This window comes from Manis pentadactyla, chromosome 3 (assembly GCF_030020395.1).
Source record: "Manis pentadactyla isolate mManPen7 chromosome 3, mManPen7.hap1, whole genome shotgun sequence".
NCBI classification, from domain to species: domain Eukaryota; kingdom Metazoa; phylum Chordata; class Mammalia; order Pholidota; family Manidae; genus Manis; species Manis pentadactyla.
The window spans coordinates 50,167,286-50,311,464 of record NC_080021.1 but is presented as its reverse complement, the minus strand read 5'-3'; the positions used below and the strand labels follow the sequence as shown (position 1 = coordinate 50,311,464).

The window sequence follows — 144,179 nt, the reverse complement described above, 5'->3', positions numbered from 1 at the left end:
AGTCAGAGGGAAGGAAAGTAGATCTAGAAGTTGTGGTGCTCCATCTTTCCTGGAAAGAAAAGTACACATGGGACTCTCTGATGCCATGCTATCCCTAGAATTTCAATTTAAGTTTCCAAAATGATAAATCACTTATGTCTTCCTTCCATAGGAAGCAAAATCAGGTGAGACTAGTTTTGAGCATTCAAATACTATTGTGTTATTGCCAACAGAGTAGAAAGAGAAAAATAAATCTTTCTTTGCTTTTAAAGTCAGGAGTAGAGAACAGAGGGACATCTTAATGGAAGCATTATATTTCAAGGTATATGAATCCATCTTTGTGTCAAAACTTTTTGAGGTCATCGAGCACAGTTTTGAAACCTAGCTGTGTGTCCAAATCACCTATGGAGCTTGTTAAAACTATAAGTGCCCAAGTGCACCGCAGACTTGACACAGAATCTCTGAGGATTAGACCCTGAAATTAACACTTGCAAAATGTTTCCCTAGGTGGTTCTGGTGTACCACCAGCTTCAGCATCCAGAGATCTTGAGCAGGACTCAGAACAATACATACCATGTGGAAGCTACAGTAAGAGCTCTAAGAAAGTTTCCATCCCTAGAGAAAGTTCACTCATAAAAGAAATATCAGCTAGAGCCATCCTTGAACCTAACTGGAAATAGATTTCTTTCTAACTTTTTTTTTTTTTACAATGGGTTTTCATTTTCTCATACATAATGATCAACACTATTTTTAGTTTTGTTCTTTTGGTGGCAAGGAATGGAGACTAATTCAGTCTGCCTCAAGAAGATGGGAGTTTATTTTAGGAATATATGTAGACTAGATTGGAAGGAGACAACACTGAGAAAAAACCTAAAGCAGCTCTAGGGAAGCCACACAAGACTGTGCACAGGGCATCTCTGCTTTTCTCTCTGCAGAGAGAAAAGCAGAGACAATGACTCTGTGGAATAAAACATGCCTCTCAAGGAACAGAGCTGGAAAATGGGCTACTTTCATTAGAAAGAGGTGTGGGTAGTGAGGTTCAGTGAGCATTTCTAATGCAAAACCTATGCTGCTTTTTGCTCAATATTTTTATAATAGAAAACTAAATCATGTTTCCCATCTTTATCTTTATAAATACTTGAAGATTGCATCCTATTTTTGTCCGTAAATCTTCCTTGGATTCACTTTACTCCGCATGCATAATTCCTACTGAGATGATGGAACTCTTTTTACAAAGCCTTTAAAAATTGCCCATTTAAGAGACTATACTTAGGCAATGCAAAATCACTGGATATACACCCTGGTAGACTGTGAGGTACTAGAAGTCAGATTCCTCTCCCATTTCCCCTAAACATGCATTCACATGGCTAGGAGAGACCCCTAGATGCCTTCTTGAGATATTGAAAATGGTAAGAGAGACCCATAGAGATGAACTGATCCACTGTAATAGTGAAGGATGAATATAAATCAAGTTTTTCTGTCTCTCCAGTCTTCCTACTTCAACTTATCCATAGGCAAAAAATTAGAGTAGAACTCCAAACTCATAGGTCTTCAATCAAATGATGTAACATTTTTTATTAGAGGATAAACAGTTTTTAATAAAATATTACTTGATTCTAATACTCTGAAATACACCTAGAAATCAATCATTTTGTTTAGCATGGTCAAAAAATTACAAGCCGAAGTAAATTTTTACTATTTACAGATTTACTGGATTGTTCTTTACTCAGTTCCTTTTAAACTGTTATTGCTTGAATCTACTTACTCCACTAGTTCTTTTCCCTCTATTATCTTCTCAGAAAATGAAATAACATTGCCAAGTTCAATGTAAATGCCTTCCTTTGACATATTATTATTCTGGGCTTATGAGTGAAAGGCGACAATGAGGAAAATGGTCTGTGCCATCAAGTGCTCGCGTACCTGTTGGAAAGACAAACACATAAACAGGTAATGACATTATAATGTAAAAAGTGTCATGCTCAAGCCACCCAGGTATTATGAGAGCCCTGCAGGGGGAACATTTGCACCAACCAGCAGAGGTCAGAGAATGCTTCCAGAGGGATGTGATGGGAGCTGAATTACATGACTTTTTCATGCTCAGTTCCTAACCTGCTTAACAGGTTTAAGTCTCCATGGCCATCGGCAAATCCTGGTAAATATATCTTCATTCCATAAACTTCTTTAAACCAGCATCATTTCTCACCTAATTACTACAATAGCCTCCTGCCGATTTTCCCCACTTGTATCCTTTTTCTCTGTACATTTGATTTCCACATGGCATCCAGATGAATAAAGCAGATCATCTTACATTTGTTTAATTCTTTCACGACTTCCTATCACATTTCAAGTAGCAATCAAACGCCTTCCTACAGCTGATAAGCTCCTGCACTGGTATTGGCCCCTGTGTGCCTCTCAGTTCATTCTACTTTCCTCCCTACTATTCCCCATGTAAACTGACTTTCTTTCAGTTTCTCAAACACAAGTCCCATGCTCCTTCAGGAGTTCTGCACATGCCATTTTCTGTCTGAAACCCTCTTCCTCCTCTCAGCTTCTTTTCTCCTCTGGCTACTTTTCATCTTTCAGGTCTGAATTTAAATCTTCAGGGATTTCTGGCTATCTGGCTATCTGAAGGAGACCTGCCTTGTTATTTGTTTTTTTACCTCCATCCTTTGTTTATACCTGTATGGCACCTATTCAACTTAAAACAATCTGTTCATGGTCTATTTATTGTTTACTGTCTGCTCCTCAAAAGGTTGTAATTTGTTTTATAAAGGCAAATATAGAGTCTCTTTTGTTCACCACTGTATACCTGCTACCTAGAAGAAACATGGCTTCCAAACAAGGTAGTCATTAAGTATTTGTTACATGAATTAACATATGCATGCACCCTTGATTAAGCAAATCAAGACCACTCCCTATTTTTTAATTAACTTCACTTATGCTCTCACATCTCTCAGCAACACCTTCCACCCAGCCCCTGATTCTGAATATAGTCAGGGACCATCTCAAAATTCCACTCCCTTCATGAATTCTTCCCTAATTTCTCCAACATGGTTCATCATTCTTTCCTACGAAATCACTTATGGATTTATGCTTCCTTTAGGCCTATTTGCAATGTAAGTTTTTGTGCATGTGTCTGTAACTCCAGGGGGAAAGTATTTTCCCAGTCCAGGGCAAAATACCTTGGAAACCAAAATCAAAGGAATAAATAAGTGGGAGAAATTCATTTATTACTTACAAGCAGCTGTCCACTTCAGCTCACCTGTGTCTCTTGTGACCTGTCTGAGAAAAGGGACCCCACCCAATCTCTCTGATCTAGGTATGCTCTCTATCCCCCTTGTAATTACTTATTGATATAGAAATGCATTACTTCTTTCCACCCCTAGGAAACACCTATTGATATGGAGATGCCTTAAAGCCAAGCGACAGATTCTTGATATATCACATCCCACTCCTCCAGAAATCTCACCTCACAATCAACTCACTCCCCCTCTGAATGGGTAGGGAGATCAGAGCAATCATCACAGCAGCTGCAGCCAGGGGCACATCCAGGCCACAGGGACTGTAGAAGAAAATTATTTTAAGGGCGATAAGATACATGTTTTAATGACACCAAGATACGCAACTTTTCTCCATCGGGTAGGATGCATGCAAGACAGTGGTCCTATGATAGTTCAGTGGCAGGAATGGGATCTCATCCTGGTCTAGTATACCAGACCTACACACCCCTCCCTGTGGGAGTTATACAGGGCTATAGGAGGTACATGCACTGGCCATAAAGATAAAACAAAACTTCCCTATAGGATGTTCTTACTTCCCAAACGTTTTGGGTAAACTACTGTGATCTTTGGGGGTCAATCTACTGTTAATCCAGGAACACATAGGTGGCCAGCTTCCAGGACTTTTCCACAAGGTGCCAGAATGGCCAGCCGTCACTGTGTCCATGTGTCAGAATGTCCAGGGCCACGTCCATTCAACAGTGTCTCCAGGGTTTAGTGCAGTAGGGGCTGGCAGCAGGATGTTGTTCTGCTGGCCATATCCTGGCTTCAATAATTCCTCTTTGGTTTGCACATACAGTTGTGTAGAAGAGGCACCAATGTGCATTAGCATATCCACAGGGCTCAAGGCTCCTTTATGGAGTTCTCATTCAAACGCTGTGGCACTGTCCATAAATGAACTGACCAGCCCTCTATACTATTAGTGTCCAACTTCAGGCCAAATTTCAACAAACTGTTGTACCCCTCCATCATGCCTGCCCCAGTAGGGTTATATAGTACATAAAACTTCTACTTTATTCCTAATTGCTGCACCCAATCTTGTAATGCATGTCCAGTACAGTGGGTGCATTGATTGCTCTCAGTCACCTGAGGTTGGCTGCAGGCTGCAAAGGGACCCCTTTTGCAGGCCCCTTTTGGTTGTTTGCTGATTTGCATGACATGCAAGAAAAGCAACCAACAGTCCAGTAGCTGTGTCCACACAAGTCATGGCATACCGATATCCTTCTAATATGGGCAGAGGCCTAATTTAGTCTATCTGCCACCTGACAAGGGGTATTAGCCCCTTTATTATTGTCCCATATTGCTGCAGGACTCGGTGTAAGTCCCTCTTAGAGCACACAAGGCACTCCTTCTGGGCTCTGCTGACTTCTTCAAAGGTCAACAGCAAGCCCCACCGATAGGCTACATCCCACACTGTCTTTTGCTGCACATACAACAAATGCTGATGTAACCATTGGGCTATATTAAAGGCAGACTTTTCTTCTAGCCAGTGCACCTGGGCCAAGGTGTCTGCTTCATCATTCCCTGGGGATGCTAAAGGCAAATGGTCAGTCATATGATATACAGTAACAGTCTTAGTCTGATCAGAGGCCCATAGGGATTCCCACAACTCTTGCCTGTGACCAACCATCCAATGGCCATGGTACCATGTCAGAAGCCACAGGGTCAAGCCCTGATAGACGGCTCAGCTGTCAGTGCAAACAACTATAGGGGAAGGCTCCTGGGTGATCACAAGCCACATACCCCACAACTCTGTCCATTGGCTGGTCTTTCCCTCTCCATCCTCCATCCATATTGTCTCAGTCTTAGGATGGAAAGCCATAGCCCTCCACTGGAGCTGACTGTGTACCAAGCATCTTCAGGTGTAGGGGCTTTTCCCTCCTGATAAGGACTCTAGGATATCAGTGGCTCAAAAGCAAGTTCTTTCTGCTTTCCACTGGTGTATGTCACTGTCTGCAGTAAGCACTGGAGTTCTCCACTTAAGGGGCTAGTAGAGAGGGTCCTATACTACTATAAATATACACCCAATTTGGCCAGTGTAGACATCTGTGCCACTCCACTCCATGGCCTTAGGGTCCAGTATCACACCCACACCACCCCATGAGGTGGTTATTACCTTGGTTGGAACTGTTCTGGTGATGGGCTCCATAGACAGCAAGGCATGGTACTTGGCAACCAGTTGCTTCTTTATCAAGATGTACCAGACTTCTAATCTCTTCCATAGTTGTGACCAGAATCCAATAGGTTTGTATGTCCATTAAAGCCACTGCAAAATGCCCCATCCATAACCACCTTTGGTTACATGAACATCTAGCTCAAAGGGCCTTAATGAGTCCATTACACTCAAGGCCTGTCCAGCCTGACTGCCCTCTTAGCAGCAGTAAAAGCAGCTATACTTGTCTCATCCCAGTCCCACCTGATGCCCTTTCATACCAACCAGTATAAGGGCTTCAAAATTTATGCCAAGTGTGGGATAAACACCCTCCAGGAGCCTAAAAGACCCCAAAATTCTTGTAATACTGCCACAGTGGTAGGTGTAGGGAAAGCCTGGACCTGTCTATGACTGCTTCTGGGATTACTTTAGTTTTACCCAACCAGACAATCCCCAAGAACTTTACAGACAAACCAGGTCCCTGAACCTTGGTGCTGTTCACAGCCCATCCCTTTTCCTGTAGATGTTGCAGCACTCTAGGAACTGCCCCTTCTAAATCTGCGAGAGAATCAGCATGAGCATGATATCATCAATGTAGTGATACAGCCACACCATTTGCGGTTTCTTTCATGTGGCCAAGTCCTGGGCTACAAGTCCATGACAGATGGTGGGACTGTGGAGGCATCCCTGTGGAAGGACAGTGAATGTCCACTGCCGGCCTTCCCATGTGAAAGCAAACTTTTCCTGACCTTCCTGTGCTATGTCAATAGAGAAGAAAGCATTAGCAAGGTCCATAACATAATGGTACATCCCTAGTTCATGACTGAGGGTGTCCATAACGGCTGATAAAGAGGGGACAGCAGCATGCAAAGAGGGAGTGACTCCATTCATTTCCCTGTAATCCATGGTCACACTCCAAGAGCAGTCTGGCCTTTTCACTGGCCACATTGTCTTTCACCGCACATACAGCAAACCAGGGAATCAAAGGACTATGAGTGGACTTTATGATGCCCACCTTCTCCAACTTCTATAGAGTTTCTCCAATTTCCTTATGTTCCCCAGGCAATTTGCACTGCTTAGTATTTGTCACCCACTGAGGTACGAGCAGAGCTACCAGTGGGTGCATTTCATGTCCCCTCAGAACTGCCTTTACCACACGTACCCTCAGTCTGAACCCACCTGCAGTGGTCTATAACCACAGACCCTGCAGGATATTGCCTCCCAAAATATATTCAAGGATGGGAGAAATGTACACAGTATACTCCTTTGGGGGTAAACGCCCTATCCCCAATGGGATTTGGGCTTTTTTCACTTTAACTGCCTTGCTCCCATAGCCATCTATCACAGCAGGGGTCCCAGGAAAACACTCAGGGTTACTATAAATCAGAGAACATTCAGCTCCTGTGTCCACCAGTGCCAGGACATGTTGTGTATTCATGGGGTACCAATGGATTGCTAATACTACATGTGGCCGCTGGTCGTCACCACATCCCCCAAGGCCAAGACTTGACACCCCCACCCCTCAGTGAAACCGTGATGACCAATCATCTTTCTGTAGAGGTGAGGGAGCAGACAGATCATGAGTACTGTCCCCCAAGAAGTCTTACAGGGACACAGGCTGGACATAGGGCTTTGCCTCTGGCTTCTGTGTCCTGGACCTCAGCGGCTAGAAATGCTGCTATGGCTTTAATTAGTGCCACAGTTCTAACAAGATCCTATTGGGTTGCCCATCAAGTTTTTCTTTCACTACCCCGGCCTTTATCAAATCAACCCACGTTTGGGTCCTCGAGACCTTCATGGGGCCCTTTTGCACCTCTCTTTTGGTGGTAGCCCATACTTCCTTTTGTGTTCTTATTGTTTCAACCTCTCCTAGATCTTCTAAAGAATAAGTAGCCTCACTTATGGGTTTCCCTATGTGGGGGGGCAAGAATAGTCACTAGGGACCCAAAGAGAGTTGGGGGAGCTGTATGGAGCACCAGATTTTCCATTCCTACGGTGAACAACTCCTTATTGGGGCCCTAGAGGTCCATAGTATAGGTGATATTTTTCATGCGCAACTCCTGTAACACCTACTGGAGTTCTGCATATGTTTTCCAGCTAGTGGGTAAGTATGGTAAATCACCCTGATTAGGCTAAAGTGCTGTCAGCCAATACAGGAGCACCTGATTCCCTGAGGTGTGACGGGCACTTTGCAAACACTGCCAGAGGAAGGGTAACTTGTCAGGGAAACCAGTCTACCCATTTCAGAACCTGACATAACTATGTTTTCCACACCCATATCCAGAGATGTAAAAGCCATGTAGGCAGAGGTTCTGATGGCTTCTGCCAATACTGGGTGCTCATGTCCACCAGCTCATCCTTGGTTTAGGGTTGGAGCATGGAGTGCTCCACAGACTGGGGAGGGGATGGCTCCTCCCCCTGAGGAGCCCATGGTTGTCGTATTTTTACTTTCTTAATTACAACCAGTAGTGTCTTTAATACAGGAGAGGCTGGTGCCTTGGGCGGTGGCCTTGGAAACAGATCGGCCCTTGGCTCCACTCCCTCATCCTCTCCCAACATGTCCTCTACCATCTCCGGGGCTGAAGGCACCACTCTTTCCTCCCCCTCCCCCACAGCCTCCTGCAACACAGACTCTCCTGCTGCCTCCTCCCTCACTGCTAACATATCTTCCAGGAGCAGGACCTGTCTTCTCAATTACTGTCTTTCTTTCTTAAGAGCAACCTATAGGTCACCACCCAGCTCCTCCAAGCGATGCTGAAGTGTGTCTCTCTCCTGCCAAAGTCTCTCTCTCCTCAATAACCCTTTCCACTATCTCGAGAAACAGACACCCCACAATCCCAGCTGCTACATGGCCACTCAGGGCCTCTAAGCAGTCTATCTCACAGAGGGCTAACTTCACAGCTCTGGTGCCTCCACCCTTCCCCAATTCTGGGGAAGTCCCCACCCCTCTAGGCGTGGCTTTACCCTAGACCAATTCCCCAGTAGGGGCTCCCCAAGTGGAAGCTCCATAGATAGGGGGCTCCCAGGTGAAGCTGCACCCTCCACTGCTGTAGCCACTGGGGCCTCCCCACCATCAAGGGGACATTCTGGGTATCTCTCCACCATCTCTAGGGGTAGCCCCCCCTCAGAGATCATACCAATGAAGATTTTGTGTTCAGAGGTCCTGCTGACTACCACCAGATATAACTCTGGAGGGAAAATATTTTCCCAGTCTGGGGAAAAATACCTTTGAAATTGAAATCAGTCAAAGGGAGAAATAAAGTGGAAGAAACCTGTTTATTGCCTACAAACAGTCATCCACTTCTGCTGGCCCATGTCTCTCATGACCTGGCTGCAAAAAGGGACCCCACCCAGCCTCTCTGGTCCAGACCCCCCTGTAATTACCTATTGATATGGAGATGGGCTATTCTCCACCCCTTGGAAACACCTATTGATATAGAGATGCACTAAGGCCAGGCAAGAGAATCTGGAAATATTGCAATGTTACCCACAGTGTCTATCTCCCTTACTAGATTATAAGTCCCTAAATCCAGGAATCATATCCCAGTCATATTGAGTCTACCATTGTACCAGGTTATGTTCACCAATGGTGATCATTCTGTAATGGTGTTGCATGGATAAATTAATTAAATATTTTTTGGACAGCTTTCAAAGAGGATTTTTGAAGTAGACTTTGAAAGTGGAAACCTGTATAGGGCTCTGGAATCATTTATTGTGTATCTTAAATGAGCTTTTTGTCACTTATTTTTTTGGACTCACTCCTGCTGTTGGCATCTTGATCATACTATGTCCTTTCTCAGTGATGCTGTCAAAAGCCAGCTGGGCTGGTCAGCAAGATGTTTGTGTTGCTTTGACACCTTGTCAACAAAGATGTTCTCTGCACCTGCCATTAAAAAAAAAATAGTGTGTTATACAAAAAGGAGAATGATATCAAGAATAATGTGAAGGGATTATTCTTCAAAGGAGTTTCTGTAGCATATAGAAGCAGCCCAAGATAGATTGTATACATTCCTATGACCACTACTACATGATTTGCTTATCCCTTAAACACTAAACTCAAATACAGATTTCAATAACTAGAAATGCTAAGAAATATTAGCTTTAACTTAAAAAGAAGCCCCTAAAAAGGACTTTAATTAAACAGACCTGAGACAATGTATAGTACATACACATGTTTTCAATATAATTCATCTACTACATACCTTACATCTTAAAATCCAATTTATGAAACAGGTTTCAGGAAATAAAAATGTTAGCCACAATTATTTATAGCACAATGAATGCTGTTAATGTCTAAAACATGAAAGTGACCTTTACATTATTCTGTATTACTATCCAGAAAAGGCAATTTATTTCATAGACTACTGAATATAGAAGCCATTTTCAGATACATCTAGTTTAAGTGGTAAAATTGCAGAAAATTACATACAGCATGATAGCTTTCTTCCCTACTCTAAGAAAACCACCCAAATGCCTTCAAATTCTATAAAGTCGTTGTTCTTTTAGAGTCAGTGATTTCCTAAATTATCATAAGCTGTCAAATTTTGCAACCATATGTGATTATTATATGGCTAATACATATTTATTGATGATCACTGATTCAATATAGACTATAAGGAATATCACACTGGACCTAAGCCAACCCCAAATAATAGCATCTAGTCTCATTCTGTTGATAGGGGAGGGGGCAAGAGCAGTAAGAAAGTGAGAGAAAAGACCCCTTATGAAATAAATCATCAGCAAAGCCTAGAGGAAGACATGACCCACCCACTGACAGTTCCTAGCCCCTTAAGGTCTTTCATCTCTAAATGTATCTAATTCTCTAATTTTATTAACTATACTGTGCTGTACACTTTCACTCATAATTCTTTATACTTATGATTTGTAAGTTTGATAGTGTCCCATAATTCTAATACTGAGCATTTGAACAAATCTCCCTGTTAATCCTTTTCAATTTTTGTGACTGGATGAACTTTGATCTTCTTTCTCATTCATCGGTATTTGACTTTTCAGACCGTAACTCAGAATTTGTAGACCATCATTTTGCAGAATTTAAGAACCTCAATCTCCTTTATCATTTAAATTGCCCTTCCTGGGAACTTTCTAGCACTTTTAGACTGTTAGTTACTGTTCTTTTTAACTCTGTCAAAGCCAAGTGATTCCTACCATTTGAGATCTAAGATTACTAGCATGCCAACATTTAAATATTTATACATTTTCTAGCAGATGCAGGTACCAATAGAAAATCAAATCAGATCTTGGAAAATGTAAATTCATAGCAACCCAAGGCTCATCCCAGGGTGTCAGAACACCTGTCTATCTAAAAAGCCTTTTCTAACTTGCCATATACTGGGTTGGAAATTTCCAGTGTTATAACCACTCTTGAGCCCTGAGAGATTGGTGTGCCAGGGAGGTAGAATTTGATGGGATATGTGTATGACGAAATGTCTAAGTTTAAAGAAACATATGCCCAGGTAGAATTTCTCAGGAAATAATATGTAATCAGGTGCAAGCACCCAGCAAAAAGGGCTTCAAAGATGGGTACCTAAAAGGTGGGGGAAAAGGTGATAGTAGCAGACACAGATTTAAAATTAGTCCCAAATAAAAATCTGCAGTTATCTTAACTCAAATGGCATAGTTTTATAAGAGACAAATTGCAATCTATAAGACATTAAGTACAAATAGCTGCATAAATATAAATGATAATTTTATTTAATATAGATGTTAACTCTTACAAACTGATAACACATTAAAAATATTGACAAATTATAACTTTTTTTAATTAAGGCATCATTGATACACAATCTTATTAAGGTTTCATATGAGCAAAATTGTGGTTTCAACGTTCACCCATATTATCTAGTCCCCCCACACACACCCCACTGCAATCACTATTCATCAGCATAGTAAGATGCTACAGTCACTACTTGTCTTCTCAGTGCTATAGTGTCTTCCCCATGACCTACCTATATTACGTGTGCTAATTTTGATGCCCCTTAATCCCTTTCTCCCTCCCTCCACACCCACCCTCCCACACCCCTGCCCTTTGGTAACTGCTAGTCACTTCTTGGAGTCTGGCACTCTGCTGCAGTTTTGTTCCGTCAGTTTTGCTTTGTTGTTATACTCCACAAATGAAATCATTTGGCACTCATCTTCCTCTGCCTGGCTTATCTCCCTGAGCATCACACCTTCTAGCTCCATCCATGTTGTTGTAAATGGTAGGATTTGTTTTCTTCTTACAGCTGAATACTATTTCATTGTGTATATGTACCACATCTTCTTTATTTGTTCATCTACTGATGGACACAGGTTGCTTCCATATCTTGACTATCGCAAATAGTGCTGTGATAAACATAGGGGTGCATATGTCTTTTTGAATCAGGGGTCTTGTTTTCTTTGGGTAAATTCCTAGGAGGAATTAGTGGGTCAAATGCTATTTCTATTTTTAGTTTTTTGAGGGACCTCCATACTGCATTCCACAATGACTGAACAAATATACATTCCCACCAACAATGTAGGAGGGTTCCCTTTCTCCACATCCTCGCCAGCATTTGTTATTCCTTGACAGGGTATATCTTTAATTAAAAAGCATACAAATGGATTCATAAGAAAGAAAACTTGTGAAAAAATCAGACTTATTATTAAGCAAAGAAATGCAAATTAAAATAAGAATAGATGACATTTTTACCTATCAAAATGGCAAAAATTTAAAAATGTTTTACTAAATGCAGGAGCAATATAGCTGGTGGGAATATAAATTGTCACAAACTTCCTGGGAAATACTTTGGTGATATTTGTCAAGGTCCTGAGTAACATCATGCCTTCAGAGGAGAGTCTGTTCACAGAAATCTCTCCTTGGGAAATAAAAGGAGATGTGACCAGCATTATTTGTAGCAAGAAAAACTAAGAAATACATAAATCCAGTTATATAGGCATATAGGATATATCTAAATGTCTAGGTAGATTAAGTTTGATATATAAAAGAATATTATAAGGCCATTAGAAATCTTTTTATAAACATATAATGATATGGGGAAAATAGCTATGAATCTTAAGAAAACTATGGAAGTAACTATTAAATTTTATATGAGATTTTCTCTGGGTAATGGAATTATGCTTGATTTTTACTTTCCCTTTTATACTTTCTGTATTTTCTACAAAATGACGTTTTCCTTATCTAGTCTGAGGCAAGTGGGGAGACACATTTCTAAAATGAAACTCTAAAGGAAAACTTCTTAGGCCTTACAGGCAATTATACCATGTTTATAAAAAAGTAAAACCCACATAGGAAACTGAAGTCTAGGCACATAAATGCCAGGGTTCAACTTTTGTCCATAGTCTCTAACTCACCTGAAACACAATTGCCTAAATTAATGTGTTATAATTTTTTATCTTGAAGCTATGGATTCTGAAAGACAGTGTTGTTCTTACAAAAGAGAAGGACAAACAAAAAGGTAAAAGAGTATTAACCAGAACTTATTAAATACTAACTGCATGAACTTAATCTATCCTCACAACCCCATTTTTTGTAGATGAGGAAACTGAGAGCCAAAGAAACTAAATAGCACACAGTTGCCAATAAATAAAAAATAACACACAGTTGTCAAGTAAGAGAGTCGAATTTGGAACCCAGTGAGTTAGACATCAGAGAATGTACTCTTAACCATTAAACTATTCCATATCTCTGACAGCATCATGCCACTTAAAGTTTTAACTCATTAGTCCTTAATTTTGACTGAATCCATTAGTTGCAACGGGCAGTGACTTATTTTTGACCTACTTATTTCTATGTGACCATATCATCAGAGCTACAGATTATCTGGTCCTTGGGACAATCATTTTAGCCCATATGATTTCCACCAGAAGTTTCCAAGTAATGGAGTAGAAAGAGAGATTAGAAGAGGAACACACACACACAAAATATTTTATTTCATGAAATAGTTTTTGGTGACTGTAACAGTCAGTTCTTTCCATGAGTATGCAGGAATAGATGGGAGGTTGGCTTTTTCAAAGATCTGTGTACAGAGCCAAGATAGGAGACTGCTTTCCCATAATCACCTGATCTACAAGCAAGAGTCTAGAATTCAAGATGCAGCTAAAATTTTAATGAAACACGTATTCTCTGTGTAGTTTCAATGTTATGGATGGTTTAAAATTATTGATTTCTGAAACTGTCTGTTTTACTTTGTCTTCCAACTGGACAAAAGATCATCCTATAACCAAGAATCTGCTGTTTTATGGCTTTATAAAAATTCAGTTGTCAACAAATTCTCCATCAAAAGCTTTTTTCAACTACCCTACTGCATTTTTAAATAAATCAGAAAAGCGTTCTACTTCAAATGAAAAGCAGATTGAATATGCAATAAATTCCTTCTTTTATGGCAATTTCCCTGGAGCCATGTTTATCAATACCACTGAGATACTGCAAACTTTTGTTTTAAGATCAAAAAATAGAAGAGTTGATACAGTGACCATACACAGCTTTGTTCTCCTTTGTTTGAACTTAAAGGACAGAATGTTGTGATACTTAAAAAGTAAAATAAAAGAGATAGAACAACTGGATAGTCAATTATTTAAGAAAAAAATAATAAGCCAAGTCCTTTCCTCAGGCTTTCCAATAAGGAAGATGAAAGGAAAAACAATCAAATAAAATTCTAGCTGGATTAAAGATTTAAACTGAAAAAATAAAACTACAGATAACAGAAAAAACGTGGGCACATTATTTTATAATCTTGAGGTATGAAAGGCCTAAAATAGGATATCAATACAGAAACTATAAAGGAAAATATTAGTATGTTTTACTACAAACAAATAAAAATTTGAATATTACAACAAAGTGAAAAGACAAAGAACAAAGTCGGTAAAATATCTTCAACAACTGTGAAATACTTGAAATTATGTCAATTTTTAAATAATTAAAATTATTTAAATGAAGAGAAGCAGGATAGAGGAAGTAGACCTTCACATTTTACTAAATATCCTTCTAAAATATGTAGAATTTTTAACACAAACATGTATTTTTTTTATAATTCAGAAGAAAGGAGAGAGAGCAGTGGAAGGGGTAAAAGGAGTATAGAAAAAGAAACTTTGAGTAAACTGTAGTTTCCGTACACATTAAGATTGTCATCATCTAATATCCTCAGCCATCTAATAACTAAGAGGCCACAATGATTTCCAGGTGAAACCACATATGAATTCAATCAATCTGCACTAAGATTTGGTACTTTTGATATTCAGAAGTCAGCAGAAGCACGTTGCATTTTAGAATCTTAAATGAGTATCAACCATTTTGAAGCCTCCTGCTGGTCAAAGTTTACGTTATAAATATGCACTGGCATAAATTACTGCAAGTAGGAATTACATAGAGTAAATGAGCTACCTTCAGATTGTAAACTATACATTCTCCACTTTTTTTTCACCTTGCTAGAAATTAATCTCAGATCACATTTCTCAGAAAAACAACTGGATTCTAAACTTCAAAATCCACACTGAAGAGAGCAACAAATATCTGACAAGATCAAATGTCAAAATGACCTACAGAATTTGTTCTCTCAGATCAAAGTCCAAGTTTTGTAAACAAAGCATATCAATTACAAAGTCTGTGTCATGAGGAAGTACAAACAGATCAACTAGCGTAGCAAGAATCAATTTTTTTTAATTTGCTTTCCTTCTCTACCTACTTTTCCTACTTGTCTTACAAATACACAGTATCATGTTTTAAAACAAATAACAAATGAAGAACACAGGACTTTAGAAATTTTCCTAGCTTGTGAATTTATATTAACTCTTATAAAAGGTATAAAAATAAATTGGCATATTGATGTATATGTAACACATTATATTTATTTTCAAAGTGTAATTACATGAAACCAATAGTGTTTCAGATAATCCAGGGTCAAATGTGAAGCAACATTTATTTCTTCTAAGTATATACTCTACTTTTCAACTTTACCAAAGAACATTTCTTGAACAAAATAGATATAAGATGTTTTGAGGACTGGTTTAGCTATGTACATGAGCCAGTCTTAAATGGCAAATTTTATATCACTGCTGCTGCATCATATTTCAGCTGCTGCTGCATCATATTTCAGCTACATAGAAAAAAAATTCCAAACTAACATGATTTTAATATTCTAAAATGTATCCTAATGATGAGTATCCAGGATCTGGAATTCTTTTCTCCAATGAATGTTAAAGACAATGAATGTTAAAGATTGTCTTTCAGAAAGACGCCTTATCACATTAATTTAGAAACTTCTGGATTCAGTTTATATCTCAAAAGTAGATCTACATAATTAGTAGATCATATTATCAAAACAAATTTTCACCATTGAGCAATTTAGATCTATTATTTCCACTAATACCCAAATGGCAGCTAAAATTCTTTCAAACAAGTACATTTAGATCAAAAGCTAAAATAGACCATCCCTTCATGTGGCAACTAAGCAAATATTTTTTTCCAATCTGTTGGACAGTGTCTAACATTTTAACAGATATTTCTTTTGAATTCTTGCCCAGAATTGGATTGTTAAAAAAAAATTGATTTTGAAGCACCATTGATTTTTGAATATTTTTTTCCTGGAGACCATACATGTTGAGAGCTTTTTTTATAAGGGAATTTCTTTACTTAGACAAGGATGTGTTGGTCATCTTACTTATAAAAGTGTTGACACCATGCCAAATCTACCAAATGATGCAAATTCTCAGACAGTGGTGAAAGCAATCAGCCCAATCACATGTTCCAACTGACTAGTTAAATCTGTCAAGGCTCTTTTGTCTGCTTATGCTTTGAGCTACAAATTTAGATAAACAAATTACCCAAATTTCATCATTCATCAATGATTTATTAATAATTACAAATAACACCAGGAACTTTCCTAGGAAATGAATAGTCTTAATTCTTCTACTTTTGGACAATCTGCCCACAGTTTCACTTTCCTTTGCTGTTTTGATGTGGATCCAAGAAAGGATAGGGAAAAAGCTATTTGCTCATATTTATGCCCAAACTTGATGTTTCTCTAGTTTAACTCAGTTTAGTTTTCAAAAGTAATGTATTTCATTCTGATAACAGACATTCATCCCCCTTCAAGTTGGCCCTATTAGCCCCTTCAACTGAATAAGGGTTCACTGTACATACAGGACACCCCCTCTAAAATATAAAACATTTGTATTTCATGTTGAGGTTAGTGTGCTACAGGTACACGCAGATTTGCTCTGAGAAGTTAATGGAAGTGGTTTTTCAAAATACAGTTCCAGCAGTGTGATGGGAAAAAACATGTTTGTTGAGTGGTGGAGGAAACTCTCAAACTACATGTTCTTATATTTTAGGGGAGAAGAGAACCACAATTTATATTGATTATCAGATATTTTATATGGATGCTTTCACATAATCCTCAAAGTAGTATTACATGATAGAATTTTTATTCCAATTTTACAAAAGAAAAGACAGAAAATTAAAGAGGTAAGCAGCTTGCCTGTGGAATTCAGAAATTCAAATTAAAATGTGTATTCCTAAAAAGCCTTTTAAAAGCTATTATACCACATGGCCTGAAAATTAAACAGCAGGTATAAATGTATGTATCTTGGAACCATAAAGCTCAGATAATCAAGTCTTCCCTGATCTAGAATACAAACTCTGAGTTTATTTACTTGCTGGGCAAGGAATTCTTTAAGTTGTTCATTAAGGAAAAAATGTGATGCTGGGTGCATATGCCAAAGATAGAGGGATTCATGGGCTCAGTGTTAATTAAGGAACCCAAGTTTGCACTCTGGATAAGATGGAATGAGTCCATAAATCTGTACACTGTTAGCTAAAAAAACTCCACTGTACATGGGTCAGGAAAGAGTCTTCAGTAAGAATGAACATTTCTACAAGTGGGGAACTCAAAATTCATGGTCATTTAACAGCTTCAGGGGACTAGAACCTTACGGTGTCATGCAGTTTAGTTTTTTTGGTTTGGTTGATTTTTAAGCACTTGTTAAAGATTTAACACATCAATGAGGGGATTAGCAAGGTAGCAAATTCTGCTCAAGGGAAAGACACATGTATTTCAAGCCACTATAAGAAAGAAGGCTGGGGTAAAATTACTAAATTATATATAAAAATGATTAATGCCTGTAGAGCAATAATAAACTCTTTTCCATAAAATAAAAGCATTTGCATTTCTACCAGACAAAATTAATTTGCATTATTTATTATTTATTGGACAAATCATTTGCATTGTTATGTTTTCTATGAAGTAAGCTAACCGTACAGAGGTGTAAAACACCTTTATCAACAGAAAATAGTAAGTCAAGCAAACCTACATAATCCTGAAGAATTAGAAAATTCTTAGGTGGACCTATTACATAATGCTCCAGTAGAACATTGATAATATATGCACTTATCTTTTTGTCTATTTCCAAAATTAGGATTTTTTTCCTTAACAGTCCACCTTTGTGATTAAAAAAAAATCACCAATGATTAGTTTTGATCACAAAAATGCTGGAATATTCTGTGAATATATTTCTATGTTGTTAATTTGTTTGTTTTGTTTTGTTTTGTTAGATTCCACATATGAATGAAATCATACGGTATTTGTCTTTTTCTGCTTGGCTTATTTCTGATGACCAACAGATGAAAGGATAAAGAAGTAGTACATATATATAATGGAATATTATTCAGCCATAAAAAAGAGAGATCTTACCATTTGTAAAAAACATGATGGACCTAGAGAGTATTATGCTAAGTGAAATAAGCCAAGGAGAAAAAGACAAATACTGTATGATTTCACATATATGTGGAATCTAAAACAACAAAACTAAATGAACAAATGAACAAAACAGAAATGCATTCACAGAAATAGATTCATAGAAGTGACTGGTGTTTACCATGGGGGAGGGTTGGGATGGGTGAGTAAAATAGGTGAAAGGGATAAAGAGGCACAAAATCTCAATAATATAAATTAGTCATAGGTATGAAAGTACAGCGTAGAAAAAATAGTCAATACTTCTGTAGCATCATTCCATGTTGACAGGTAGCAACTACAATAGTTGGGGTGAGCATTTAATAATGTTGATAACTGCCAAATCACTGTATTGTATACTTGAAATCAATATAATATTGTATGTCAACTATACTTCAGTAAAAAAATAAAATAACTAAATTTTAAAAAGAAGATATAGAAAAACTAGTATTTAAAATATCAATAAAATAGGTAAACTCCTAATTAAATTGCCAAGAAAAGATAGTGAAAAAGGTAATATAAATTATTAGTACTAGGAATGAAAAAGAAGCTATCACTACAGATTTGATAGACATTAGAATAATATTAAGATAATGCTATGAACAACTTTATATCAATAAGCTTAACAAAATAAATAAATGGAAAAAATTCCTTTTCCCAGGAAGTAGCTGATCAGAATATTAACAGAACAGGAAGTACAAAAATGAGTATTCTTAATTCTATTAACAAAAGTGAACACATAATTTAAAATATTGGCACAAATGGCCTAACTGATGAATTCTATTAAATATTTAGAATTAAATAACTCAAATCAAACAGGAAAATCCCAGAAGAGGAGAACACTATCCACTAAGTTTATGAAATCAGCATGACCCTGAATTTTTAAAAACCAGACAAGGACATTACAAGGAAAGAAAACTGTAGATCAATATCCCTCATAAACATAGATGCAAATATCCTTCACAAAATAAATGTACCTCAAACTAGCAATATATAAAAAAGATGAAGCATTATGAGCATTTAGGGTTTATTCCAGGAATGGAAGATTTTTTTAACATATTACAATCAAGGAATATAATTTACAATATTACCAAATAAAGTAGAAAAAAACAGATGATCACGTATTGTATGCATAAAGAAATTTTATAATATTCAATAGTTATTCTAAAGTTTTAGGAACTATGAATAGAGGGAAACATTCAAGCCTAATAAAAAAGACTATGAAAAATGTACAGTTAACAATACTTAATGTAAAGCTTTCCCCCCAAGATTAGTAATGACAACATTTTCTACTCTTAACTACTTCTATTCTACTCTGTACTAAGGATCCTAGTAGTCCAAGAAAGAGAGAGAGGGAAGGAGGGTAGAAGAGAGGGAGGAAAAGGAGAGAGGAAGGAAAGGAAGGAATGGAGTTCAGACTGAAAAACAAAAAGTAAAATTTTATATTCTTCAGTGAACATGATCTTGTTCATAAAATTCCTAAAGAATCTACTAACGAGCTACTAGAACTAATAATTTAACATAGCAATATCACAGGCTAAAAGGGCAATATTCAAAAAAATTAATGGTACTTTTACCTACTAGGAATAAATAATTACAATTTTCAAAATAGTATTTATAATAGCATCAAAACCATTAAATACTGAAGGGGTAAATTGAATAACTATAGATTCTACAAAATAGTACCTAAGGAAATTCTGTAAGATAAATGGAGACATACACTATACTCATTGACTAAAAGACTCAATATTGGTAAAACGTTAATTATCCACAAAAGGAACTATAGATCTGAAGTAATCTCAATATCTAAAAAATTAACAAGCTAATTCTAAATCTCATGGAACTGCAACAGAACTAAAATAGCCAAAACAATTTTGAAGAAAAATAAAAAAGACAAAGTTAAATGTACGCTACCTCATTTCAGGCATTACTACAGGAAGTAAGTCTGTGTTGTATCGGCACATGGGTGGGCATAAAGATCAGTGAAAGAGAACCGAGTTCAGAAAGAGGCCCACATATACATAGTTCAGTTGGTTTTTGTCAATAAGTTCTGAGGAAATTCAATGGGAAAGCATTTGTTTTTCATTTTTATGCTTACCATTTTTGTTGTGACCATTTTTTCATGTTTTATAATAGTAGGAGCAGAGGTGGCAGAGAAGGAAGGAAAGAGTAAGAAGGGTGGAGGGAGGGACAGAGGAAGAAAGGAAGAGAAAAAGAAAGAGGGAAGTATTTTAAACAAATGGCACTAAAACAAGTGGATATCCTTGTGGGGAAAACAAAAAACCATACCTTGATCTCTACCACCCACCATACACAAAAATTCACTCAAAATGGCTCATAAACCTAGACATAAAAAACTATCAAACTCGTGGAAAAAAATCAAAGGAGAAAATATTAATGACCTTGGGATAGGCAAAGATTTTTTGGGACACACACACAAAAAAACCTTAATAAAAATAATTGATAAATTGAAGGCAAAATTAGTATATTCTTTACTTTAAAAGATATTATGAAAATGAAAAGGCTATATATAGTCATATATAGAGAGAATGACAGAAAAGGTTAACAAAGATATATCTGACAAAAGACTATCTAGAATATATGAGAACTAATAAAGATTAGAGCAGAAAGAAATGATAGTAGTAAAACAATAGAAAATATTAACAACACTAAGATTTGGTTCTTTGAAAATACAGACAAAAGTGACAAACCTTTAGTTAAGACTAACCACAAATTAGAGGACTCAAATAAAATTATAAATGAAAGTAAACACACAATGATAAGAAAGTGAAACAGCCTTATTGCTGGTATGGAGAAAGCTTTTAGTGGTCTGGATAGATGAAACCAGCCACTATTCCCTTAGGCCAAAACCTAATCCAGAAAAAGGCCCTAACCTGTGAATGCTGAGAGAGGTGAGGAAGCTACAGAAGAAAACTTTGAAGCTAACAGACGTTGGTTTGTGAGGTTTAAAGAAAAAAGCCATCTCCAAAACTTAAAAGCACAAGTAAAGCAGCAAGTACTGATGTAGAAGCTACAGAAAATTATTCAGAAGATCTACCTAAGATCTTAGGCATTATGCTAAATCTACTCTGCTTGTGCTCTATAAATGGAAGAACAATGCCTGGATGACAGCACATCTGTATATAGCATGGTTTACTAAATATTGTAAGCTCAGTAAGTTGAGACCTATTGCTCAGAAAAAAAGATTCCTTTCAAAATATGATTGCTAAGAATATACCTGGTAACCCAAGAACTCTGATGAAAATCTACAATGAGATTAACACAATTTTCATGCCTGTTAACACAACCTCCATTCTGTAGCCCAAGGATCAAGGAGTTATTTCAACTTTCAAGTTTTATTTAAAAAATGCATATCATAAAACTATATTGGCCATAGACAGTGATTCTTCTGATGGATCTGGGCAAAGTAAATGGAAAACCTTCTGGAAAAAAATTCACCATTCTAGATGCTATTAAGTACATTTGTGATTCATGATAAGAGGTCAGAATATCAACATTAACAGGAGTTTAGAAGAAGCTGATTCCAACTCTCATGGAAGACCTCAGTGAAGGAAGTAACTGCAGAAATGGTGGAAATAGCAAAAGAATGAGAATTTGAAGTGGAGTCTGAAGATGTGACTGAACCACTATAATCTTGTGATAAGACTTGAATAGAAAAGAAGTTGTTTCTTATGGATGAGCAAAGAAAGTGGTTTCTTGGATGGAACGTACTCCGGAAGATGCTGTGAAGTTTGTTGAAATGAGAACAAAGGATTTAGACTATAACATAAATTTAGTTGAGAAAGCAGTGGCAGGGTTTGAGAAGATTGACTTCTATTTTGAAAGAAGTTCTACTGTGGGTAAAATGCTATCAAACAGCACTGCATGCTACAGAGAAATAGTTCATGAAAGGAAAAGTCAATCAGTGCAGCAAACTTCACTGTTATTTTATCTTAAGAAATTGCCACAGCCACTCCAACTTTCAGCATCTACCACCCAGATCAGTTTGCAGCCATCTGAGGCAACACTCACTACCAACAAAAAGTTTATGAGTTGTTGAAAGCTCAGATGATAGCATTTTTAGCAATAAAGTATTTTTATTAAGGTATGTATGTACATTTTTTTAGACATAATGCACATGTAATACACTACAGTATAGTGTAAACAGTACTTTTATATGCACTGGGAAATGAAAAAATTCATTTGACTCACTTTCTGGGGATATTCACTTTATTGTGGTGGTCTGGAACCAAACCCACAATATGTCTGAGGTATGTTTGTATATGCTAAGGGGTTAATTTATATAGAAAGCCCATATAATTCAATAGCAAAAATAAAGCCAATATGATTAAATAACGGGCAGAGGATCTCAAGAGACATTTTTCCAAAGACATAGAGATAGCCGACAGGTATATGAGAAGGTGCTCAACATCACTAATCACCAGGGAAATGCAAATCAAAACCACAAAAGACATTATTTTACACCTGGTAGAATGGCTCTTATCAAAAAGGTAAGAGCCAACAAGTGCTGGTGAGGATAGAGAAAAGGGAATCTTCTGCACTGTTGGTTGGAATGACTACATATTTGAAGGAAATGAAATCACTATTTCAAAGATATCTACAACCCCATGTTGATTGTGTTATTTACAACTGCTGTCATACAGAAACAACCTAACTGTCCATTAGTGGATGAATGGATAAAGAAAATGTGATATATATATATATATATATTATATATATATATATACACATACACACATACAATGTAATGTTATTTAGCCATAAAAAAGGAAATCCTGCTATTTGCAACAACATGGATGTATAGTTAGGGCATTATATTAAATGAACTATGTCAGATGTGTAAGACAAATATTGTATGATTCATTTGTACGTAGAATCTAAAAAACAAAACAAAAACAAAAACATGGAACCCATAGAAACAGAGGATATTGGTGGTTGTCAGGGTGAGATGGGGGAAATGGATCCAGACAGTCAAAGGGTACAAACTTCCAGTTATAAGATGAATAAGTTTTTGGAATCTAATGTACAGCATTGTGACTGTAGTTAACAATACTGTATTGTATACTTGACAGTTACTAAGAGAAAAGATCTTAAAATTTCTCACCACAAAAAAAAGTTGTAAACATGTGAGGTGATAGATAACCTTATTGTGGTGATTATTTCTTAACATATAAATATATCAAATCATCACATTGTACACCTTAAACTTACACAATGTTATATGTCAATTATATCTCAGTGAAGGTGGAGGAAAAAAAACCTCATAATTCAATAATAAGATAAACAACCCAATATAAAAATCTGGAAAGAATTGGAGTATAAACTTTACCAAAGAAGATATATGAATGGTCAATAAACACATAAAAGAGGCTCACCAGCATTAGTTATCAAAGAATTGCAAATTAAAACTACAAAAACTCATCCACTAACATGCATAAATTAAACAGACAAAACCAAGTGTTGGAAAAGATGGGGAACAACTGGAGTCATATATTGTTGGTGGGAGTATAAAATATTACAACCACTTTGGAAAAGTGTTTAACAATTCCTAATAAAGACAAATATACACTTGCCATATGACCCAGCAATTTCACTTTTAGGTATTTACCTTAAGAAAATAATAGGTCCACAAAAGGATTTCTATACAAATGTTCATAGTAACTAATAACTGATACACACAATAACATAGAGGGATCTCACATGCAGGAACAAAAGACTGCATGATATACAATTGACTATTCTATCTTTTTCTATTTATATGAAATTCTAAAATAGTTAAATTTTTACAACTATTCTAAGCAAAATCAATCATCAGTGGTATCTGTGGTGAGAGGTCAGTGTGGTGAGACTGACTACAAAGGAGTACAAATTTCTTAAGGTAGAAAAGTCCCATTGTTTAGGGTAGTGGTTACACTGATAAACACATCTGCTAAAACTCATAAATGTACTAAAAAGTATGCATTTCAATGTATGGAAATTACCCTTCTATAATGTTGATTTATTAAACAAAATCTATTCAAGGATGTCATTCATGATCCTAATTTTTATTACTATTCTTATAGGGGAAGACAGGGCAAGAAACCAACATCTGAGCTTTCAGCAAGTAATAAGCACTGATGACAGATTATAATAACAAATATAATAATAATGAACAACTTTGAAATACTGCAAGAATTACCAAAATATGACACAGAGAAACAAAGTGAGTAAATGCTGCTGAAAAAATGGCACTGATACACTTGCTGGATGCAGGATTGCCAAAAACCTTCAATTTGTAAAAAATACAGTATCTGCAAAGTGCAATAAAGCAGAGAGCAATTAAATGAGATATGCCTGTAAATGTTTATTGCTCTATGCCACACAGGCTTTGTTGATGTTTATTACACAACTTTATTATGACAATGGAGAGTGAATAAGGAAGATAAACAACACATATTGTGAGAATTTTCCAATATTGAAGAGAATACATCATGGGAAAAATCGTGGTGAATTCAAGAACTGTGAGTAGTTCAGTAGTCTGGATTATGGACAGGATGGCCAAAGCTATCTCAAGGGGTGTGAACAAATTTTTTAAACCAGGTCTTATACAACAGGTGATTGACAGGCACCAACACCTTCTCTACCTTTTAACCAGGTACTACTCTCTTAGGCCTGCTGCAACCAAGTACACAGTACTAGATGGCTTAACACAACAGCAATTTATTGTCTTACAAATCTGAAGTCTAATGTCTCCATTTAAAGTCTAATGTCAAGCTGCCAGCAAGGCCCTGCTCCCTCTGCAGTCTGTAGAGGAGAACCTTCCCTTGCCTCTCCCATGTTCTGGTGGCTTCACAGGAATCCTTGGCTTGATGCTGCAGCACTTCAATCCCTGACTCTTGTCATCACATGGTTTTCTCCCCCTGTGTCTCTTCTCCTCATCTTAGAAGGGCACTAATCATATTGGTTCCGGGCCCACCTTAACTATGACCTCATCTTGACTAGACTACATTGACAAAGACCTATTTCCAAATAAGTTCACAGTCACAGGTACCAAGAGTTAGGACCTCAAAACAGCTTTCTGGGGGGCACATTTCAACCCATAACAAACTATAGTTCACCCTTGAACAACACATGGATTAAGGGCACCAAAACACTGAATCATCAAATATCCATGTATAACTTCTGACTTCCCAAAAACTTAACTACTGAAAGCCTACTATTGACTGATCAATATAAACCATCACTTAACACATATTTTGTATATTATATGTATTATATACTGTATACTTACAATGAAGTAAGTTATGGAAGAAATGTTTTTTCAAATTGTCACATTATCTCCAAAAAATTTCCAATATATTTATTGAATAAAATCTGCATATAAGTTTACCTACGCAGTTCAAACCCATGTTGTTCAAGGGTCAACTGTACATCTCTAAAACTCATAATGTGCATCCATAGTTCATTATAGTTCTTATGTTCACACGCATTCTAGTGTGCCAAAAAATCATTTTAATATTCTGTGTCAGTTACTTGTCAATTACCTGATAATAGCATATGTAAATTACTTAGTATATTCCAATTCTATATTAAAATTAACATACCATTATTCCCGACTATTAACCAACAAGTGCCAAATCATATTCTTCTGACTAAATTAGCTAATGAAAATACTATATGAGACATAGTATTTTTCAAAATATGATTGAATTCTTGGAAGGTTTGTGAAGAGAGATAGACTAACTTTTTATATTATTAGAGTTTAAAACAGTATAATATTCTTTAAGTTCTTTTCAAAAGAAATTTTTTTAACTAAAACTCACCTTTTATTTTGAGCACATTTTAATCAATTTGTGTTCATATTATCGTGTTTATATAAAAATTTTAATAAAATGTCCTGCAGAATTCCTGGCATGTAGTAATCCCACAATATAGTTTAAATATTACCTTTTCTGTTTCCTGCAGTTAAATGTTTTTAAATCTTTTTTTGTTATAGAGACAGTGTTCAGTTGAATTCTGGTGGAATTCCTTTTAGTCTTGATCTCTCATGTAAATTTTGATAGCTACTTATATTCAAAATACATGACTTTTTAAATGTTCTTTTTTCTTTGAAAAAATAAATATATAGGAAGCTCAGAGATCATATTCTCACTAATGGCTGGACATTTGTAATTAATTGAAAATAAAACCATTAAAATTTTGAGAGAAATGCACACAAGAACCCAATAACCTCAATGTTCCTACATCATAGAAGATAGATATTTGCTATGACAATGCAATAGACATTTGTTTGCAGGCACTAACATCAACAATTTTAGACTATTTTCAACTAAAATGCTCTGTGATGCTAAAGCTCTCTTGCAATGTGATACTATTAAAATATAGAGGTTTGAGGAAAATAAACCTAAGCATTTCTCCAAAGCTAATTTCCATGAGACAGCTATTTGAGAAATACATTAGGCAATATCACTAAGAGCTCTTTTCTTGGGTGAAAAAATGCAGATGAACAATACAAACAGATTTGAAAAAACTGCCAGTTCTTGCTGCCAGTCAGAGATTTTGCTAGCTAAAGATTATTAATTGAATAAAGAATTGTACTAGCAAACAATACCTTAAAGATCAATACCATAGAGAACACTGTCATTTCTTTTAAATTAGCTTATTATTGTTAGTAGTCTCTAGTGAATGACAAATTATTGGGAGAATTTAAAAGTGCTGATCTTTATGTGCCATATGATCAGATTATTTGTTAAAGTACTACAGCTTTCCAAGTAGGGAACAATAAAAATGAGCAATGAACTTAATGCTTTGTGGGTCAAGCCAGGCCAGAGTGCTCATTGCTAGTAATTCCCTAGAGCACTAAAGAGTACTGCTGAATTTGCCCTCTTGAAAGGCAGTCAGCACGCTGTTTTTGAGAAGCACTGGTTTCCTATTAGGGGCATCAGATAAGAGTTGACATTATATTAAATAGTTTTATGGCTGCCTATTTTCCAAAATTCTAAGTAGTCCTAATTCACCTGAATCTTTATCATAGGTTTGTGGAAGGAACAGAGTAGCTTTAAATATGCCAAAGAGGAAAAAGATATCTATCTAAAAAATAGAAATTTTCTCAAGCTGAGATGCATGATATATTTTAATGTGTTTATCTAATGTTTAGCATCCAGTCTTTTAATCAATGAGTATCTATTGAACATTTACCATGAGTCAGTTCATAGTGCTTGGTGATGCAGATAAAATATATTGAGTAAAAACCATAGACCTTACTTCTAGTAAACTTAAAGTCAAGTGGTGACATCACCAAATAATCTCAGAAAATGTAAAACTGCAACTCTGAGAAATTCTAAGAAAGAGAGGTGCATAGAACCAAAATAATGTTTACTAAGAGCTGACTTTATCAGAGAAGACAAGGGAAGTGTCCGTGAGGAAGTGACAATTACACAGAAATCTGAAGACTATTAACCAGGCAACATGAGGACCTAGGCAGGTCCCTAACATAACCCTAGGCAGATGGCATAGCTCATAAAAACTTCAAGAGAAAGCAGGTGTGCCTGGATGAGCCAAAACCAGGAAGACCTTTCCGGGGAAGCCCTGGAGGAAGGTCAGATACATGGTGATCAGTCAACTGATAATAATAAAAGAGTTTCAGTAGGAAAAGCTAAGAAATTTTATTTCATAGGTGACTCACAGACATGGCCAAAGTCTGCCTTCCCTGTGCCAAAACTAGAGACATTCTAAACCATCTCAGAGGAAAGATACCAGAAAGGAATTATATGTTGCTTAGAGATTATAAAATGTTGAGAAATGAATAAATAAAGTCACAAACCTTTGAAAATAAAACTAAAACAATTTTTAAGTCACAAAAAAGATCTAAACAAATGGAAATACCAATCATGTTCCAGCTGTGGAATTTATCATGATCTCCACAAATGTGGCAAATCTTCCTACAACTGAGACTGAAAATATCTTTTATGAAACAGTGGCATAGGAATGAACCACTGAATGAGTGGTACTGGAATACGAGTAAACAAGTTGATCGGTCGAACAACAGAAAGTTCAGAAACAGATTCCAGTGTTTGTAGGACCATCATAAATGATAGCCAATATACATGTTTAAAAATTCCATATTAAAGATTTAAATTCATGTATTCATCTATGCACTCAATATTTATTGCAGAGCTACTCTGGCTTTTCTAGGAACAGATTTAGGAATCTACCTTATATGATGATGATAAGATTGACTAGGTCTCTCACAGAACTTGAAAACAATATGGGAGACAGTAATTTCAGGAACCAAGAATATATGATAAAACATCAGGTCAAAGTTACTGCAATAGATAACCACAGGAAGACATTCTGAGCAGATAACATCTGAGCTGAGGCCCCAATGAAGTGAATCTGAGAGCCTCGTGAATGTCTGCAGAAAGAGCATTTCAACCAGAAGACAAAGCGAACAAAGGTTGAGGAGGGATAGGCTTGACATGTTTACAGATCAGAAGATAGTGTGGTGGCTGGAGTGAAGTTGGAACAAGAGTTGGGAAAGAGGTTGAGAGGCCAGCAGGGCCCTGATCATGAGGGATGCCTAACCCACAGCAAGGGTTTGAATGTTATGCCAAAAGAAAGGGGAAATTACTGGCAAGTTTTAAACCTTGTTATATATTATTCACATTTATAGCAATCTGGATGCGATATGGATGACAGACTTCAGTGAGAAAGGTGGAAAGGAGAAGCTTAGTTGGGGAGCTATTGAAGCAATGTGAGAGTTTAAGAGCCAAGTAAAAAAAAAATTGTTTCAAAAATGAGAACCACTCTATTGAATGATTCTGATAGTTGATGGAGATGAATATCTGATTGCAGTAGGTACAAGAAAGAAAGTAAATGTAAACAAATTAAACAGTATTTTTAGAAGAAATATAAGAAAATACATCCAGAGGCTATGATGAAAGATGAAAATATTTTTACAACATAAAAATAAAAACCCAAAACTTTTCAAAAGTAAAAGACACTATACATGTAGCCATAACAAAAACAAATTGCAAAAATATTTTCAACACTAATACTTGTAATATAAAAAATTTTCAAAAATCAATAAGAAAAGACAAACAATAGGAAAAAAATGGATAAATGTTATGATTTGAAAATTTACACAAGGTAAAGATCCATTAAACATATGAAAAGGCTCTAAACCTTACCGGTGGTGAAAGAGCAATGAAAATAAAAAGGTATGCTTTGGTGGGAAATTACCACAATTTTTGAAAAACCTGACACTTTCTAATAAAATTTAAAATATACTTAACCTTTGTAACAGTTATTCCAGATTTAGGAATCTACCCTATAGGGAGAACACATACACACACCAAATTTGCTGTACAATTATTTTATTTTAAAAAATTAAGTGTGAATACTGATCAAGTGGGAAATAATTGAATAAACTGCAGTTCATATACCCACACAATAACCTACAAACTTTTTAAAAAATGTGTTAGATCTATACTGATTAAACTCAAAGGGACTTCCACAATGTATTGAATGGGGAAAGCAAGTTGCAAAGAAGTTGAAACATTATGATTTATATGTAGTATGAAAGACAGATTGTCACCAAAGCACTAATGATACTTTGCTTTCATGAGGTTTCTAGTGATTTCCACTTTTTTTATCTGTGAGAGGAAAACTACTAAAAAAATTCCAAGTATAATAAATCATAAAAATTATAAACACTAGTAATAATAGACCTTAATTTTTATACTCAATCATTTGCACAGATCAAACAACTACTGAATGTCAAATAGATACCACTGCCATCTAACATTTATTTTTACTCCTTTATTATTTACAACAGTCTTTTGTGTTACTTTATTGAATTCTCCAATTAGCTGACTCATATCATCTCAGATATAAGGAAAATTGGACTTGGGAAGGAGAAGGTAAAGTGATTTGTTAAATAGGTGGCCTAGATCATTTCATTACTAAATTAATGCTTTCACATTAATTTCACAGGTCAAATAAAAGTTACTAGAGTAGATGGATTTGAAAGTAAAAGGTCATCATCTCAAGTTTTACCAAATACCTTTAGACTTGCACTGAATGGATGAAAATGCAAATAAAACAATCCTCTCCTAGCAGATGGCTATTGGAGAAAGAGCACAGTATAAACACCCTCTTGTTAATATATAGTTTTGGCTCAAAATACTGATCTGTACTGAGTTGGAACCCTAGTCCTCCTACTGCAATGTGGAGGGACTTCCCAAAAATAGTACACTTAGCCAATTGTACAATTGCTCTTAGTACAATTGCCTTTTACTCAATTGTCCCTGGAGAAGAAGAGATGACTTTCCATGACTGGAAAGTTCCAGAAAAGAAAATGAACACGCAGGTCTCAGCAACTTCTGGGCTCCCTCTTGTCAGTGCATGTAAGGAGGAGGTACCCTAAAGTCTTCTCATTTTTGCAGGTAACGGCCTCTCCTTCCATGATGTCTAAGTTAATGGTAAAGTACTGGAAACCCAAAGAATTAAACTAGGTTCTCTAACCAACTCTTTGCAGGATAAAGTTGATGTTTTCCTTTCTCTAGGCCTTCTTTTAACCATATTCAAATAAAAGAAGGAAAAATAAGAATTGTTACTGATTTGTCCCCTAAAACTTGAGTATCTGATTATTTGGGCCAGGAAGTTTGCTAAACATATATAAGCACTGGCATGTGCAGAATAAAGTAAGATCTGTGGAGACTTGTTGATATGGCCAGGATGCATGGCTTTAAGCTATGGACTTAGCAAGCAAGACCATAGAAGTTTCAAACCAAGTTGTTTGCACCCACTATATTGTTTCATAGCTAGTTTATACTTTAGTGCTCGTGGCTTTTATCAGGTGTGCCTGGGAGAGCAATTTTAGCCTTCGAATTTGTGAGTGTAGGCAATATAAGAATTTGATTTTGTTAGGCCAAATTTGTCCAAAGGTAAGTAGCTATTTTAAATAGGAAGGGCTCACATAATAGGGCCTTAACAAACAGAAGTACAGGAGTATAGATCTCAATATGTAGCCTCACCTGTGGCAAAAAATTGTAAAAGAAATTCTTCCAGCAGCCAAGACTTTTAGGTATTAAGGCAAAAGACCATTTTGCTAAGTCTGCAAAGCAGGTCAGATTTTAAACTTCATAGGTAAATGAGTTCTGCACATATTACAGTACACTAATGAGACCCTAAATTTAAATTTTTGTGGCACCCATAAAAGCCATGTCAGGAAGCCCACAGTGCTGGGTTTATATACTGAACCTCTATTACTATCACTCTGTCTTTTCATGGACCCATAGTGCAAGAAATGGGAAGAACAATGGTAGACAAATCATACTTTTTTTGGTTGTTGAGTGCCTCCACTGCAGTTCAGGTCTGTGGGGACATCTAAATACATTGGGCTAACTTTAAAGATCAGTCTACACACCTTTTATGCACATTATTTTGTCTCTGATCTGATCTTATTTTTCTCAGGCTCTGACCAACAACCAAGCCCTTCACCTCTGCCCAAGAGCACATGCATATCTTTACATCAGACAACTTCTGCCTCCATAAAAAATTGACCAATTCTTTTTGCAGCTCTGACCCACTAGAAGGACTTCCCTTTACCACTGCTCTTTAGGACAATGAGCAGGATTTAATATAGCAGTCTATTTTTTCAGCTCATGTCAGAATACTGAGCAGACCCATGGAAGAACTAAATCTGGGTTTCTTCTTGCTATTTGCTCATGACAGAACACTCATGAATGTTGTTGGCTGAAAGAAAGGCACTGACAAACAGGTGACATGAAGGGCTCAGCCACTTGCTCATGCATCTGACATTATTCATGTATCTGAACCATGTACTCTAGATCTAGTGAGACTGGGTTCCAAATGATAAAACACAGGTAGATTGCAACTGTACCCAACCTCCCTCTGACCATGGTGGATCTGACAGATCCCAGATCACGACAGGCAGCTCTATTTTCACAGTAACTTCTGATGCACGGTGGTAAAGTTCTCAGCTTCTGCTGGATCCCAAGAGCATGGAAGAAGCTGCTTTTCAAGTAGATAGGTATTTCTCCTCTGCATAAGGCATAGTCCTACTCCGTGACCTACTCCTGGACCCTCTCAACTTCTGGGCTCCCCTCAGAACTCTCAGCATTCAAAAGTCAGGTGATAAATGGGTCAAAGAGGTATTCCTCAAAAACTCAAAGAATACAACAAAAATAGTTCCCCTAGTTTTCAGTGGTGAAAACAAACATGTATTTTTCCTTATAGAGTTGCCCCAGATCATCGGACCCAAAAATCTTCACTAATCTGACCCATCGCAGAATCACTGCAGAGGATATTTCCCATCGTCTAGCATCCATGCATTTTAACAGGGTATCAAGGATAGGAAAATTAGTAGAGAATTTTGAATTATTTTTCACTATGGTAGCTAATTTCAACTTTTAAATAATTTCTTTACAGGATACCATAGGGATCTTCTGGATATCACAGCCCACACTGATGTAGTAATTGGGTGGCCTGAGCATGCCATTCTCTTCCTTCACATTTTCTAGAATATTTAATAAAAGCTATCCAATTCCATAATCTATAAAGCAACCGCTGCTCCTACATTTTCCCATATGCTACATATTGCCCAGGCAGTGCTTCCCCTTCCACTTGTACATCATCCCAACCCACCAAGAAGTGAGGATTTTGGTAATTGTGTGTTCTTGCAAGTTACCCGACTCACCAGCAGAGGGTTCCTTGCTACCAGCTGATGGACAATTGATCCATTTCCAAGATTCTATGTTGAGGGTGTACTCCCTAGAGAAACACTAAAACAAACTATCTTCATTTGGGATATCCCAAAAGCAAACCCGGAGACAAGGGGCTTGGTTACAGATAGTTCATTTGGAAATGATTTCAGGAAGCACAAGGGGAGGAGTGGAGAAATGAAAGAGAAAATGGATAAAAACCAATAAATTGTACATTACTGAGTAGATAATCACAATATGCAACTAAGCCTCAATGCCACTGGAGACTGAGAAATCATTTAAGATTTGCCTCAGAATTTTCTCTGAATGGATGGAGAAGCTGGAGTATTTATCCACCCAGTCATGTTTCTTATTTGCTGAAGTTTGCCCCTGAGGGCATTATATCCCTTATTTCTGGACTGCCTCGGCAAGGACTGCCTAATTTTTATAGCTCTAGAGAAAGCTCTCAGGCTGGGAAACACAGAGACAGGGCCCTTAAAGTCAGCATATGTATAATATGGAATGGACATCAACAGTATCTTCTGTCATTAAAACCTGTATTCTGCTTTCCTTCCAATTAAACAAACAAAAAAACAGAAAATTCTGTTCTTATATAATTTAGTCACAAGTTATACCCGCATTGCACTGGGCTAAAAAGGCACCTGTTTGGAGCTCTGTTGTCCACATCTTTTCCTCAGGACCAGTATCTCCCTTTTGGTCCCAAATTTCTTCACATAACTCTTGAGACACTTCATCATCTGGCTGTAAATTACCTTTCATTACTCCTGTCAGTTATAGTCTTCCACTCACTAGGACATCATGCCCAACTACTCATAACCTTTCTGATATGCTCAGAGCCATGTGTTGTTTTTGTCATAGTGCACAGTGTTTCCTAAGACTGGAATAATACTGAAATCCTTACCTTCCAATAGCTGATTCCATCATGAAGTCTTCCTTCACTATACCTGTAAGAATTAATCTTTGACTGTATTCTTGTTATGACATAATTCAATCTGCATGCCTCTGTTGAGGACTTACTATGCTCTATTATACCAATTTTTAGAAAACAGGATAGTCTTTTTATTCTATTGAATATGTATGTCTGCCTCCTCACCCATTGGATAATTAGCTCCCTATTATATCTCCCACTCTACAATATCGAGTATGGGACATTGCATATAAAAAGCACTCAATAAATCATAAGTCATATATAAGTGCATATTGAATGAATAAAAGGCAAATCATATTTTCAATGTGGAAGTGAATAAGAGTCAGTACCTATCTATTGCCATTTACACTGCTGCAGACACTCTCGGGCAGGAGAATAACAGTGATATGAGGAAAAGAAATAATGGTGGTTGTCACGGGGGCTGCCACTAGTTTGGGGTAGCTAGTTTGTCCTCAATGCCAGGAGAAGCCAGTGGGATGTTGCAGGTCATGGTCTTTTCAACTGGCCAACAATACACTGTTGATCATGCAAGAAAGGTTGACATTCTTCAGTGATCAGAAAGAATTGGTTTGGTCACTAAAGGACCATATGTCTTAACAGGTGGTGATAATTTATTCAAATCTTTGTTCATCCAAAATGCCAAAAAGAAACAAACGTAAAGGTAGTAACAACCAAGTGGGGAAGCAGGAGACTACTGTGTAGCTGAAAACTGCAAATGGAAAGTAGGTTGGTAGTTTTCACCAGATTTCCATTTTCTCTTACTCAGAAAAACTTAACAGGGAATCTAGGACCTTTATATTATATTTGAGGGAAATAAAACATTATGAAACACAAAACTCATTGATTAAAAGACAAATTGCTAATAAAATCTTAAATATAGGCTGCAAATTAACTAAGAGAAGGAAAATCCTTCCCAATACATTCCAAGAACACAGAGATGATTGAGTAAAAGCTAGAAAATGAAGGAGCAGCCAAAGACAAGAAAAATAACATAAAATTAGGTGACAAAATAAAGCTCAAACATCTATCATATCAGTAAATGAAAATGGGGATTCTTATCTGTTATTAAAAGAAATTCTATGATTGGACTTAAAGGAATCCAACTATATGCTTTATACAAAGCTACATCTAATTAAGTGCCTCCAAACTCTTCAACAATGATTACTAAATATCAGATACTCTGTTAATTATGAGGTGATGCAAAGGTTAAAAAAAAAGATACTGTGGCAATCCTCATAGATTAATAGTTTTAATAAAACTGGAGCTCAACAGAGTAAAGTAGAGTAGAGTGAAGTAAAGTGAAAAAAGTCAAATGAAGTAAAGGTTGAATGAATAGAAAGCCAAAAATAAACCATCATCAGACAAGACTAACATCAGACAAGGTTGACTTCAAGATAAAATATATTTAGCAAGGTAAAGAGGGGTCACAAGGTAGCTCTATGATGAATATTAATGTAATACAACATACCATTAAATTGATAAAGCAAAAGCTGCAGGAAATTTGAAAGGAACATAACAATATGACAAGTGAAGTAGTCAATAAATACTTATTGAATGTCAATACAATAGTGAATAAAATAGCTTTAATAAACATACCACAATGTACATACTGAACTGAAATAGGAAAGCTTCTTGGAAACTGCATTTGCAAAACCTGAACAAATATTAGAACTCAGAATAATTCCAATAGTATATAGTCAATAAATTCCAATAGTAAAAATGATATAGACCATGACTGCATAGAATTAGAAATAAACATCAAATATAGGAATCTAAAACCTCTACCTAAAAGTTAAGAATAAAAACAAATAAACAAATGAAAAATCTCTCTGTTAAACAACTTGTCTGAGCAGAAATTCAAAACAGAAATTCAGAAATATCTGAAAAACAAGGATAAAAAAAACACTGGTTATTATAGTTTACAGTGTATGACTATGTTTCTGCCCAGAGGAAAATGCAAGCTTTTAACATGCATATTAACAAAAGACAATATGATTGTATGCAATCATATAAAAGTTGACTAAACTCATTTATAAACCATAAAAAAATTCAGAAACAAGGTCAAGTACAAAAATAATACATACAAAAATGAACAGTTTCCTTATTTACAAATAATCTACTAGGAAATAAAATGGAAGAAAATACACTGTTTAATCCAAGGCTGACCCAGAAAGAAACAGAAAATCTGAAAAGACCAATTACCAGCAACAAAATTGAACTGTTAATCAAAAAACTACCTAAGAACAAAACCCCTGGACCAGATGGCTTCACCACTGAATTTAATCAAACATTTAGTGAAGACCTAAAACCCATTCTTCTTAAAGTTTTCCAAAAAATAGAAGAGGAGGGAGTACTTCCAAACTCATTCTATGAGGCCATCATCGCTCTAATACCAAAACCAGGCAAATTTGACACTACAAATAAAGAAAACTACAGACCAATATCCACGATGAACAAAGATGCAAAAATGCTGAACAAAATATTAGCAAACCAAATTCAAGAATACATCAAAAAGATCATCCATCATGATGAAGTAGGATTTAGTCCAGGTATGCAAGGATGGTTCAACATACGAAAATCCATCAAAATCATCCACTACATCAACAAAAAGAAGGAAAAAAAACCACATGATCATCTCCATAGATGCTGAAAAAGCATTTGACAAAACTCAACATCCATTCATGATAAAAACTCTCAACAAAATGGGTATAGAGGGCAAGTTCCTCAACATAATAAAGGCCATGTATGACACAGCCACAGCCAACATCATACTTAACAGTGAGAAGCTGAAAGCTTTCCCTTTAAGATCGGAAACAAGACAAGGACGCCCACTTTCTCCACTTCTATTCAATATTGGATGTCCTAGCCACAGCAATCAGACAACACAAAGAAATAAAAGGCATCTAGATAGGGAAGAAAGAAGTTAAATTGTTCCTGTTTGCAGATGACATGGTATTGTACATAAAAAACCCTAAAGAACACACTCCAGAACTACTAGACCTAATATCTGAATTCAGCAAAGTTGCAGGATACAAAATAAATATGCAGAAATCTATAGCATTCCTATACACTAACAATGAACTAGCAGAGAGAGAAATCAGGAAAACAATTCCATTCACAACTGCATCAAAAAGAATACAATACCTAGGAATAAACCTAACCAAGGAAGTGAAAGACCTATACTCTGAAAATGACAAGACACTCATGAGAGAAATTAAAGAAGATACCAATAAATGGAAACACATCCCACGCTCTTGGATAGGAAGAATTAATATTGTCAAAATGGCCATCCTGCCTAAAGCAATCTATAGGTTCAATGCAATTCCTATCAAAATACCAACAGCATTCTTCAACAAACTAGAGAAAATCATCCAAAAATTCATATGGAACCACAAAAGACCCCAAAAAGCCAAAGCAAGCCTCAGAAGGAAGAATAAAGCAGGGGGAATTACACTCCCCAACTTCAAGCTCTACTACAAAGCCACAATAATCAAGACAATTTGGTACCGGCACAAGAACAGACCCATAGACCAATGGAACAGACTAGAGAGCCCTGATATAAACTCAACCACGTATGGTCAATTAATATATGATAAAGGAGCAACAGACATACAATGGGGAAATGACAGCCTCTTGTTGGCAACAGCTGATGTTGGCAAAACTGGACAGCTACATGCAAGAGAATGAAACTGGATTATTGTCTAACCCCATACACAAAAGTAAACCTGAAATGGATTAAAGACTTGAATGTAAGTCATGAAACCATAAAACTCTTAGACGATAACACAGGCAAACATCTCCTGAATATAAGCATGAGCAACTTCTTCCTGAATGCATCTCCTCGAGAAAGGGAAACAAAAGCAAAAATGAACTCATGGGACTACATCAAAATAAAAAGTTTCTGTATGGTAAAGGACACCATCAACAGAACAGAAAGGCATCCTACAGAGAATATATTTGTAAATGACATATCTGACAAGGGGTTAACATACAAAATATATAAAGAACTTGCACGCCTAAACACCCAAAAAGCAAATAACCTGATTAACAAATGGGCAGAGGATATGAAGAGACAGTTCTCCAAAGAACTTCAGATGGCCAACAGACACAGGAATAGATGCTCCACATTACTAATCATCAGGGAAATGCAAATTAAAACCGCAATGCGGTATCACCTCACACCAGTAAGGATGGCCAGCATCGAAAAAACTAAGAACAAGAAATGCTGGGGAGCATGTGGAGAAAGGGGAACCCTCCTACACTGCTGGTGGGAATGTAAGCTAGTTCAACCATTGTGGAAAGCAATGTGGAGGTTCCTCAAAAACTAAAAATAGAAATACCTTTTGACCCGGGAATCCCACTCCTTCAAATTTACCCAAAGAACACAACTTCTCAGATTCAAAAAGACATATGCACCCCTATGTTTATCACAGCACTTTTTACAATAGTCAAGATATGGACGCAACCTATGTATCCATCAGTAGATGAATGGATAAAGAAGATGTGGTACATATACACAATGGAATACTATTCAGCCATAAGAAAGAAACAAATCCTACCATTTGCAACAACATGGATGGAGCTGGAGGACATTATGCTCAGTGAAATAAGCCAGGTGGAGAAAGACAAATGCCAAATGATTTCCCTCACTTGTGGAGTATAACAATGAAGCAAAACTGAAGGAACAAAATAGCAGCAGACTCAGAGACTCCAAGAAGGAACTGGTGGTTACCAAAGGGGAGGGGTGTGGGAGGGTGGCTGGGGAGGGAAGGAGAAGGGTATTGAGGTGTATTATGTTTAGTGCACATGGTGTGGGGAATCACAGGGAGAACAGTGTAGCACAGAGAAGGCACATAGGGAATCTGTGGCATCTTGCTGCACTGATAGACAGTAACTGCATTGGGGTATGGTTTGGGACCCTATAATATGGGCAAATGTAGTACCACATTGTTTTTTCATGTGAAACCTTCATAAGAGTGTATATCAATTGTACCTTAATAAAAAATTTAAAAAAAGAAAATGCACTGTTTAAATAACATGAAACAACACATAATAAACAAGAATTACATTTAATAAGGCATGTGTAGAACCTCTATGAAAAAATATAATTTATAATTTTACTGAATCAAGGGATGGAATGTATGGAAAAAATCTTATTCTAAAAAAGAAGGTTTACAGGTTGTGCAGTTGTCAATTATTTTTCTACTAACCTATGTATCATTATTCTACATGACAGGAGGGCACAGAGAAATTCTCATATTTTACTTTAGATATTTCTGTTTTGCTTTGAATATTTATCAAGTGAGTGAATAACTACTATAATTCCAAATAAAAAATGAAATGTAAAACAAATCTATGGAATCTTGAAGGACTTACTAGGTGTGAATGAATGTCATAGATAATAGCTAACACTTATGAAGTATTTACCAGTTTCCAAATTCTAAGTGCTTTAAGTGGATGAATTTATTTAATGCAAGGCATTATCAGTTTTTATGTTGTAAATCGCAAACTGTGAAAGTGACTATCATACCAAATTTCATAGCTACTGTTTAGCCTTATCATTTTTAAGGGTGAGAAGTATTAGATAGAACCCTACACTCTACATCTAAATATGCTCATAGACTGTCATTGTGTTAAAATTGCACCATTTCAAGTTGACTTACTTGGGTCATAATGGCTTTTGTTTGTTTTAGACTCTTGTATGAAATTTAAATAAAAAGCATTATTAGCTAACATCTAGGGGCAGTATGGATAGTTAATGTCTAGAAGAGGGTAAGAGCCAGCTTATAAAAATATGCCTCTGGTGGTCCTGAAGACAGAAGTGGGTTGTGAGAAGGACTGATAGGGGAGGTGGGAAGGAAACAGGAAAATGTCACCACTTCAGTTTTGCTATTGCAGTTATGATTCCCATAAGTAATTAGAATAACTATTGAATTTGAAATCAAGGCATTTTAATATTTTAACCTCAGCTTACTGATTTGTTAATATCTGAAAGCATTTTTTCTCCACCATGAAAGATACTGAAATTCACACATGGTATTTCTGTCCCCCTCCTCCTCCTCATTTTTCTAACACCAATATTTCACATTTTCAGAGTACATAAGTTTTATAGTATATTCTAAATATGTAACATCCACAGTTGTTTTCTGTATTTGTTCATTTGTTTGTTTTGCTTAACTGGTTTATAATAACATGACATAAAGCCCCTATACTTGATATAATCATTATGCAAAATATATTGATAAATGCTGTCCTCTTTCAAAAAGATAAAATAAATAAGCAAGTATGTGAAAATAGATAAGTTTCCATTAAACAAATGAGCATTTAAAAAACTTTTTTGTTCCATATTATTTGAAGGAGGGAAATTATCATTTTAAACAATACTCAATTTTATTAAACAAATTTTTTAACATATTATAAGATGTTTAACTTTAATCAGCTTCAAGGTTCATGTTGCTCCCAAATTTTGCACGTAACTGAACTTTCAAATCTGGTAACACTGGCTCAACTGATTCTACTTTGGATTCTAAGGCATCAGTTTCTTCTTACAAATTTATCTTTGCTTCTTCTAACATTTCTTGCATTTCTTCTTGAGAATGGCTAATGAAAACCACCCATTTGATAAGGTATCATTAAGCAGTTGTCTTTTACAAGCATTATGTCATCAGAAGCATCTTCTAAATTTTGTAGTTGTTTCTTTTTCAGACCTATTTCTTCCTTCAGCTCTGTGATTCTACCTTATTCTAGGCAAATTTATCTTTTGTTGATCTTCAAAAGTAACATTAACATCTGCAGCCACCTTCTTCATGCTGGCTGCCATCTTGGGACTGTGTTTACTTCTGCATTTAAATGGATTTAGTATAAATTCAATATACAATTTAATATATAATAATGTATAGTGAGTTGTCCTTTTACATTACTACTTCTACTTTCTTGAGCTAATTATATTTCCCCAAAAAACTTTATTTGGAAAATTTAGAAACCTATGGAAAAATTAAATAATAGACCAATAAACAGTCATATACTATTTACTTAGATTCACAAATATGATGGTGCCACATTGCTTTATCCATACATATTTCTTTTGCTCTATATTTATTTATAAACATAATGATACTGCATCCTAAATACTTTAGTGCATCTCCTAAGAATAAATAACTCTAGCATACCCATACTATTATTCATAATAATTAATATCTAGTCCATATTCAAATTTCTTTGCTATAAAATATACTTAATAGTTTGTTGTTGTTCTAGTATTTAGTCCAGGTTCATATATTGTTTACTACAACTCTTTTATTCTAAAACAAAAGAACAACTTGTTTTAGTAACATAGAGTTTTTAAGGAACCAGGCCAGTTTTCATGTAGAATGTTCCAGAATCTGGACTTATCCAATTATTTCTTTTGAATTCCATTCAAATTGCTCTTCTATCTCCTATATTCCAATAATTTATTTCTACAGTTTGATTCATTTTAAATATTTTTATAAGAAAATTTCATAAGTGATGTTATTTTGTTTGTATTGCATTACGTATGTTATATCACCCCATTCTTTATTTTGATCCATCATTTGATGAAATGGATTTAATAAATCAATCAACTTTTTAACTTTTTTCTTTTTCTAAGAACTCATAGGGTATTGTACATTCGAGAATATGGTTCTGTTACCATTATATATGTATATATTTTAATTGTAGGATATAAATATTTAGGTTATTTTTTTTAATTCAGATTTTCATGGACATTGTTCTAGTACTTTCAGGCTTTGTGATGTTTCTATGATGTAGGTAGATGCTAGCCTGATATTCTCTTCCCAAAGGTAATCTGCTTTTCTTGCTTAGAGGCCCAGTACATAAACATAATTTAGCTTGGTTTTTAGCAATCATCAATTATTCCTATGATTACTAAAATTTTGGGTCTCCCTTTGAGTCAGCAATTTTTTTTAAGGAAAAGTTTCTTATTTCATATCTCTTAATGCTATTTCTGTCTCATTTGTTATTCCTGTCCTGGAATACTATTAAGTATATTGTATAGCCTTCAACATCCATAGTAGTCATGTTCTTACTTCTGTGAGGCAGTTTTGATAGATCTCTCATATTTCTGTATATGTTGTAAGCAGAGACATTAACTTCCCTTTTATTCCATATTATTTTCAAGGATATTCATATAGCAGAGAACCTTGGAACATACAGATAGTTTCCCTACAGAACAGAAGTCATATCTCCTTGTTGTCTAGTCCACTTAAAGATAATGTTTCCCCCTGGAACAACTGTAATGCAGATTTGGTTACTTCCATTTTAAAGATAAGGATTAAATTCAGGATTCTTCACATGTGATACAAACTCAAAGCATTAGCAACATCCACCTGCGCTACTCCAGGGACTTGTGAGTTAAGGTAACACAAATACCAACCTTGTAGTACTTGCAAGGCTGTAAGTAGTTAAGTCCTTTGTCTCTGACCCAGAAATCTTCTGTCTTCTGCCAGCATCCACAAAAGTATGACAGGCCAATCAACCTGTTAACTTGTGAGCAGGGTGAAATCTTAGACCCTTCACAGTTTTTAGTTCATCAGTCACTTCTATCTTTTTATTCTCTTCCACTTATTATTTTAATTATTTTTTATGATAGTTTTCTATGACCCATAGTTTGTTTTTCTACTAGGTTACTTAATCTCTGGCCTTTTTTTTCCTCATCTGTATGGTGACAATAAGTTCTTACATCATAACATTACTGTGAAAATTAACTTAGATATGTGTCACTGAGAACAGTCACTTTCACATTGTAAGTATTCAATTAATGATTTTTAATTATGTTTATTACATTTTATTTGTATTATTTCTATTTAAGTTTTCATATGTTTAATAGTTTTATTTTTCTTTTCCATTTATTTTTGTTGCAAACCAGTTTATTTTTCTAATTTGAACATGTCTTATCACTTGGTATTCTTATACCTGGTTTTGTAATTTTGTTTTTTATCAATTTTAGATTATGGAAATATTGTTAACTGAAATCTTTTTCTGATGTCCCAAGCTAGTTATTCTGATACATAGTCAGACATACAGGGCATTCAAAGGAGAAAGGCTAAAGATTTTATGGGAAAAAAAGAATAAATCAAGATAACTGTAAAGCATTCTTACAGAAAAAAAATGGAAAATAATGTTGGAAATACATATTTGAGTTGATTGTGATGAGCTTTGAATCTAAAATGACCAGTTTGAACTATGTCCTGTTAGCAATAGAGATTCAATGCAGGATTTCAAAATATATATAGTAGGAATGCAATTAATTAACTTGGTGTTAGTTTACAGTACAGCTTCCCAATCAGTAATAGGAGCACACTGTTAAGCTTTCAAGGGTATGTTTTAAAATATATATTCTGTTCAAACCTCAGGATATATGGAGCCTCCAGAGCCAGTCACCACCAAATGAGTAGCCTCTTCGGTTTATCTGAATATATTTTACAAATTTATTATTTCCCACCTGAACCATGAAGTTAAAGTAATTTGGAAGCATAGGTTTGCAGAATGGTTGGAGACAGGATAGACTAGAGATGGAAGAAATAGTTAATAAATTAATATCTATGTGAATAATGAAGAAGGGAAAAACTGAGGCCCAGGCCTTGGGAATGAAGAGAAAAAGGCAAATTCAGGAGATGGATCAAAGTTTCTATCAACTGAATTTGGTGACTGACTAAATATGAGAGAAGAGGGAGAGTAGATTAAAATTGTACCTTGGACTTCCTGCTTAAGTAATTGGTTAGGTAATTATACCTACCAGAATTTCAAATCTAGAACCAAGAATCCAAACAGAATGACTAACTCAACAATGAGAAATGCAAATAAAATGTCCTGTAGATACTGTAGCGCAGGGACTTGGAATAAAAACAATCACATGGATGGGCACAAAGATCTCTCATTTGCATGTGTCCCTTATTTGAAAACAGAACTCTTTAAAGATAAGTAATCCTAACAGCTATGACCAGATGGCCCCGTTCAAATGAAAGTTGTCAATCTAAACCAAGTGAAGTACCAATGCAATTTGAAAGTGATTTATTTGCAATGCAAATGTGAAGCTACCTCTGATTTTCCCAGAAGCAGGATAAACAAAATAAATGAGCCATTAGGTAGCACAGGTGAGACACTCAGCCTTCAAGAACCCTGCTTTGATTACTTTGAAAGGCAGAGAAAGGCAGCATAACAAGTTTCCACTTGAACAGAGTGTGTTTATTTAGCTTGCTGCTAGTCAGAGGAAATAGCCCTAATAGTTTTGAATTGCTATAAAAGGTTGCATGCACTTCTCAGATTTATGCATTGAAGCTATAAAAGCAAAAGACTCTTACAGAGAGATTTTCTTAATTAAGCAATTTAGGTTTAAATTCAGAGGTAGAGAACAAATGCAAGCTAAACATACATCACAGCATGTGCCCCAAATGACCTCTCTCACATTTTTCCACTCTAAGATTTCCTCTCCAGCTTTCAAAAATTTCTGCCTCTAGAGAAGCATCTCTTGAACACCTCCACCTATCACTTCTACCAGCTTCCAGCAACTTTTACATACTTTTGTATGTAAAGGACACCTTTTTTCATAAGTATTTATTTACCTCTCTCTCCCTTTGTTCTGCAATGTTTTCAAATGCAAAAATCATACACTATTTAAGTTGCCAAACCTTTCATAGAGATTCGAACCATGTCTACTCATAAACATTATCAAGAAAGTAGAGGAGAGGATCCATAATTCCTTAAAGTTTACTGAATTTTTATAGAATTCATGACTTTTTTTAACTTGACAGTATAATGTTAGATAAGTATGGTAAAGGATAATTGTCCAAAAGGGGTAAAATCATGCCTCTCATAAAGATATAAAATGAACACCTATTAAATATTTTAACAAATTATTAATAATGGAATCAGGTAGATAATACAACTGATTAAAGGAAAAGTCAAACAAGCTAAAAGCTATAGTAGATACCCAAAGATAAAGAAAAAGGAATATAAGCATACCACTAAAGAAAGTCATCAAACTACAAAAGCAGAGAACAAGAGAAGAAGAAGAAAGGAATAGAGAGGAACTAAAAAAATAGCCAGAAAACAATAAACAAAATGTCAATATGCATAAACCTATCAATCATTACTTTAAATATAAATGAACTAAATTCCCAAATCAAAAGACATAGAACAGCTGAAAAAAAATCAAGACCCATCTTTAGGCTGCCTACAAGAGACTCACTTCAGATGCAGGGACACACACAGACTAAAAGTGGAGGGATGGTAAAAGATATTCCATGAAAATGAAACCCAAAAGAAAGATGGGTAGCTATACTTATATCAGACAAAACAGACTTTAAAACAAAGATTGTAATAAGAGACAAAGAAGGGAACTGTATAATGATAAAGAGTTCAATCCAAGAAGAGGTTATAACATTTGTAAATATTTATGCACCAAACATAAGAACACCTAACTATACAAAACAAATATTAACAAATTTAAAGGAGAAATAAACAGCAATACAATAATAGTATGGGGACTATATATTCCACTTACATCAATAAATAGATCATCTAGACAGAAAATAAATAAGGAAACATCAGCCTTAAATGGCACATTAGACCAGGTGGACTTAACAGATATATACAAAACATTTTATCCAAAGTAATAGAATATACATTCTTCTCAAGTACATATGGAAAATTCTCCATGATAGATTATATATAAACATAGCACTGGAAGTCCTAGCCAGAGCTATTTCATAAGAAAAAATAAATTAAGGCATTCATATTGGAAAGGAAGAAGTAAAACTGTTACTATTTGCAGGTGAAATAATATGATATGTAGAAAACCCTGAAGCATCCACACATACCAAAAAAAAATCTGTTGGAACTAATAAGCAAATTCAGAAATTTTCAGGATACAAAATCAATACATAAAAATCTATATTTATATACACTAATAACAAATTATCAGAAATAAAAATAAGGAAAACAATCCCATTTACAATTGCATCAGAAAGAATAAAATACTTAGGAATACAGTTAACAAAGGACATGAGAGACCTGTACAATGGAAACCATAAGACATTAATGAAAGAAATTGAAGGAGACACAAATAATTGGAAAGATAGTTCATGCTCATGTATTGAAAGAATATTGTTAAAAATGTCCATTCTATCCAAAGCAATCTATAGGTTCAATGCAATTCTTATAAAAGTTCCAAAGGCCTTTTTCACAGAAATAGAACAAATAAGTCTAAATTTTGTTTTGAACCACAAAAGACCCTGAAAAGCTAAAGCAATCTTGAGAAAGAAGAACAAAACTGGAGGCATCATGATCCCTGATTTCAAACTGTATCACAAAGCTATAGTAATCAAAATGATATGGTAATGGCATAAAAACAGACACATAAATTGAACAGAATAGAGAGTCCATAAATAAACCCATGCATGTATGGTCAATGAATTTACAATGAAGTGGCCAAGAATATACAATGGGAAAAGAATTGTCTCTTTAATAAGTGCTGTTGGGGAAACTGGACAGTCACATGCAAAAGAATAGAACTGAAAGACTGTTACACCACAAACAAAAAGTATTTCAAACTGGATTACTGACTTGAATGTAGGAACTGAAACTATAAAATTTCTAAAAGAAAACATAGGCAGTAAGTTACTTGACATTGGTCTCAGCAATGATTTTCACAAAAAGCCAAGCAACAAAGGCAAAAAATAAACAAGTAAGGCAATATCAAACTGAAAAGCTCTGCACGGTAAAGGAAACTTTTAACAAAATGAAAAGGCAACCTACTGAAAGGGAGAAAATATTTGCAAATAATACATCTGAATCTGAGAAGGGATTACATACAAAATATATAAAAAAACTCATACAAGTCAATAGCAAAAAATAATCTGATTAAACATTCTCAAATATTCTGATTAAGAAATGGGAAGAAGATCTGAAGAAAAATTTTACCAAAGAAGACATACATGGAAAGGTGCTCAACCTTACTAGTCATCAGGGAAATGCAAATTAAAACCACAATGATATACCACCTGAACCTGTTAGAATGGCTAATATCAAAATGATAAGCAGTAACAAGTGCTGATAGAAAAAAGGGAATGCTTATGCCTTGTTGGTGGGAATGTAAATATTTGTACCGCCAATATGGCAAACAGAATGGGAGTTCCTCAAAAAATTAAAGATAGAGCTACCATATGATCCATCAATTCTGTATATTTATGTATGTACATATTTATCCAAAGACAACAAAAACACTAACTCAACAAAAGATATATGCACCCTATGTTCATTGCAAAATTATTTACAACAGCTAAGATATGGAACCTAAGTGTCCATAAATAGATGAACAGATAAAATATGTACATATATTTACAATGGAATATTATTTAGCCATACAAAGAAGGAAATCTCCCCATAACATGGATGGGCATTAAACTAAGTGAAATAGGTCAGACAGAGAAAGACAAATACAGAATGTTCTCACTTACATGTAGAATTAAAAAAAAAACATAAAGCTTCTAGATACAGAGAATAGATTGGCAGTTGCCAACAGAAGGAGATAGGATGGGGAAATGGTGGACAGTGTCAAATTTGATAAACTTACAGTTGTAAATAAGTAATTCATGATAATGTAATCTACAGCATGGTGACTATAATTGATAATTTTGTACTGCATACTGGAACATTGCTAAGACCTTAAACTTAAAAGTTTTCATCATAAGAAAAAAATGTTTATAACTATGTATGGTGATGGATATTAACTAGACTTATTATCTAGAATTATTATGATCATTTTGCAATATATACAATTATCAAATCATTATATTGTACACCTGAAACTATATATGTCAATTATATCTTAGTAAAAAAGTAAATTTATAAACTTTTATCACACTTATATCTATTTATTTCACTTGCTCTTAGCAAGTATATGTGAAGACTCATGAAAACTAGTCATCATTGTTATTATTCAGGCAAATATCAAAATATCACAGAAGCAAAGGACCTAAAAAGTTAAAAGTAAGATTTTTCCTTTTTTCTTTCACTACTGTGCTGGATATACATTAACGAATTAATTTTATTTGTGTAGTTTATTCTTGGGTTGGATTTATAGTTTTATTATCTTAAACATCTAGTAGAGATAATATATTATTCAACTAGCAAACCCACATAGAATAAATACATGCTGATATTACTTGTAATGTTGATAACTCAGAAGACGTACCCATTTTTATTAAACCAACCATATTAAACTAATATTACTTGTCAGAGATTGACCGAAGTCAATTGTGAATTTGAAAAACATTTGGGTTGGTTTCTATATTTCTAGGAGTCTTAGGAATATTTAATTTATATAAGTGGTTATTTGTGTCTAAGCCAATTTGAATAGAACTCCATTAAGAGATTTTATAATTCATTTTGTAATTCTATATGGAACTAGAAAAATATTATGTATATATTATGTACATACATAAATATACAGATAGATGCAAACAGAGATCTTATAGCTCTCATTCTCAAAGTGTAGTCATGAGTCAGTAAACATAGTAATATAAAAGTCACTGACTTTATGTCCACTTTATATTTTCATCCAAACTATGTTTCTGACAAAAATGTGACAAGCTGAGTGTACCTACTCAATGGGAGGAAGCTTTCTACCAATATTTGTGGAGAAGTCTTTAAAGATTTTCTTTTCCCCTGATATGTCATCTTGTGGAGGATGTGGACTACCTTTTAGGCTGAAGATACTTTCAGCAGCTGTGGAAGTTTCCAAAGTCATCTAGGTGAATAAAATATCCAGTCCATTTCCAATCAGCCTTTTCCTTTTCATCCACAGAGAGTTGCTTTAGGGAGTCCCTGAATCCTTTAAGAACCCCTGGTGAGTGTAGGGAGCAAGGTAAGGACCTAAAGTTCAAGTGACTAATTGCTGGAATAGGGAGGGGAAAGGTCTGGCAGGGTGCACAGAAGAATAGAGGAGAGGGGTTTGAAGGAGGAGGACATATCAAAAGATTCAAGGGAATAGGAGGGAAGATCAAAAGCAAGAGTAAAAGAAGGAAAGAGGAGCAGGTGATGGAAGGGAAAGGTTTTAGAGGAGCCAGTTTGTAGAGATCTTCAGTTTCTGAAAGAGGTCTGTGAAGTTCCAAATTAACCTTAGTAAACCATGCCAACAAGAAAGGAAGCAAGTGAAGTTGGTGGAGCATATAATCAGCACAGACTAAAAAAGGAGATCCTCAGACAAGTGAGAAGCTCCCAGATCTTAACTAGTGGTACTTTTATACTTATTAACAGAGAAAATTGGGACTTAAACAAAGCTTCACTTCCTTGCAGAGCCTCTTACAAACATAGACATCTAAAACTCCAATCTAGCCTCTGTTTGCCTGGGACTCCAACACAGCTCTTTCAAATAGAGAAACATGGAACTCAAACACGGCTTCCGTTTATCTGGGACTCTAACCTAGCTTCTAAGTATACTCAGAATCTAATGGATCAAAATCTGTCTTACTAGCTTCAACAGATGTTTGTCCAGAGCAAAGGTTTAGGAGATAGACAAACCAAAGGATCCCTGATTAGTCAATCAGGAGTAAGACAAGGGCTTCCAAGGCATGCATGGTGAGTGATCCAGGAGTCCAATGATGAATCTGATCCTATCTGAATCATAGCATCATAACTGTCAAAGGAGAAAAAAAAACAGAGCTGGGCAGTAGTCAAAGTGGTAAAAACAGATTTTACTCAGAAATAGTGCAATAGGGATAAAGAGACTTCATAATAGACCTGGGCTCACTTCTGAATACAGCATGGAAGTGGGAATCTATGGCCAAAAAATGGGATGGGAAGTCAGTGGATGGAAAATCACCAAGAGGAAACATCAGAAGAAAGGAGGATTCTGGCTAACCTGAAGACCCGCTGGGGCAATCAGACATCATCCAGCAGACAGGGAAGCATGAGGAACCTGACCAGAGATTGGGGGTGATCAGATAGATATCAATGAAGGGAGTTCTTGCATACTAACTTAATGGTGTTTTTCCTAAAATTGGATTTTACGAGGAAATACAAAGATGGGTCTAGGAGAGTTTCAGGAACATGACTTAAAGTTTGTTCAAACAAAGACTCTTTATCAATGATATGACTAAAAATATTTACTGTATTAAAATATCATTACCATACAATTCAGCAGAGAATTTTCTCTTATAGAATGTTTTAATAACTTCACCTCATACAAGAATAGACAGTCTTTCACTTACTCTTAAATATCAATAGTTTTTATAACACCAAAGAGGGTACTATGGGGCTTGAGGTGTATTACAGCAAGGAATAAAGCATAGTCTGTACCTGGCATAAGGAGGCATGACTTCAAGTCCCAGCTCCGTATTGACTTTGACAAGTTAATACATGAGTGGTGATTTCCTCATCTATAAAAGGAAGACATTTAACTCGAGATCTTTCTTGCTGAAAAGAGTTTATTAGCTCTATAATCATTCCAGACCTTCCCCTGTTACCTTACGTAGCATAACTTAGAACAGCTGTTCTCAAACTTAAGCATCATCAGAATTACCTGGAAGGTTTTTAAGCCACCTTCAGAGTCTCTTATTTAGTAGGTCTTGGGCAGAGCCAAGAATCTGCATTTCTAGTAAGTCCCTGAGGATGCTGATGCAGCTGGTCCCAGGACCACACTTGGAGGACCACTTGTGGCAACATCACAGAGCCATTCACCCACGGAGGGACCATAGGGGCTAACTTCAGAGCAGTGTGTAATTAAACGCAATTCAAGAGGTGAACTGAAAGTTTGGGATTTCTTAAACCTTTTTAATTCATAATTCTAATTTGTATGTTCCCATCCAGGAAGGAGAGAATTAAGACTAATAATGACATTAATGATTGCTTTCCCTGCTGGCATTTTGCCTTTTTTTTAAAGAATTATGCATTTTAAAGGAAAATGTCAGGTCAGGTTCTGAGATGTTTTTATTGGTGTGGTTTTCCAGTGTAAAACTCTATTGTACTTTTAAATGGGTAGTGGGCAAATTCTTTACCTAGAATATTACATAACAGACACACCCAAACCTATATCTCTGTTGATGATCTGATGTAGAATATTTTATTTTCAAGGAAAGCTCCATGATAAAAGGAATGAATTTTGCTTTTTACTTGCTAGTTTACAATTGTATTTATTTTTATATTCTCACAAAGTCCTCTTTGTGCCTTTTGGGGTAAATTCAGCTTGTTCTAATTACATTTATAAAATAAAAGCTTCCCCTGTTCCCCTAATGTTTCAACATTTTTATTGCTTCACATCTGGATATTCTTAGGGACTAATGTGCAACTTCATGGTTCTGTGAGAACATCAACTGACTATGCAAATATGCATTAAAGCAGTGGGAATTTGGGCTACCTTGTCCAGACAATGCTGACAGAAGCATTGTCAGTATAAGATGGCAAATATGACTTTTAAAATAATAGTAATGGCAAATATATTTACCTAGTTAGGAAAATAATATGGATTGTTTTCTTACTGCTCTCTGTTCCATTTTGTTTTAATAAGTTCACCTAGATATTAGGAAAAATGCTTTGGCTGAGAAATCATGGGTCCTCTGTGTTAATTTTTTTTTCAAGAAAACTTCAGAACTTAAAATTATCTAATAAAAGCTGTGTATTTATATGTTAATTTCCTCTTAAGGATCCCAATTAACCCTCATGTTTATGATATATGAAGTTAGTAGGTTTTTTTTTCCAGATAAGTTATAAAATGATGGTAGATAGTCTTAAATCAAACTCACTTTTTGGAGTTGTTAGGAAAATGACAAATTCAATTATCCAGATGGTATGATGTGGTCAAAGTGCCAAAGCAACAGTGGATTTTGTTTTCTTCCTATTATTTATCTGAAGTTTGGTTTATGTAGATATAATCTATTCCTCTGATATGATTAAAGGTACAGTCATTATAATACTTATTTTTAAGCTTCAGAGCTTTCATGATTTTTGTCACCTATTCTCATTAATAATGGCCATCTGCACATCCATTAATGAGTGGAGTGATTTTACTTTATTATCAGTATGTTCTGGGTTTAGCACTGGTAATGCTATATACTTAGACAAAAAAAGGGCCTGAAATAATTATGGAACCCATCTGAAATTTCAAAATTATTTTCCCCAAGTTTGTAATAATTATTTGGCACAAGCTCACCATTTTTAGCTAACAAATATCCAGTAAAGCACTTTTACCAAATGAATGATTTTTTAAATCTGAAATTAATAAAATCAGTGAAAAAATTATACTTTTGCTGTGTTATTCAACCAGTGCCCCAATTGGAGCTAAACTTCATTATCTCTTCAAGATGTCCTCTACTTTTTCTCTTTCTTAAAATTTAAAGTAAACCTGGAAGTAAGGAGAAAAATGAACCATGTTTTGCTAGTCAATAAAATCTAGTACCAAGACTAATGTCTACAGATTTTGGCTATGTCTGCATAGTCTTCTAAAGGTTGTTTCTTAATAATTTGTATTCTCTAAAGGCTAAATTTGTGTTCTATGGCACCAAATGATTTTGGCTCTGTTTTCTCCATTGTCTCAAGTCTTTTTATTCATATTTCTTAAGATCTGTTTCTACTTAGGGCACTTCTGATACCAACTGTGGAGGTTTCCTCCTACATCAACCAATTCTCCAATTCTGCGGACACCAACTGGGTGTCCTACAATTCAATTCAATTCTAACACTATACAGCATTAGAGCATACCCCACATGATAAGGGTCCAGTCCCAGAGATTTCCCCACCCACCTTAAGATACCAGTTGAAATCCTGGACCTCTTGTACTTCTAACCAACCAACTATAAAACAGATTCCCATAACCCCTTCCTCAGGCTCTTCAATTTGGTAGCAAGGATCATAGGACTCAGGAAAACAGTTTACTTACTTGATCACCAGTTATTACAAAGGATACAACTCAAGAAAAGCCAAATGAAAGAGCTGCATAGGGCAAGGTGTGGTAAAAGAGGCCTAAAGCTTCTATGTCCTTTCTGGGCCTACCACTCTCCCAGCATCTCCCTGTGTTCACTGTCTTGCCACTGGGTTTCAGCCCCGGGCAAGTTCACCATGGATTCAATGTGACCAAAGAAATTGACAGTGAAATGTTCTTGGGGTGAAAGGGTTATACCCAACTTTATTTCCAGGTGACAGGTCAGTCAGTAAAATCCCATTCACTCAGAGCGAGTCTGCATGCAGCAAGCCGGTCTCTGCCTCTGGGCCCCTCTGTCTGCACAGCCGTCCTCTGGGCCTCTGTCCTCTGCTCTGCTCTCCTGCAGCCTTGCAGCCCTGCCACCGTGTTGCCCAGAGCATTGGGTGGAGCTCTTTATATAGAGTCAACAGCCATGTATTGCCCACGGTGTGCAGTGAGCTAGTCAACCAGGGCCAGGTGAGAATCCTGGTCACAGTAACTCACATTTTATCCACAGTCACCAACCCAGAAGCTCCCCAAATCCTGTCATTTAGGTTTTTTATGGAGGTTTTCCATACCTTCCATACATATGCATGATGGAGTAAATTACTGACCACTGATGATTAACTCACTCTTCAGATCTCTTCTCTCCCTGGAGATCAGATGGGTAGGGCTGAAAGTTTTAACCCTCTATTCCATGGTTGGCTCCTCTGGCAACCAGCCTCCATCCTCACCTATCTAGGGTCTCAAGAAGCCACATTATTAACAAAAATTCAGATATGTTTGAAAAGGATTTACTATGAAAACTGTCTCACCTATGGGGGATTTTCCCCAGGCAAGTTCACTATAGATTCGGAGACCAACAGAACATCAGGCGTAAAAGGGTTTATACCAAGCTTTATTCTCATGGTGGCAGGTCAAGTGCTGGAATCATGTCTGCCTCCAGTGCAGTCCGCATACCCTAAACACATCTCTGTCTCTGTCTTAGGGCAGAGCACTAGGCGGAGCTCTTTATATAGTAACACCAACAATAATGGCTCATTGCCAATGGGTGTGTAAACATTAGCCTAGCAGTGGGCCAATTACATCATCAAGTGGTTTAGGGTCAAGTGCAGATCCTGGCCATAGGAATTTTCATTTTCCCCACAGTAACAAAGGATGCTCCTCTCACCCCATCAATAAGGAAATCCGAAATATTTTAGAAGCTTTATACCAGGAACTGGGAATAGAGAGCAAATATGCATTTCTTATTATATCACAATATTATAGATCATTAAACATAACACTTAAAGTATAGTCTAAAAATTCCAAATTACTAGTAGAAGCCACTCAAATCTCGAAATTACAACTTTGAGAATCAGCCTAAGGGAACCTTGAAAGTCAAGTCCAATTATTCATTCATTCTGTCTCATCAATCAAGGGTGTTTGTAATGTAACTAATTTGATATCATATCACACCCTATTAACCCAAAGATAGTGTGGATAAAGTAAAAGTTCTTACAGCCAGGATTCTCATCTGGCCCAAGTTGGTTTGCTCACTACACATGTGTGGGCAATACATTGCTATTGACTCTCTAAAAAGAGCTCTGCCCAGTGCTCTGGGCCACAGGGTGGCATGGCAGCATGGCTGCTGCAAGGGCTGGAATGGTGTCAGCACTTAGAGACTGAGAAAGCTGCAGCAGCAGAGAGGCCCAGAGGTAGAGACCAGCTTGCAGCATTCAGACTCGCTCTGAGTGGATGAGGATGCTAGTGATTGACCTGCCCAGTGGGAATAAAGTTGGGTATAAACCCTTTCACCCCAAGAATGCTCCATTGTCATTTTTCAGTCTCACTGAATCCATAGTGAACTTTCCCAGGACTGAAACCCACTGGCAAGACAGACAGCCACATTGAACTGAGCAAATGTGTTTACTATTTTTCTTCTCATTATTATTGCTATGAATATCATTATAATTCTTAGTAAAGATATGTAAAGTGTGTGATTGTACCAAGTAGCAGCCTAGTTTCCATTTGAAGATGGGCACTACAGCTTTAAGTGAGAATCAGGAAAAAGAATTTGGAACAGTGCATCTAGATAATCTGGAAAGCTTTTAAAAATTGGCACTGCATAATTCTAATGTCTTAAAGACAAAATCTATGCCTCTGATTATGATTAGAAATGCAGCCTTTTCATTACTCATTTTAAATGTTCCTATCTTCCATGATTATTTTCTATGATCCTGATTTGATAGGTCTGGGATGGAGCCCAGGAATTTATTGCTTTGAAAGCTCATCAGGTGATTATTCTGTGCAATCAATTTGCAAACCCTTTAATCATACAGGTGGAGAGATTAAACCCTAGAAGATGAAGAGACTTATCCTGTTAAGGTGAAGTGACTTACCCTGTTAAGGTGCCTGAAATTTCACCATTACAATTTTCTTCCTCAGAACTTCAAGACTTCTCAGTCTTCAATATTTAAATAGAAATATTTCCAAGAAAGGTTGAGTCAACTAAAAATAAGGACTGGAATCCAGGATTTGTAATTAGGCAGAGTTGAGATTCCTAGGGGAACAAGGATAATGAGATTAAGTTTATTATCACTTGCTGTATTGTACTAGAGAATGCCAATGACTCAGGAGGCAGGCAGAAGAGTCTTTGCCCATTATAAAGGCATAAAGATCAGTATAGGGATAATGTAACTGAAGTTCTGAAAGTTTCCCTGAGTTTTCCCAAATTATACAACTTTGTGCCAGAGCTGTTGCCTAAACCCCAAGTCAGTACACCAAACCTCATACTCTCTCTGCCATTTGTTCCTGAGTGATTACCAAATTTCCAGTTTAACTTCAGATTTACCCATGGGGTGGGGACTATATGCATAAGGCAAGTAATACTTGTCTTGCCAATGGGTTTCAGCCCCAGACAAGTTCACTGTGGATTCAATGAGACTGAAAAAATGACAGTGGAATGTTCTTATGGTGAAAGGGTTTATACCTAACTTTATTCCCACGATGGCAGGTCAAGAGCTAGAATCCCATCTGCCTCAGAGCAGGTCTGCATGCAGCAAGCTGGTCTCCACCTCTGGGCCTCTCCATCCCCACAGCCATCTCAGTCTCTATCCTCGGCGCTGCCACCACTCCAGCCTCTGCTCTCCTGCGGCCCTGTGGCTGTGCAGCAGCCCAGAACACTGGGTGAAGCTCTTTATATAAAGTCAGTAACAACACATTGCCCACACTTGTGCAGTGAGCAAGCCAACCAGGGCCAAGTAAGAATCCTGGCCATAGAAACCTTGACTTTCCCCACAATACTAAAAAAAAACTAAGTCTAATCAGTACTATGCACAAATCCTAATATATAATAAGTGATCAAAATATGATACTTAATGTTGTAAAAAATTTCCCATAAATGTCCTTTGTTCAGTTTCTTCCTTCTACTTATTTTTCCATCTTTCCTTCAACCAAATTCACTTTAAAATTATAACCCTATTATTTCACAGCTTTATTTTCCATATTATGGATATTTTGTTTAAGAAAAATCTTTGTTCCACTGATATGTTATAATTTAGAAAACTTACAATAGGCTAAGCATAAGAATAAAGGAGTAAAATGTTCTTTCTTCTATTTTGTTTTAGTAGAATATGCCAAGTAACAGCAATAACAGGGTAGACTTTCTGAAAAAGTTCATAAAATTTCTTAGCCAGAATCCTTAACATCCTTAACATTCAAATTTTCCTCAGTCTGGCCTAATACACCCCCCTAACTCCACACTCACCTCCCCACCCCCCCACCTTCCAGCACATTCCTTTCTCACTGTTCTTTTCACATCTACAACAGTCCCCTTGTGTTATGTATTGAATGTTTGTGCGCACCCCCAACAAATTCATGTATTGTAATCCTACCTCCAATGTGATGATATTAGGAGGTGGGAGGTAATTAGGATTAGATGAGGTCATGAGAGTGCAGCCTGATGACCAGGGTTTGTGCCCTTATAAGAGTTGCAGACAGTGCTTCCTCTCTCTGCTCTCCAACATGGGAGACTACAACCTGAAGTCTGTAGTCTGCAGGCCGAACAAGACTCTCACCAGAAACTGACTGTGCTGGCACCCTGATCTTGGATTTCCAGCCTCTAAAAGTAAGAAATAAATTTCAGTTGTTTATAAACTACCTAGTCTATGGTATTATGTTATACCAACCTGAACAAAGACATTTCACCTGAGCAATTTAGGGTCCACATGTAGTTTTTGCTGTCTTATAAAAATATTTTTGTACATTCTGTTTGCCATCCTAATTTCTGGGATATTCAAATGCTATCTGTCTGTCAAAGCATACTGTAAACACAGCTTCCCTATTCCTCTCAGTGAGAATTGTGTTCTTCCTCTTCTGTGTGACAATCAATTTTACCCTAAAATATTATTATTTCTGGACATTGTGTCTTCTACAGACAATGCTTTGCCCAGTTGTCAATTATTCTATGGATAAATGATTGAATTGATGAATGGATAACTGACCAGATTTTTTAAATTTAGGATTCAATTTTACCAGTTTTCATATTTCATTATAAAACAGCTTAGTAGAAGTGTGATTTTCCATGCCCACCAAAAGAAAAAAGAGACTATTGCAAGAAAATAAATCTACATGATTTTTATGTCATTTAAATCCTTTTTTGATGTGTTTGCTATGAAGATCACTAGTTTACTGTTGATAAAGACTGCAAAGAAAAAAGTGAGCAATTCTGCTCCCATTGTGCATCTTGAGTTAATATTTTCCAATTCCTGTTTCCCATACTCATATTCCAAATTTATAAAAATGCAAAAAAGATTCCTGATCTAGTGCTTTAAGATAAGAAACAGCTATCTTAAAAATTACTGAAATGCAATAATCATTTCTTATTAATGGTTCCATCTTGTCTAAATATGATAAAAGAAACATAACCAACTTAATTAAAAAAGAAAAGTTGAAAAATAATTATTTTTAAAAACAAGAAATTCCATGATATTTTTGGACATTTTCTCATGATTTTTCTTATTTAATCTGCAAGGGAGATACATTTTTCTAAACTAAATGTTTTAACTAAATTTTCTTCCAATACTTAATCATAAAAGAAGGTGAAATTATAAAGATGTTAGTGCTTTTTCCCTAAATATTCTGCATTAGCAGAGAAATAATCATTTTTTAAAGAAATTTCATGATGAAAAGAATATTAACTTTAAATAAGAAATACTGAAAAATAAGGTAGCATGGTCATTAAATAATATAGCATGTTTGACCAAGAAAATAACACTAATTCATTTTTTAGACAGAATGTTGTGATTTCACTCCTCTGAGTTGGTAGTGAAACTTTTCTGTATAGTTAGTATTCTTGTACTAGTTTTCAGTTAAATTTTGATTAACTGGTGGAGTGGTCTGAGTATCTAGGTGTACATTATTAGAACAAATCCAGTTAATTGCATTGGATGAAACTACAGTTATGTGACAGTTTCTTCAGTAATATTAATATATAATGAAGGAAATAACAAGCCTTAAACAAATCAAAATGCCATTTTGTTTCTATATATTTATTCTAAAGAAATAAACACAAATATGGACCATGATTTAGCAATTAAGCAATGTTTGTAAACTCAGCAACGCTTGCCTCAGAGAAAAAATAGAAACAGCCTGTGTTTCTAACAAAAGAGAAATCAGTAAATCATAGCCTGTCTATATAATGGAATGTTATGTAAAATTATATGAAACAACATAATGGCATAGAAAACTGCTGACATTATATTAATTTTAAAATCAGATTCTAAAATATAACTTCATGATCATATTTAAAATAAATTTATTCTCTATTTTTAGGGTACAAAACAAACTTCTATAATAATAATAATAATAATAAAACAATGACTCAAACAAGAAAACAAGATAGAGGCTTGTTTTAAATTCATATGATATTCACATGGACCAAGACATGCAGTCAACTGGGCCTCATGAAATCTTCTAGGAACCCAGATATTTCTTCTGTCTTGACACTCCCATGATTGTCTAGGGCACAGATTTTAATTTTAATTTAATTTTAATTTTTTTTGAAAATAGGGGTTCACAGATTTGTTTAGTTATAAACCTTCATCTCAGAGAAATACACATGTCACACACACACTCAAACTCCTACACTGTTGTAGGCTGTGTTTAGGAGTTCACAGATCCCTAACTAGGATCTGTGTGGCTGAGGCTAGCTCATCAGCTAACTCACAAAACTCATACCGAAGGAAAACTGCAAGAGGAGCTAGAAAGTTTAGTCTCTACCTGAGAAGCCATGTGCCCTCTTAAAACTTGGGAGGGGAGTGGTGGTCTATTATTAGAGGGAAATAAGGAAGAGGAGAATGGATTCTGGGAACATTTAACTGTCTCTGCCACAAAATACATAAAAATACTGATATCTACATATCAGATATTAATAATACTGATGTCCAAATGATGAGATAATGAGTTGTTTTTAAATTTACTTTTTCATTCATTTAATTTTCCCAAATTTACTTTATGATATTGAACATTTCTAGATCAATTCTTATGAATTCCTTAAGACATCCTTTGTGGTCTAGCATGTAAAAAGTACTGTAAGTGATTCATATGTGCTGTTGAAGAGTATAAATTTTCAACAAATTGGGTTCATATATATCTCTTATATTAAGTTTGATAATGAATTTTTCAAGTCTTTGGTTCTTGTACTAACTTTTACCTAATGAGAAAAGTATATAAAAATCTTCTATAATTATAAATATAAAAGGTTTTCCTTGCGATGAAGTAAACATACATTTGTTTTCTATATTTTAAGACTATGTTATTTTTGCACTTAAGTGTATTACTGTTTTTTGTACTTTTGGTGAAATTTTTCTTTTGCTGACATTCCTATTAATGATTTTGCATTAAATTCTATTTTGTCTGACAGTAATATTGCTACATCAGCTTCTTTTGCTTAGTATTTGCCTAACAAATCATTCTCATTTCTATATTCTCAATATTTCTGAGTGATATTCCTTTATGCATATCTCTCATACATTGTATAATTTTACTTTTTATATAATCTAATTTCTTAATAATTTTACTCTTTATGTCCTTAACTTTTCTTTTATTTAGCATTTTTTGCTTTTATTTTCTCCTTTTCTGCAGTGCGTTGGATTGAGTTCTCTGTTTTCCTTTTTAATTCTCCAAACCACCCACTTATTTAGAAATTATGTACTCTATTTCCATTCTTTAAATAGCTAACTTTAAATTTTTAACATGGATCCTTAACAAGATTTAGAGTTAATCAATATCTCTATTCTCTTCCTGAATAATTAAGGACCTTAGAATACTTTTATTTCCCATCCTATGCTACTTCTTTATTACTGTAGTCTAATGAACAAACTAATCTGTGTTTGAAGTAGAAAAGGGAATTTCTAAGCTCAATCTGCCATACTGACATGAAGTCTATGTAGAAATTTTCTCCCATAAACTTTTATATCACCATAACAAAAAAAATAGGTTATTTTATAGGACATTTCTAAAGAGAAGAGATTATTAAGTCAAATTAGGTTTTATAATTAAAATCAAGAGAATATAAGACAAATAACTAAATATCAGGAACAATATGCAAGTTCAAGTAGTTTGTCATAATTTTAGAAAACTGCTGAGGCAACCAAAAAAGAGTAAACAAGTTGAAGATAGAAAATGTTGGAAAAGAGAAGGATGTGCTTCTCTTTCCCAACTAGGGGATTTTTTATCTTACCTTATTTTTATTTTTTGCCAAAGGAACAATGTCAAAGGCTTTGCTTTCAGCTGTGATCATCACTCCATCTTTTTATCATTATTTTCTTATAAGAAGTAAAATGTTTGTGCATGTTTTGTGGATATCAAGGCCTGAAGCTGTGGAACATGAAAATACTGGGCTTCAAAATTAAAGACAGAACTAAGGACTGCACTTCATCTCACTTCTGCTGTTATTTCCATCTAACATTTCAGGCACAGTGAGGTGATTGATGATGTGACACTGAGAGGTGCCAAGAGTTCTGCCTACTCCCAAATCTCCCTGTTCAGCCTCAAAGTCTCTAAAAAACAAAAACAAAAACAGAACACGCGTGTGCACCCACACACACACATACACACACACACGCATCAGAACAGTCACCCTTCAAGTTTCAGTCATTTTGTTAAAAAAAAAGAAATATGTAGAAGGCCAACCCATACATTCAGTTAATACACTGACTATAACTCACAAATCATGTAAATGTTTTCCACTTATTTCCATTTGGGTTGAATCAATGAATTGCTTTTGTTTTCTAAAGTTCCTTATTAAAAACAACTGACCATCTGGAATCCACTATAATAGTCAAAGTCAAAAATCAATATACACTGACAGGTATATTTATTAAAAACAAGAACGTAAAAGAAAGTGTGTTCCTGGTAGTCTATATACTGAGGCTATATAAATGGCATTACCCTTCTTGAATCTAACATTCAAAATAAACTTCTAGATGTCTTGAAGATGATAAAAACGATGTGGATATTGAGAGTCATTTCTATGCAAGTACTTCACATAAACAACTTCATTTATATTCATCACATTCTTATGAGACAGGCAACTATTAGTAGGTCATTTCACAGGTGAAGAAACGGACTATAAGAAAATAAATAACTTGTACAAGTTCATACGTTAAAATATGGTAGTCCTAGGATTCGGCCTGCTTGATTTCAAAGCTATGCATTTAAGTATTAAACTAAATTACCTCTGTAGTCTGAGAGGTCACACAGCATCTATACCTTCCTTTGCTCCACTCCAGAAAGGCTCCCAAGAGCTATACCTTTCCTCTGCATTCTATATAGCAAATCTGTATAGTGCAGCAAGACTTACGGTGTTATTATTTTCACATACACTGAAACGGGTACAACTGAAAACCTATTGTAATTATTGCCAGCACTCTCTCAGGGATATTGTTCAATGTTAAATGTAATGTTCAAATCAAAATTGTTGCTAGGTGTGAAATAGCCAATTTGTAACAAGTATAATCATGAACAGTTGCTGGCTGTTCTTGGATCTTCTCCAGCACAGTGCCCCATGAGAGTGGCAATTCTTTGTCCCTTGCTTACTTTAGGTAGCAGTCAATGAGGATTTGGATGGTGACAGAGTGTTTAGTGTTTTCTCGGCATTTAAAAAGTAGAAAAATTTCAGCACATTTTTTGACAATACAATTCTATCATCTTTTAATGGACTTTTAATGAGGACTGAGATAGCCCTCACTTACTGTTGAAACCATATTTGATAAGAATCTCCAGCACTCTCAGTTTGAAGAAAAAATACTTCTTTTTCTTCACATTATGCAAAGACATATTTAATGAAAGATGACTTGGTCATTTTTACACAGTCTTTTGCCACTTTCCCAAGTGTGTTTGCAGAAATCAACCATAAGCAATATTAAAAAATAAAGTTCTTAAAATTTTTAATGGAGTGGACAAAAACATTATCCAGAGAAGAGCTGATTCACTATAGTGAACTGGAATTAGGATCCACTGGGTTCTTACCTCTCTTCCCACCATTCTACTTACCTTGACTTGTATTACATTTTAAGCCCAGTGATTACATAGCATATTTCTGAATAGAATTGTCCATGTATACGAATAGTTGGATTTCTTAAACTTTTATAAACCTTATTACCCAGATGGTCAAAGCAAATTCTCTCAACTTCCCTCTAGAAAATATATTTAAAAATTCAAAATAAAAGTAATGCCTCATTTGTAATCTTATATTAGCACTTGATGACACTGTATTATCTTTTCTCTTACGGATAAAAGACAGAATTTTTTTCTCCCTCTTAGCATTTACCAACAACAACAAAAAAAGATGTCAAGTGGCAATGGAATGTTATAACTCTCTCATATAGCATTTTATTCTCAATCTATTTTTTAGATTGGTAAGAAAAAGAGAAAGGCTTATTTTTAAGAGGTAGAACTATCACATAAAATGCTTCAGTGAACAATGCCCTATAGTTCTATGACTGCCATAAAATTGCTGGAATACTTGTTAAAAATTAGAGAGGAGCAGAAAGTGTTTGCTAAGGGGAGGAGATAATTGTTTAATTAAATAGATGCTTTCATAGAAACAGAAACTTAAATTTGTCAGTTTGTCTCTTCTAATAAACTTCTTCCAATTTTAACAACAAGGATTTGTGTGGCCAGGTATCCTTCCTGCCTTTGGAGAAATCAGAATACCATCTGAGATTATGCTGTAATATATAGTGAAGAAAATAAGAGAAAAAGAGAAACATCTAACTTATAGCACATAGTCTTCTTCATGATGTATGCATAGCTCTCTACACACATAGCATACCTTCAATTGCCCCACAACTAAATATGGGTCTAAAACTCACCTAACAAACACATGCATGTCTCTCTGGTCTTTAATAAAGCAGGATAAAAAATATTTTAAAAGTAAATAAGATGTTAAATGTTAGAGATAATTTACAAATATAAAAAATAAAAAAATAAAATACCTGACACACTGGTGGCTATAAAAATCATTCACATATTTGGGAAATAGAGTTCAATGGCTAGGGAATAACAGTGACTCATGATGCTGTGTACCTAGACTGTACAAAGGGACAATGAACTTGAAATGATGCAAAATAATCAGCCTACAACCCTTGTGATGTCTGTTCCCTTACAAGCATTTGTGAGAATTCAGAAAAATATATTGATGTGCGTTTAGTTCAACAATGACGCAATCCAGATGACAAAATCCTCTTTACTAAAGAGTAAAATTATCTTCCCAACAGATTTTCAGATTGTCTTATCTGCTTCTGCAGTCCAAGTTATCTAATCTCAAAAGTACTATAGGCATATTCTGGTTGAGAGAAATGTTTCCAGCCTTTAAGGTAAAATATGATGGAATAGTTCATGGAAAAAACAGATTTTTTTAGGACATTCCTTCACTTAACATAAATAATAAATTGCATGTTTTCAAGAAATAGCTGTCAAAGGTGATGTGTTTGGGAATCTTTGGAAGCTATTGGCTAGAAAAATAACATTATGAAACTTTAAGAATGTGTCTGATTCTACAGAGTATGAAATGAACTGTCTATTTTGCCATTATCCATTAATTTGATCATGAGGCCATATTGTGATACCCTACAGATCAAACCTGGAACTCATATCTTTATTCTTGGCTGTGACTCAGACATTAGACTGGAGAACATCCTGACAAGGTTTCTGGGTGATGCGAAGCTGTATCTTTATATGACAGACATAGAATTAAACCTGTTCTTTTAAATCAGTCTTTTTACATTTAACTTTATATTTAGAAAAAGTAAGAACGTCATCTGCTATATGTTCAATTACAGAAGAGAGAGAAGTAGTCAAAACTCTGCCTTGACATAGGAAAAGGGTGAATAGGCTTCGGAGTCAAAGTTATGTTCTAATCACAGCTCTGTCACTTCCCAAGCATGTGATATTAGACAAGTCCTCTTACTTCATTGAAGTTATTTCTTATCAGAGAAATGGCAATAATAACATACCTTACAGGGCTGTTGGGAGGGTTACATTATATAGATTACATGGTACTTCTTGGATGCTTTTACAGACTAGAAAGAAATTTCCAATTGTCTTCTCTTTATATATACATAAAGTTATACTAAGGCTAGATCTAAAGTCCAACCAGATATAAAGGGGAAAGTTCAGTATCAGGACTGTTCCTCTAAGGTCTGCTTGGTGATAAAATATTTATTTGACTTTGCTCTTTTCATTGAACTTATTTTATTATTTTTTTCTTTTATCTTCTTTTTCTTTTCATCATTGAACCTATTTTGACTGACTTCAGGATATAAACCAGTTCCTGAGAACTGGATTAGCAGATGCCTTCGTTCCACTTTGCTCTTTTATAGGCTCACCCCATATATGAAAGTAAATAGAGCCAAACCTAGATGTATATTGAATGCTAAGAGTTTCTATTAACTTTAGTATTCGTTCAATGAGTTGTCACAAACAAGGGTCACTCAGAAGGTGCCAAGAAGAGAATTAGCTCATCTTTTCCAAACTACAGTACTGTATTTTAGAGCCTCACTGTAACCACATGGTCAATGCTAAAAATCCCAACCATGCTAGGAAATCAGAACAGGCTAGTTGAAAGGGTAGTTCTTATATTTTCATTCTGAGAATAATACCCATTTGAAATTAAGCTCTAGTCTAAAAATTAAACTCTAAAATGCAACATAAAACATCACCATAATAGGCATATTTTGTGAGGCTGGTAGAATTTTTTTAACATATGCTTTAAAAGATTGATTATGGTCACATCAGTTTAAATTAGATTGGGCAATAGAAAATCTAGCTTTGTCTTACAGAGGAGGCAGTCAGGAATAAGAAATACATTTCAGTTAAATGTCATATTTAAAGAATATAATTAATGTATCTGAAAATTAATAAACATCTTCTTGGGTTTCAGAAGGATTGTGCATAAAAATTTTTGTAAGATTTAACCCTGTTGCCAACTAAGATATCAGATTTCAAAATAAACATATTAAAATAAAATGGTTCTTTCAAAACAGTGAGAATAAAAAACAATTTGTATACAATCAAGACAGGTAATGATGCAAAAAATTGCTCCATAAATCCATCAGCCCTCTATACTTATTTCATTAAAAGATAATATACTGGGATATCATTTCAACAGCATTACCAAAGCTTCCCAGATTTGATTTCAATCCAAAATTTTTAGCAGAACTCAGCACTTTAGAAACAAAGCAACAAAGGAAAAAGGAAAATCCACTGCAGATGTAAATTTCCATGATATTTAATGCATGCTACATATTAGTCATCATGGCAACAAGCCTACAAAAAATATTAAAGAAACCTGAAAGCAAGATGAATTTTTCTGTTCAATCCTCCCATAACCCGGATTAGAAAGGCTTTAATATTTATAAGTAATACATTAATTGTGTGTGCACTTTTAATGTTAGATAATAATTATGTATTAACATTCTTCCTTTCATAAATTCTTGTAAATATGGCAGTAAATTGAAGAGATGATGTATTAATTAATCATCAAATACTTCACAATACATCCAAAAAACCACTGGGCTATTTGAGTAAAATAGTTATATACCTTTCTGTTGTTATTTCTAATCAAATATCAGTGTTCATTGACAAAATATATATACTTTGTTGTGTTACTTTTCCAAAGAGTCACATATACATATCACATAACATACAGAATGACATACAAACTTAGAGAGCTTGTGAATATATATATGGAAAAAATATAGTCTAAAGAGCAGAATATGAGTATAATGTAAACAACACTCTGGAATTAGACAAGAGAATATTTAAAATCCTAGATATACCACTTACTAGAAATAGACAAGTTTAATCTTTCTTTTCCTCAAATTTTCACCTAGAAAATACAAGTCTTAACATTGGAATGGAATATCACTATGCCATTATTTTCAGATGTGATTATCTCCTTACAAATTTCAAGATAATTAATGGAGATATTAAAAATAAGGAGAGTTTTTAAAAGCAACAACAAAAATAATTTTTCAGTGTAGCAGAATGACCTTTTAGAAAAACTTAATGACAAAAAAAATACCATTCCTAAAATTTCAAACATCTGGGAATAAATTTATTAGAACTGTTATAGGCCAGAAATGAAAAATATCACCATAATCTACTGAAAATATGAATATGAATGGATACTGAAAAAATGGAAAGCCCATACTCCTTGATGAAAAAAAATTCCTCTTTCCCAAATTAAGGTTATAAATTCAAGAATCCTAATAAAAACTCTACCAGGGTATTTTTGCATATTGATAAGATGACTGTAATGTTCATGTGGGAAAAAAATGCAGAAGGGAATTGATGAAGACCACCTTAATGTTCCCCTCACCTTAATGTTTCTTCCTGACTATTGACCTTTGACCTCTGTTCTCCTAGAGCATTTACTTTATAGAACTTGTGACTGTAAATTCTTACTCTTCCATTTTGAGATATAAATAATCTTCTCCCAGCCTCTTACCAATTTCACATCCCAGGAATGTTTTTCTCATAAAGCCAGGAGCCATCCTGTTGATAAGTAATTGTCAAGGAAAATAGGACACCTTTATCATGGTCTCTTTGGAAAGTTGGGAACCTAACTTCAATACACACCAAGTAGCAAATGCAGATGGCCTAATCACCTTGACCAAGTCTCCAGTGCCCTCCAGTCCTTTTCTACTAGCTCACCCCAGGTCTTAAAAAGCCCTGCATCTTTTATTTTAGTAAGTTGAGTTCAATCTTTCTCAGACCCTTTTGCAATGGATGAGCCAATTTTCTAAGGAGGTCAAAACTTAGATTCCCCTGAAGTGCTTTCTAAACCACAGAATGCTGGACCCTGCCTTCAGTTTCTGATCTGGTAGGTCTAGGAGTTGCCAAGAATTTACCTTTCTAACTTGTTCCTAGATGCCACTGATGCTGCCGTTTTGAGGACCGCAGTCATCTATGGCATTTTCACACCACCACTGGGTTTATAGAGTGGATCCTGTTGTGTGTTTGATGAAATGTACTTTATAAATTATTGTAGTGAGAAGGAACAATGGGCTCTTTTCTGTTATTGGTACATAGCCAGACAGACTAGCAAATTTAGGATTGCATTTCAAAAAAAATCTCTGATCTTGGATTATTTTATATTGTGCTCTGTATTGGTTTCCTAGGGATGCCCTAACAAATTACCATAAACTGTGTGGCTTAAAACCACAGAAAATTTTTATTTCACAGTTCTGGAATCCAGAAGTCCAAAATTAAGGTGTTGGCAGAGTTCCTTCTGGAGGCTCTGAGGGTGAATCTGTCCATGCCTACCTCCTAACTTCTGGTGGTTGATGGCAATTCTTGGTGTTTCCTGGCTTGTAGATGCTCACTCCTGTCTCTAATGGCCTCTGCCACCACACAGACTTCTTCCTATGTGTCTTTGTATCTCTCTTTTTCCTGTAAGGACACCAGAGATTAGACTTAGAGTCCACCATAATCTAGTATGATCTCATTTTAACTAATTAAGTCTGCAAAGGCCTTGTTTTCAAATCTAAGGTTCTAGGTGGACATGAATTTGAGGGGACACTGTTCAACCCAATGCATGCTCTAACCCAGAGCATCTTAACTGCTTTGTCATCACTGGTTACAAGTGACAAAGTGTGGCTTACAGTTCTTTCTTAGCTCTCAGGATGGCTAGGAGGGGCACAGGGTATGCAGAGTCCATGGCATATGGCACAGTACAAGGTCTCACTCCAAGTACCCCATGTGCCACACAAACACTGTCATTTTCTATGCATGCCATGATATGAAAAAGATTGGAAAGTCCTATAACCAACTGAGCTAAGTAAATGCAAATGAACTAAGGTAATAATTTCATATTCCTCTTTCACCACAGTCATCATATTATGCCAAGTTCTCCTAGGAAGTAAGAAATCCTTTAGAGAAGGAAATTAGTCCTCTTGTACTCGCTTTGTGGGGAAAATTAAATAGCCCTACTCTAAAATTGTTCCACTGGAGTTTTATAATCCTCAAAAACTTCGAGTCTCTTAAGTTTTATTTCAAGATGGGCAATCTTTTAGGAAACATCTATTTAATGACTACTATGTGTCAGCCAAGGATGCAAAGACACTAAATATGACAGCCTCTGTCCTTGAAAAGTTTAGAATTCAGTGGGGAACACTTCAAAAGGGATCATTACAAAACAATCTATTGAATACAGATATAGAGATAAACAAAAAGAGCACCTCCTTGTAAAATGTGTCCACACACATCTTATTTATTTCCCCTTATACCCTATGAGGTAAGCAAAGGAATTACTAATTCTACCTTAAAGTTGAGGAAATTAATTCTCAGAGAGGTTAGGTAATATATCCATGGTCATATACCTGGTAGCAACTAAAGCAGGAATACAGGTTTCAGCTCCCTTCCATTGCGTATTCTGTAACACCACCTGCCTGCCTCCCACATGGTACTGAGGAAGTAACGGCAGGGTACCTTTCTTCTTTGTATGGACAGAAGGCAGAGGAAGGTAAGCTCATCATTCAGAGAATCTTATGCACTGTTACCAAGGCCAAGCTTAAAAGCCATAAATTTATGACAGACATAAATAAACAAATAGCCAAGTTTCTAAGAACATTAATTTGTCCACTTAGCAAGAATATAGCACTTTCTTTTGGATGACTTGAATGTCATCTGAAGAAACTCTGTCTTATGACTGAGTACTTTCTGTGGTTTTTTTATTTGTCAAGTTCAAAAACTGAACATCACCACCTCAGGAGCCAGCAAAGCAGCCTCCCGGGCCTGGGGAGCACCAGAACCCAAGCCCGAGCTCCCAGTCCCAGTTCCTCTGGGAACCTACAGGTAAATAGTGACACCGTAAGTCTCATTGTTCCTCAAAATTGACTGCAGTTGTGCCAACTTCCCAACTTTTTAAATCCATTCTAGCACACTTGCTGACCCTAACATTCTTACTGAGAAAACAAAACAAAATAAAATTCCTTTTAAACACATGCCCTATGCAAGCAGATGCTCCCTCCCTGCAAGTCTGATTGAAGAATACATCTCCAAGTAACTGCACTCAGTTGCCAATGAGCAAATGAAGATTTCCAGTAGAGCTGTAATTTTTAGACATACAAAGGACTTTTATGTGTGCATGTATGTGTGTGTTTGTGTCTAAGTTTGTATCTGACTTCCTAAACTAAAACCAGACATGGGAGATAATGAAACTATGAAACATAAAGAAGATGTTTTCCTTGCTGTTGATATTTTTCATTATCTAATGTCAATAACACATCACTATATTCTTATATTTTTAAAAACTTAAACTAAAAACAGATATATTCAGAAATAAATCCAGAGGTCCCTTGCATATCATATCTACAACTACAAGTTCTCTCCCTCTCCACTGTTTATGACATTGTGTTCATCCCCTTGTTCTATTCCTAATCTATACATTTGCATACATATGTGAGTACTTGTGTGTATGTATCTTCGGATTTTTTCATAAATAAATAACTTTTATAAGTTGCTGTGCAAATTGTGGTTTTTTATTTTAAATGTTTTGAAAATTTTACTTTGTCAGGACATACAGAGCAACCTCATCCTTTTGAGGGGCTACTTGTTATTCCAAAGTATAAATAACTCATAATGTTTTTACTTACTGTGGGGAAAATGGAAGTTTTTGACCAGAATTCCCACCTGGCCTTGATAGTGCCCATTGTGTATGTATGTATGTATGTATGTATGTGTATATATATATATATATATATATATATGATAGTCTGTTTGCACATCAATGGGATGTTTACCAGCTGCAGAGCTGCTAGCCAGTCATGGAAGTTCTGGCCCTGTGAGGAGGGTGGAGAGGCTGTCCTCTCCAAAGTTCCTGTATGTAACTTGACAGGCACTGGACAGTCACCAGGGACCCATCCACAGAGTTCCTCCCTGGGAAAAGGGCAGGTACAGAGTGGAGCATGGCACAGCTGGAGAGAAAGAGCTTGGAAGCCCAGGGAGAGGGGACAGAAGGCGTCCGGATAGAGAGAGCCGAGCAGCCAGGATTCGGGGTGGGAAGAAACTGAGCCATGAGAATAAACCTTTAAGCCCTTTCATATCCAACCCCTCAGCCTTATTTTCCTTCAGACTCATCAAATTCCTATATAGACCTTGCCCCAGGTGGGTAACGCCCTTCCTCCTGGAGCTACACTTACTTTCTGTGTTTACTTTGTAGTGCCACTGCAGTTTTTCCACAAAAAAACTTGCCATCTCTGGTGGACTTCATTGCAGCTGTCTCACAATTGGTTTTTAAATATATTAAACACCAGTGCTTGACATTAGAAAAGCATCCTAGTTAAACAGGATGGAAGTTCTATTTATTATTTTCATTTTAGTATAGAGCCACACATTTATAAAGGCTGTGATGTCTGAAAAATAAAGCAAATAGAAATTCATGTGTTTAATACAATTGATTCTTAATTTTCGATTACAGTTGCACATATTGAGAAAAACCGGTATAATGATCTGTTCTTCTTGAAATAGCATTCATAAATTGCCATTGATTGAAAGAGTTTCATTGCTAAAAAGATTACAGAGTGTCATTTTAACCATAATAAAAAATGAATTTTCCTTAGTGTTTAAATTTTCACATTTTATAAAGTTCTTAAGCACTTTCTCATAACCCAAAACAGCCTTATTTTGGATTTCTTTGAGAAATTATTTCAGGACCATATTTGCTTTTAGGCATCTGCCCTCAGAGAGAGATGGTTCTCCGCCCTACAAGTTGTTGTCATTTGAATTTAATTTATATTAAAATAACTTAATCACTTGAAGTTAAAACTCAACAAATAGGGATAAATTAATGATTGACAAGCAAACTCTATATTACTTTGTTTCCAGTCCACAATTTACTCTCAACTTGCATCCAAACTAAAGAAAGGTAGTACAATTCTGCATTGAAGAAATTATCAGTATTTATAATCAGAGTCGCACATTCAAGGTGAGAGAGAGGGTTGATTCACCATGAACTTCTTACTTTCTAAAACCACACATAAGGGGAAAAAAATCAGCCCACAAGATCAGATGAACTTATTGTTTTATTAGGCAATCATTGACCAGGAATAAAGGCACCCAGAGTTATGACTCCACAGGGAGTAAAAACATTTTGAGATAGGCTTTGTCTCACTGCTCCAACTCTAACTTTGCTAAGTATTATACTAAAATAATAAATCTGTACTTAAACTTTCGTTGTGTTATATTATGTGAATCATAATGCTGTTATGTTATCTTTCCAAGAAAGGCACAACCAGGACTAGAAAAGTGAATATATATTAATTTTTTTCCTTTCCCCTCCTGTCTCTCACTTTCCCTCCCTCCTTTCCTTCCTTGCATCTCTCCATCCCTCTTGTCATTCTTTCTTTTCTTCATTTCTGCTGCACAGGATTACTCAATCTCAACACTATGACATTTGGGGCCAGATCAGGCTGTCCTGGGGGAGGCTGTCCTGTGCATCATAGGAAGTTTGACAGCATCTCTGGCCTCTACCCACTAGGTGCCATTCATTTTGACAAGAAATATATCTCCAGATATTGTCAAATAAACCTGACAAATCACCTCCAGTTGGAAACCATTGTTGTGGCATTTGTAAATTATGACATTTACCACAGCAAATTCTTAATCCAAACTACCCTATCCACAACCCTTCCCCGACCATGAACTGATGTTACCTCCCACCGTGGCAGGTAGGGCCTCTCAGCCACTATTCTCAACATCCTGCTCAGTCCCAGGAATGGGAATAAAACAGAACTATTAACTTTATCACCAGCTCCTGTTCTAAGCACTTTAACACATTTTAAAATAATCTCTTTATGATTTAGTTTCCTCATCTGTAAAGAGGAGATAATAATAGCAACTATCTAAGGATCTGTGAGAGCTAAGTGAATTGATGTATCTAAAGCATTTAGTTGGGTCTGGCACTTAGTAAATGCTGCCTTATGTGTTAATGATCCTTGCCTTTATTGTTATTGTTATCATCTTCTCATTCAATCCTCACAACTGTCCTAGCAAGAAAACAGGGAGGCAAACACAGATCTAATACTGGAGCCTAGGCTCATAAACATTAATGTTCCTTTGAAAGGAAGGGCATTACAAATGATACATTAAGAGCTACATCTGTAATTTTAAATCTTCTAAGATTCAGATTTTAAGAAATAAAATGAAACAGGAGAAAGTAATTTTATATTTTATTCTAAACCAATATATAAAAATATAATTTCAACATGTAAGGAGATAATTTATCTTCTTTTTTTTACTTTTTTTGAACTAAGTCTTCAAAATGTGGTGCTTATAGCTCATCTCAATCTGAACTAGCCACATTTCAAATGCTCAGTAAGCATATGTGTCTGGGCTATTATATTAGACAGTACAGGGCTAGACTAAAGACAGTTTAAGGATACAATATATGCAAAAAGCCCTCCTCCCCATAATGTACCTGTCATGTGGTCCAAAGTCTTGCTTTACTCCTCAAATCAGATCTTCTTTAATGAAGAGCCTATAACTTGCTAGTCATTCTATAACACACACAAGTGGAAGTGCTCCATATTTACTGAACAGAAGCATGAATGAAAAAGTGAACAAATGCATGAATGAGTGAAATAAAATGAAAAACAAATAGCAGGCTACATATTTTTTTTAACCTTAGAGAAGCAGACAAGTTTGAAAATCCAAAACATCTATAGTAAGATGCATTTGGCTATCAAGAGAAAAATGTCAGAATTATAACAGATTTACAATTCAAGTCTCCTGCCGTCAATCTGAAAAAATCAAGTATATTTTCACATTAAAAGTGAGATGGGGACCATGGATGTAGTCAGAATAGGGTGAGGGCCTCTAGAAAAAGCAAGGCAGGAAATTTACAGTCAGAGCAATGTAACTACATGCAAGGAAACTCCCCCTACCAAAACTCTGTGTTAAATATTAAGCTCTAGAGTCACTCTTCTGTGAGATCAGTTAATATTCCCCAAAGAAGAGTAGCACATGTTTTTATTATGCTAATCATTTTTAATCATGTGTAAGATTCACTTTAGCATCAGATCTTTCCTCCTTCAGATCTGATGAAGTGATTTGCAAACTGGGCAACTAATTTAGCATGCAGACCCAGCTATAAACAACACAGTAAAAGGCAAGAAGGATTCCACCTTAAAGATAAGATTGCATTTTAATACCCAGGAAGTTTAAGAAGTAAGATTCTTTTTTTTTTATTTTGGTATCATTAATCTACAATTACATGAAGAACATTATGTTTACTAGGCTCCCCCCTTCACCAAGTCCCCCCCACATACCCCTTCACAGTCACTGTCCATCTGCGTAGTAAGATGCTGTAAAATCACTACTTGTCTTAAGAAGTAAGATTCTTAACTTACTCTTTAGCAAACAGACAATAACTCAGCCCACCTTGGAGGCTGGGCAGGCGGCCTTGTTTGATATGCTCCCTGACCAAGATGCAGGTATCCCAGGGAGAAATCAAACCAGGAAATTCCTTATGTTAAGTTAATTCTAAATATTCTGGGACCACTTAACAAGTCCACACCCCTAAGCCTTTTTTCATGTTCCCAAAAATCCTCAACTGCCTGTAAAACCCCTAGACAATGCACCACCAGGGACTCTCTTGTTCCCTCCTGGTGTGAGCCAGGAGCTCTATTCTCTCACTGTTCTCTCTAAACAAGAGCCTCTCCCTGGCTCTCCTACCTTGGGTATTTGCTAAGTTCATTCGTTGACTCTGCAAACAAGAACACCGGCACCAAAAGTACACATTAATTTTTTTATGTATTCACATCCTGACTGTAGAATTACATGATTGTATAGAACTCTTTTTAAATTCTCTTGAGAATGGAATTTAAGTAAACTCTTTTTAGAAAATTTTATAGAAATATCACAAAAGAATGGACAATTGATATGAATGCTAAATTCTGGATTGTGGATAACGTATCAGAAGTTTGAACCTCAGGTAACATTCCATTAAAATATGACCACATAGTCTCAGTTGTTTGAGCTATTTTGAGCACTTCTCCTTAAACAGTGGCTTTTCTTAAAACGTGGAGCCTAAAACAGCATAATATTCCAGATAATCTTACAAGTGCAGATATAGTGAAATTATTAACTCTGTTAATTGACTTTGCAGTTATAAATCTGTTTCTTATACCTAATTTTAAAAGCTCTGTTAACTCACTTTTATAGGCCATTTTCATATAAGGTCCATTAATCAATTGCCCAGCTCTGCATATACATAAGTACACAGATTCACATACATAAAACTAAAGTTTAGCACTGTGTCTCTTAATAGCACATGACCTCTTATTAGCCCTTATCTTCTTAAATTTAGCCCATATTTCCAGATTTTTAGATCAAAATTCATTTTGATTTTGAAGTGTGCTATATTAACTAACTTTCCTACCTTTGTGACAACCATACATCTGATCAGCACATCCATATCTTCATGCAAAAGCTTATAGAAATATATTAAGGCAAAATTTAGGAGGAAGTTCTGTGGAGTGCCACTAGGTGCAACAGTTCTCAAATATCATATGCAAAAAAATTATCCTTAGGAGAGTCTTTAAAATGCAGATATTTGGGCCTCTTTCAGTAATTCTTATTCACTGGGTCAGGAGTAGGAATATAAATTTTTAAAAAGCACCTGTGGAAATAAATTGAGAATATCAAATGAGAACAAGCAAAGGCTATTTATTCAGAGCTTGCTATATAGCAAGGGAGTCAGTCCCAGTTCTTCTTGCATTTGGCAGAAACAGGCAGAGGAGCAAGAGGCTTTATAGTGGGGGAGAAGGGAAGACTTCATGGGTTATAGACTAAAAAGTTTGTATCCACCCCAAAATTCATATGTTGCAACCTCAACCCCCAACATCATGGTATCAGGAGGTGGGGTTTTTGAGAGGTGATGGAACTCTTGTGAAAGAGACTCCAGGGAGCAGGCTTTCACCAGACACTGAATCTGCCAGAGTGTTGATCCCAGCCTTCAGAACCGTGAGAAATAAATGTTCCCGGCTTTAGCTACCAAGTCTAAGATATCAGCTATCACTTGACTGGAGGCTGTTGTCATGCGGAAGCTGCAGGCAGGCTAAGTAGAAGTGGGGTATCCTATGTGACTGGTTAGAGGTACATGTTTGGCTTTTGCACATTGATTCTCAATTGGAAGCAGAGGCAAAAATTAGGGATGCTGTCCATTATTAATCAAGTCCTAGCCATTTGGGACAAATTATTACAGGGGTTATTGTTTAACTTCCTGTGCTGTTTGATACTGATGTATGACATCCTGGACTAGTTACTCTGGGTAGTAGGTTGGCTTACTGGGCTGGTTGCTATACGTTATGGATCAGAGTTCTTTTTTTATATATAGACTAACCACTGTCCATTTGTATATTATCTTTCATGCTCCAGGAAATTCTGATACAGGAGGTTCTGAAATATATCATGCTAAATGTGGTATCCTTATCCTCCTGGTTGACTCTGAATGAACCAGGTTCTCTGTCAGTTTACATTTCCCCATATAGCCTCAGTCCATAAAGATATTAAGATATAATGACTAGTTTGAAAAATAATCACTTATTTGTGTAACCCTTCACAATTTAATGTTTTCACATTCCTTTTCACATTTAATCTGCATTTAAGAGGGTCATGATTCTATGTTCTCCAGCTAGTGGATTCTATTTACCTGTGACAATTTGCCATAGGTTAGATAGGTTACACCTATAAATGGGTAAAAAAATAAGCATAGGCAATTTTTCTAAATATATTTCACCATCAGAAAGATGATTCATATATTGAGAAATAATTTATCCTGATCTGATCACAGAAAAAAAAATAGATATAATTTAGTAAAGTCTTTGGCCACTACATACCTATTCAAATGGCAAATAATTAAAAACAACAACAACACAAGCCTGACAATACTAAGGGCTAGAGAGTATGTGTATTGCTAGTAGCAATGGAAAATTACACAACTACTTCTGTTGGTTTCCACTTTGGAAAATAGAAGTTTTTTTATAAAGTATTCACCGACCATATGACCCAGCAACACCACTACTAAGTACTGACCTTAGAAAAATAAAACTTATATTCTTATAAAATTACATATGTAAACACTTATAACAGCTTTATTCATAAATGCCCCAAACCAAAACAGCTCAGATATCCTTTAAAATAGCTGAATGGATAAATAAACTGTGGTACATCCATGTACTGGAATACTACTTGGCATTAAAAAGGAATAAACTATTGATTCAAGAAACACAGATAATTTTAAATGCACTTTGCTAAGTGAAAGGCTACATAGTGAATATTTCCATTTATATGACATTCTGGGAAAATTAATACTATAAAGATGGAAAACATCAGGAGTCATTAGGGGTTTGGGGAATGGAAAGGAGAAGTAAACTACAAAGGGGCAGCATAAGGGAGTATGATGGCATAAGGAAGTATGAGGATAATGGAACTGCTCTTTAAGGAATTGTCATGATAGATATATGACTCCATACATTTGTCAGTCTTCCTGGAACTGTATTCTACACACAGTATGTAGATTTAAACAAAAATAACCAAGATACAGAGGGAATCCAAGATAGAATGCAAACCATGACAAATGAATTTAATTGTGTTTATAAGTAAATAATATAAGAACACAGGAAGGAGTGAAGAAGACAGAAGTTAACCTAACTTTGTAAAACAGTGATTTGACTGGATACTGTAAAACTAAAGACAAAAAGAACTGTACACAAACACAGTACTCTAATTGGTAAATTTGTTTCTCACAAGTATGGTTTATCAAACCTGCAACTACTTCATATATACTAGGGTCAAACAAATATACAAATAAATAGTAAATAATGAAAAAAAATACTTGGAGGCCCTTCTCTTAAAAAAACAGAGGCAAGATTTGCCAAGTAGATAATATATCAATTTTGTCCAAGAAATGACAGAACAATGTTTGTAGCATGAAATTTGGGTCCTAGAGAATAATATGTTAATACAGGGAACTGAGCATGACACAAACAATATATTGTATATTTCTTTCTGTTTTTTTTTTAAGAGCTTATTTATAGCAAGACTGGCCAATGATAAGATAAAAAATGTAATATACTTTTACAAGTATTTCAAAATAGTGGCAATAAGTAAAATCATCAATCAAAAAATTATATAGCTTTAAACCACCATATAAAAAATACTATTACTATCTGTTATTAAAATCAGCATACTGATCACAACAGAAGATAGTAAGGTATGTAAGTGCCAGATGATCAGTGGTGATAGCTCTCCTTGAGATTGCTCATTGTGAAAAGAAAATAAGGAACTTCTAACTTATGACCAGAATAAGTTTGCTCTGTTCTTTCCAATGATATTGAAGTAGATAAAATGAAGACAGCTGTATATTAGAATCATTTTCAGCCTTGCATAGATGAGGAAGATCCCTCCCTTCACTTAACTTCATGTTTCAGAGGTGCGATCTGCTTTGCAGACTTGCCTTACCACTTTTCACATTGGTGATATTCACTCTCAGGCATACTGAGTACTTCCACTGAATTTTGTAAGCCATGTATCTTATGGCTGAGTCACTCTAGTTCTCATTTAATTATACAATTAATGAGTGTTTTGTAATTTCATGCAAATATTGACATGTAAAACCCAATGGTTTTCATCAGAAATGCAAAAAGGTAAGTAAACCACAGCACCTTCCTTGAAGTCAGAATTTTGAGTATCAGTCTTGCTACTTTCTTGCTGAGGACAAAGAATTTGTACTCTGGTCCTATTTCTTTGACTACCAAATGCTGATAATCTCTTCCCTGCTCATTCCACAGGTCGACAGGAAGACTAAATGAGGTCGTAGAACCATTAATGCTTTATAATCTCAGCACTTAAAACTCTATAAATAAAAGTGGCGATGATGACTATTAACTATTAACAAGAAAATTCTTGACATGAATGAAAATCAAAAAACATTTTTTATATTGATAGAAACATCACATAATGACCAATTTGCTACATTGATCAAATGACATGAGTTTGAAAATCAATAGCTATTAAAATGTTTTCTAATTATAAAATATTCAACAAGAAAGAAAAATGCAACTAAATTATAGTATAGTAACTCAATTAAATTACCAAAAAATTATAATTAAGAGAGAAAATGGAAGTCATGATATCGCCCCTTCCTAACTTTACTTAACTAAGAAAAAAATAAAGCATACATACTCATTCACAGGAAGACACTGGGAATTATTCTCCAAGGTGTATCTCTGGGATGTTGGAAAGCTATTAAAGATGATATAAAAAAAGAATGAGTTATTCACAGTAGAATTCTGTTATGAGGGTAAGAATGTCCTCTTTTCAATCACACTATATGGGCAATTATACATTCTTACCTAAAGCTAGATCTGCTTTTATCAAGTCAATGAAAGCAAATAAAACAAGTATTATTTTGTTACTCCTAGAGACCATATGAAATAAAGAGAAAACACTAGAAAGAGGATTCTTTCTGCTCTGTTATTAGCTATTTTGGACCTCAAATTTCTTCACAAATAACACTGCCCAACCCAGTCCAAAGGATGTGGGTATGGAAAGAAGCAGAGAGGTATCTTCATAGTCAAATGAATAAATGTGGAAGTGCTAAGTGGTTTCTCAAGAGTGAAATTATAGTTTTACATTCTGAAACTATTATCTCACACATTAAACCTAGTGATTGAAATAAAAATATGCTCATAATCTAAAGATCAAGTCTTTAAGATTGTCATTTCTTGGAAGTGGTCAAGAATTTAACTTACATTGTTTCTTAAAAAGACCAGTTCCTTTCTCTGGAGGAGCACTGTCCCTCAACAGAGAGGCATTATTTTCCAAGGGGTCTATCTCTGGTTTTCATCTCAGCACAACTGTGAAGTAGTTGAAGTACAGTTTAGGAACTTTTTCTTTACTACCAGCACCCTCTTCAGAATTTGGGGTCATTTCCATTGTTCTAGGGCACTGTGGCAACTGCCTGTCCACTGCTCTACAGGCCACCTGCCAAAACAGGACATAGAGACTTAATAAATCATGATAACTCTCAACCTCAGTTTCCTCACCTAAAAAAATGAGATTATGTTAGATTATGTCTTTGGTCTCTTTCTACCCCAAAATTCCATGCTCATGTTTAGAGCCAACAAGAAAGAAACATGCTTACTTGGCTCAAGGTAGGAAATGCTCTTGCAGCCCCTACAGAATATAGAGCCTCACTGGGCAGGGAGGCTTCAGAGTCTCCCAGGGATGACCCCAGATCTTATGGGGCCTGAAAAGGTCACATCACTGGGGTGGGAGATACTTTAAGGAAAAGAATACAATATTTTGAATATTAAATTAAGTACAGAGGAAATGTTTACTTAGAGTGAGAAAAGACATCACAACAAAATTACAAATTTTAAAGTGTTGACAAATACATCATAAAATCAAAAAGCATGATGTTTATATTAATTAACTGCTGACACACCTCATTATAGTACTCTTCTACTTTTTGGTTGCATGCTTTTCTTTTTTAATTGAATTATTGATATACAATCTTACATTGGTATCAAGTATACAACACAGTGGTTCAACAGTTACCAATATTATTAAATCCACACCCCTACTAGTGCAGTTACTATCTATCAACATAGAAAGATGTTACAGAATCATTGACTATATTCTCCATGCTGTACTACCATTCCCATGACCAACTTATGATTGAGCATTTTTGTGCCCATTTATACTCCTCACCCTCCCCATCCACCCACCCAACCCCTCCCCCTTGGCAACTGCCAGTCACTTTTCAGTGTCTCAGAGTCTATTGCTCTTTTGTTGATTTTGTTTTGTTTTGTTTTTAGATTCCATAATAAGTGAAATCATAGGTATTTTTATTTCTCCACCTGCCTTATCCTACTTAGCACAATATCCTCTAGGTCCACCCAAGTTGTTGCAAATGGCAGGATTTTTTTTCTTATGGCTGAATAGTATTCCATTGTGTATATTACAACATCCTCTTTACCCATTCATTTTTTGATGGACACTTAGGTTACTTCCAAAACTTGGCTATTGTAAATAATGCAGCAATAATATAGGGGTGCATATGTCTTTTTGAATCAGGGATTTTGTTTTCTTTGAGTAAATTCCTAGAAGCGGAATTACTGGAGATGGTATGGTATTTCTATTTTTAGTTTTTTGAGGAAACTCCATACTGCTTTTCATAATGGCTACACCAATTTATGTTCCCATCAATAGTGTAGGAGGGTTCCCTTTTCTCCACATCCTCACCAACACTTTTTTCTTTTGAATGGTGGCTATTCTAACTGGTGTGAGGTGATATTTCATTGTGGTTTTGAATTTCAATGTGGAGCATCTTTTCCTGTGCTTGTTGACCATCTGTATTTCTTATTTGGAGAAATATCTGTTCAGGTCCTTTGCCCAATTTTAAATTGGGTTATTTGGATTTTTAGTGTTGAGGTGTATAAGTTCTTTATGTATTTTGGGTGTTAACCCCTTATCAGATAAGTCATTTATGAATATATTCTCCCATACTGTATGTAGTCTTTTTGTTCTGTTGATGACGCCCTTTGCTGCCCATGTTTTTAGTTTGATGTAGTCCCATTTGTTCATTTTTCATTTTGTTTACCTTGCCTGGGGAATGTGTCCAGAAAAAAATTGCTCATGCTTACATTCAAGAGATTTTTGCCTGTTTTCTAATATGAGTTTTATGGTTTCATGTCTTAAATTTAGGTCTTTGACCCATCTTGAATTTACTTTTGTGTATGGGATTAGACAGTAATCCAGTTTCATTCTCTTGCATGTATCTGTCCAGTTTTCCCAATACCAGTTATCAAAGAGGCTGTCTTTTCCCCATTGTATATTCATGGCCCCTTTATCATATATTACCTGACCATAATTCATGGCTGCGTGCTTTTTCCTTCTTCATGTGATAATGGTATTAAAAATTTACATGAAGAGAATAAAATGATAATTCAATCTTTTCTTTAAAATGGTTAATCAAAACTTATTTTTTATTATTGGTGCTTAGGATACATAAAACTTTTGTCTTCACATACATGCATACTGTGTAGAATTGTTACCAGTGTGTACCCTGGAAATGCAAGAATTCTGAAGACTTCTACTGTATATCTTATTACTGTAACTACTACATTACTGTAAACATTTCTTTTGTGGTAAGGCACTGATAAGAACCAAATCCTCCACTTACAGCTTTGTCCACTTAATGAAATGAATAAGTTTCAGGAAGCTATTCTTGTATTAGCATAGCTGTAAATAACTTCACTATACATGAAAGTGGCTTTAAATCACATAAGTATATCCCATTGAGTTCAAATTATATGTATCCCAATTCAACTTTCCATTAATGAATTTCAATAATGCCTATGGCCACTCCAGTGCTACCTAGAGAAGGAGTGCTTTGTAGGGAAAGTAGAATTGGAAAGATAGAGAGGACTTAACAAATCATACCCAGAATGTCTTAATTATGTAATTTTACAAAAAAAAAAGCTCAGACTCCTCTCAGGGCTTTGGAAGATACCAGACAAAAACTCTGAAGGTTACACTTCATTAGCTTCATGGTGCATCTTCCTCCATCTCTCCAGTTGGTCCCAGTCCGCCCAAGTCACCAGCAGCCTGATGAGGGGAGAGACCTAGACCAACATCCGAAAGATGACACATGAGAGTTGATGCTGGAAGGTCATAGTGAGGAGCACATTCTAGATTGTCTGGAACAGCTCCTGAATGTAGTATGAATGCAGTTACTACCTCCTCCTTGTGTCAAGGACAGAACAAAAATGGACAGCTGCTTTCCTAGATAGAAGAAGAGGAAATGACCGAGAGTACACTAAAACTGGATTCTGCCAAAGGGGCCAGCACCCAATTTCAAAGTGGAGTGAAAGTGTTGGGAGCCATGATTGATTAACAATGTCTGTAAGGGCACAGAACTTTGAGATGGTGCCACATGATACAAATATTCACCTCCCTTTGTTTGATAAGTCAATCCAAACCCTAGAACATGGGCAAAGTGAGTTAGAAATAGGGTATAGAAATTCAAACCACATTCTAAATAAAAATAGTGGTCAAGAGGCCCATACATACATACATAAAAGTTTAGGTTTATAAGAACAAGTAGACAGTATAGCTCAGATGGAAAACTTGTTTTCCCAAGTCAAATATATGTTGCGACAATTTAGAAAGGAACATAAGTCAAAAAAAGGCTGGACTTTCCTCCTTCACTTATCTTCTGATTTTCAGTGACTTAATGGTATAGGCAGGTAAGAGTAGTCAATTGTGTTCTGCTCCTTAGGTCTAAGGAGGGTTTACCAAACTCTTCCAATTCATAACCACAGCACTGCTGGAAGAATCTGGCAAATACCCTGGTTCTAATAGATAAAAAAGACAAAACACAGTCTCTGCCCTCGTGGAGTATGTATCTTTGTGGAAACCCATACTAGGTCATAGACCCTGACATGGAGATTCGCTGGTAATCCCATGGGGATGCTCTCAGGAGCCCCACTGGTAACGAAACGAAGGCAGCAGAATTGGGCACAGAGAAATTAAACTGCAACGCAGTGGCAGCAGGGCCCTCAGCCAATTGCACAGAGTACTCTGGAGCAGGGACAGTCTCCAGAGTTGTCTTTAGGTGAGGAGATGAGGTCTTCGAACCTCCACAATGGACCAGTCATTGAATGGAAGTTGTCCCTGGGGAGCGTGCATCACCTTGGGAAGAAGCTCCCTTCAGATCAAGGGCAGTTCCCAGAGACAGACTCAGTTGTGAGTCCTCTGCAGCCAGCACTCTCCATGGCCAGCATGAATATTGTCATCCTGAGGAGGCAATCTGGGCAGCACATTAAGTGGCCACTACAGACAAAGCATGAAAAAATAAAACTAAAATCTAAAACAATAGTTCGTCTAGGATGTGCTAGCCCCAGCTGATGGTCAATGGCAAAATTGGTGGCATAGACAGCAGTAAGGGAGCATCTTTCTGATCATCTCCCCTGTTTGAAACCCTTCCCTGAACTGAGATTACATCTGTCCTGGAACTTCTTTTTAAAATGTAAATGGGCCCCTTGAAGATTGTGAGGCATGGATCTAAAGACACCAATGATCACTCTGAGAATAGAATGAAGATAGATATGTTTAGATGGGCCATGCTGCAGTGTGAGTATTCTCACTGGAAAAATCACAGTGGAGAACTGGGGCTCACCAAGGGGTTTCATGATGGCAACAGCTACCCTGGAAGGTGGCAGACCTAAGGGAGGGAGAGAGCATTGAAGTAAAATTTGCTATTCCTTTCTGTTTCACTAGGCCAGCCCTGCTGCTCATGTCCTGTTTTGAATATTCTATTTCTGTTTAACTACATTCTGTGATTCTGTCCCCCGATAGCAGCTGCTCCACACTTGGCAAACTCTGTGGGCAATTCGAGGATTTGTTTACCTTTGCTCCGAAGCTATGTGACACTTGTTCTTACATTCTGACAGAGGCAACAGAAGGAGAATAAATACATAACATAGAGAACCAAATACCGTTACCTCAAAAATAGACTGGCTTGATATGTGTTTTCCCTTAACTGCAATTAAATATTTTTTATAATAGTGAATACCAAATAAGTGCAATGGTCCAAAAGAAAATAGAGGAAACAAATGCTGACAAGCCGCCATGTGGCAATCCCAGTTGTATTTAGATATAATCATTAACTCTGATTCTTGAGAATTTACAGAGAAAATAGTGTTATTCTCTAATATTATTCAGGACCCTTGCAAATGAAGTCTGTGTCAAGTGATTCAAGATTAGCACTAAAAAACTGTGGATAAGGATTAGACAGTTAGCAGAGTGGAACTGAGGAGTAACCTCTGGTTTTCAAAATGCAGTCTTATCTTTTAAAGAAAACTGTGGCTAGAAGAGGGTAGAATTTTTTCAGTTAATAATGCATGGTTTTATAAAGATCATTTTTCCTTGGAGACCATGATTTGAACTACATTAACTGTGGTTAATTCTATTATAACATAATACATTCTATTTTATGTATGTTAACTGAATTTTTGAACCAGTTTTCAATTCCAGATACAGAAAACCACTTATCAGAGTACTAAAACTTCTTTTTTTCTCTTCTTCCTATCATTGTAACTTTTTATTTTCAAAGACCAAACTACATCTGATAAAGTCCTAAATTCAAATATACCTGTGAGTTGCTGGTCAAAATAATCCTAAAAAGATTTGTTTGACTTTATTTACATGAAATAAGGATTACTTTACATACTGTTTGCTTTGTTTTTTTTTTATTGCTAATAAAAAAAAAATCTGTCACACAGTGCCTTAATTATTTATTTCAATTTACTTTTAGTATTCTGTTAATGATTTCCTTCCCAGACAACCACACAGATATTTTTTAATGGTTGTCATTTTATACAATGGACCCAGAATTAGGTGATTTTGTGCATCCTGTGGGATCTTGATTAAACTCCAGGTCATTTCATGTTTCACTTCAGGTGACTATTTTTTACCTTTTTCTCAGAGTAGATGAGAAAGTAGGACTTTAAGAGAATACATACATAACAGTTACCCTGAGATTAAATAAGCACTTCTTAGAATATAATATAAAATTCCTCTGTCATTTATAACTTCCCCTTTGCAGTGTGTGAATTATTTTAATGTGTGAAGAACATCTCCACACCAAAGTCAGGCCTTAAAGCTCTTCCCACCTTCTCTTAAGTGTGGAAATTAATCATTTGGGACTGTAATTTAAAAAAGATTCTCAAGAAAAGAAATCTAGCACAGAGTTTCCTATAGAAATGTTAGGTAACACTTAATGAAGCATTTTATATCCTGGTAAGACTTTATGCAATGCAGTCTGTGTGTGAAATGGTTAGTGAAATGCTTTTAATATTTTAAAAATTATATAATTCCTCATCTAAATAGCAAAGTTGGAACTGACACTATAAAACAGGCCACAGGCAACTAATGTATGATATGTGTTACTCTAAGTCATTACATTAATATTAATAATACCCATAGGGAATTAATCTATTAATTTTACATAAGACCTAAAAAGTCATATTATTGAAATAATTCAATCACAGAAAACACAAAAGATGGAGAAATCTAGATGAATGTAAATAGAATTTAAATATGCATGTTTCAGTTCAGTTCAACCATACTAATATATGCCCTAGATGTGACTTAGCTTTATTCTAGCTATACAAAATAATTCAACCAACCTTCTTCTCTGCAAACAACCAACTCTCTTCTTTGCAATATTATTTTCTGTTCATCTGAGCTGAAGAAACTCCTTCTCCATATTTAATCTATCTTTTCAGCCATAATTTAGCCCAGCCTAGAGTGAATATCATTCCTATGGAACCAAGAGGTTTGCTAAATACAAGAAGACAACTTTCTTGTCCTTACTCTCATACAGTCTGGAGAATTTTTAATTACAGAGAGCTTCTAGCCTTACCAAAGACAAACTAACCACACACTCTTGTAGGGATTATAACTCAAGTACAGTTATATTCCACTCAGAAGCAAATATAACTGAGTCATGATACCCTTAATTGTGAAAGGGGAGGTTGAAACATACAGCAACACCAGAAGTCAGTTGATTTCAAGGCAATACTCTCCACTTATCTCTTTTAACACTGGATAAATCTAGATATCTGTTCGTGATCAACTGTATAATTTAAAACTTCAGTTTTATTTATAAAATATTACTTATAGATAATGTTTTAAGTGAGTTTTTAACTTATTTTTAAATTTTATTTAGATATATAAAGACTAATATTAATGCAGGGACAGGTGTTGCAATACATCTCTGAAATTTTTTCTCTTTCCTAGAGCTCTGGCTTTTCATCCTTGTATTGCTACTAGTAGATACCAAAATGACTATTTATCTTTATTGGTAAGTAGTTCATTAGTCATTAATTAATTATTAATGTCTATACTCTACATAGTCAAACTACAATTCAAGAAGTCCTACTGCTCCTTTATCTCATCCTTCATGTACAAGCAGTCATCAAATTCTATCAATTCTCTTACATATCCCTCACATCTGTTCATTTCCTGGCTTCTCCATTGTCACAGTATCTTATTTCACATTCCTGCCAACTCTCACCTGCATAACTGTGAAAATCTCATAACTGGTTTCCCTGAATTTCATACTGCACACCTCCAGACACTCTCTGCTCTTCATCTAGAATTCTATAAATACAGCATGGGTGTGTTTGTGTATGTATGAATTCAAATGCAGTTGTGTCATTGTTAACTCCCGCTAGATTAAGTCAAACTCCTAGCCGAACAGAGCAAGGTGTAACAGGCCTGTTTACCTCTCAGGCTTCATCAACCAACCCCACCCACTGCAGCTATTCAGATCTACTCATCCTTCCCAGGGTTACACTTTTCTCACTATTGAAGAGATCCACATGCATTTCCTTATGCCTGAAATACTTTGACCTCATGGCTCCCACACCTGACTTATCTCTATTTATCCTTCAGGCCTTGGTTTAGCAGTTATCTCTAAACATGGGTGAGCTCCTCTTCCTTCAAAATTTCATACCTCATGCTTGCCTTGTCATAGCTTTTGTCCCATAAGATGGTAATATTTCCCTTGCTATGAGTTTGTCCAGCTATTTTAGTGTTGTCCAAATTAGGGCCCAAAGAATATCTTCCTCTGAATAATTTAAGGAGCTTTATAAATTGTAGATCCCAAGATGTCATTCTAGATTTACTGAATCAAAATCCCTGGGAGTGAGGTCCAGGATTGCATCTTTAAACACACACAGATGGTTCTGAGGCCTACTGAAGTTGGAGAACCATTACTGCAGGCTATAGATCCTTTTGAAGACAGACTGACTAAGCAATTTTCTCCACATGCATTTCTTTAAGTCTAGCCCACTGCCTGGCATGGTTAGCCAGCAAGAGAAAATTACCAAAGTTTTATCTATTTGCATTTTATTGTTAAATGCAAAAATGATGGTCTTCATAAGTTAGCCAAGACTCAGCCTAGGTAATTAAACTGAAAGCATTACAACAACCTGAAGTTTCTAAACTACTTTGCCAAGTATTTCTAATTTACTCATTGTTTTCTTTTACTTAAGTTTCTACTTATATTTTAATTATTACTTAACGTGAAATTTTAAAACAAATTGATTTTTTTCTAGAATTGTTGTGTATTTTCCTTACCATGAAAAGGTGACTTCTAAACATAGAATATTCTTTAGAACTACAAAGTTTCACTATGTAGTTTTCATAGGTAACCTGTCTAGAGATATTCCAGATAGTCCAGCTTTTACTATATTTATGATTCATTTATTCATTCAGTGGACAAATATTTAGGCACCTCTTACCATGTGTCAAACACAATGTTAGGTATTGAATACACATTGGTAAACTAGAGACATAGTCTTGCCTTTACAGATCTTGAATTATTGTTGGTACACAGGCATTAGACAAGCAAAAAATATATATGCATTAGTGACAAAAGTGTATATGTGTATGTGCAATACAAAATGTCAAGTTCTGGGAAAGAAAAAAGTAGGGATAATGTAGAAATAATGAGATAATGAGCATGGAGACTTATTTAATGTCTAGCCCAAGCTTCTCTGGGGAAACAGCACTTGCAATGAAACTGAAGAGTGACTGGAGTCATCAGTAAGAGACTCTGGAGAGAGACTGTGTCAACACAGAGAGAAGAAACACAAAAGCTATAGGTCAGGACCTTGGGTGGTCAGGACCCTGGAGGAAACCTGGGATGCCTAAAGGATAGTGAACAAGGGCAACGGTTGCCCAAGATGAGGATGGAGCCACAGGTATAGGTCAGGTTCAAGGTACCATACCTTGCTAGCCATGGTAAAAGAGTCTGAATTTTCTTCTAATTGCAATGGTAAATTACAACAGAGTTAAGCAGGTGAAGCATGTGATCAGATTTATATTTGGTAAGAGATCATTCTATCTGAAGTGTAGAAAATGGAACTGAGAGAATGAAGAGGGGCACTGAAGAGAGGAACCAGACGGATACTGCAGCTGTTCAAATTTCCGAGAATGGGCTTGTGTTGGCCATGGAGAGGAGACATGTGAGCAGGCTGAGGTTTATTTTGAAGGTTAAATCCATGGTAATTGCTGATGCGTTAATGGAGGAAAGTGGGACAAAGTGAAATTAGGGAGAAAAGAAGCCAGTTTCTGACTTTAAAACTGTATGGCATCATTTACTATAAGTGGGAAGGCTGAAAGAGAAACAAGTTGGGAAGTGGAGGTGTTCACAAGGGTTCAGTCTAGGACATACTAAGTTGGAGATGCCTCTGAGACATTTAAGTGGAGATCCGAAGTAGGTATTGATTAATTCATATAATATTTAAACCACAGAGGAGGCTTTAAATGTTCCCACCACCTCAGCTGTGTTCTAAGATTAATTTTGGGAGCATTTACATTTTCTATTACTATTTTCCTAGGTATCAGTGACCCCTATTTTTACAATTCATGTAGGGATAACCTCTAAATTTACCTTTTACCCTCCTGTGTCTTTCTGCTTTGAAAAAACAGAAAACAGAACAAATTTATTCAGATACTAAAGTAATTTCACATTTGAACTGGAGTCAAATTGTCATATATATTTTACCCCCAGACATGTCTGTGAGCAAAGTATGAATAAAATAAATTGGTATTAGAATTCAACACAATATACGCATTTATGCTCATTTTACCTAATGTCTGTACTTGGTGTTTTACAGACTCTAAATTGGCTGCAAATTTGCAATGACAGCTATTTTACATAGGAGAGGATAAATCAGTAACTGAGCTCAAAAAGTATTTATTGAGCATAATCTTGATGGTTAAAAATAATAGTAAATAATAGCAATAGATAGTTTTTATTAAAGGGTTACTAAAGTAGAGACACCAGTACTGTTTCCTGTCATTTTAGTTTGCATCTCATAAGAAGTGTATAAGGTAAGTACTGTTACAGTCCCCATTTTGCAAGTGAAGAAATTTAGACTTTGGAGCAATTAAATAACTTCCCTTAAAGCACACAGGAAGTGGCAGAGAGAAGACTCAAGCAAGGTTCACCTGATATAAAAATTTCTGCTATTAACCACTAAGTCATGTTACCTTAAAAATATGGAGGATATAAAAGGATGTAGTACATTTAACTTGTTTATAATCCAGTCAAAGGAGGAGAATGTGAGGGAAGTGATAAAGATTTGCTGAGTGCTTACATCTTTGTCATATCTCAGGCATGGAAGTCTTTTCCTCCATTGGAAACCACTCTCTTTCTCTCCTTTGCTCCACATCTAAGCATATGAACAGGGAGCAGGATTGGGTGGCCTCTAGACTATGGAGGCCATGTTTTACAGTGATGAGACTAGAACCCCAGGAGAGTGGTTGGTTTCCAGTTGCAGGCTGGACAATGATGGAAGAACCAGAGCAGATATTCCAGACTGCTCAGATGTCAAGGAATTGATGCCTATGAAGCTTAGGAAAATGGAGCTCCCTGTGTGCTCAAGCCTCACTCACTGGAAGTCTTCTCTGGAATTTAGGACTTAATCCTACTTAATTTGTGTTATTTTTGCCTGGCTCCATTCCTTTTTCAATGTATATTCTTTAGAGACTTTATTGGTAAAAGAAGTAGCTGGATTCAAGGATTCCTAGGCTTGGTCTAGTAATATTAGTAGCATCCTTAATAGAACCCCATCTCATTATCCCTAACACCCTTAATGTGCTAGGACTTTGCTTTGCACATTTGGTTTGGTAGTATTATTTTACCTGCTGTACTAAGAGGATCATAATTTGGGACTTTAGTAAGTCAGAATTTAAATTTCCCAACCCTATAAGATTCTTACATACTCAAAAACTAACTTCTCCTACATGAACACTATGTGTACTAGGGGTGGCTGTAGCATTACTGTACAGCAAGAAAAGAGCTTCTGGTTTGAATCCTGGTATTAGTGTATACTAAGAGAATGATCTTGAACAAGTCACTCAATTTTTCTGTGCCTCAGATATTAAAGCTATAAAATAGAAATGATTATAAGATAGGATCATGGTAAAGATTAGGTGAAGTACTGGAATGCTTACACCAGGGCCTGTCACAAAGAAAATACTCCATATGCCAGAGCATCTACCCTGTCTTACTTGGCACAAAGCCTTTTACATATAATTACTAACCTGCTAGAAATTCTCTTAATTAATTCCTTATCTATACCTCCTCAATGTTTCTTATGTCCATGAAATATTCAACATATTCTATAAAAAGATCAATTGTTTCTTTGTGTTGTCATTGCAGCTCTAATTTTGATCTCCTGTTTACCCATTTTTGTATACATTCATATATATAAAGACAATCCACCTATATTTCCCATGGTTTCTAGGTAATTCTAACTCTGCATGGCCAACAACTTTTTCAATATTCACTTTTTTCATTTTATCCTCACAAAAACCCTTCAAGATATGTTTTATTATTTATCCCTGTGATATAATGACATATGAATAAATAAATGAAAAACATTTATTTATTCATATGATCAAATATATATTTCCCAGGTATATTTGGTCTTTATCCACAGTTCCTGAAAACATTGCACAGTCTTAAAGATGAAATGGGTGTTTTGTCATGTTAGTGAGAGACTTTTGGACCCCACCCAAGGGCAGGGCTGGAGGCTGAATCAGCCAATGGCCAATAATTTAGTCAATCATGACCATGCAGTGAAGCCCTCACAAAAACCCCCGAGAAGAGCCTTGCTCAGCCCTGCTCTGCTGCGTCTGCTATGCTCGGTTGGATCCTGCTTCTCTGTTTGGGGAGTGCTTCTATACTTGGGGAACCGGAACACCTGCACATACCAACGAGCCAGGCCCCAAGCTCCAAGAGGATAGACGCTCCTTTATTTGGGACCTTGCCCTGTGTCTCTCTTCATTTGGCTGTTAACTTGTATCCTTCACGGTACCCTTTATTAAACTGGTAACTTAAGTGTTTTCCTGAGTTCTGTGAGCTGCTCTAGCAAATTAATCTAATCAATCAGTAGTTTTTTTCTAATGAAGCCCATATATATATGATTTAACAGGAGGACTTAGAAAACAATTATTAAACTAAACTGTTCACATCTTTTGGATTTTTGGGGGGTAGGCATACTCGAGAGCGATAATTATAATTCACCATGGAAAAGGCCTTTGTATTTGAGATATACAAATAAAAAATTGTTATAGCATTATAAGATTGCAGTTTCCCATTCCATTCCTTTTATTCTCTCTTGCTTACCATATAATGAACCACAAGAATATATCATTCTTTGGGGAGGAAAAAGGAAAAATAATGAATTTCCATCATCTTATTTCTAACTGGCCTAAAGCAATGGGAGATTTTGAATGTGCCAATTAAAATTCTCCATTGCACCAAATGAATTGGCCTAAGTGAAATTTTATCTGTCATACCTGGTGGAATCATTGCATCTCCCTTCCTGAAGAATGAGCCAGTTATTAAAATAGATCGAATGTGGATTCAAGTTAAATTATGCATTAATATTATAATATATTTCCCTTTAAAATTCTGTACACTTATGAAGTCATCCATTTTTATAGGGAAAAATAAGATAATTTAATTGATTTCCACCATTGTTCAATGAATACCACCAGCTGCAGGCAAAATCCATTAGAAGAACATCTCTACCAGAATAAAACACAAATCCAACGAACACTTATATGCAACATTTGGAAATTCAGGCTTCAGGCTGATGAAAGAGATTCAAATGACTGCCTCTCATTAAATGTTGAAAGCAAAACAGAGTTGATATGCCACTGTAAATGAGCAACTCTTTGAACTATTATAAAGGGTACTATAGTGAACATCTTACACATTTTTTTAATAAATAAACTAAGGTAATAGTCAAAGGAATAACTCAATATTATATAAGGCAATGAAGACAGGCTTAAGCAGTACATTAATATACATATAACATACTCTAAAATAGAATACAAATAAGGAGTAGCCACATTGCTAAAAATAGAGCTAATGAATTTCATAATGAGATATTTTTGTTCATAGTATTATTCCCAAATAAGTAAATCTAAATTTATTTTTGTTGTTTTAAAATGGTATGATATTTAAGAAAAAGAGTGCCAGAACTGGTTTTTAAATGTGTGTTTATTGTATTGGTAAAAGTTATTCAACACATCTCAGAGAATAAAAATTTTAATTCATTTTCCATTTTGAACATTTAACCAAAAATCTTCTTCTATCTTCTAGAACATTTCACTAATACTGAGCTCAGTCTGAAGAAGAAAGGATAAAATTGATTATTTCATATATGAAAAGTGGCCAAAGTATGATTTAATGACAGGGCTAGTTCATTGCATGGGTTTTTAAAAATAATATATTTTCATGTCAGTCAATAAAGAGAATTAGGAAAGATAGTTCTTCCTAAAAGAACAAAGGGAAGTAAAGGAAGAGAACAGCATAGAGGTGACTTGACAGGTGTGACCATTAAAGGGAGTGGTAAGATGAGCAATGAGAATGAAGAAAGGAAAGACGTAAAGATGTAAGTAAATATCACTCAGCAAAGAAGAAGGATCTAAGCAGAGTGCTTTGGAAGATCGCCCTTCTCCTCCTGGTAATCCACCAACCTGTATACAGGCTACAACCTATATCCTATAATGGTCACTCTGGAAGGATGTAGCTGGAAATGACTCTCTATAAGTATCACCCCACCTTCCTCCACTGACCAGGATCCTTTTACCTGAGAAATCTGTCAGAAATGATTGCAAATACCTACAACTCCCATCTTATGTGTCATGGACAAAGAAAAGGATATTGCTAATAAGTTCAATGTGGTATCAGTGGATATTTAAAATAAGCATATACAAATATTACCCATAGTCTTCACCCTTCCCCCAAAAATGTTTAAGAAACATTTCATTTATGGTCATTCTATGACAGTTCCCTGTTTATTTCTTTCTTGCGATATTACAAACTGTAGAAGTTTCCTTGTTTGTTTTTGTTTGTGTCTGTCTCTGTCACTGCACAGAAGGTATGTGAGGGCTTATGTCTGCACTCTGTATTATGTATACCAGTGTCAGAGCAGAGGGCCTGGCACAGAGTAGTAACTCAATAAAATTTATAAATGAATTATTGAAAGCAGGTTTTCTTAGGTACCTATTGCACACTAAGCACTGTAATAAGAGCTCTCATGGAGCTCATAACCAAAGGGGAAAAAAACAAAAATTTAAAAACTGCAATAGGTGTGATAAATACTACGTACCAGGCAATAAATTAAGAATTTTACATTCATTATCCCATGTCATTGTCTCCACCCGCCAACGAGTCATGTACTTTAATTATTGCCCCTTATAGATGAGGAAATATTTTTGGAGATGATAAGCAACTTGCCTAATTTCACACAGCTAGTAAGTAGTAAAGTTAAAACTTGTGCCTATATTTGTCTTACACCTCCCTATTCTAGGTTTTATGGAAGTTCTGAATATTCATTCATTCATTGATTCAATTAATATTTATGTGACTGCTTACTTTATACCATATATTATTCTAGGCACTAGGCGTATTGCAGTAAACAAAACAGAAAATGAAGTCTCTTCTGTTAACTGAGTTGGCATTCAAAGTTGCAAAGACAAACAACAAAAACAAATCAATAAGACATATGACAAAATATCTTAGTCATCTTTTTGAAGAAAATTAAAGCAGAGTAAGGGGACAGACAAAGTGAATGGGTTATTATTTTAAGTTGGGTGTTCAAGGAAGACCACTCTAAGAGCTGGGCAATTGCTAGCCCACTTAAAACCTTTTGGGCACATGAGAAAAAGGCACCTTCCTTCAGGTATATGCAGCCCTTCCTGAGCACCAACATGGCCTTCTGTTTCCATGGCAATCACCCCAGTCCTCTTTTTCTCATATTTGGATTACTGCAAGAGTTTTCTGATTTGTCTGAAATCAAGAGATTTCTGATGTGACCTCTCTTGCTTCTGCTTAACCTTAATTAATCTCGCCTAGCAAATTAAGCAGAGGCTGTATTTTAGCCTCTATTTCAATCTCATCCAGGCAGCTTTGAAATTGAGTCAACTCAATGCTGTGACCTATTTGAAGAGGGGATATATGATCAAAGGCTTGAATAAAATGAAGGATCAGGCCTTGAGGGCAGGTAATGGGAAGAGTGAACTTTTCTCAAGATCCCTAAAACAAGACCATGTTTGATATGTTGCAGGTAGAGCAATACTAGTTTGGGAGTGAGCAAAAGAAAGTGGCAGGAAAAGGGCTTGGAGATGTAACCTCGTAAGCCTGGCAAGCACTCTGCATTTTACCCTAACAGTATGGGAAAGTCATTAGAGTAGGAAGTGTTGTTGTTGTTTTAATTGAAGTATGGTTGATATACAGTATTACATTGGTTTCAGGTACACAACATAGTGATTTGACGATTACATACATTATGAAATGCTCACTATGGTAAGTACAGTTAACATCTGTCACCATACAAAGATACTACAATATTATTGATTGTATTCCATACACTGCTTTTCATCCCCATGACTTATAATTGCAAGTTTGTACCTCTTTATCTCTTTCAACTATTTCACCCATCTCCCCTACCCTCTCTACCCTACAACAACCAGTTTGTTCTCTGTATTTATATGTCTGTTTCTGTTTTGTTTGTTCATTTATTTTTCATTTTTACTAGAGTAGAAAGTTATTAATTCTCTCTTAACAGGAAAAAAATCATTCACCTAAGGAGGTAAGATTTGACCTAAAGCTGTGAGAATGACTTGGGGTTGTCCCATGGATAAAGGTTCCATGTAGAAGGAATCTGCAAGGTTGGAGGGCATGATCAGAACAAAAATAGTTAAGACTACCTAATCTTGCTATTGAAAATATCTACCACAGATAGTAGCACCAGAGAGATTATTCACAATGCAGAATTGCTGGCTTTTCTCCAGATTTAATGAATCATAATCTGTATTTTAAACAAGATTAGCAGGTGAACTGTAAGAATGACATGGGATGGTGGGTGAGGGAATAATCAGTGGTCCAGTGTTGCTAGAATCCAGGGCTTAGATGAGAATAGGTATAGAGGCTCAAGGGGGTGGACAGTTACGTTAGACCCATTGGGAAGAGCTTTGCATACCATGATTAATAACCTGAAACATTCTGACAAGAGAAAATATTCCAAGATAACCACAGCATAATAACTGCTTCATAGTGGCTGAGTACCACGATCTGTGAAATTCAATATTAAAAAAGAATATGGGAAAATCTCTTGTATTATTTAAACAAAATCAAGTGAGTTAAAAATACTGATAGAAATGTGTGTTGTTTTTTCTTTAAAGGCCACATTATTGTCTATTTGAAATATAAATTGTTATCTGGGTATATATGGTTACTAACCCCATGTTAGTTTATATCCATTCCTCAGAAGCCCTGAAATGCTGAACAAAATGAGAAATAAAATAGCCCTTGTAGATGTACATCAGTGAGTTGTTTATTCTTTTCATTTCTCATGTTCCAGAGGCCAGGTTAAATTGCAAATGTGTTCTTTCTAGGAATGAAAATGTGATCAATTATAGGGCTTCTCCCCTTCTTTGTTTTGGCACAAAGGCTGTTCCACTTTCTGTTGCTTATTAAAAATGATAAATAGGGATATTCAGAATTCACCAGGAGAAAGGGTCAGAATAACAGAGAAATTGACAAATCCAAAAACTGACTTGAATATTAATTTTACTAGAATGTCTCATAATATGATTTTTAGTTTCCCTTGTTTCTTTCATCTTTTTCTATTTCAGCAAGCTTGGGCCTTAAGAAGCAACAGGACGGACAGACAGGGATAGCAGGTCCCCAAGAGCTTATTAGATGCATAGAAAGAAGGTATGAAATGCAGGGTACCAGTTGCAATAGAAGAAAACAAGAAGGTTCAGTCAGATCCTGTTGGCTATAGAGAGAGCTAACATTGAGAACTTGACTGAAAGTTGGCATGCAGGGACAAAGTTCACTAGTGTTGAGTTGACAGGGAAAGGTAGGTAATCAGAAGCCAGACCAAGAAAAGTCTTATACACATGATGAGGAATCTGCTTTATCTTGACCTCTTCTACCAACTCCATCCAAGTCATCATCAGTTCTCATCTACAGCCTCCTAAATGACTGTATCATTCATCCTTGCCCTGTCCTAAAGCCCCAACTCTGATCCATTCCTCACAACATAGCTAAAGGGTAAATCTTGTCACTCTCCTGCTAAGAAGCCTTCAAAGACTTCATAGGGCACTACAAATGAAGCCCAAATTCCTTAGCACTTGGCCCAAAACTCTACACATTGGGGCCACCACTCTCTCTCTTGATAACACAGTGGCCAGCTTTCAATTCTCCAATGAGTCTATTTGTTTCCTACTTAAAGGTATTTGCATCAAATACTCTCCCTGCTGAAATGTCTTTATGCTCTCTATTACACCCCAAGATTGCTAGCTCTTACACCTTTCGGTTCTGCTAACATAACATCTCCTCAAGATAGACCTTTCCTTATTGTCCTTCTGAAGTAGCCACTTTCTCAACTTTCTGTAATTTCTCAATTGAGAAATCCTTTGTATTTTCTTTAGATATCTTAAACCCAATTCAAAACTGTTTATCTGTTTACTGACTGATTATGTATCTCTCTGTAGTAGTTTTCTATTGCTGTAGAACAAAATCAACAGCTTAAAACAACACACATTTGTTATCTCACAGTTTCTGTGGGTTAGGTGTCAGGCAGACTTAGCTCCATTCTCTGCTAGGCTGCAAATAAGGATGTCAACGAGGACTGGGGTCACAACTGGAGGACTGACTGGGTTTCATTTCTCAGGTCATGTTGGTAAAATTGAAATATTTCCAGAATCTCCCACCTGGCCTTAGAGCATTTCCTTATCAGTAGGTGTTTCCAAGGGGTAGAGAGAAGTAGTCCATCTCCATATCAATAGGTAATTATAAGGGAGAGTGAGGGCATATCTGTACGAGAGATGTTGGGTGGGGTCCCTTCTTCTGCACCCGGGTCACAAGAGGCATAGGAGAGCAGAAGTAGACTACTACTCATGCACAATAAGTGGGTTTCTTCCACTTTATGTCTCCCTTTGACTGATTTTGGTTTCAAAGGTATTTTGACCCAGGATTTTCCTGCCAGAGTTACATCTGGTGGGAGTTGGCAGGACCTCTGAACCCAAAATCTCTTTACATGGATGTGACCCTGGGGTGGGCTGCCCTTAGAAATTGTGAGGAGATGCCCAGAATACCCCCTATAGATGGTGGGAAGGCCCCAGTGGCTGCAGCAGTAGAGGGTTCAGCTTCACCCTGTGGGGCTTCCAATTGAGAAGCACCTAGTGGGGAATTGGTCTAGTGTAAAGCACCTCCTAGAGGGGTGGGGCCTTCCTCAGAACTAAGGAAGGGTGGAGACACCAGAAGCTGTGGAATTAGCCCTCCATGAGATAGAAGACGGTTTAGAGGTCCTGATTGGCCATGTAGCAGCCAGGATTGTGCAATATATTTTTCTTGAGATAGTGAAAAGGTTATTGAGGAGAAAGAGAGACTTTTGCTGGAGAGAGACAGGCTTCAGCATTGCTTCGAGGACCTGGGTGATGACCTACAGGATACCATTAAGAAAGAGAGACCATGATTGAGAAGACAGATCACGCTTCTGGAAGATTAGCACCATGGGAGGATGCAGATGGAGAATCCATGTTGCAGGAGGCCGTGGGGGAAGAGGAGGAAAGAATGGTGCCCACAGCTCCAGAGATGGCAGAGGAGATGACAGGAGAGGATGAGGTGGTGGGGCTGAAGGCCGATCTGTTGCCAAGGCCACTGCACAAGGCACCAACCTCTCCCATATTAAAGGCCTACTCAGTTGTAATTAAGAAAATAAAAATGCAGCAACCACAGACTCCTCTGGGTGAGGAGACGCCCACTCCCCACGTTGTTTAGAACTAAATGGTCCACCCCTATTCCCAGGATGAGCTGATGGACACGAGCATCCGGTTTTGAGAGAAGCCATCAGAACCTCTGCCTACGTGGCTTTTGCGTCTCTGGGATATGGGGATGGAAAAGATTGTTATCTCGGGTATTGAAATGGGTAGACTGGCTTCCCTGACAAATCACCCTTCCCTATGGCAGTGGTTGCAAAGTGGTGGTCACACATCAGAGAATCAGGCAATTCTGGATTGGCTGACAGCAGCTAACAGGGCAGTTTGGCCTAATCAGGGTGATTTACCATCCTTACCCACTAGCTGGAGCTCCAGCAGGTGTTAGGAAGCTGGGCATGAAAAATTCATCTATAATATGGACCAGCAGGGCCCTGATGAGGAGTGGTTCACCAAAGGATTGAGAAATCTGCTGCCCCATATAGCTCCCCCATCTCTTTGGGTCCCTAGTGACTATTCTTGCCCCCCACATAGGGCAATACATAAGTGAGGCTACTAGTACTTTAGCAGATCTGGGGGAGGTTGCAACAATAAGAGCACGGAGGGAAGTATGGGCTCCGACTAAAAGGAGAGGTGCAAAGGGCCCTGTGAAGGTCTCGAAGACCCAGATGTGGGTTGATTTAATAAAGGCAGGGGTAGTGAAAGAAAAACTTGATGGGCAGTCCAATAGGATCTTGTTAGAACTATGGCCTCAATTAAAGCCAGAGCAGCATTTCCAGCCACTGAGGTCCAGGACACGGAAGCTGGAGTCAAAGCCCCATGTCCGGACTATGTCCCTGCAAGACTTCCTGTGAGAGAGTACTCAGACTCTGCCTGGACCTCACCCCCATACGGCAACAACTGGGCATCACAGTTCAATTGTGGGGGTGGTTAAGGTCCCTGTCTTGGGGGACGTTGGGGAGATCAGAGGCCACATGTAGAATTAGCAAGTCATTGGAACCTGTGAATGTACAATGTGTCCTGGCACTGAATGGACACAGGAGGTGAATATTCTCTGATTTATGGCAACCCTAAGCATTTTCCTGGGACCCCTGCTGTGATAGATGGCTATGGGTGTAAGGCAATTAGACTGAACAAAGCCCAAATTCCACTGGGGATAGGGTATTTACCCTCAAAGAAGTATACTGTGTACATTTCTCCCATCCTTGAATGTATTTTGGGTATTCTGAAGGGTAGAAGTCCTTCAGAGCGTGTGGTTACAGACCACTGCATTTGAGTTCAGACTAAAGGTACATGTGATAAAAAGCAGTTCTGAGGGGACATGCTCAGCACTCACACCAGTAGCTCTTCCTTTACTTCAGTGGAGGACAAATACTAAGCAGTATGAATTGCCAGGGGCACAAGGAAATTGGAGAAACTACAGGAGTAGGAGAAGGTGGGCATCATAAAGTTCACTCATAGTCCTTTTAATTCCCCAGTGTGACTAGTGAAAAAGCCAGACAGCTCCTGGCATATAACCATGGACTACAGGGAACTGCATAAAGTCACACCCCCTTTGCATGCTACTGTCCTCTCTATAGCAGCCCTTATGGACACCCTCAGTCATGAACTAGAGACATATCATTATGTTTTGGACCTTATACATGCTTTCTTATCTATTGACATAGCACAGGAAAGTCAGAAGCAGTTTGCCTTCACATGGGAAGGCTGGCAATGGATATTCACTGTCCTTCCTCAGGGATGCCTCCACAGTCCCACCATTTGTCACAGACTTGTAGCCCAGGACTTGGCCACATGGAAGAAACCACAAATGGTGCAGCTATATCACTACATTTGTTGATATTATGCTCATGCTGATTCTCTTGAAGATTTAGAAGGGGCAGTTCCTAGACTGCTGCAACATCTACAGGAGAAAGCATGGGCTATGAACAGCACCAAGGTTCAGAGATCTGGTTTGTCATAAAATTCTTGGGGATTATCTGGTTAGATAAAAATAAACATCCCAGAAGGAATACAAGGTCCAGGCTTTCTCTACCCCTACCACTATGGCAGTATTATAAGAGTTTTTGGGTCTTTGGGGCTACTAGAGAGTGCTTATCCCACACTTGTCACAAATTCTGAACTGCCTGGTATAAAAGGGCAACAGGTGGGGCTGGGATGAAACATGCACAGCTGCTTTTACTGCTGCTAAGTGAGCAGTCAAGGCTGTCCAGGTGAGCTAGATGTTCATGTAACTGAAAATGTTATGGATGGGGCCTTTGGCAGAGACTTGAACAGACATGCCAACCTATTAGATTCTAGTCACAACTATGGAAAGGAGCAGAGGTCCGATACACCTTGATAGAGAAGCAACTGCCTGCTGTGTACCATGCCTTGCTGGCTATGAAGCCCATCGCCAGAACAGCTCCGACCAAGGTAAAAACTACGTATCCCAAAGTGGGGTAGGTGCAAGACTGGACCCAAAGGCTACAGAGTGGTGTGGCACAGATGCCTACAATGGTCAATGGGGTGCATATATACAGCAGTGTAGCACCCTCTCTATGAGCCCCTTAAGTGGAGAACTCCAACGCTTATTGGGGCCAGTGATGTATACCAGTGGAAAGAAGGAAGAACTTGCTTTTGGGCCACTGGTAGCCAAGAGTCCTCATCAAGAGCGGAAAGCCCCTATACCTGAAGATCCCTGGTAAATAGATGGCTGTAGTCATGGGCAGCTCCCAAAGTGGTGGGATGTAGCTTTCCATCCTAAGACTGAGACAATATGGATAGAGGATGGAGAGGGGAAGAGCAGCCAATGGGCTGAGTTGCAGGCAGTATAGCTCATGATCACCCAGGAGCCCTCCCCTATAGTTGTCTGCACTGACAGCTGGGCCATCTATCAGGACTTGACTGTGTGGCTGCCTTCATGGTATCATGCCAACAGGTCACCGGCCCCTTTGGGGGCAAGAGTTGTGGGGAATACCTATGGGCCTCTGGTCAGACTAAAACACTCATCATATATCGTGTGACTGGCCATTTGTCTTTAGCATCCTCAGGGAATGATGAAGAAGACACATTGGCCCAGGTGTGTTGGCTAGAAGGAAAGCCTACCTCTAATGTAGTCCAATGTTTACATCAGCATTTGTTGCACGTGGGGCAAAAGAAAATGTGGGCTGTAGCCCATCAGTGGAGCTTGCTGTTGACCTTTGAAGAAGTCAGCAGAGCCCAGAAGGAGTGCCTTGTGTGCTCTAAGAGGGACTTACACTGACTCCTACAGAAATATGGGAAAAAAATAAAGGGGCCAATACCCCCTTATAAAACTTCCACTTTATTCCTAATTGCTGCACCCATTCTTGTAATGCATGTCTGGCAAAGTGGGTGCCTTGATAGCTCTCAGTCACCTGCAACTAGCCATAGGCTGCAAAGAGATGCTCTAGGAAGCCATATAACCCTACTGGGGCAGGCATGATAGAGAGGTACAATGGTTTGTTGAAATCTGGCCTGAAGTCGGACACCAATAGTATACAGGGCTGATAAGTTCATTTATGGACAGTGCTACAGCATTTGAATGAGAAGCCCAAAAAGGAGACTTGAGCCCTGTGGATATGCTAGTGCACATTGCTGCCTCTCCTATACAACTGTATTTGCAAACCAAAGAGGAGTTATTAAAACCAGGATATGGCCAGCAGAGCAACATCCTGCTGCCAGCCCCAACTGCATTAAACCCTGGAGACACTGTTGAGTGGACGTGCCCCTGGACATTTTGACACATGGACCAGCAATGGCTGGCCCTTCTGGCACCTTGGGGAAAAGCCTGGAAGCTGGCCTCCTGTGTGTTCCTGGAGTAATAGCAGAGCAGCCCCCAAAGATCATGGTAGTGTACCCAAAAGTCCAATAGGTAAAAGCATCTTACAGAGAAGTTTTGTTTTATCTTTAAGACTAGTGCCTGTACATCCCATAGCCCTATATATTGACCCATCTGTAACTCCCAGAGGGAGGTGGGTAAAAGTCTGGTATACTAGACCAGGATTATATCCTATTCCTGCCACTGTCCTATCACAGGACTATCCTTGCATGCATCGTGCCTGACGGACAAGATTTGCCTATGTTAGTGTTGTTAAAATGCGTATCTTATCACCCTTAAGGTTATTGTCTTCTGCAGTCCCTGTGGCCTGGATGTGCCCCCTGGCTGCAGCTGCTGCATGATGATTACTCTAAACTCCCTCCCTTTTGACTACTGACTGCCTGTGGAATGAGTAAACTATGGACTTAATCTGCATAGGACTTTGAACCTAGCTGAATCCTCCAGCTTGAGGATTATCATTATTTTATTGCTGTTGCTATAGTACGTTATTAGTCTGGTTACAATGATCCAGTTTTCTCACATAGAAACGGAACATTGCTGAAGATGGGGAATAAGTAGACTGTGAGGTGAGATTTCTAGAGTGGTGGGCTTTGAGTAAAATTGCAATACTTCCAGAATCTCTCACCTGGCCTTAGTGCATCTCCACATCAATACCTCTTTCAAAGAGGTGGAGAGAAGTAGCCATGTCCATATCAATAGGTAATTATAAGGGCAAGCAATGGCATATCTGGACCAGAGAGGTTGGGTGGGGTCCCTTCTTCTGCAGCTGAGTTGCATGAGACATGGGAGTGCAAAAGTGGATGACAGCTTATAAGCAATTAACAGGTTTCTCCCCCTTTATTTCTTCCTCTGACTGATTTAAATTTCAAAGTATTTTGCAATGGGATTTTCCCTGCAGAGTTACAGGTCACTTTCGCTGATTTGGCAGAATAATTTCCTTGTGACTGTAGGACTGCAGGCCTCAGCTTCTTTCTCTCAGCTAGAGACTATTCCCTGCCACATGAGTCCTAACACAGGCCCCTTACTTCTTCAAAGCCAGCAAGGGAGAAAGTTTACAGGGTAAGCCTGCTAGCAAGATGGAGTTTTACATAACAAAACTTGATCACAGAAGTACTATCCTCTCACATTTGCCATATACCCTTGGCTAGAAACTAGTTACAACTCCTACTCACATAGAAGTGGAAGGGATTACGCAAGGGTGTGAACACCAGGAGTTGGAAAAATGGGGATCATCTTTAAGTCTGTCCTCCAAAATCTGCCCTTTGGCCCCCAGTGACTTACATCCCTTTCACATGCAAAATACATTTGTCCCCTTCCCAAAGTTCCTATTATAGCATTCTTTTATGGCCTAACAACATAATTGCAAAAGCTAAACTTTCCTCATCTAAATCAGGCCCAAAGGAAGATAATAGCCCTGCATATAATTCATTGTAGATAGGTCCTGGTATACATTCCTTTCCATCTGTGGACCTGTGAAACTAATAACTAAGTTATCTGCCACCTATATGCTCCAGCTAGAATCTCTTTTCTGTGATTGTAGAGATTAAGCCAATCTTGTTCTGATTTATCTTCAAATGAGCACTATACCTAACTCAGTAGATGCTTAATAAATATTGCTGAACAATGAATATACAATTGAAATCTCAGCAAGCACACAGACTTATCCTGAAGAACCCGACCAAGAAAGTGAGGCTTGAATCTGAGAGCAAACAATTAGAACTAGAAAACAGTAGGTTGAACATGAAACAAAGGAAGGAAGGAAGGGAGAAAGCAGGGAAAAGTGAGAGGGAGGGAGGAAGGAAGACAAAGAAACAGAGACAGATAGAAGGACAAGCATATATGATCAGAAGAAGACCAGTGTAAAAGAGGATTCCACTGAATCAGACACTTATGTCATTTCATTAATCTACTCAATAAGCATTTATATGGACCTATTATAATGCTAAAAATTGTGATGCCAGAGATGCAATCAATAGTGAATATGCTAGAGTCCCTGCCTTCATAGAACTTAGTCTAGTGGGAGAGACACAATACAAGATAACAAATTGTAAAATGAATAAATGTAGGGTCAATGAAAACACATGAGAAAAATAACTACTCTTCATTAGGAGATATCTGAGGAATTGTGTCAGGGGATATGACCTCTATGCATAATCTTAAAGACCACATAATAGTTAATTTAACATGGCTCCATGGATTATGCTGGAAAAGAGAAGATGAGGTTCCAGGAAGTGAAGAAAAATCCATACTAAAACCCCAGTAGTAGAAAAAAGCATGGCACATTCAGGAAATTTAAAGAAGGGCTGGAGTGTAAAGTTAATTGAAGAAAAGTCCCAAGAGTGAGGCTGGATATTTGATAAAAAGAGGACTAGATATTTGATAAAAGGAGATAAGACATGAAATTTAGACTTTGTTTTGAGAACAGTGGAGAGCCATTAAAGAATTTCAAATAAGAAAATAAATCAAATCTATGCTTTAGAAAGATCACTCTAACTTCAGTGTGCAAAATCAGCTAGAGTGGGAAAAATCTAAAGATGGAGAGATTAGCTAGGAAGAAGCTATTTCTGGAAAGTAAGACATGGAGAAGGCTAGAAAGGTAGAGTCAAAGAGTACAGAGGAAAGATTTGAGCAGTGCTGGAAGAGTAGAGTAAATGGATAGCATGAGTCAGGGATTAGTTACATGTTGGGGAGGAGGATGAGAGAGGAGATACATATGAGTTCCAGTTTCTGTTCTTTAAAACTGGGTGGATAGTGGTACCATTTGCTGAGCTAGCAAATAAAGCAAAAGAAGAGGTGCTGGGCTGGATTGGATGGAGGTATATAAAAGAGTATAAGTCCTGAGAATAAAGGAAAAATGAATTGCAAATGAGAGTAAGTGAAAAATGTCAACAAATGTTAACATGTGCCTAAAGCAATCTACAGATTCAATGCAATCCCTATCTAAATACCAACAGCATTCTTCAATGAACTAGAGCAAATAGTTCCAAAATTTATATGGAAGCACAAAAGACCCTGAATAGCCAAAGCAATCCTGAGAAGGAAGAATAAAGCAGGGGGGATCTTGCTTCCCAACTTCAGGCTCTACTACAGAGCCACAGTAATCAAGACAATTTGGTACTGGCACAAGAACAGAACCATAGACCAATGGAACAGACTAGAGGGCCCAGGTATAAACCCAAGTACAAATTGTCAATTAATATATGATAAAGGAGCAATGGACATACAATGGGGAAATGACAGCCTATTCAACAACTGGTATTGGCAAACTGGACAGCTACATGTAAGAGAATGAAACTGGATTATTGTCTAACCCCATACACAAAAGTAAACTCAAAATGGATCAAAGACCTGAATGTAAGTCATGAAACCATAAAACTATTAGAAGACAACATAAGCAAAAATATCCAGAATATAAACATGAGCAACTTTTTCCTAAATGCATCTCCTTGGGCAAGGGAAACAAAAGCAAAAATGAACAAATGGGACTACATCAAAGTAAAAAGCTTCTGTACAGCAAAGGACACCATTAGTAGAACAAAAAGGCATTCTACAGTATGGGAAACTATATTTGTAAATGACATATCTGACAAGGGGTTAACATTCAAAATATATAAAGAACTCACACACCTCAACAACCAAAAAGCAAATAACTCAAATAAAAAATGGGTCGAGAATATGAAAAGACAATTCTCCAAAGAAGAAATTCAGATGGCCAACAGACACATGAAAAGATGCTCCACATCACTAATCATCAGGGAAATGCAAACTAAAACCACGATGAGATATCACCTCACACCAGTTAGAATGGCCAGCATTGAAAAGGCTAAGAACAACAAATGCTGGCATGGATGCAGAGAAAGGGGAACCCTCCTACAGTGCTGATCGGAATGTAAATTTGTTCAACCATTGTAGAAAGCAATATGGAAGTTCCTCCAAAAACTAAAAAAAGAAATACGATATGACCCAGGATTTCCTCTTCTAGGAATTTATCCAAAGAATATAATTTCTCAGATTCAAAAAAGATATATGCACCCCTGTTTATTGCAGCACTATTTACAATAGCCAAGATATGGAAGCAACATAAGTGTCCATCAGTAGATGAATGGATAAAGAAGATGTGGTACATATACACAATGGAATACTATTCAACCATAAGAAAGAAAGAAATCCTACCATTTGCAACAACATGGAAGAAGCTGGAGGGTATTATGCTCAGTGAAATAAGCCAGGCAGAGAAAAACAAGTACCAGATGATTTCCCTCATTTGTGGACTATAACAACAAAGCAAAACTGAAGGAACAAATCAGCAGCATACTCACAAACTCCAAGAAGGGACTAGTGGGTACCAAAGGGGAAGGTGGGGGAGGGCAGGTTGGGTGGGAGAGAGAAGAGGATTGAGGGATAGTATGTTTAGTACACATGGTGGGGGGGGGATCATGGGTAAGACTGTGTAGCACTGAGAAGACAAGTAGTGACTCTGTGGCATCTTATTACACTGATGGACAGTGACTGTAATGGGGTATGGGGGTGGTACCTACTATGGGAGAATGTAGTAACTACATTGTTTTTCATGTGAAACCTTCATAAGAGTGTATATCAATAATACCTTAATAAAAAAATTGTAAAAAAAATGTGGAAAGCAAACAGTGGGGTGGCAACTAACTTAGTAGGTAGAAGGAATTTGAAATCCAGGCTCTTACATTGGAAACAATATTGAGAAGCAAGCTTTTCTCTGTAGATCATTGGGGACTTGGAATTTGAGACAGTAGGCATATTGATTGGCCATAGTGAGGTATGGAGCTGTGAATTAGCTAAAAAATCTGTATATGTAGTAATCAGATGTCCTTCTTCCTTCCTTCTCATCCTGGTCAGCCAAGTTAATACTCTACCTTCCCCAGAATACCAGATGTTTAGTCTCTGAGTAACTAATCCTTAGGGATTCTGGACTGGAGATACCTCAAACAACAGAATATCATGGTGCTGAAGTAAAAAGAGGAGGATTAGGGGCAAACACATTTCTGAATAGTAATTTGTTACAAACTTTTCAACAGTATTTTAAGTAATATAGAATGACAATTAGATAGAAATCTAAATTTGCCTAATAAAAGACTGTTGTATCATTCAGGAAATCACTCTCATGTAATATTTTTCTGTTATTTATAAGAAAGAAGAAACATATAAAACTACATAGGTTTTGCAACACTAACATACCTTGGGGCAATGTTCTTCACTTTGCTAGGGATGTGACGAAAAGAAAATAAGGCATTAATGTTGGAAACAGCATCTCTACAACAAGACCTCCTGACAAATTGTTTTAGGATCATCAACAGTAAAAAAAAAAAAAAAAAAAAAAAAAAGATCAGCAGAGACATGAGTCTTCAGAAAATTTGGATCTCCTTGAATTCCTTCTCTCTCCAGTGGAAGATTCTCCTAATGAAAGGACCTGGGCAGTTCTTGAATCTGAAGGCATTGGCTGGGAAGATGGGTGCCAAACTGGAGTCTCATCCTGCTCTTCCGTAAGAGCTGCGCAGTCCTCTCCGTGTTAGAGTCCTTGCTGCATGACGTCTCCCGGACACTCCAAAGCAAGATGGGGAGATCCCAAAGCCTGCCACACCCCCATTTTCCCAACACTACCTCAGAGACTCGAAGTATGTAAAACGCCTCTTTGCGTTTCCTACTACCTGGAATCTGGATGGCCCAAATAACCTGTCCAATCTGATTGCTTCACCCTTTGCTTCTCCTCTCCTGACCCAAATCAGCAACACAATGAAATTCTTTTCTAATATCACCGGACAGACTTGAACCTCTGCTGTTAGCTCTGCGCTCTTGAGTGATTCAATCATAATTCTTGTACCTTGCTGCTTTACCTCACAGACTGGAAATAGAAGCCTCATTTTTCATAATGGAGAATTCCAACTTCTATCCTTGGATGAAGTCCTCTTTTCTTTTAGTTTAAATACTTGTTTTCTTGGCTACCTCCCAGTTTTTTCTTCATCATTCCTCTTAGATTTTTCCTCTGTTCCACTGTTTTCCTTTACCTCAATTGATCCTATAGGCAGCTCTTTTTAGTTTCTTTCTTATTCCTAATCATATGCTTCTGAAATTATATGCTCATGAAAAGCCATACAGACAAAAGTGCTCATTCCTGGATGTCGGTTGCACTGTTACCATAGAGACATATCAGTTTCCTATCAAGTGAGGGAGATGAATAGTGGCTTATGAATATTTATTTTATTTTATATATGATTATTCCATTTTTAACATCTGCAGTAAAAAAATGGATGTTTTGTTTTCAATATCTTTTCAGTTGAAATTTTTCCTTTCAAAGATAGCCGCTCATTCCCATTAAAAAAAAAATGCAATGAAATTGTCTAGTGTTATTTGGACCATTGTCTTAATGAGTTAGTTTCTAAATAAGTTGATAAAGAGTTAATACATATGAAATTTTGGGGTACCACTGAGTATTGTTCTACATTGTATATTTTTTAAACAATATGAGAATTATAAATTATTATAAAGGTCTCCTCTAATCACAAGCTGTATGTACCTGTTACTTACTTAACATAATTCCTGTGATTCATGTGGATGAAAAAATATCACTAAATTACAGTACTTGAGTAATATTCACCAATTCTTAAGGAGATCTGATTCCTTCACATTTCTGGATCACTTTTCAGTTTTGTAGCAATTTCACATATGTGACAGGGTAGGAGCATTCAACATGCTTTATTACAGAAATAAATGTTTTGTTCATCTTTCTTTTCTGTACTGCATTAGAAAGACAGAATGTAATGTATTCATTTCCCCAAAGTTCCTAACAGTGTTTGAAATTTGAGCTTTTCTTGAATTCAAAGAAATGAAACCAGTTTTTTGTTTGATACTAATTCTAACTCTGAGTTTAAAGGGGCATCAAAGCCTTCATGAAAGCAAATGAAAATAGAGTGTTTTGGTGGGGAAGAGAGCTCATGTGATAAATGGAGAGTACAGTGAGGCAATCAGAGAAAAGCAAGTTTTTTAATGATTAGACGGGGTCCTGGCAATCTGAGGATGAAATGCCTTGACCCATTAAAAAGCAGATGAATAGACTCAGCTAAGAACCACAGTAAATGTATTCTTTAGGTATGGGAATGGATTTGCCTATTGACTGACCAGCAGAAGGGATGACTTTAGATGGTACCTAAAACATTTTCAGACTCAATATCCCAGAACACTCATAAACCCATAGAGGAGTGCCTAGCACCAGTAGGAGAATGGGAGTAAGGAAATCCCTTACCAGTATTTGAAGGTCAAACTGAATAAGCTTTGGGCCTTTGTGTTGGGATAGACACCCTAGGTCTGGGACACTGTGTTGACCATTTATTATCCCACTGAGCCTCAGAAGAGCACAACTCACTGTGATCTCCTTTAACCAAATTCTGTGAGTTTTCTGTAACTCAACTCAATTTTACTGCTCCAAGGACTTGTACTGACTATGTTTTATATATGATCTTTTACACTTGAATTTTCTTCTAGAAGATATGTAATGGCTGTGATAACTGAAAAATCTAGGACGTATAATTTCTTTAGGCACAGGCTGATCAAGAGGTCCCAAAGATGTTGCCAGGACTTGGTCTCTTTGTCTCTTGGTTTAGCACTACTCTGAGTTGACATCATTCTTGGGCTTTACATGTTTACCAATTAATTAAAATTTTGTCAAAAATAGAATATATGTGAAAAATAGTGGTGTGAGAGGTGAGACAGAGGCTTCCTCCTAAAACCACATACAATACGAAAATATAATTACTACAACTAATCCTGAAAAAGCAACAGGAAAGAGGGCTGCGCCAGACTGCATACACCTAGAGAAAAGAATAAACCTCACAGAACAGGGTAAGGTACCAAAGCCATGGCCCAGCGGGACCCAAGCCCTTCCCCCAACCCAGCTCACTGAGGGGAGGAAGAGATACAGAGCAGGGAGGGAGTGGAGGCATGGGACTGCTGAACACCTAACTCTGGTGATCTGCTCTGGGAGCACAGACCTATATTTCATGGTGCTTTCATAGTGCTCTCATGATTACGGGTTTGAAAAACTAAGAGAGACAGAATACCTGGAGAGACTGAGAATTCTGCTCCTTGTGGAAAGCAGGGATCCATATCCAGCTGCTCTGGGACAAAAGAAAGGCAGGCAGTCTGAGAGACTTCCTAACAGCGAGAGGGCTACTAAAGGGGCAAGTATTGCACAGAGCTTACTAATCAGGAGAAAGGACAAGTAAAGAAAATTGTCTGGGTGCACTTTGCCCAGCAGGTTGGGAACTTTCACGATCTTCAGGTTCTCCAGCAACCTGGCTAGCTACACAGCTTCAAGGCTCCCCTCCATAATATGAAGCCTACTGGGCCTTTCTCCTGTCCAGCCCCACCTGGCTTGCAAACCAGCAAGCCCTACCCTGGTGTTAGGCCAGCCAGAGGGAAGCCCCATCTACAGCAGCTACAAACACAAAGCATACAGGCTTATACTTGTGCGCTTGGCCTACTGGTTCTAGCAGTGGAGACAGGCATAGCAGCTGGGAAGGAGGAACAGCTCTTTCCTCCCCACAGGTACCAACACCACTCCCCTGTGAACCCTGACATTGCTTCAGGGGCTGAGCAGCTCCAGACAGTAGACCTCTGGGCACTAGAGGGCGCCATATACAAATATGAAATGTCAAAGGAAGCTAGTTCAAAGCAAAATTATGAATAAAACACCAGAGAAAGATTCAAATGAAATAGACCTAATGAATCTTCCTGAAATAGATTTCAAAATAAAAATAATTAACATGTTCATGGAGGTTCAGAAAAATATTCAAGAACTCAGGAAATAATTCTGGTCCAAGATCCACTCATTACAGAACACAGTATGAGAAATGAAACATACACTGGAAGGTTTTAAAGGCAGATTAGATGTGGTGGAAGAGATGATAAATGAAATAGAAAATAGAGAAGAGGATACAAAGAAGCTGAGGCAGAGAGAGAAAAAAAGACCTCAAAGAATGAAAGAATATTGAAAGAACTGTGTAACCAATCCAAACGGAACAATATTCACATTATTGGGGTACCAGCAGTAGAAGAGAGAGAAAAAAAGGATAGAAAGTGTCTTTGGGGAGGTAATTGCTGAAAACTTCCCAAATCTGAGGAAGAAGACAGTATCTCAGGCCATGGAGATGCACAGATCTCCCAACACAAGGAAACCAAGGAAGACAACAAGAAGACATACAGTAATTATAATGGCAAAGATAAAAGATAAGGACAGACTATAAAAAGCAGCCAGAGAGAGAAATAAGATCACATACAAAGGAAAGCCCATCAGGGTATCATCAGACTGCTCAGCAGAAACCTTACAGGCCAGAAGGGAGTGGCATGATGTATTTCATGCAATAAAACAGAGGGCCTGGAACCAAGATTAATTTATCCAGCAAGATTATCATTTAAATTTGAAGGAGGGATTAAATAAATTCCAGATCAGTAAAAGCTGACAGACTTTACCTCTCACAAATCATCTCTACAGTGTATTTTGGAGGGACTGCTATAGATGGACTTGTTCCTAAGGTTTAATAGCTGTCACCAGAGGAAATAAAACCACAGTAAAGAAAGTAGAACAGTTAATTACTAAGCAAATACAAAATTAAATCCACTATCTCCAAAGTCAATCAAGGGATAGACAAAGAGTATAGAATATTATATCTAATACATAAAGAATGGAAAAGGAAGAAAAAGGAGGAGAAAAAAAAGAACCTTTAGATGGTGTTTGTAATAGCATACTAACTGAGTTAAGATAGACTCTTAGACAGTAAGGAAGTCAACCTTGAACCTTTGGTAACCACGATCTAAAGCCTGCAATGGCAATAAGATATATACCTATCGATAATCACCCTAAATATAAATGGTCTCAAGGCACCAATCAAAAGACATAGAGTCACTGAATGGACAAGACCCATTTATATGTTGCCTATAAGAGACTCACTTTAAACCGAAAGACAAAAACAGAAGAAAAGTGAAGGGATGGAAAAATATATTTCATGCAACTAATAGGGAGAAAAAAGCACAGGAGTTGCAGTACTTGTACCAGACAAAATAGATTTCAAAACAAAGTCTCAGGAGACAAAGAAGGACATTACATAATGAAAAATCTGTAAATCCAACAAGAAGATATAACCATTATATATACCTATGCACCCAACACAGGAGTACCTACATATGTGAAACAAATACTAACAGAATTATAAGGGGAAATAGAATGCAATGCATTCATTCTAGGAGACTTCAACACTTCACTCACACCAAAGGACAGATGAGCCAGACAGAAAATAAGTAAGGAAACAGAGGCACTGAACAACACATTAGCACAGATGGACCTAACAGACATCTACAGAACTCTACACCCAAAAGTAGCAGAATACACACTCTTCTCAAGTGCACATAGAACATTTTCAAGAATAGATCATATACTAGGCCACAAAAAGAGACTCAGTAAATTCAAAAATATTGAAATTGTACCAAGCAGTTTCTCAGACCACAAAGGTATGACAATAGAAATAAATTATGCAAAGAAAATGAAAGATCCCACAAACACATGGAGGCTTCACAACATGCTCCTAAATAACCAATGGATCAATGATCAAATAAAAAGAGAGATCAAACAATATATGGAGACAAATGACAACAATAATTCAACAACACAAAACCTGTGAGACGCAGCAAAGGCTGTTCTAAGAGGAAAGTATATTGCAATACAGGCCTACATCAGGAAAGAAGAACAATCCCATATGAACAGTCTAAACTCACAGTTAACGAAACTAGAAAAAGAAGAACAAATGAGGCCCAAAGTCAGTAGAAAGAGGGACATAATAAAGATTAGAGCAGAAATTTAAAAAAATTGAGAAGAATAAAACAATAGAAAGAATCACTGAAAGCAAGAGTTGCATCTTCAAAGAAATAAACAAAATAGATAAACCCCTAGCCAGACTTATCAAGAAAAAAAGAGAGTCTACACACATAAATAGAATCAGAAATGAGAAAGGAAAAATCACTATGGACACCACAGAAATACAAAGAATTATGAGAGAATACTATGAAAAATCATATGGGGACAAACTGGATAACCTAGAAGAAATGGAGAACTTTCCATAAAAATACAACCTTCCAAGGCTGACTCAGAAAGAAACAGAAAATCTGAACAGACCAATTACCAGCAATGAAATTGAATTGGTAATAAAAAACTACCTAAGAACAAAATTCCGGGACCATATGGCTTCACCACTGAATTTGAGCAAACATCTAGTGAAGATCTAATACCCATCCTCCTTAAAGTTTTCCAAAAAAGTAGAAGAAGAGGGAAAAACTCCCAAACTCATTCTATGAGGCCAGCATCACTCTAATACCAAAACCAGGCAAAGATAACACAAGAAAGAAAATTACAGACCAATATCCCTGATGAACATAGATGCAAAAATACTCAACAAAATATTAGCAAACTGAATTCAAAAATACATCAAAAAGATCATCCATCATAATCAAGTAGGACTTATTCCAGGGATGCAATGATGGTACAACATTCGAAAATCCATCAACATCATCCACCACATCAACAAAAAGAAGGACAAAAACCACATGATCATCTCCATAGATGCTGAAAAAGCATTTGACAAAATTCAACATACATTCATGATAAAATCTCTCAACAAAACAGGTATAGAGGGCAGGTACCTCAACATAATAAAGGCCATATATAACCCACAGCCAACATCATACTTAACTGCAAGAAGCTTTTCCTTTAAGATTGGGAACAAGACAAAGATGCCCACTCTCCCCACTTCTATTCAACATAGTAACGGAGGTCTGAGCCACAGCCATCAGACAACACAAAGATATAAAAGGCATCCAGATTGGCAAGGAAGAAGTCAAACTGTCCCTGTTTGCAGATGACATGATATTGTACATAGAAAACATAAAGAATCCACCCCAAAACTACTAGATCTAATATGTGAATTCAACAAAGTTGCAGGATACAAAATTAATACACAAAAATCTGCTGCATACCTATACACTAACGGTGAACTAGTAGAAAGTGAGATCAGGAAAACAATTTAATTCACAATTGCATCAAAAAGAATAAAATACCCAGGAATAAACCTAACCAAGGAAGTGAAAGACCTATACTCTGAAAACGACAAGACACTCATGAGAGAAACTAAAGAAGATAACAATAAATGGAAACACATCTCATGCCCATGGATAGGAAGAATTAATACTGTCAAAATAGCAATCCTGCCGAAAGCAATCTACAGATTCAATGCAATCCCTATCAAAACACCTACAGCATTCTTCATTGAACTACAGCAAATTGTTCTAAAATTCATATGGAACCAAAAAAGCACCTGAATAGCCAAAGCAATCTTGAGAAGGAAGAATAAAGTTGTGGAGATTATATTCCCCAACTTTAAGCACTACTACAAAGCCACAGTAATCAAGACAATTTGGTACTGACACAAGAACAGAACCATAGACCAATGGAACAGACTAGAGGGCCCAGATATAAACCCAAGCATATATGGTTAATTCATTTATGATAAAGGAGCCATTGACATGCAACAGGGAAATGACAGCCTCTTCAACAGCTGGTGCTGGCAAAACTGGACAGCTACCTGCAAGATAATGAAACTGGATTATTGTTTAACCCCATACAGAAAAGTAAACTTGAAATGGATCAAAGACCTGAATGTAAGTCATGAAACCATAAAACTCTTAGAAGACAACATATGAAAAAATCTCCTGAATATAAACATGAGCAAATTCTTCCTGAACTCATCTCCTTGAGCAAGGGAAACAAAAGCAAAAATGAATAAATGGGACTACGTCAAACTAAAACTTTCTGTACGGCAAAGGACACCATCGACAGAACAGAAAGGCATCCTACAGTATGGGAGAATATATTTGTAAATGACATATCTGACAAGGGGTTAACATCCAAAATATATAGAGAACTTGCATGCTCAATAGCCAAAAAGCAAATAACCTGATTAAAAAATGGGCAGAGGATATGAAGAGACAATTCTCCAAAGAAGAAATTCAGATGGGCAACAGACACATGAAAAGATGCTCCACATCACTAATCAACAGGGAATGAAAATTAAAACCATCACCTCACACCAGTAAGGATGGCTGGCATTGAAAAAACTAAGAACAAGTGCTGTCAAGGATGTGGAGAAAGGGGAACCCTCCTACACTGCTGGTGGGAATGCAAGCTAGTTCAACCATTATGGAAAGCAGTATGGAAGTTCCTCCAAAAAAAAAAAAATAGAAATACCATTTGACCTGGGTATCCCATTCCTTGGAATTTTCCCAAAGAATACAACTTCTCAGATTCAAAAATACATATGTATCCCTATGTTTATTGCAGCACTATTTACAATAGCCAAGAAATGGAAGCAACCTAAGTGTCCATCAATAGATGAATGGATAAAGAAGATGTGGTACAATACACAATGGAATACTATGCAGCCGTAAGAAAGAAACAAATCCTACCATTTGCAACAACATGGATGGAGCTGGAAGACATTATGCTCAGTGAAATAAGCCAGGTGGAGAAAGACAAGTACCAAATGATTTCCCTCATTTGTGGTGTATAACAATTAAGCAAAAATGAAGGAACAAACAGCAGCAGACTCACAGACTCCAAGAAGGGACTAGTGGTCCTTAAAGGGGAGGGGTGTGGGAGGGTGGGTTTGAGGGAGGGAGAAGGGGATTGAGGGGTTTTATGTTTAGCACACATGGTGTGAGTATTCACAGGGAAGACAGTGTAGCACAGAGAAGGCAAACAGTGGATCTGTGGCATCCTACTACACTAATGGACAGTGACTGCAATGGGGTATGGGTGAGGACTTGATAATTTGGGTAAATGTAGTAACCAAATTGTTTTTTCATGTAAAACCTTCATAATAGTGTACCTCAATAATACCTTAATAAAAAAATAGAATATATGTTATTTTCAATAGTTCAAACAAAAGTCTTAGGCCTTTTGGGATCACCTGCTTTTCACTGAATGGATCACTATTATGTGATTTTTATTTTTTTATTGGCCAGGCTTGACATTCATAGTTAGCCCTGGAGCATGGGGACGGAGGCAACACCTTCAGAAGCACATGGACTGAGAGCAAGGAGGAGTTTGGTCCCCTGCAATAGTAATGAGGTACTTATATCAAAAGATAAGCCAGTAGAGAATTCTAGACTGCTGGTAACCATGGAAGCATCATAATTTGAGGATCTTCTGGGATTCTCAAGCAACTAGATAGCAAAACCACAAACTTCTGGACAATTGTTACAAGAAAACTAAGTGACAAGGTATCCCTTGTCAAAATACAAGTAGAGTAGATGGGGACAATCATCAATAGCCATAAGACCTGCATGATATTGGTCTTACAGAAGGAAGTAGAAGATGCAAAAGGGTGTCTGATGGATCTGAGAACAAGAAAACTCCAAAATACTCAAAAGTTCTGGAAAGCAACACAGGATAATTTGAGAACACAAACTGGAATAGATTTGCCCACTCCAATAATGGCTCAATGCAAGTCAAGTCTGAAGAAGCTGCAGTAGTACAGCATGTGTGAACTTTCAAAACGGACTTTTCAGGGCTTTCTCCCAGGGCAGGACTAGTGGGGAAACTACTAGGTTTAAAATCAAAATTAAGAGAGGAACCTCCCTGGGGTTCAGGATAGTATCACATGGCTCAAAGCTTCAACCCTTCAATCACACGGTTGGTCTTTCTGGTATGACCGGCTCCCATCGTGAGGCATCTCATTAGGTTAAAATATCTAGGGTCCCACGGTAAGTCATTCTGTTAGCATGAACTCTCAGGGCCTACCATGAATATCACAGGAAATACCACAAATTACAAGGATACCTCCCAGGAACCAGGGATACCAAATTCAATATTATACAGGAGTGGTTTTCATGTATTATCTAATATAATTTGTCTAATTCATATATCCATCTGTTGAAGTGAGTTGTGTTATTTTAGACATAAATAAATACAAGTTTGGGAAGTTTAAATAGCTTTTTCAAAGCCATATAGCTAATGAGTAGCAAAACTAGGATTTGAAGCTGTATTTTCTTTTTTCCATTTCTTTTCCCCAAATTGGACTAATCTTCCTCCTGATTCTGCCTCAAGCTCAATATTTATTAATAGCATTAAAATAATTTTTCATCTTCTATATTACAGTGACATGATCATGGTTTCAATGAAAGAAAGAGCATTTTATATGAAAGATATATAACATGCTCAGAAATTATCAAAGTCAGAGGAGACAATAAAATGTTCAGGACAGAAATAGACTTGAGTTCTAATTCCTGCCAGTTCATAATTAGACCCTAAATTTGTGACTTCAGTCAAAGCATTTTTAATCTCTGAGCATCAGTTTATGTCTATGAATGCTCTCCTACATTCCAGGATTATTATAGGATTCAAATAACAGTTGAATTTTAACTTATTCAAACCAATCATCCAACTTGGGAAAACTAGAAATACTGGAGAAAAAATTTTAATATGTGCACTGCCATAGGGAAGACAACAAAGTACTGCAAAATTGCTAGATCAAGAGCCAAGGGAGAATGGAGGTCCAAGAGGCCCTGTATTTTAGGTTCTTTACCCTTCAGCATTTGCTGATTATAGAAGGTACTGTTGAGTAGAAGAGAGGCTGAATACTATTTTTAAAAGATCTGCTGTGCTGGTAGAATAATAATTAGAGTCCAAGAACCTCTGGCAGGCAGCAGGGAGAGGGATGATGATCTCCCTAACTCTGGACTGGAACTTCTAAGGATACCCTTAGAGCATGGGTAAACTGTAGACAAGTCCTTGCAACAGCCGCAGTTCTATTTGAATCATGTCAATTCTGGAGTTTTTTAAGTTGACTCACAATTACTAGTGTCCTCAACATACCTAATAGATACAAACATAAATCCTCTGAATGAAGATATCACAATTCTGCAAATACAATATCTATTATATAATGAAATATAAGCAAAAACCAAGGAAATAATACTACATGGATTAAAACCAGCAAAAATAGGTGGTAGAAATAGACCATCAAAGACTATGGCTATTGGAGTTATCAGGCACAGAAAAAAAAAGAAAAGAAAATAGAGAATAGAAAGCAAAAGACAGAAACACAGTAATATAGCCTATCATACATGTAACTGGAGTTCCATAAAGGGGAAAAAAGCATAAGTAATATTTGAAATAGAACATTCCAAAACTGAGAAATACATTAATCTAGAAATCAAAAAAGCCCTACAAATCCCAAGCAGGACAAATGAAAAAAAAAAAAACTGTACTTAATCACATAAAAGTGTAAGTGCTGACAATGCTGCTCATGTGAAACCTTTATAAGATTATATATCAATGATACCTGAATTAAAAAAAAAATTTATGAAAAAAGAGTGTAAATACTGAAAAATACAAGCAGAAAATCTTAAAAGGAGCCAGGCTTGGGGAAGGAGGATGAAAAGGATATTACCCCAAAGAAGTAAGAGCTAACTTTTCAATAAAAACAATAGAATCCAGAAGGCATCTGAATGATATTTTCAAGTGAAAGTAACTGAAAATAACCTGCCAACCTAGAAATATATTTCCAACCTAGTGAAAATATTCATCCAAATGAAATAAAGACATGTGAAGAAAAAATTGAGAAAATGTTTTTCTGGTAAACCATATCAATAGAAATATATTATACTTAAGGGTGAAATGTTATAAACTTCTTTGAGGTTAGGAATATACAAAGATGTCTGATATTGTTGGGGGAGCATTGTGTATTTTCCTCAGTTCTTGTCCCTGCTGTAATAAAGAACTGAAGGGCAGAGACATAGTAGTAAAGCAGAGTAAAAGTTTTATTTAAAGTTACGTACTTAAAGAGGGAGACAATGTCAGCAACCTCAGGGAGGAGATGTTATGGGGGAGTTGGCTAAGAGACGCAGGGAAGTCAGAGTACAAGGTGAGGAAGGAATTTATTAAAGCAAGAGTGTCAGAGAATGACAGATCAGAATAATAAAGGAAGTTCATTGAACTGCTACTCAGCATGGGTCACATCCCCTGCTAACTCCTTAAGCCAGTGTCACCTGGCATCCAGTGTCCACTTGGATCTGCACAGCATGGGAACTGAGTCCCTCCCACCCCAGGCTTTGGGGAAGCTGCAGAGCACTGGATGGAGTGAGATTATGTTCTGCAAGCCTTCCACAGGCAAAGAAAGAAGACTTTCAGGCAGGCTACTAAAGAGCATGATCATAAGCGGCAGTTCCACCCCGGCATCCAGGTAACAGTAATCTGCAAGCCCAGATCTGAGCTCTCAGCAGCCTCTCCTTACTTATCTGAAATAGGACAGAGGGAGTGAAGGTTTGAGCTTAAATTTGGAGAATGAGAATGACAAGGAAGAATAACAAAGACACTTACCACTGGAAAAGCACAGAGACAAAACTTTATAAGTTGAGCACTGAGAAGTTTATTTAAAGCAAAAAGGTGCATACTCGGAAAAAGGGGAGTGTGTGCTACCTCATAGAAGAGGTGCTGAAAGATTGTGAAAGTTTTATTAAAGTTACACACTTAGAAAGTGCAGGTGACCTCAGAGAGAGGAGTGCCTAAGGTTTAGGGTCTGGGATTTTATAGGCAGTTGAAGATTTTCAGGAATGCAACAAAGTGCCAGGTGTGGACTGGCCAAATTGTCCTAGAATGTTCATCTTTGTTAAGACATTAAGTTTCTCCCTTTTTTTTTTAACTTAACACTAGAAATATACTGCTTTGATTCCTTTTCAGGATATCAGCTTCTGTCTGGAAGCGTATCAATCAAGACTGTCTGCCCTGCCTCCAAGGTAGGCTGAGCCATTGTCCATTTGATTAAAATGCTATTTTAGCTTTAAGATAGAATTCTTCCTTAATAAGCTAGGCCTTTGAGCAAGCTAAAGTAAAGTAAATCTTACAAGGTTATGTGCTAATTGACACAATGAAAGCATAGGCTATGCTGAGATACTTTTCTTTATCTAGGAAGTAGTCAAACTTCTAGGCCAAGTTGCTCCTAGCCTTCTGAGCTTTAACAGACTAACTGGTTAACTCTTTGAGTCCCTTCTAGTGGGCTCTACTGGCCTTATTCTCTTTCCACCCAACTCACATCTATTTTCGATATGACCACCTTCAAAGATTAAAAATAAAGAAAGTACATCAATATTATTTGTCAATCATATGATTATATACAAAGAAATTCCAAAAGTTTCTATTAAAGTTATTAGAATTAATAAGCAAAAGTGCCAAGATTTCTAGATACAAGGTCAACATCAGTTGTATTCCTACCTACTAATAACAAAGAGAAGATGAACTATTTCTGTAAAAAAATCACTTTCAGTTACATCAAAATGATCAGATATCTAGAAACAGACCTAACAAAAGATGCAAAAGACTTCTATGTGGAAAACCCTAAAATAACAGTGGGATATTTAGGTACCCTTTAACTTCAAAGAAGACCTATGTAAAACAAACAATATACTTTGTTGGTGAACTTAAAATCTCATTATTGTAAATCTGTCAAATACCCCCAGATATGTCTATAGCTTTTGAGCAAACCCAATCAAAATCCCAGTGTGTGTGTGTGTGTGTGTGTGTGTGTGTGTGTGTGTAAACTAGTAACTATCATGACAATCTTAGAAAAGTAGAGAGAGGATCTGCCTTACCAAATATAAAAACTTACTATAAACCTATAAAAAGGTGTGATGTCAGCATAAGAATAGACAAATAGACCAATGGGACACAATAAAAAGCCTACAAACTGACACATCTTTCAGGACTTGATTTACAATAAAAGTGACACTGCAGAGCAATGGAAAAAAAAAGTCCTTTTACTATATGATGCTAGGACAATGGGCTACCAATACAGAAAAAAAATGAAACTTTACATATACCTCAAACTGATCACAAAAATTTTAAAAATCAATTCTAGGTGGTTGCAGATTTATATGTGAAAGGTAGAACAAAAGAAATTATATAAGATAATATAAGAAAATAGCTTCACAGTTTTGGGTAAGAAAATTTCCTAGACAGAACATAAAAGCATTAACTGTAAAGGGAATGATTAATAATCTGGACTAAATCAAGAGACATCATTAAGAAAGCAAAAAGACAAACTTTTCAGGAAAAGAAAATAGTTTCAATACATATTTAACCTATAAAAGATTTGTGTCTAGAATATGTGAAGAATCTTACATATCAATAAGAAAAAAAAGATAACCTAATTTAAAAATTGGGTGAAAAATCTGGTACTCCATAAAAAAGGATAACCAGATGGTCAATAAGCATATGATAATGCATTTACTGTCATTGGTCACAAGAGACTATGTACCCACCAGAATGGTTAAAATGGAAAGAACTGAAATACAAAGTGTGGGTGAAGACACTGAACAATGGAAAGACACTGCTAGTGTAAATTAGTACAAACACTGAAAAACAGTTCAGAATTTTCTACTAAAGTTCAAGATGCATGTATCCTATAAGCCAACAATTGCACTCCTAGGTATACATCCAAAAAATAGGACAATACATATGCACCAGTAGATATGTACAAGAGTGTTTATAGCAGCACTCTAGGTGACTGTCAAATAGCTGAAAACAAATCAAATGTCCATCAACATTAGAATGGTAAGTGATGTAATATGCATTTAAAAATTATTTACAGCAATGAAAATAAAACTGCAATGGCATGTAACATGAATGAACCTCATATAAATATGTTGAGGGGAAAGAAGTCAGACACAAACTCTACATATATTATTCCACTTACATAAAATTGTTTAAAACCAGGCAAAGGGGAACTATGGATGAGAAGATTATAAAGAGCAGCTTAGAAGCAATTGTTACAAAAGTCAGGACAGCATGTACTATAGGAGGAAAGAGAGAATAATGATCAGCATGGTACAGTAGGTACTTCTTGGTATTTTTCTTTCCTTGCATGGGTGACAGTTAAAGTTTCATGATAAATTGTTGATCCATATATTTTTGGGCTTTTCTTTTTTCCCTATATCTGCATTTTGCCATAAGGAAAGGTTTATAAAAATATTAAGGCATGAGTACATACCAACTTCTCAATGGTAATTACTTCTTAGAAGGGAAGGGAATATAGTACAAGCAAGTATATGCAAAGAAGGTCAAGTATATCTGTAGTACTTTACTTCCTAAAGGAATCTGAAGAAATAATGTCAAAATGTGAGCAGGTTAAGTCTCTTAAATCTGGTGGACATTAATTATATTATCATTCTCTGCCCATTTCTATTAGTTTGAGATACTGGAAAATAAAGATTTTAAAAAGAATGTTGCTATTGTCTATTTCGTAAACCCTAAAAGACATTTTTAAACCTCGCTACCTCCCTAGGCATCAGTCCAATGCAGAGTGAGTTTAAAATAAACAAGTATTCATTCATTGAGTAACTGGTTTGTGATTTGTTGCAACTGCATTTCAGTTGGAAAGACAAAATATTCTTAATTAGCTCTGTGCCTACCCAACACTACTGGCCTTATTTCTCCTCCCAGATAGGATCCAGCCAAACTGGCATTGAAACTTTATTGTTTTTTTCTGCCCAGATGTTTCTCCTCAAGTTTTTGCAGGGCTGGCTGTATTTTATCAGTTGGGTTTCACCTTAAAGCCTCTTCTTTAGAGAAAGGTTTCCTGTGTGTAGTGTCCACTATTCTATGCTCAAATAGTCAATCATTATTACATCTTTTATAATTTATTATGTCCTTTATACTTCCTTTGGACATTAGTCACTATCTCAAATTACATTTCCGTTTCTTTCACCTGTTTAGGGTCTCACTCTGTTCACTAATATACAAAATGTTAAGAGGGCAGAATATCTGCTATATTGTTCACTACAAATAGCATTTAGAACAAAGCCTGACAAATAGTAGATGTTTAATAAATAGCTATTATTAAAAACAGTCAGACAGTATCTAGCTAATACATACTTTTACCTCGCAAGGTAATGCCATCCATTAAAAACCAGACTCCAGAACATTACAGAGGAAAATAGAATCTTAAATGGTCAAAGAAAAATAACAACACATTTCTTGTTGAAATATAGTACTCACAAGGTACAAAAAATAAATCTGTCTTTAATTTCTTAGAACATTGTCCTGGGTAATGAGGACTTCATTTGTAAGAATCAGAAAGTTTCTAGGAAGGGAAATATCATTCACATCTATATAAAGATATAATATATCTTTGTACATTACAAAGACTGTATTTCATTCTAAGACACAGAAATGGCTTTTTAAATAAGGAGGCTACCAGGCCATTACAGCATTTAACTGAAACAATCATAGTGATAAAATTTTTTAATTAATTGTAAGTTGATGGGATAAATTAAATTCAAAAATAGCAACCAGGAGTAACCAGGAAACAATTGTCTCACTTAAATCACATAATAACCTTTAAATACAGTGAGGCAGTCACTAAATGAAAAAATACTACAAAATTATAAAAGGGGTATGTAATATCTTAGAATGTTGACAAAAAAATGCAAAAACTATGCTTAAAGAGAGAGAAACATAATGAGGAAGATACGTAACTGAAATAAACCACAAGGATACTCTGAAAGAAAGAAATAAACATTTTATAAAATGACTCTGATAAATAATTACCTTTCTTAAACTTTGTTGATGGACATTTTTAAAGAAGCCCTTTCTAGAGACAGAGATACATGCTTTCCTTTTTTCCCTATTCTTTGTTTTAATTCTTGCTTGCTCTTTTCTTATTTTTTTCCTCCCAACTAATAGTTCTTATTGTTAGATTATTTGAAAAGTTATTTGTTTTCAAGGAGAGAAAGGAGGGACTCCATTTGTGCTATTCAATGAAGTCTTTTCATATTTGGAGGAAACTAGTGCCTTATGAAAAACATTCTTTGTTTTAAGCTAACAACCTGACATAGTTAATTTAATGTAATAATAATCAACATGCCCACTTATTTGCATTCAAATTAGAAACTTGTTGCCAAAGTGATTAGCTGATCACTAACTGGATTTGGTTAGGAGTCAATCCTCATTTTATTCATTATTATTTATTGACTGCATATATAGTGGGCCTGCTGAGCAATAAGAATAATAAAATAGTAAGACACAGGCTCTCCTTTCATGAGAACCAAAATCTACAGGCAGAATGACATGTAAGTAGATAATTACCATACAATGCAGAATCGCAGAAACATCTTCAGAACAAAACAAAATAAAAATTTCCTCAGATTTCACATAACCTTCTAATTACTGTCATATGTCTTTAGAACTTTCCTTATCCAAATATCTCAGAAATGTTGTCTAAACTTGCTGCCATCAAGTCTTCACCTCCCACTTAGTCCTGAAACTCAGAATCCACCCATGTGACTCACATGCCTCAGATCCAATGGGCTTGGTTTCAGCCCTCATCCAACTTCCCTTCAGCAAAATTAGATTCCTGCATGTACTCACAGACCTGAAGCAGTGCTTCCCCAGTTTTATCTGGTGATGCATTTTTTCCGACTCCTCTGTCTTCTCATTCTCTGTCTGTTCTGTGGATGCCTTCTCTACCAACCATTAAATGTGGGTGTTCCTCAGGACTCCACCCTAGCCTCTTCCTGGGTAGTCTCATCCACCTACCATGGCAACAATAGCATCAATATTCTAACCACTTTCAAATTTGTATCAGTAGCCTAAACCTCAGTTCTAAAAACTGGAACTATATTATGTAACTTATTTCTAAACATCTCTGATGATTATATACCAAAATTCCTTCAATATAAGATATCCATAACTATGTCAAAGTCTTTCACCCAAGAGAAGAAAATAATTTTTCCATCCTTATTGTCTCTTCAGAAAATTGCACAACCACCATCCAATTACTGATGACACAAACCTGAGACCCATGCTTCTACCCTACAGCTCTCCCTACCCTCCCAACTGCTCATATCAAGTCCATTGCCAAGGTCTGTCTATTACAGCACCAAAATATCTATGAAAGTAACTCATTTCCCTTCATCCCCACTGTCCATACCTTAGTCCAAGCTTCCAAAATCTCTTATACCTCAACAACAATGCTCAATTTGTCTCCATATTAGCAGTTCTTCAAAAATTCCTCCCACTGCATTCAGAGTAATCATTTTTAAAGCAGTTCTACGTATATTACTTTGGTGCTTACACCCCTTCAGTATCTTTCTGTTGCTGTAGAGATACAAAGAGGAGCTTAGTTTAGAGATACATCTAAAGTACAATAAATAGGATTTGACACACAGAATGGGTAAGATAGAGGAATCTAAAATGTTTCCCAAATTAGCTAGAGATACTGGGGTAATATTAACATTTTAAAAGATCAAGTTTACAGGACAAAGAAGAAGGGAAGATGATTTTAATATCATATTTGCTTAGCTTAGAGAACCTATGGCAAAGTCAGGTAGGAATCAATACCCCTGGGAAAGCCATAGACATGAATCAAATTCTCAGCAAGTGTTTGCAGAGAAAGAAATAAGGGCTAAGAATGAAACTAGAGAGGAATGAATGAAAGAAGATGGAAAGGAAAGTGAGAACAAGGAGGAAAAGGTAAACCAGTAGTTATTTGAACACTGGACTAAGGAAATAATGTATGCTGCTTATTATACACTGAGCTCAGTTCTGAATTTTATCTTTTGGAAAAAAGACCATGGTAGAAAAACACCTGGTAATTCAGTGTGATCATTTATTTACCAATTGAACTTTTGTGTTTTTAGACCTTGAGTGAACAGGGTTAATCTTGTTTCTTATTTTATTATACATTACCATTGATCAATATAAGGCCCTTCCTTATTGTATTTACTTGTTTATTTTATTCTTCTTTAGCACCTCATACCCACCACTCTAATGGGTGACCATCCTACTGTGTTTAATGCACATTCTCTTTTTGTATGTGTTCTTATAAGGTGTGCTCTGATTAGTGAGCAAATATCTTTAATTAAGTGGTATTGTGTGATGTATTTCATTCTGATCCCTTTTTTTCACAAGCATAATTTTAATATCCATTAATTGCTATGTGTACTTCTAATTCATTCCTTCTAATTGCTGCATTATAACCCATGATGTACAACTACCATATTTTTCCATGATAGACACCCAGGTTGCTTCCAATTCCCAATAACAACAATAATGTTGCAATAACACTCCCATTTACATATGTCTTCTTATGGGTTTATGAAAGAGTGTGTTTGGGTTATATATCCAAGAGCAGAGTTGATAGGTCAAAATGCATACATATACCTAATTTGGGTAACTATTGCTATATTGCTCTCTGAATGGCTACCCCAGTTCAAAGTCCTCCCAGAAGGGCATAAGGGCTCTTGTGTCTTCACAAATGTGATCATGAGTTGGCACATTTATCTTTGCTAATTACCAGGCTAATAGGTGAAAGGATATATCTTATTTGAATTTGCTTTTCTGACTGTTGATGATTTGGAGTATCCCTTCAGGTATTAGATTCTGTAAATTGCTTGTTCATATCTTGTATCCACTTTTCCTATTTTTTTTTTTCTTGCTGATTTGATGGACGTCCTTGGGCATCCTGGATATTAGTGCTTGTCAGTTTTATGCTTCCAGGACACCACCTGTCTGATATAACTGTCCGTGTGGTCTGTACTAGTTTCCAAGAGCTGCCATAACAAAGCACCACAAACTGGATAACTTAAAACAACAGAAATATATTCTTCCATAATTTTTAAGTTTAGAAGTTTGAAATCAAAGTGTTTTCTCCCTTTGAAGACTGTAGGGAAGATTCTTCCTTGCCTCTTCCGGGTTCTGGTAGCTCCTGATATTCCTTGGCTTGCGCAACATGACTCCAACCTCTACCTCAGTCTGCACATGGCTTTCTTCCCTCTGAGTATCTCTGTGATCTGTGTATTCACACGGTGTCTACTCCATTCAGGCTACAATAAGAAAATACCACAGACTGGATGTCTTATAAACAATAGGCATTTATTTCTCACAGTTCTGGAAGCTGGAAGGCCAAGATCAGGCAGCATAGTCAGGTGAGGGCCCTCTTCCAGGTTTCAAACTTCTCATTGTAGCCTCACATGGTAAAAAGGGCCAACCAGCTTTCTGGAACCTCTTTTACAAGGACACTAATTCCTCTCATGAGGGCTCCACCCTCATGACCTAAGCACCTTCTAAATGTCTCACCTCCTAATACCATCACATCGGGCTTTAGGATTTCAACATATGAATTTTGCAAGAACACAAACATTCAGACCATAGCACATGGTAGCAGATACTGGATTAAGGGCCCACTGTAACTCAGTATAACCTCATGTTAACTTAACAAATTATGTCTGCCAAGACTGTATTTCTACATAAGGTCACATTCTGTGGTTACAGGTGGTCATGAATTTTGAAGGGACATTATCCAATCCCACATAATGTCCTATAAATAAATGAAATTTTTATCTAATGTGCAGCATAGTGATTATGGTTAACAATAATGTATTATATACTTGAACATAGCTGAAAGAGTAGATTTTGAATGGTCTCACCACAAAAAGAAATGGTAAGTATTGAGGTGATGGAGACATTAACTAAGGCTACTGAGGTAATCATATCACAATATATGAGTGTATCAAATCAACATATACACCTTAAATTTACACATTATGTGTCAGTTATATCCTCATAAAGCTGAGGAAAAAATAGAATATATTGGTGTTTAAAAGTTTAAATTTACCTAGTTTTTAATTAGGTAAATTCCTAAAATCACATTGTTCTACTGAGGGGGGTCTTCAGTCTAAATATTCATTAAATAAAATAGTTAAAGCAAGATTTTGTATCTTTAAGTGTGTTGTAAATAATTATTGATTATATACCAGCCTTTATCTGGGATTCGTGTAGCTTGAGAGAAGCTAACTGTACCTCTCCAGCTTTATCTTGATTGAGTTTATCCCCATGCTCACAGCAATGGATTCAGGCCTGGACTCATGATTCAGCTGGACACAAAGAAACATTTACTGACGATTTCGGGCATAGAAACTGTTATTATTCTGAAAGAACTCCCAGAAGAGATTCTCTCTTCTGTAATCAGAAGTGACCGAGATGTGCTGCCCTGTGAAGCTGCGGACAACCACTTTAGCACCAAGGTGGAAGCTAGCCTGAGGATGAAACTCGCCACAGAGCCGGGAAAAGCCATGACAAACTAGGTAAACTAAAGCTGAGTCCTAACCTTTGGGCTTTTAGTTACCGTGATATAATTTTTTCTTTATTCAATAAGCAGGTTCAGAATTTCACCACTCTCTAGCAATATGGCACTACGCAAGCTTAAGCTTCCCTTTCCTCTTCTGTAAAATGGGATATCCATAATATCTAACTCATAGAGTTTTGTGAAAATTAAATAAGACAATGTATGTAGGCACAGAGTCCAGAATTAGATATGAAGTAATTGTGAGATACTACTAACATTATTATTATTACCATCATTATTATTTGTGTAACTGACATTATTATGATTAGACTAAGAAGTAAACCCAGGATGAACCCTGAAATCTTCTATCTTCTGGTTTTGTGCTTCTCCTTAAGTTATCTGATGGCCCTCCAGACCCTGAATTAAAGTCTCCAGTACATTTGTTAACATTATGATTATTTATTTATTTTGTAAATAGAGAATCCTATTATGTGCAGGGCACTAAGCCAAGCACCAAGAACACAGCTGTGAACAAGACAGAGATGATTCCTAATTGTCAAAGACTTTATGGGGAGCTGGGGAGGCAGCCTGGGATACCACATGCTGCTGATGAGTCAGCTACCCATGAACGAAGCATTATTGACTAGATGATCAGTGAATCAGGATTCCCGTGTTTCGAAACCATTGTTATAAAGCAATTAGTTTGGTAACTATAAGAACAAAAGAAATCTAGAAATTCTAGCCACCCACAGCTATTGTGCCTTGAGAAGACAATAAAAGATACCTAACAGAGAAGTATGGACCAGGGTCAAAAAATGCCCTTCCCATCTGAATTCATTCCAATTCTCCTTAAGTAATAAGTTTCTTTATGATTATTACTAAATTGCTGTTGCCTAAGGCCTCTCTAACCTTAACTTATTAATATTCCTCACATAAAGCAAAGCATTGCATCTAAAATTTGAAATAAAAAAAAAAACCATTTTCTTACCAACCTGGGTAAATGAGGTGTATTCCAGCAAAATTATAAAATAGGTTGATTATCTTCATGACTTTAAAATGATGAACACTGTTTACTTCACACGTATGTATTTTCCCACGCAGGCAAGTGTAAGCATTTTATCATGGAGGATAAACATATCAAAGGTATAATGCTGAGGGAAAAGTTGCTCAAAAATGTTTGGAGGAAAGGAAGTAAGATAGAAACATAATTTTTTTTACTTTAAGAGAAAATAGCAAAGAATAAAACAAGCAAGCAAAGGAAGAAAAAATGGAAAATAAACCACAACTACACACCCTGAGGAGCAAGAGATAGAAAATCTATGTAGCCAATAAATAACTCCTCTGTCAGAGAATATATATCCTGTCCAAAGAGGCCAATTTGGGAAGTGGCAGCAAAAATAGGGAAGGCTTGATCACACCAGTTATTGAAAAGAAAAGAAGCCTATAAAAGAGACAGGAAGCCTACACCTGATTCTCCGTGAAAATGATTACAAATTGAGTCTACTGGTGTCCATGTTTCAGGGGTTTTTTATTTTCAGGGCTTGAGATAAAGTGAAGTAAGGAAGGGCCTTTGCTTTTTCTCCTAGAACTTAATTTATTTTACAGCATGACCAGAAATCATCCCCAAATACCCCTCAGAGTTACCACCTAACTGCCTTCATTTTTTGTCCAATCTCATATTTTTCCTTTCCTGACCTATTCTTCCCTACTCTACTGTATTGGGACCTATACAGTTCAGATTAGAAAGAAAAGACAGAAGGAAAGAAATACTGAAATGAGAAACAAAGAAGACTGTATCAAAAGGGAAAGGTGTGGAGATTAAGGATGGGGTTCATGTCTTTTATGTGATACCCCACCAACCCTCTCTCCCCATCACAGCAATTATCAAACTTTTTATTTGTTGATACCCTTCTAAAAAGCAGAGATCATTGTCCACTTTATCCTATGTCTTTAACAGGTGAATATCATATTTTCTAACAGGATTTTTAAGAATATGTACCTTTTAAATCCTACGCAATAGCCAAGTATCCCAAAGGATCTATGCTAGTTGATATTGTAGCAGAGCTAAGACCAGTGGGAAGAGTCAAGGAAAACCTTTCAAGTCAAGGAAAATCTTTTCCTCTCATATAATTATCCAGTGCTTCAGAGTCTGAAAGCCAAATAATCACTGCATTAACAAGTGATTGTACAGGGCCTATTGAGTTACATTAAAGCCTTGGGTGGCATGAAATACTAGCACAGGCCCTATGTCAATCATTCAACAAAAAATCAACTAGGCAGTATTGTATATTCAAATTACATAATGGCTCAATTTAAGGGCTAAATTATACAGAACAAACAATTGATGAATATAAATGCATATGATAAGTATATTGTACACAGAAAATAACTACTTACTAAGACAGGAAGGCAGAAGTTCTTAGATATGATTTGGATTCAAAAGATAATTACAGTGTAGGGAGATGTTTAAGATAAGACTTTTGGATGTTGTTTTAATAGCAGATGATTAAATAAGGAGCCAAGAATAATTTTTAATTAGATAAATTCCATTCATATATCTTATAGAGTATTAATCTTCCTAGGGTATTTTCAGAAATTATGAATCTGAACATATGTAAACATTTTAAATCAGTAGGAGATAAGGTAATATTCATAGATTATTTAATTCTCTCTTTAAAATCTAACCTCTATAAAATTAAAAAATTTTAATCTAATCTCTTTAAAATTTTCTCTATTCTTAAAATACTCTAATTAAAGAATTTATTATTACCTAAAATAATATTTATTCACTCCTGAATAAAAATGGAATTTATATTAAAATTTTTTATTATACCAGACACTCATATTCATAAAAGAAATTGAAGAGAAGGAAGATAATGAAAAGAAATTTTAATCACCCAAATCCTACCACTTAGAAATAGACATCATTAACTTTGAAATACGTCCTTTAGTCTATTTTCCCTACAATACACATTTCATTAAAAAGAAATATTACATATCTACTTTTGCCTACTTTCTTCAGAAGAATTTAGCAATTTACCATATCAAAAGATATAACTTTAGACCAGTAAAATTTTAAGATCTTTTCTCAGAATTTATCTACACAAAGTTTACTTTCAAATTTAATGTATTACTTACTGGATTTCTAAAGTGGTTCTATTTTTCTCTTCTTCACTTTACTCCATAGTGCATGAAATATGTACAGTCAAATAATTTTTAACAGTTGTGAAATCAAAAACAGTTTGAGAATATCCTCTCACAATGGAATCAGATGTGGTACAGAGTATATACCAACAAGTACCAAATCAGAGGATGGCCCCAGAGGACAGAGGTCACATACATGAGTTTATATTCTGGATCTATGACTGAGCATCTGTGTCTTCTTGGGCAAGCCACTCACCATTCCAAGATGCAAAGATGAAGCATTAAAGAAAATAACCTCTGAAGCTCCCATGAGTCTATTTAGAGTGCAGATACAAAATATTCTAGAAATGGGAACACAGATAAGTTTAAACATGTAAGGATGGTGCTGGCATCCTTAAATTCCATTGGCCTAAGTTTGAAGGCTGCCTCCATTCTACAGGTTTCTAGAAGGTTTGAGTCTATAATGAAATCTAGGCATAAAATGGCAAACAAATTTTGACCAGTGTTCCAGAACTTATTATTTGTGGAAAAAAATGGCCCCTTTGGAGGATCCATTTTGGCAACTAAAATAAGCTAATTACACCTATTCCCCAATTTCCATACAAGTGATAAATACACCTTGTCACACTGTAAATAGAAGTCATTTTGTAAATGTAAGTAAACACCAGTGATATCTACCCATGTTTTTAGCTTTTAATGGAACACATAAATACAGGTTCCTCAAAAATGACATGTAAATAATCATCAAAGTGAACTCCAGAAAAATTATAAAGACACACTCTCACTGCCAGGGATATGATTAAACAGATTTCTGCCACCTTTAAATATATTATAGTGTATCAATAGATGCTAAAAAATAACAAAAATTATTTTATTATGCATTCAACTATATAATTATCTCAGCTAACTGATTATCAGCATTGTCCAATAAAACTTTCAGTAATGATGGAAATGTAAAACATCTGTGGTGTCCAGAATGGTGGTCCCCATTGAAATGTGCCTAGTGCAAATGTGGAACTGATTTTTTTTTTATTGAGTTTAGTTAACTTATATTTAAGTGCCACATGTGGCTAGTGGCTACCATATTGGGCAGCAAGATACAGACCATATTTGGGGCAGAAAAACTAATTAAGTTATATCCCTCTATAGTTAAATATTTCTAAAACAATGAATATTAATATTTTTTCCTTCTGCAAGACAACATAAAATTATTTGATGACCTTTACAATTTGAATTACTGAAAAAATCTCCAGGACCATTATTAAAATACTAATTAGGTTTAGCTCCAGCAAGCAGATCTTCTAAATTATACTTTTCAAAAAGAGATATATAAACTACTTTCATTCTAAAGCATTATTAAAAAGAGTGAAATCATGGCTCCTCTGAAGAAATGTTAGCAATTTAAACTATACTCATTCTTTATAGCCTCATAGCATTTAATTATAAGTCACTTTTTCCCAAAAAATATTAATGTCTAAATATTAACACAAATTATGAGAAGTGTTCAGGCAACATATTAAGGGTTTTTAACTTTTTTAAGTATATTGATACTTATTTAATTTTTAAGTAAGTTAACTTTATAACTATATTGATAATTAAATGGAATGAAGAATACAACTTGAGTTAAAATAAAAATTAAAGAACATAATTAGCATTTAACCTTTTTTATGTTATGATTTTATGACTAAAACAATTATAAACTATACTTTTCATAGGTCTTTAAAAAGTAAGGTTAATTAAAATATATATTGGCTACCACTCAGTACTTCTACATAGATTTGAATTACATAAAAATGTGCTTAAGGAAGCATACAATATAGGCTTGTATATAATATACAATGTACCTTATAACATAGAATAAGCTAGAAAGCAAGTGTCAAAATCTCTAAGAAAATAAACCATGAAACCATATACATATTTAACAGTGAATTAATTGGAAGAAAGTTAATTGGAAGATTTTTGCTCTCGTTCTCCCAGCACACGTGACATCTCAGGAGGGGGAAGCCAGCATTCAAAAGGCTCTCTGAAAAGAGAGAAGGGGGTTGGTCCTGGTGGGAGAAGGATGGGAGATGGGGCCTGCCACAGGCCATAGGAGCTGGAAACAGAGCGGAGGTGGCTTCTCCCCATGGTACTAGGGACCCTGGTACTGAAGACATTTGGAAATATTAAATGTCAAAAAGATTCAAATGTCCTTACCCACTCATCCACATTATTCAAAATAAAACAACATAGTAAAACATCAACTGTACAGGTCTACTGAGATTATATTTCTTAATTGCAAGATCCTGGATAAGCTCACCAAGATCAGATCTGTCTCATATTTTTGTGCCCCTGTTTTGCCAGATCTTAAAGAAAAGATTCTAATGATTCACACCCAATGGCTTATGCAGAACTGGATACAGATAAAGAGACCAACTTCCAGACAAGGATGCCAGAAACACAATTACATCCCTAATAAAGTGATCTACAAAAGCCGGGTATCAACCACAAAACACTGTGCTGATAGAAAATAAAAGAAAATTCCTGGAGTCCGTGCTTGGCAAAGAACACTACCCATTTTTAAGATTTCAAGTGGTTTGAACAGAAAGTCTATCAAAGGTAAGCTGGATACCACATTCCAACCCCAGATGTTTCTAAGATCCAAGGAATCTTAATTTGATCTAAAGAGGAGAGGAAGAGAGTCCCATAAATGATTATAATTTAATCTTCCTACTAGACAAGTAAGGAGAGAGAAGCCCAAAAGAAAATATACTTGATTTAGGGAAATTAAGGAATATAATATTTCTTACTCCCAGAGCTTGGAGGATCCTGCCAGACCTGCGTGACCTTGAGGTCTGCCCCATCTCCTACAAGAATATCCTCACATGAGTCTCTGAGCAAGTCTTTCAAGGAAGAGGTCAGCCAGTACATTTGGAACAGGACTATACATAAGTTAAGTTGTATGGCTCTTATGCTTGTGTGCTAATAAACGTCCATACATGTGGCAGAAGTTGGTCTAAGATTCACTTCCATTGTGACTGATCATCTAGTGTGAAGGTTTCAGGGTGAAAATGCACATTCTATTGGGCCATATAAATGCTAGATGCCAGGATAGTCACCAAAACATGCCTGGTATTCTCCAAATAAAGAAATTGGTTTATGTGTTTTGTAACATAGTTATTTACCTATAATTTTAATTTTTTTAAGTATATTGCACTTACCTATGTTTTAAACAGAAAAAGAAAAGTCCACTTTTTGTAGAATGAAACACATGGAAGTCAACAAAGTAGTAGAGCCTTGTCACCCTGTCTCTTTCTAAATGTTTATTGCATGAGGAAAAAAGAAAGGCCTAAATGTATTTAAAGACACATCCATGGCCACTATTAGAGAAAACATAGAACAGTGGAGCAATCAAAATCCACCATGTAGAAGGGCAACTGCTCACTCTACAGTGATATTGGCTAGGCTTAAATATTTAACAGAAAGGACAGAGAGCACTTTCATGTTTAATGCCTACATGCTTGTCAAATACAGTAAGAGAAAGCAAGAAGTAAAGATAATCATGCTAAAAATTCCAAAGATAAGTAGTTGGGAAAATGGTAATTCTTTTTTTGGTCCCTCATCAGCTGACTCATTGCCTGGGGTGGTTTTATAATGTTGATCCCCTGAGACAGAGCCACCCACTGAGAATATATAAATTAGTAGTGAGTGAAGAATCAGCAGATGGAAGAAATTGCAGAAAAAGAAGTAAGGATTTTTCACTTTGTACAAGTTAGAAAACATAAGGGAAGATATTTTCTCAAGAGAAAGAAAAGGTTGGATTGGCTTGGCTAATCAGAATTTCCATTATAAGGGCAGATATTATTATACTAACAAAAATAAAATTAGGATACTGAGCATCATTTCTCATGATACAAGTATTGGATCATTCTCAAGCCATCATAGAGGTCTGACTAAATTAGAGAAAGCCTTATGACTTTGCTATGTTTTTGCAGCCTGGCAATAGTCTGTCTATAGCCAAAACACCCATGTTAATGGCAAAGAAATAAAAACACATTCTGAAAGCGAAAGACAAGATTTAAGTGGTTGACCATGATTGAATGAGTTTACCAAGAGGTGCAAAACTCCATCAGAATTACTAAGAGCACCACTTCCACGGAAAGAACCTGGCTAATTAATTCATTAGTATGTTAGAGAATAAAGATATATCAGAGTCACCAGACACCCAACAATTGGTAGAAACATGTTAAGTAATTCGCTTCATTTTAGCCATTCAAGGTTCACTTTTGCCATTGGCAATAAACTAACTAGGAGAAAGTTATGGGGAATTATGAGAGTCAAAGGTCCAAAAGTATAAAACTGATGGACAGTAAAATGAAGCATTTTCAGGATATTACCAAGACACCAACTCTAAACCCTAAAATTACTCCAAAAGGGGGAAACAAGTAGGGAGCAAGGTTTTGAAATACAGTCACCCAGAGCAAAAGAAGTAAGGCTGATGATGGTTTGAAATACCCCAACTGGAGAATGCCACAGCCTCCTTCATACATAGAGTTAGTGAAGTAATCTGAAACATATGTCCTAGATAAAAATTTCTTAAGACAGGAAATAAAGTAATGACTTTAGCAAATGAAATTAATATCTAAAATATGTTCTTGTCAAACAGATAACTTTATTAATACTGTTAAACATACAAATTCCAATTCTAGCCATGACATAACAATTGGCATCAGGCTTACCAGTCTGCCTTAAACAATTATAAATATGTGAATCAACCATTTAAGATAACTGGGCAACAGTCATCCCATGTCTGTGATCCTCAAAAGAAAAGACACACATGAGATAAGCTCCAAACTGTAGCAAAGAAAAGTAACCTGAGCAAAAAAGTAGCATTCTTGCTGGGAAGGGAAAATAGATCAGAGTTAAGGGCTGCTGAAGCAACAGAAAATTTCGGGATAGGATACTGGAGAAAAGTAATCTATGCAGAGGAATCTGTTGACAACTGCAGAGATGTCTATTTCAGTCTTTGGGCCAATACTAACCTGCATATATTCAGGGAAAAATTCCACGAGGCTTGGTGGAGAACAGTTATTGCAGACTCTGAGCTGAATAAAGGACCTAGAAATCACATAATGCTGAGACACTGAAGTTCTAATTATCTAGATAAGTGGCTTTTCTGAATTCTGCATACATTAATTTCAGAACCCAGAAAACACATATATTAAAAGTAGTATTATTTTGGCCCTAGATTAAGGACTACTCTAGACCTACCCAAACAAAATACTTAACATGATAAAACTTTGCCAGGAAATTGCTGCCAGAAAAACCTCAGCACTCTTAAGATCAAAAACTAGGCTTTCAATAATGTAGCATTTGCAATGTTGAGCATAAAATCAAAATTACCAGGCATGCAAAGAAATAGGAACATGCAACACATAATTAGAGTAAAATGCACATAGAGAAACAACCAAAAAAGGGGATAAAGCTGGCAGAGTAGGAAGATCCTGAGCCCACCTCTTCTTATGGAAACCTCAAAATCTATGACTCACAAGTGAAAAGAATACCACAACAGTAGGGCCCTCTCTAAAGAACAAGGGGTTCAAGCCCCACGTGTGAGACTCCACAGCCCAGGGGACCTGCATGGGGAAGAAAAATACCTAGAACATTTGAAAAACAACAAGCCTTATGTCTGAGACAGCTGGAGTGCAGTAAGAAACTAAGACTCTGCTCTTAAAGGGTGCACACACAGTCACACTTGCTCTGACTCCCAGCATAGAAACAGCAGTTTGAAAATCATCACCAGGGTTACACCGGAAGGAGATTCATCTACTAATTTTAGCATGTATTGGAGGAAGAAGAATCTATTGAAATGTTCTCCAGGTACAGAAGCACTGTGAGCACCATTTCCTTTTCAGTTGCCTTCTATCCAGCTAGCCTGGCACTGGCAGGTGCCATTTCTGACACTCACCATCTCTTATGCTAGCATTGCTTGCCCAGCACGTGATCGTCTGTGAATGTGCTTCATTCAAACCATCCAATCTGGCCCAGGGCCTTCCCAAATGCCCCTCCCCACCCCACCATAGCCAGCACTGACAGCCCCCAGGCATCCCTGCCTCAGAAGGCCAGCCCCACACATCGGCAAGCCTACAGCAGTCACAGCTGGGCCTCTCAGACAAATGGGATGAGGGCCAGCCCTGCCCATGAGAGTGCCCACTGCAGGTGCAGCAGGGCTTTGAAGATAGCCACCCTAGTGACGGCCCTACACTCAGCAAGTCTAAACCAAACTGTGACCCAGCCACAATAGGAGGGTGCATGCAGCCCACACAGCGAACATCGTTGAGGCACTTGGCTTAGGTGACCAAGTGGGTTAGTGCTACTGGGTCCAATAGAACAACTTCCATTTAAAGCCACTTCTTCAAGACCAGGATACACAACTGATCTAAGTAATACAGAAAAACAAACACAGAAATTGAGGCAAAATGAGGAGACGGAGGAATACGTTCCAAACAGAGGACAAGACAAAGTATCAAAAAGAAAAAAAAATCCTAAACAAAGTGGAAATAAGCAGTCTACCACATAAAAAGTTCAAAGTAATGGCCATAAAAATGCTCAACAAATTCATTAGAATAGATGAACATGGTGAGAAATTCTGCATATACATAAAATCAGAACTGAAGAATACAATAACTGAAATGAAAAACACACAGAGGGAATCAATAAAAGATTAGATAATTCAAAAGAATGGATCAGCAATCTGGAAAACAGGGTAGTAGAAATTCCCAATCAGACAGCAAAAGGAAAAAGGAACCTAAAAAATGAGTATAGTTTAAGGAATCTCTGAACAATGTCAAGCTAACTAATATCACATTCTAAGGATCCCAGTGGAAGAAAGAAAGGGACAGAAAAACTATTTGAAGAAATAATGGCTGAAAACTTCCATAACCTGGAAAGGAAAAAGATATCCAAGTTCAGAAAGCACAAAGAGTACCAAATAAGACACATGAACCCAAAGAGACCTACACCAAGATACATTATATCATGTTGAAGTGTCAACAATTAAAGATAAAGACTTTTAAAAATGGCAGGAGAAATACAATCAGTTACATATAAGGGAACCTCCATAAGACTATGGGCTGATTTATAAGAAGCAACTTTACAGACCAAAAGTGAGTGGCATGATATGTTCCAAGTGCTGAAAGGAAAAAAATTACAACCAAAAATACTCTACCTGGAAAGGTTACAAAATGGAATTAAAGGTGAGATAAGGAGTTTCTCAGACAAGCAAAAGCTAAAGAAGTTCATAACCACCAAACCAGCCTTTCAAGAAACATGGGACTCTTTAAATGGAAAAGAAATAGCAATAACTAGAAAGAAAATTATGGCAAAAAAATCTCACTGGTAAAGGTAAGCATATATTAAAGGTAGTGGACCAACTACCTGCATTGCTAGTATGAAAGGTAAAAGACAAAAGTAGTAAAATAATCTAAATCTATAATAATTAGTCAAGGGATATTTGCAAATGACATAAATGATAATGAATTAATATAAAAATATGCAAAGAATTCACACAATATAACCTCCAAAAAAATCCCATTTAAAAATAGGCAGAGAATCTGAATAGATATATCTCCAAAGAAACATGCAGATTACAGATGGCCAACAGACACATGAAAAGATGCTCAACATCACTAATTATCAAGAAAATGAAAATCAAAACCACTTTGAGATATCACTTTGCACCTGTCATATGGGCTACTATCAAAAAGACAAAAAAAGCAAGTGCTGGAGAGGATGCAGAGAAAAGGGAAACCTTATGCTCTGTTGTTGGAAATGCAAATGGTGCAACCATATAGAAAACAGTACGGAGGTTCCTCAAAAACTTAAAAATAGAACTACCATACAATTCAGCAATTCTACTTCTTAAGTATTTATCTGAAGAAAACAAAAGACCAGTTCGAAGAGATATATCGCCCTTATTTCATTGCAGCATTAACAATCACCAAGATACAGAAATAACCTAAGTGTCCATCAATAGAAGAATGGATGAAGTGATGTATATATATATATATATATATATATATATATATATATATATATATATATATATATAATGCAATATTCTCAGACATAAAAAGAGAATAAAATCTTGACATTTTTGACAAAATGGATCAATGTAGAGGTTATTATCCTAAGGGAAATAAGTCAGAGAAAGACAAATACTGTATGATTTTACAGTCTATGTATGATATGTACAATCAGTCTATGTATGATATGTACAATCTAAAAAACAAAAAAAATAAAACAGAAACAGATTTATAGATACAGAGAACAATCTGGTGGTTGCCAAAGGGGATGGGGTTGGGGAGATGGGCAAATTAGGGGAAGAGAATTAAAAGGTACAAACTTCCAATTACAAAATAATAAGACATGGGGATGCAGTGTAAAGCATAGAGAATATAGTTAATATTGTATGTAACAGCTTTCTATGATGATATGGTGATCACTTCATAATGTTAATAAATGTTGAATGATTATGTTGTATATCACACACCTGAAGGTAATACATTAGTTTATAAATGAACTACATTTTAATTATATACACACACACACACACACACACACACACACACACATACACACACACACACAAATTCCCCCCAAAAAAGAAAAACAACCAAAGATGACATAAATACTGGAATTAATATATACTTTAAGGTATAATAAATGCATTCAAGGATTTAAAGGTTCAGCTAAGAGTTAATAGGGGCATGAAAAAATGTAATAGTTTTGAGGATTAAAGGGGAGGGCAAGTTTTAATTCAATAAGTAACATTTCTAAGGGTTTTTTTTAAATTTAATGTGGTTGAATTCCTAAACATTCCTAAATGTATAGTTTCTATTGCATAATTATTAAAAATAGATTTTATCAACACAAATGGGCTTAATATTATAAATCTTTATTTTTATGTATAATGTTTTGGGACAAGATTATTGAATATTAAATATTAAATTTGATAACTTTCTTACAAAATTTACTTTTATCAGCTAACTTCAACTCTAATCCTATACAAACCTTAGTAAAATTCTATCTTACTCTACCCATCCTTTAATCAACTAACCAATACATATTTGCTACTACACTAAAGAGCAAAGAAAACAGTAAAGTAGTATGTACATACCCTGCCTTCAGCACACAAGCTGGTAGCTCACTAGGACATGTTTTACTCTTACAAAGCGTTTCCCATACATCATTTAATTTAATCATCATAACAGCCCTCAGAAGTAGGCATTAGAGTTTTTTTTTTTAATGGAAACTCAGAAATTACATAGCAGCAAAGAATGCCAACATTCATTGAGTGTTAGACATTGTATTAAGTGCTTTAGTCATATTATATTAGTCCTCACAAACCCCCTCTGAGGTGTACTACTATGCTTATTGTCACTTTATGTAAAAAGAAAAAGAGGAACAAAGAATTAAAATAAATTGCTTCTGGTCACTCAACCAGTAACTAGCAACACCAGGTTTCAGACCCAGGCCCTTGAACCCCAGAGGCCACATCCTTTCCAACCACTTGCACTAGCTCTACACTGTATCAAAAGAAAACTGACTACTCAGTAAACTAAACCCAGACATAATGTTGAATTATCCTCCCAGACCTTTAGCTAAACTGCAGGTTCTTATACTCCTTTCTGAACACCCACAAGCTAACACATTCCAAGCATTATCTGTAAATTTTCCAGCATGATACCATAACTTAACTTCTTTCCAGTAAAAGAATTTGTTGACAGTCATTTTCATGAACTACTTCAAGCCTCTCTTGCTCCTAACTAGTTAATAAATAAAGTAAACTTATGGTCTATATGTAGTTTCCACAACAATCATTTTACTCAGTTAACTGTGACCTTATACACTGACTACTTTCTGTAAAGAGTTTCACCTACAAAATAGAAGTTTTTCAGAACCAAACACTTAAAAATACATTGAAGTAGAATGATCTTAAAATACAGATAGTAATGGTTTTCTCTACAGGAACTTCCAAACCATCAGGGCATCAAAACCTGAAGAGTACTACCTTCAATGCTTAAAAATTTAGCAACGTCTCCCTCTTTAATGATTAAAGATTTTTTTAAATGCCAAGATCAGGAGGAACATAAAGAATCTCCTATTTCCCTGTTCTCTTGCAGCTTTTCTTTCCTATGGTTAATAGTGATAAATAAGCTCCTTCTCATTTCATATATCTCTATTTACACATTTATTTCAAGACAGTTCTACAAATTCCAGAAATGTCACAGAGAGACATAGGGGTTGAACATTTCGGGCCTTGTGGATGCCAGAGAATTATAAACAACTCTGCCTGCTTGGACCCAATAGCAGAATGGAGGATGCCATTCTGGCTATAATCTCAGGTAGATGCCAACTGTGGCTAATATTTCTGCTTTTGTGCATCCCCTGCACTTCCCTCTCTTAATCTTTTGCCAATCACTCTTTGGACAAAGGAAACTATGGCCACAGCATCCTGAAAAATGAACAATCTGGAGAAAGAAAAGAAGGTGAGGAAGAATAAAAAAAGCAGAACCTAGTGCGAGTCCAAATGACTCTTTACAGGGTATGTGGCCACCATGTTCCAAGGTAGATTCCTACTCTTTCAAGTCAGTTGTGTCTAATGTATGACACCTAGATATCTTGCTGATGAAAGATATCAACTTGGCAAAAGCACTAAAGAAACTATGAAAATATATTGCTTTCTTTCATAATTCCCTCCTAGTATGAAGTGTTTTCAACCTAAAACATTAACTTTGAAAATAGAACACTTATTTGCTCACAAATAAAAACACATGGTGGTAGAATTTGCTGGCAGTGCACCCCACCACCCTTCCCAGCTCCATAATCTTGGGTAAAGTCCTTCAAGTTGGAATCCTAAGTACCTCACAAGCAAATTAGGAATAGCAGCAGCTATATCATTAGATAAAAATATTAGATATGCACATAAAGACCTAATACATAGTAAATTCTCAATACAGGTCAGGAAGAGGAAGAAAAAGAAGCTAAAACTATTGTTGTTATACTTTCTTTTAGATTCTAGGTAGGAAAAGGATGAAAGTATTTTGGGTACCCAAGTCTGATTTAGGATGCTAGATGACATCAAAAAATGCTTTCCAATTAAAAAACAAAAAGATTAAAGTTTGGTCACTCTTAAGATGGAAAAGATAATGGGAGAAATACACATTGACATAAAGAAAATTTATTTTGAGCCATATAAACTGTAAGTTTTTCAAATCATAATTATTATATAATTAGAAAAGAAAAATCAAGAGCAATGAAACTATTTTAATACTAAAATTTAAAACTTAAACACACTAGGAAAGGCATGTTTTTTTAAGAATGCCAAAGTTGTATATAAAGAGGGAAAAAGTTTATTTAAATCTGACTAGCAGAATGAAAAAAGAAAATATATGAAAGTAGAGATTTAGTTACAAAACAGGATGAGAAACTCAAAAGTTGTATGGAAAATTTGGCTGAATTTTGCAAGAAAATGTTTTTTCTTCCAAAAGAGAAAATAGTCAGCACTTAATGATTTAGTAAAATGTCCTCAAAATCCAAGGTTATAGTAAGGATGGTAGACTAATCAAAAAGGATTATTGTGAAAAACAATGGTAAGTATGTTAAATGGTGACTTTTCAGAAGATGCTTCACCTTGGAAATTTACCATCCTTTTGAAGCCCCTCTTCCTGACTCACTGGTTGTAGTTTTAATAAAGTCTGAGAGAAAGGGTAGATGAGCAATGCCATGAGTCAGAGGTTATTTTTAAGAAAGGTAATACTAGATTTTAAAATCTTGGTAACCTTTAACATTTTATAATGCCTGCTATTTTAAATTATTCTGAGAAAGTTACCAAGGCTTACAGAAAAGTTGGCTGCTTCATATTCTGGGTGCCCTATTAAGAAGCAAAATTTGGCAAAAGGTTTAGTTGTCTTAAGAGCAGTGGCAAAGCATTAAAAAACGTAATGCTACAAAGGTATTATTTTACTAAGTTTAGGTCATAAGACTAATGTTCTCAGTCAAAGAGCTGCTTCTAAAAAGTGTGGCAGACATTTGGCACATGTTATCAACCATATTACGCAGCAATCTCTAGCCCTCCTTCTCTAAGATTTAGGCCACATGCCTTGCTTTACATAAATTCAAAATCTTGCTTCATTGCAGCTTTTGACAATTGTGATAAGTATATACAAGCAAAAGAGATACCAGTCCAAGCTTAACAGTAAATTCTTTTTCACTAATGGTAGATACCATTTATGCCACGGGAGAGAGTTCAGCTGATTCTTTAACACTTTTCTGTCAAAAGTATCTAATGGATGTTTAAACATTTGTAATGATAGCCTAATACAATAGGCTAAACCTGAGACTATCCCATGTAGATTTTAGCTGGTTGAAATTGTAGATTTCTGCCTTATAGAATCTAGTTAATAAAGGCCCATTTAGCTAATGCTAAATTTTCTGCTTACTCTACACCTAAATGGCAGTCCCTGACCAAACAGTAGTCATTTCCAACCTTTATCCTTCACTTTATATGATTCCTGACAAGATGGAACTCAAAAAACAGGTTTGTAATTTATATCTTTATATGCATCCACAGAGCTGCCCACAAATGAATCCACATACAGACCACATCCATTGGCAAAAGAAACCATTGATTTGAAAATGGCAGAGGGATGCTGCCCAACACCAAAAAAACCTGTCAGAATTTCATATCAATCTAGGTCTTAAATAACGTTAATTCCAAAATAAAATGTATTGAATTGCAAAGCAAACTGCATTACACTGTATTTTTAATTCCATGAAAGCCTTAAGAAATAATTTCTTTGTTTTATAACACACCATCTGTTAACTAAATGAAAGTA

General features: G+C 36.2%; 1 pseudogene; it reads right to left on the bottom strand.

Annotated features, from left to right (window-relative positions):
• Positions 1-40,214: 40,214 nt before the first annotated feature.
• On the bottom strand, positions 40,215-113,612 carry LOC130682860 (prefoldin subunit 4-like; annotated as a pseudogene).
• Positions 113,613-144,179: the final 30,567 nt, after the last annotated feature.